This window comes from Myotis daubentonii, chromosome 5, assembly GCF_963259705.1.
Source record: "Myotis daubentonii chromosome 5, mMyoDau2.1, whole genome shotgun sequence".
Classification (NCBI taxonomy): domain Eukaryota; kingdom Metazoa; phylum Chordata; class Mammalia; order Chiroptera; family Vespertilionidae; genus Myotis; species Myotis daubentonii.
In genome coordinates this window covers 90098318-90242496 of record NC_081844.1, presented here as the reverse complement: position 1 = coordinate 90242496, position 144179 = coordinate 90098318, and the positions used below count along the sequence as shown (strand labels likewise).

The 144179-nt window shown below is 44.1% G+C and overlaps 2 protein-coding genes and 3 long non-coding RNA genes across 20 annotated transcripts; 2 read left to right on the top strand and 3 right to left on the bottom strand.

Moving 5' to 3' along the window:
• Positions 1–24190: 24190 nt before the first annotated feature.
• ARHGEF37 (Rho guanine nucleotide exchange factor 37) lies at positions 24191–60600 on the bottom strand. 3 transcript variants are annotated; one of them, XM_059698872.1, is made up of 13 exons: positions 60322–60600; positions 47818–48014; positions 45936–46059; positions 43582–43729; positions 40695–40894; positions 39221–39351; positions 38444–38548; positions 36138–36248; positions 34880–35209; positions 33265–33393; positions 29360–29555; positions 27744–27901; positions 24191–27077 (listed from the first exon to the last, which is right to left on the bottom strand). In XM_059698872.1, exons 2-13 carry the CDS (start codon positions 48001–48003, stop codon positions 26868–26870), a joined length of 2028 nt encoding a protein of 675 aa, XP_059554855.1. In that variant the 5' UTR covers positions 48004–48014; positions 60322–60600; the 3' UTR covers positions 24191–26867. The 3 variants fall into 3 exon arrangements, with proteins under 3 accessions (XP_059554855.1, XP_059554856.1, XP_059554858.1); XM_059698873.1 differs by lacking the exon at positions 60322–60600 and adding an exon at positions 48657–48778; XM_059698875.1 differs by lacking the exon at positions 60322–60600 and adding an exon at positions 47374–47419 and having other exon boundaries at positions 47818–47955.
• A 4801-nt stretch (positions 60601–65401) lies between these two features.
• On the bottom strand, positions 65402–67588 carry LOC132235838 (uncharacterized). Its single transcript, XR_009453106.1, has 2 exons — positions 66755–67588; positions 65402–66511 (listed from the first exon to the last, which is right to left on the bottom strand). It is a non-coding gene; the product is annotated as an uncharacterized LOC132235838 (long non-coding RNA).
• An 11524-nt stretch (positions 67589–79112) lies between these two features.
• Positions 79113–81321, bottom strand: LOC132235837 (uncharacterized). 2 transcript variants are annotated; one of them, XR_009453104.1, is made up of 3 exons: positions 80619–81321; positions 80348–80521; positions 79113–79616 (listed from the first exon to the last, which is right to left on the bottom strand). It is a non-coding gene; the product is annotated as an uncharacterized LOC132235837 (long non-coding RNA). The 2 variants fall into 2 exon arrangements; XR_009453105.1 differs by having other exon boundaries at positions 80475–80521.
• A 382-nt stretch (positions 81322–81703) lies between these two features.
• On the top strand, positions 81704–123959 carry CSNK1A1 (casein kinase 1 alpha 1). Of its 13 annotated transcripts, none has more exons than XR_009453098.1 (13): positions 81715–82348; positions 82944–83050; positions 97162–97288; positions 100182–100280; positions 102579–102662; positions 107073–107212; positions 108650–108728; positions 110005–110079; positions 113434–113540; positions 114721–114869; positions 116603–116632; positions 118237–118640; positions 119364–121127. XR_009453098.1 is itself a non-coding variant. In XM_059698864.1 (12 exons), exons 1-12 carry the CDS (start codon positions 82226–82228, stop codon positions 118254–118256), a joined length of 1140 nt encoding a protein of 379 aa, XP_059554847.1. In that variant the 5' UTR covers positions 81715–82225; the 3' UTR covers positions 118257–118641. The 13 variants fall into 13 exon arrangements, 7 of the variants coding, with proteins under 7 accessions (XP_059554847.1, XP_059554848.1, XP_059554852.1 ...); XR_009453100.1 differs by having other exon boundaries at positions 81716–82348; positions 114721–114833; XR_009453103.1 differs by lacking the exon at positions 82944–83050 and having other exon boundaries at positions 81704–82348.
• A 3771-nt stretch (positions 123960–127730) lies between these two features.
• LOC132235835 (uncharacterized) lies at positions 127731–129169 on the top strand. Its single transcript, XR_009453097.1, has 2 exons — positions 127731–127777; positions 128009–129169. It is a non-coding gene; the product is annotated as an uncharacterized LOC132235835 (long non-coding RNA).
• Positions 129170–144179: the final 15010 nt, after the last annotated feature.

Genomic DNA, 144179 nt, shown 5'->3' with positions numbered 1-144179 from the left:
ACAGCTGCTGCACTCACCAGCTGTGAGCCCTTCTGGCTGAGCGGCACTCCCCTTGTGGGAGTGCACTGACCACCAGGGGGCAGCTCCTGCATTGAGCATCTGTCCCCTGATGGTCAGTGCGTGTCATAGGGACCAGTCATTCCGCCATTCGGTAGATTTGCATATTAGCCTTTTATTATATAGGATCTCTTTTGTTTATTAACACTCTGCATTCCTGACTAGACTATAGGCTCTCTGCAGCCAGGGCCTGGGGCTCATTACTTCTTGTTCCACACCTCATTTCCTCAGCTAGTAACAGTGAGCTCAGCACTGAATCCATCTTTGTGGCAACCCACAAAATTCGCATTGAGAGAGGACTGTGACCGGATGATTCAAATTGACCCCCTATACACACACACACACAGAGGGAGAACTTGGAAACAGCCCAGGAGAGGGTGAAGGAACCACCAATGTGCCACTTTGGGCAACCTTGACTAACTCAGCTTTTGTTCCCACACCCTTCAATCAAGCTCAAGGAACCACAATGCAATCTTTATGGCTGTTGTACTAGCTAGATTGGAGGGAGTACAAATAAGGCTGTTTCTAAATCATTCCCAAACCGTTGAGATATGAAGGTTGTAATGGGCAGAGGCTGGTATGGGCTGGGGAGCCAGGCCAAGCAAGATTGCCAGAGGCCTTTGTAACTGCTTACTACTGCTGTACTGGTCTGGAACCAGCTCCAAGTCAAATATATGTACAAAGAGGAGGCTCGAACCCCGCCTGGTGGGCCAGGCCTGCCCGCCTTGCTGCCTCCACTGGGGAGATAAGGAAGCAAAGACACAGAGAGGTTAACACAGTCACATGAATGTAAATAAGGTAGTCCAGAATTAACCTCATTAGGACAATACCTAATTCCTGACTTCTTAAAGGATTCAAGCTGCTGCATTTCTGCCAACCTGAGGTTTTCATGAGCTTCCAGAGGGGAAAAAAAATGCTCCAAATGATGCCACCATTATAATGACAGTGTGGGACTGCTGGGTCTCGGGCGCAGCCTGGCTGGCCATCAGTTGGTTACTCTGGAGTCTTGGCATTGTTTAGTTAAAATTTTTGGTTTTAATTTTTTGTGAGTGAACCAGAATGCTCGTGGCATGTACTGATGTGTCGTTTTGCAGGGCCCGAATTTAAATCACAGCGCTGGGAAGCTGGCATACTGGAAAGACTCACAGCCAGTAAGTAAGCCCAGCCTGCTGCCCAGCGGCTACATTTCAACATTGCTGCTTCGGTGCCACTTGTCATCGACCTAGAATTCTCAAGGGACAACATTTTTTTAAAAAAAATTGGCTTCTATAAAATACTAGAGGCCGCATGCTCAAAATTCATGCACAGGTAGGGTCCCTAGGCCTGGCCAGTGATCAGGGCCAATCAGGTTCCCTGCCTCCTTCTTCTCTCACTCCCTCAGCACCCCATCGCCACCACTGGTCACCCGCCATGTTCTGTACCACCCCTGGTGGTCAGTGCATGTCATAGTGAGCGATTGAACTTCTGTTCTCCTGGTTGAACTCCCGAGGGGACACTTTGCATATTAGCCTTTTATATATATAGATGGTTCCTTAAAAAATAAGTCAACTTGTCTTGGTGATAGAAGGCAAGAGTAAGAGAAGTTTAAATTTATGTGGGTCTTTAAGCCAGAAAATGGAAGTTTGGGGTAAACTAGCATAGTGAAAGATTGAGGACATACAGAAGGCCGAGAGACATATGAAAACATGCTCAAAATCACTAATCATCTGAGAGATGCAAATCAAAACAATAACAAGGTACCATCTCACACCTGTCAGAATGGCTATCATCAAAAAATCAATAAATGACAAGTGCTGCCGAGGATGTGGAGAAAAAGGAACCCTCTTGCACTGCTGGTGGGAATGCAGACTGGTACAGCCACTGTGGAAAACAGTATGGTGTTTCCTCAAAAAGTTAAAAATGGAAATCCCATTTGACCCAGTAATCCCACTTCTAGGACTATATTCCAAGAAACCAGAAACACCAATCAGAAAGGATATATGCACCCCTTGTTCATAGCAGCACAATTCACCATAGCTAAGATTTGGAAACAGCCTAAGTGCCTACCAGCAGATGAGTGGATTAAAGAACTGTGGTACATCTACACGATGGAATACTACGCTGCTGTAAAAAAGAAGGGACTCTTACCATTTGCAACAGCATGGATAGATCTGGAGAGCATTGTGCTAAACGAAATTAGCCAGTCAGAGAAAGATAAATATCACATGATCTCACTCATATGTGGGATATAATGATCAACATAAACTGATGAACAAAAATAGATCCAAAGACAAGGCGGGGGAGGGGGGTAAGGGAAGGAGAGGTCAACCAAAGGACTTGTATGCAAGCATATTAGCATAACCAATGGACACAGACACTGGGGCAGTGGGGGCTTGCCCTTGGGGGTGGAAGTGGCGGGGGGGGGGGGTCAATCGGGGAAAAGGAGACATATGTAATACTTTAAACAATTTAATAAAAGAGAAAGATTGGACTCAGTGGGGGTTCACATCTCAAAATTGACAAAGTTCACCTTCTCTATACAGTAATTTTTTAAAATAACTTTTATTTTTCCATTGATTTTTAGAGAGAGTGGAGGGGAGAGACAAGAGAGAGAGAAACATTGATTGATTGCCGCAAGCCTGCAACTGAGGTACATGCCCTTGACTGGAATTGAACCCCAGACCCTTCAGTCTGTGGGCCAAGGCTCTATCCACTGAGCCAAACCGGCTGGGGCTATACAGTAATTTTTTAAAGCAATTTATTAAACCATAGCAGTCAACAGCAATAACAATAATAAAAAAATGCCTCTTTGGTAAACAGGAGAAGAAATTTTACAGTAGTTGAAAAAGTATTTGATTGTATAGCAGGAAGATGTAACCATTGATGGAAATGGGGTTCTGGAGTAAGGCCATTACCCAAGCAAAGATTTCCATTCATACAAATTTAGGGTTCACAAAGGTCTCAAGCTATTAGTCTGGAAAACACTGGAGGCCCACTGGGAAGTCTGGCCTCACCCCATCAACCTGCTCCTTCTTCAGTTTTTACCCCCACTCCCAGCCCATCCCAATTAGGCTGTCATGGTGGCATGCCATCTAGTGGTCAAGATGATCACTGCAAGTAACTGCCTCAGGCTTTATGGTTTGATTTCATTACATTAGTGGTCAGCAAACTCATTAGTCAACAGAGCCAAATATCAACAGTACAACAATTGAAATTTCTTTTGAGAGCCAAATTTTTTAAACTTAAACTAGATAGGTAGGTACATTGTTATGAACTTAATTAGGGTACTCCTAAGGCTTAGGAAGAGCCACACTCAAGGGGCCAAAGAGCCGCATGTGGCTCTCGAGCTGCAGTTTGCCGACCACGGCATTACACCATCATTCATTTATTTGTTCATTCAATGGATTGTTATTGTGTGCCTGATAACATAATAGAGAACAATATAGACATGGCCTTTCCTTCAGGAACCTCATAGCCCAGTGTGGGGATCAGACACAATATACAATATGAAGGTGGGCTCATGGCACATTATAGGGAGCTAACAGAGAGCAGAGGAGGGTCAGGGAAGACTTCCCAGAGGAAGTTTCACCAATGCTGGGACCTGAAGGATGAGTAGCAGTTCATTAAGCAAAGCGGGTGGGGGCTAGTGAAGAGACAGTCTTCCAGGCAGAGGGAACAGCATGCCTAAAAGCCAGGCATGAAGACAGCACTACCAGCTCACACTGGGCTTTAGGCTTCGTTAAGAACTTTGAACTCCATCCTTGGGAGAAGTGCGAGCCATTTCCTTTCAGGAAAAAATTAAGGAAGCGTATAGAATTTGAATCTCCTCCAGGCCCTGGCTTACACCTCTTCCTCACAACTGCACCTCCTCCAAGGGTGGCTTGGTGCTGTTCTTTGAATTTTTGTTTTCTCCCAGGCCGGAGTTCCTCGTCCCACATGCCCTTGATCTCTCTTTTCTGTCTGTCAGCAAAGAAGTTTTTCTCACATTGTAATCATTCCTGAGCCAGGGCAGAGATTCAGCTCCTGCAAGAATAGCTCTGGAAATGCCAAATTCCTTTCGACGGGCCAAAGTCCTTGATGGGGGGACAATGGCTACTCTCATGGTGAGGTCCTGGGACCCTTGTGCATCAGCATCCTCTGGGGTGTTTGTTAAAGAGGTGGCTTCCCAGATCCCAGCCCCGGTCTGCTCAGTCCTCACTCAGAGCGGGGTGGGCCCGGGCGGGGCACCTGTGCCGCAGGTGACTGCTGCTCAGCTAGGTCCGCAGCACAGGGGCCGTGGTCAAGAGCACAGGCTTGGGATCACTCCCTCCATGGTCCGTGGCTCAGCTTAGGCTGTTACTTCCTCTTCGCCTTAGGCCAATTACTTCATCTCCCTAAGCCACTGCTTCCTGTTCTTAAAAGTGAGAATAATGATCATAAAACATACCTGATAGGGTTATGGAGAGAAGTAGATGCGGTTAAGCATTCAGTGCACTTGGCTCAGAGTCTGGCATACAGGAAGTGCTCAATAAAGATTAAAGAACAGAAATGGTCATGTCCTGAACCTCATTTCAGTCATAAATGGGCACGGGGGTTAGTGGCAGCAGACCTGGATAATCAGGGGCTAGAATCTGGGATTGAACACACCCAGAGGAGGGGGCTAGTGTGGAGGGAGGAGGCCTAGGGGTGTCAGATAGGTTACCCAGAGAGGAGAGGGAGAGCCAGCAGGCCAGACAAGCAGACTGTCTTGGGGCAGTTGGGAAAGGGTAACATAGGGTCCCAACTGCACAGCAAAAGGGAATGGAAATAAAATCTCCACGAAACGCTCAGAGAATCTGATAGGAAGCTCAGCTCTGCCAACTCTAGATAACAGTCATAATTCTTGCCACTATAAATCAGCCTAAGGGGGGAAAAAGGGAATATTTGGTTCATTTCACTAAAAAAGGCCAGGGATAGCTGAATCTGCTTTTAAGCGGTGTCATCGCAAACCAATCTCCAGTTCATGGCTCTTCTTCCTTCTGTCTTAGCTTTGTCCTCAGGCAGACTTGCTCTTTGTAGTGGCCAACCAGCAGCTCCAAATGTATATTTGCAGGTAGCAACCATAAAGAGATAGCACTTCTTCTGCAATTGCTCCAGCAAAAATCCTGAGGCTGACAGTTATTGGCTCAGCTTTGGTCACATGTCCATCTCTGAACCAATCACTGTGACCAGTGAAATGGAATGTTCTGCTTGGCCAGGCCTGTATCATGCATCCAATCTGGTGTCCAGGATTGGGTCAGCCCCACCCAAACTACATGAACTGAACATAGAGAGATCCCTGAATAAGATAGGAGAGCAAGCATAACAAGGGGTGTCCTCAGTTTGTGTACGAGACACTCATGTGGTCGGCTGTGTCTGGAGCCAAGTACCTGGGCAGCTGAACATTCATGTATCTCTGCTGTGGCCACCACAGGCATGGTCGTTGGGTAGGGGACTGTCGCAGCACCAGACGGCAGGTAGGAGGAGTCTCTCCCCAGAGAACGATGGCACCGCAGATGGTGCTTGCTGAAAAGGCAGTTCCAGGGAGCAGCAGGCACAGCTGGTTTGCACAAGCCCTCAGCTAGATTCACCTGGTGTCCTTCAAGAGAGGTTGTAAAGGGCAAAAACTCAGCGACCTAATGGGGGTGGGGAGTAGGGAGAGGCTAAAATGCCTTCAGCTCCCCAGAAGGCTAGAGCTTCTCAACCAGGGCACCCACAGTCCACGGGAAGCTGGCAGTCTTGGCTGGGGAGGCCTTAGGGAGACTGTCCCTGCTCAGCCACTCTCGCCCCCCTCCCCTTCTTCCCAGGCCATCCCACCCCACTCAGCACCCTCTGAACTATGCATTCCTTCTCTGAGTGCTTCCCTCACTCCTGATACCCATCTCTTGGACCCTGTATTCATTCAACAATTAGATTAGTGCCTACAGTCGGCCATGCCCTGCGCCTGCAGCTACACCGAATCCCCAGGCACAGCTCACAGCTTCACAGAACACACAGCTTTAGAAAGTGTGCATTCTTTATTTTTAATTGCACATGTTACACATGACATGATTCTCCTTGTAAAATATTCCAACAGCATACTTACCACTGAAGCTGCTTGACTCCTAACTCCAGTCAGCTTTTCTCAAAAATACTCAAGAAGTATTTTAAGAGCTACACGGCAAATAAGTAACCTCAAATACTTGTCTACAAATGGACATCCTACTATGTTCACATGCAGAAATATAGTGCTTTTGCTTTGTGGATGTTTTATAAATAGGTCCAAAATGGGCACACCATGGAAAGTCTTTTCCCTACCCTATCCCCCAGCTACTCCATGGTCTCTCAGAGTGGCTGGTGAAGGTCACCAATGTCCAGTGGTTCCTTCAGATAAGCGAGGCCAGAAGTCAGCAAACCTTGTCTGTAAATGGCCAGATCATCAACATTTTAGGCTCTGCAGGCTTATGGTCTCTATCAAAACTAATAGACCCTGCCATTGTATTGAGAAAGCAGCCATAGACAGACAATGCACAAATGAATGAGCATGGCCATGTGCCAATAAAACTTTATTTATGGGCATTGAAATTTGAATTTCAGGTCATTTTCACACGTAATGAAATATTATTATTCCTTTTATTGTCTTCCAACTGTTGAAAACCTAAACACCATTCTTAGCTCACTGACTACCAAGACAGGCAACAGGCTGGATTTGGTCCATGGGCTGTAGTGTGCCCACCGGGTCTGGCTGCAAAAAAGCAAGTGTACACAAACATTCTTTCCCCTCACTTTTACATGAGGGGCGCATGCTGTACACATTGCTCTAGACCTTGATTTTATCACTTGGTGATATGTCTTAGAGATCACGCCACATTCGTTCATGCAAAGCTTGTGTTGTCTTCTACGCCTTGAAGAAATCCACCTGGTCCAGGGAGCATTTCGTGACCAGCAGAACGACTAGGTCAGCCTGGAACATAGGGGTGCTTCAGAACAGGTCCTAGGACCCTGGGAAGCAGGTTCTTTTACTGGAAATATCCACATTGCATCATTCAAACAGAACTGGGGGAAACTTGGGTGTCAGTTAAAGCCATCCCATCAGGAGACTAAAGCCCCAGCTCGGAAGTGACTTGCTCCGAGTCACACAGCTAATCGGGTGTGAAGCTACTCGTGCAGCCCAGGTTCTGATGCCAAGCCACTGCTCTTTCTTGATACGTGCGGAATCAAAGGATTCCCCTCTACACCCCTCCCTGAGCTCCTCTACTCCTAACTGGAGGCCATGACCTTTCCTAGAAGGCAGCATAGAACGGAACTTAAGGGCCCTGGTTTTCAAACCTGAGAGCCCTGGATTCAAATCCCAACCCAGCCACTGAGGCCTAGCTACTTTACCTTTTGAGCACCAATGTCTTCCTCTTTGACAGTTAATGTTATCTGCTTCACAGGATTATAGTCATATTTAAGATTTCCTATCTCGCAGTTTAATGTCAGATTTAAATGAGCCAAATGCATTGCCTGGTTATAGGTAAGCACACAATAAACGGCCTATTATTTTTCCTTCTAGTTCTCTTCTTGGTGAATAAGCTGTAAGGGTATAAGGATTAATTTAGGGAACTCGCTGGTCAGACTCCATGTAGGTGGGTGGATCACTGTTACTTCATTTGACTTGAGTTAGTTGCTGCCTCCCAAGTCCTTTAATGAAGCCCGTTCACAGCAGAGGGACGGTCTGCACCCTCCTTTATCGCCACTGTGTTAAATTAGAAGGAGCTGAAAACGAGATTTCCTCTGAGCTCAGTGGTCTCTCAACCTCGGTTGCCGTTGGAATCACTTCAGGCAGTGGTTCTCAACCTTCCTGATGCCGCGACCCTTTAATACAGCTCCTCATGTTGTGGTGACCCCCAACCATAAAATTATTTTCGTTGCTACTTCATAACTGTAATTTTGCTACTGTTATGAATCGTCATGTAAACATCTGATATGCAGGATGTATTTTCATTGTTACAAATTGAACATAATTAAAGCATAGTGATGAATCACAAAAACAATATGTAATTATATATGTTTTCCGATGGTCTTAGACGACTCCTGTGAAAGGGTCATTCGACCCCCAAAGGGGTCGCGACCCACAGGTTGAGAACCGCTGACTTAAGGGAATGTTTCCAAATGCCAAGGACTGGGCCCCATCCCCTCTCTTACCCTGATCAAGTTGTTTGGGAGTGGGGTCCAGGCAGCTTAAGCTGCCCCAGTAATTCTGACTGAAGTTGGGTGCGAGAGCCACTGGTTTGAAGACCACTCTGGGTGTATCTGAATCACCTGGAGGCTTGTCCCCTTCCATTCAGTAGGTCTGGGGCAGGACCTATGAATTTGCATTTCTAACAACTTACCATGTGATGTTGATAGTGGCGATCCGGGGAACACACTTCGATAACTGCTGATGTCGATGAACCTGAGGGGACCTCTGTGGGTGATTCCTTCCCAGCATCCTTTCCCCTTCGGGTAAGAGCTCCTGACTTGCCTTTAGTGAACTACCCTTCCTCACCTCTTAGGTCATAAGGTGTAAGTGATGCTCCCTGGAACTGCCTTTTCATCCCGCCTCCCAGCTTCAGGAGTGGGAACATGACCAAGTCTGGCCAATCAGCAGCATCCATATCCCAGCTCTCATGAATGACTGGTTCACCAGGGGCCTGTCATTTAGCAGAGCCCAGCGAGGCGTAGCCCTGGGACTTGGCTAGGACCCTGGGGAAGAGGCACTAGTGACTAGGCTAACAAGACGTAAGCCTGGAGCTGCTGCTGACCGCTTGCCTTCGCGTGAGAAGAACCTGCCACAGGAAAGCAGAAGAGACAGAGAGACCACTGTCTCTTGACTTGCCCACGGTTACACAGCGAGGAGGTGTGAGAGTCAGAATTGGACCCCAGAGTTAGTTGCTGCCTCCCAAGTCCTTTAATGAATCGCCATTCACAGCTGTTCATGGATCTGTGTGTGTGTGTGTGTGTGTGTGTGTGTCCCTCTCTCTCTGATTCCATGTTTCTCTCTGTCTCTCTCCCTCCCCCTCGCCTCCCCCGCCTCTTCCCATCTTAGCCAGGCCAGACTTGCCTGATGACACCCTCCAGCTAAGCCTGACTCCAGGCCTGAAGTTTCCAGTTAGATGAGCATCAATTCCCTTTTTCGCGTAAGCCAGTTTGGGGTGTGTTTTTGCTCTGCGCCTCTGAGAGAGCTGACTACATGGGACACTTCAGAGTCTTCCCTCCAGAGAGTGGGGCTCTAGCCTCTCTCCAAGCACTGAGCTTCAAAAAGGCCCCGAATGGAGCAGCAGAATTCTTAGAGGTCACTTAGTCCCACCCCCTCCTTGTTATGTGGGGAGACCTAGGGGACAAGAAGGGGCGAGGACTTGTCCTAGGTCACGCATTCATCAAAGCCAACGGGATATCAGCCTTTGGCTCTGTCAATAAATACAGCCCGACCAGTGGGGTGATAACAGCCAGGGTGCCGTGCCAACACACTGACCGAGTCTCCTTCTCAAGGACACCCCCCCCCCCCCCGGGGACAGGGACTCACTCTTTCAGCATCTAAAGGGCCTTATTGCCCTTTTCTCAGTGCCTCACTGTCCCTAATTGCAATTGAACCAACAACCCCATAAATACTGTTTTTAATCACAAATGGAGTGGATGGACATGGAAACAATTTTCAGGGGACAAAGAGGCACAAAAAGGGGAAAATGAAATCCTCACTTGCACTGATACTGAGCTTTGGGGAGCGTATTCTTTTGTGTTTGTTGGCTTTTTCTATGGATATTTGTATCAGGCAAGGTGGGGATTAGCTCCGAGGGACCCAAACTATTCTCCTGAGGAAGGAATTGGGGTGAGGCTTGGAAGTGAGAGTGGGAGAGTGATCTTCCACTCCCCAGGGTTGTATCAGACAGGGCTCTGGTGCGAGCATCGGAAACTAAAGTGAAGGGGCTTTCTTCCGAAGGCCGAAGGCCGGTGGGAGCCTGCATAACTGATGAAAGACAGCAAGAGCAGGCGAGGGTCAGCAGGGATTAGGGGAGCTCTGAGGGCCAGGAAGCAGGAAGCAGGCAAAGCAGTCATTGCCTCTAACGGGGGCGGAGGCGGGGATGCTATCAATGACCCCACAACTGCTATTGCCACAAACGGAATGGCCAGAAACCATTCCCTTGTCCTTGCCAGAGTCAACATCTTTAGTGTATCTGAATCACCTTTAGAAAGAACATATTAGGTCACATGTCCCCACTGATTCACCCAGGTGAGGAGAGGAGGGAGCTGACCCCTTTGACTTCAACCGGAGGAGGCCAGCTGTGGGAGGAAGGAGCCGAGAATGACCCCCTGCCCTAAGACAGTCAGGGAGCGGCAGTTTCCCTTAATGAAACCGGCGTGCTTTTAGGAGGGGAATGGGTGCTGCACTGTCCCAAACCAAGAGCTACCCACTAGTGAGCCTAGAGAGAGCCGGCGCTGGGGCTGCTGCTTCTAGGGACCGTGTGCATGTGAGTCAGGAGTCTTGATCCTTGGTCCCAGCTTGGCCATTAGCTTGCTGTGTGATCCTGAGCAAGTTGCTGGAGCTCTCTGAGCCCCACATCCCTCCTCAGGCAAATAACCTCTGCACTGCCCACCCTACGGCCTGCTCACCGGTTTGAATGTGGAAACCTAGAAAAGACAAGATAAAGAATTATTAACAAGATGTAACACAGGGAGATCTGCTGCTGCAATATTGGCTGTTCTGTGTCTGCAAAGTTGAGAAACAGGGCTCTGGTTTAGAAAAACAGCTGTTCAGGGATCTGTGTGTGTGTGTGTGTGTCCCTCTCTCTCTGATTCCATGTTTCTCTCTGTCTTTCTCCCTCCCCTCGCCTCCCCCACTTCTTCCCATCTTAGCCAGGCCAGGGCTGAGGTGTTCTCACAAGAGGCAGCTTAGGGCCCTTTTAGACCAGTTCTTCCCTCCCCTGACAGCTGTGGTTGGCAAGATCAGACCAAGTCAAGACAGCCTGTGTTTTTCTGGGGCTCTGATCCAGGACTGGAAGGTGGGGCATTTCAGTCTCTTGCATGTCCCAGGAGTATGTGGAAAAGGGACCTCAGTGATAAATGGGGGAGAGACCCCAGCCTGCTGCACTCAGCTCCTGGGGAGGAGAGCGTCAGGGGGATCCTCCAGCACTTGGTGACTGGCGGCTTCGAGCCAAGGCAGGCGGCACCGATGCCCTCAGCTCAGCCCTGCTTCCTGCCCATCCCGGCCTCTGCCAGCTGTCCTGCCGCTGCAGCCTCTGGGGTCCAATTCTGACTCCCACACCTCCTCGCTGTGTAACCGTGGGCAAGTCATTAACCTCGCCTCACCTCGATTTCTTTGTCTGGAGGATGGAGGTGATAAGAAGTGAGTTGTAAGGATCAGGTTGATCAGTAGCATAGCATGGAGCAGCAGTGGGCACGCAGCCTGCCCGCCAAATCTGGCTCACCACCTATTTCTATATGACCTGCAGCTAAGAAAGGAGTTTGTATTTCTAAATGGTTAGAAGGGAAAAATCAAAATAGTAACATCTCATTGTGCTGAACCCACACAGCCATGGGTGAACCTGAGAGGGGGCAGTGAAGGATTTAGAAAAGACAGACAAGAGAAGAAAGTTGGGTCTGGGTGGGACGCTGCTCTCTGATGGAGAGACAGCGCCATGGCCTGCAAGCCGAGTCTATTTTATAGCCAGATTCCATGAGGCAAAGGAAGGGCATGGTTACAATGTTCTCGGGGGAGTTCGAATCTACTCAATTACATGCACCTGAACTCTATCAAGCCCACATCACTCAGCCATGTGGGACCACAGGTTCAGACCATAAGGTCAAGCTAACAACTATAGCCTTTGGCTATAATTGTGCTGGGACTTACACGTGGCTTTGCTACGAGAGGATCGTACCCTCTCATTAATCCCAGGCTTGAACCTGTCCAAACGCTGTAGCCGCTCTCCACATCTCATGACACTGAAGACCACATGAAATTCACATTTCAGTGTCTCTAAATAAAGTTTTATTGACCCACAGTCATGCCCATTTATTCATGTGCTATCTGCAAGTGCTTTAAGACTGAGTAGTTGAGACAGAGACTCGATGTCTAAAATACTGCTGGCCCTTTCCAGGAGAAGTTTGCCTCTCCTTGGCACAGGTTTAAAAGTGCAAACCGCCTGGGCTCAAATCTCTGCTCTGGCACTAATTTTGTGACTTTGGAAAGGTCACTTAATCTACACATGCCTCCGTTTCTTCTTCTGTACAATGGGACTAATAATTATTAGGGCTTCTTTTGAGGATTAAATGAGTTTATATCTGTGGAGCACCAGGACCTTGTCTGTACATAGTATTATGGAAATAAAAAGTGAAATCATATGTATAAAGAACTAAGTTTGTATTGTGGGTTTTGGAGTTGGTGGACAACTGTTGTTTTTTGCCAGACACTCGAATGAAGACCTCCGATAAAAGCTGGCAGCATACACTGGGGGACTGCGGGGGGCGGGGGGGGGCCACCGGGGAGAGACACACCAGCCAAGAGTTGGATTCCCAGAGGCTCTGCCGAGATCAAATGCACTGAGTTACTGATGATAATTTGGAGGCATGAACCTAAACCTCAGTGAGGCCAGTTACTCTACAAAGATATCAACATGTGTTTTGCTTTTTTGGTTTTTGCTACATTGAAGAATCTTTTTTAAAAATAAGAGCTGATTTCTTGTCTCCTCCCTAACCACCTCACCTCCCCAAGTGGACAAGATTTTTGGCTCCTGGAGTCTTGAAAAGCAGTTGAAAATGGAATCAGTTTTCTCAAAGTGGACGAGGGATTGGAAGACTTGAGGTGACCAGGGAGACATGTCAGCAGCATGTGTGACATCATCATTTAAATACCAAAGTGAGTGCAATCTCAGGCTGCATTAATGGAGTAGGTCTTGTAGGTAGAGGGAGGTAATGCCCTTCACTCTACTCTGTCCAGCCTATATCCTATTCTGGGAAATTTAAAAGGAACATGGACACAGTTGGTGGTATCCCCAGACCTTCCCATCAGTTGCACTGGGTTTCTCCCCACCCTTATTATCCCTGGCCATCAGGAGCAATTGATAAGAGCCATTAGCTTCTCTCTTCCAAACATTCTCAGTTACATAGAACCCACCTCTCCTGGTGAAAGCATGCCTGGAAAATGAGTCCTGCTGCAGGTCAAGAATTCTACTTTGTCAGCAGCTACAAAAACATTAACCCGGTCCCTGGGGGCAGAGTTCAGCCTGTTTGGCAGCTCCTGGCATCACCTGGTCTCAGGAGATCCTGCGTCCCCCAGGGGTTTGGAGACTGCACAGCCCATCTCTAATTCTTCAAGGCCCCCTGCCATGTATCTGCAGCCTAATTTCCCAACCTTATCTTCCACTTACACATACACAGCTCAGCCAAAGGAGAGCACAGTTCAGCTTCTTCAAAAAACAGGCTATATTAGTTGATTTTTCATTGCAAAGGGCAGAATGCCAACTCAGACCGGGTTGACCAAGAAAGGAAAGTTTATTGGCTCTTGTGACTGAGATCTACAGGGCTGTCTGGCATCAGGCCCAGGTGAATCCAGCAGCTTAGGGTCTCTCTGTCTTTGTCTCTCGGCTCTATGTTAGCTTCATTCTCAAACCAGCTTTCCCCTCAGAAGTTGCAAAATGGTTGTTAAAAGCTTGCAGCTCAACAACCTAAGTAGAAATAAAATTTCTCTCCCCCACGTGTTTTAGCCTAAGGCTCGGGAATTGACTCTCATAGAACAGACTGGGGTGCTGTGAGAACAATTGTTTTTCCCATTTTGCAGAAGAAGAAACTGAGGCACATATAGACTAAGTGACCTTCCCAAAGTTATAAAATTAGTGACAGGACAGAGATTTGCCCACCCCAAATCAAGTCCTGTGGCAAGAGGCATTAAACACAGTGATTGACAGACCTAAGTCACATGCCCCAGGCTGCAGGGGAAGAAACCACCTAAGAGTTGGGGATACCAGGGGGTCAGTGTTGCTTACACCACAGGGCTTGAGAGTGGGAAAGAGTGAGTCCCTAAGGGACTATGTACATTCTGTTAGGAGCTGGAGAAACTGGTGATGGACAGGCAACAGCATCTGCCCACCACAGCGTACGTGGTATCTGTCCTCCCAACAACCTAGTAGTCTGGTAGTAAAGGAACTAAAGCCAGGAGAGGACTCTGGGTGCTGGAGGGAAAGTCCCACATTGGCTATGGGAGAAGACTGGAAGAAAGGATAAGGGAGCCATGGGGAGGATTTTGAACTTTTAAAGGTGACCTTATTGCAAGGATCACAGCTAATGAAAAGCGAGATGCCTCTGGAGCTTGGGCCCAGCCAAGGAGCAGGAGAGAAATTGTGCTCAGACACCACCTAACACCTTTTCCTTCCTTCCTTCCTTCCTTCCTTCCTTCCTTCCTTCCTTCCTTCCTTCCTTCCTTCCTTCCTTCCTTCCTTCCTTCTTTCCTGAAGAGCCCTGTTCTATTCAGGTGTGCACTTAGCACAGGTGAATCATGATTGGTCCAAGCCCATCATGATGCTCCCACCCCTCTTGCCAATGATTGGATGAGGTGTTAGGAGCATGTGATGAGACTCTGACCAATGACACACAGAGGGCTTTTCAGAACCATTTTCTCCACCGAAAGAGAAACACTCAAGAAGAAACAGACCAGACTCCTATGCTGGGCATTGTTATGTCTGAAAGTGGAGCAGCTATCTTGTAACCAAGAAGAGAGCCAACCCAACGGCCAGTTGAAACCAGAAGAAAGCAGAACAGAAAAATGGAAAGGACCTGAGCCCTTGATTATGACATTGAACCACTGAATTAACCAACCCTAGAGTCATTCTATTTTGGGACTTCTTAGAATTTAATGCAACAACTCTCCCTTATTGTTTCGGCCAATCCCATTGGTGTCCTCTCTTACTGTAGCCATAGCACATTAAGTGACTCAAATAGGCGTTGTCTATTGAGAGAGTTCCTAAAGAGAGAGGACTGAAATTTCCAACACCAGCTATTGAGGCTCTAGGCAAGCCACATGGCCATTCTGGGAAGCGTAGAATGGTGGAAAGAAGATGTGCTTCAGAGACTCATGCTTCTAGATTCATGCCCTTAAACACATTAATTCACCTCTCTGGGCCTCAGTGTTCTCATCTATAAAATGGAAGAATAATCTGCAACTTCATCAAGTTGTGAGGATTGAGTTGCATGGGGTTTTGACATACAAGTACTAATTATGGCTAATTGTGGAAGGATAGCTTTTCTCTGTGTATCCTTGGACCAGGATCTCAATGATGTCCAAACAATGACTTATAAAGTGGTGACATTGTATTAGAATTCCCTCAAAAGCTTTTTGAAAAGTCCATATTTCTGGACTCCATTCATGGAGGTCACATTCAATAGATCTGAGATAGGATCTGTGAATTAGTCAGGATTCTCTCAGTTGCAAGTGGCAGAAACCCAACTCAAACTGATTGAAGGAGGGGTTGGGGGAGAGGAAGGCAACTTATTGGCTCGTGTGTCTGAATAGCCCAGGGGGATAAGCGTCCGACATGGCTGGATCCAGGTGTTCACAACATGTCAGGAGGCAAGTCTGTCTGTCTGTCTCTCATCCCTGGTCACGGTTCGCCTCTGTGTTCGCTTCATTCTTAGCCAACAGTTTCACCAGACAGCTACCACCTAAGGCATCTGGAAAAGAGAGCATCTCTTCCCCTACAGCTCCGCCAAGTCCCGGGGCTGCCACCAGCCAGGCCTTGACCTTGGGCTGATCATTTGTCTCTGATCGGCCCGGTCTGGGGACCATGCTCGCCCCTGGAGGCCGAGTGAGTAGAGTCTCCAGCCAAACCACATGGGTTGTGTGTGGGCAGGGAGGGCTCTGGAAGAGAACGCAGAGACCATCCTCAGGGGAAGAGAGGTGGGTGCTGAGCAGGCAAACACGGCTCCGAATCCGTATTTCTCACCAACTCACCCAGTTGATTCTGATGCACAGACATATTTGGAAAAGATTAGAACACTGGTTTTAGGACTTCTTAGAGCCATGGAATCGCTTGTCTTCCTAGGAAATCTTAAACAGGAGAAAATAAAATAGATCCAAAAATAGCCCTGTGCTGGTGGAAGGTGGGGTTCAGGGACTTCCCATCACCCCCCGCACCCCAAGCAGCCCTGAAGGTCCCCAGGGGCTCCCCTGAGCTCCCTCATTTCATTGCTCTTTGAAGTCCCTTTCGTTCTGATTCCAACCCTGTATTTGGTGAACAGGCAGGGCAAGGGCGAGGAGAGTCCCAGAGAGCTCACCTAATGCTGTCTCCCCTCCAGCGCCCACCCCGCCCTTAGAAGCCAGTGCCAGAGGGTGAGTAGGAACAGGAGGGCCCGTGGCTGACTCAGAAGGGGCATCAGACAGGCCACGTCGGGATGTTTCTGGCTTTGAAAGCCCATCCTGGCCGGAGGCCAACCGCTTCGTGGGCTCTGCAGAGCGCTGGGCCCTGGGATGCGTGGGCGTGATGACCGCCTGTCTGCGGGTGACGGAGGGGACGTCGCAGCGCCGGCATCAGTGGCAGCAGAGGGAGTGCTACAGGGACACACTGGCTGGGGAGGAGACGTGGCGGAGGATGAAGTCAATTTCACACTTTATTAGTCAGTCCCGGGCCAATTGAGGCCATCCCGAAACCGGGCTGAGGCCCCAACTCTCCCTCCTCCCTGTACCAGCAAGAAAGGCCTCTATCGCCTGAAATTCTTCTTGTTGAAGGAGCAACATTTTTTTCTATTCAAAATCCCGAAGCATTCAGACAAGGAGTTGGGATCCCTTTTATTCTGCAAGAGAGGCCTGCCGGGCTGAGAGCTGAACACATCTGATGTGTGTGGACCAGCAAAAACACAGGGCCGCTAGTTAAATTTGAATTTCAGATAAACCATCAGTAATTTTCCCACATAAGCACGTTTCATTTGGCACAGACTAAAGAGGATGTGGATTTAGCATTGAACAGGATGGATACCATCCCTGCCTTTGAGAAGCTTACTTTCCAATGGGTGAGTCAGGCAACAAACAAGAAAATAAGAGGGAGTGATACGGTGGATAATGACGGTAAGACGGGGTGATGCGACAGTGAGTGACAGCGATCAAGGTGGGAAGCTTCCCAGGCGGAGTGGCCAATGAGGCATCACGGAGAAGCTGACGGAGGTGGCCTGTGTGACAAGAAGCCAGGCCTGGGCAGATCTGGGGGAAGAGCGCCCCAGGGAAGGGAAGAGCCAGTGCAAAGTCCCTGAGTCAGAAACAGCTTAGAGTCTTTGAGGAAGAAAGCCCGCAGGAGCTCAGGATTGGGGAGAAAACCACAGTACATGGCGGGGTTGGGGTTGGGGGGGGGGGGGGGTGAGAGGGAGGCAGGGCCCATCACACAGGGCCTTTAGGGCAGAGTTAGGAGTTGGGGTTTTGCTCCGTTTTAAGCAGAGGTGTGACATTCTCTAATTTACTTTTTCCAAGAATCACTGTGCTCTTCGGAGAATGGGCTGAGGGTGAAGGAAAGGGTGGGAACCGAGAGACCCGCAGGGGCCCCTGCAGGAGCCGGGTGAGAGGTGATGCCGCTGTACCTGCAGTGGAGATGGTGGAGCAGGAGACGGGGACCAGTTTGGAGAAGGTTTTGGAGATCTCGCTGAAGGACTAAATGTGAAGGGCTGAGAGGAAGGGAGGAATTGGGGTGAATCCCAGGTTTTCGTGTGAACAACTGAGTGGATGAGGGCGCCATTTACTGAGGGGCAGACTGCGGGCAGAGTAGCTTTGGGGTTGTGGCTGCAGGTTAGGTATTTGCTGGCGCTATACCTTATAGGAGGCTAAGAAGTGTGACAGACTTGGGGGAGGAAGTGATGTAATTCAAATTCCATATTTAACTGTATTAAAAATAATGTAGTAAACGCATACTGTAATACATGAAGAAACACAAGAGCACAGCATTGGCGCAATACATACACAGAGAGTAATCCGGACCTCGGGCAGGTCCTGATTCTCCGGTTGGGGGTGGGGACACAGGAGCCCTGAGGGGAAGGCCAGACCTTGGGGCTCTGGCCTGGGAGGCGGCCAGGGGGCCGCTATGAGGGGAAAGAGGATGGATGTTGAAATTTTTTCAATCATTTGTGTACGTGTCATTGTAGGTGGGTGTTTTGTTTTGTTTTTATGTTTTTAAAAAATTTGTATTTTATAGTTGCTGTCTGACCTATGGCTTCTTTCTTTTTGATCAGGAAGGAGAGATGAAAAAGAATGTGTGATAAAAATGTTTAGAAATGTATGGGGGTGGGGGACGAGCAGGGGAAGGCAGACCCACAAACGCTGGTCTCATCAGGAAGGCTATCCACAGATGCGCCCGGGGAGAATGAAGTCACGATGGCCGACTAATCACAGGGAGTATCTGAGGACGTGGTCACAGTTACAACCTTTGGCCTCTTATGACATCCACTTGCTTTCAGTTTTGAAAGAGCGTAGGCAGTGAGGGGCTATTTTCCAGAGTCTGAGGTGGTGAAGGGTCAGGAGCACACGGCATTAGAGGAAAGGTTGACGGCACGGGGAGTGTTGGCCCAGAAAACTTGGGTGCAGGGTCACTGCAGGCACAGCGGGAAGGAAGACGGGGGAGGGGGCGGGAGGGGGCCATGCGGCCTGTGTGACCCAGGATCAATCACTGTTAAGCGCTCGTACGTTCCCAGTACAGGACCAAATGCTTCCATCCTTATCCCCTTTCAACATCCCAACAGCCCTTTGAGGTAGGACTATTTCCTGGTTTACCCACAAAGAGGAAAGTGAGGTTTCTAAGAGATGAAGTAACTTGTTCAACGAGGTTACACAGCTGGTCAGCGTGGAGTCAGGATTGAAACTCAGGTGCTTTGCAATGTGAAGTCTGGGCTTCTGACCGCCCCAGCCTCTAGCTGAGCCCTTCTCCCAGGTCCCGCCCACCTGGCTCCACAGCTGCAATCCTGGCCTCAGGTGGGAGGGTCTAGGGCTAGGCAGCACCTCCAGGGCTCGGTAGGAAGCCCCTGCATTAGAAGCTGGCACCTACCCTGGTGCCCAGCTCTCCATCTTGTCTCCTGCCATGATGTCCATGTCTTTAGTGGGCCTGACCCTGGAGTCTCCAGGGCGGGTACTCCACCCTCAACGCAAAGATGGGACCCTGCTGCCCACTCTCTGACCTTGATCTCTGTCCTGCCTGGACACTAAGAGATACTTGTCATCAAGTGCCCCCTTGGGGCTCTAACTGCCTGCTGGGTACTACCTGCCTCCCCCGACGCCCCTGGGGAGTGTGCCCCGGGATCACCATGCCTCCCAACCTCCCAACTCCTTCACCTGACTTGACCCTCTGTAGGACTGGCAGCTGGATCTGTGTCCCCAGCCCTGGCTCTGCTCCAGGGGAGAGGCCAGGACCTCAATCCCAACTGTGACACCAGCTTATCCCGTGAAATGCCTCCGGAATGAGGTTCGCGGTGGCTGGGCTGATGGAGAGATTCGTGTTCATTTTTCAGCTTGCAGCTCTTGACACAGGAAACTGTGTCAGGCACTGGGTTCATTGTGTAACTCCCTCCTGTAACAGCCCATGAGCCCCATGAGCAGTGAAGAGAAGCCGCAGTGAGTGCTGTCCACACACTGGCCTCTCCCCAGGCCAGAGGCTGGGCTGATGTGCCCAGAAGCCCAGAGACCTCAGAATCAAGACCAGCAGCCTCTTCCCTGGCCAGAAGCCCCACTTCCCATCTCCTTTGCCTGGGCTCACGGCCCACCCCTTCCCGAGCCAGGGCCGGACACAGATGCTGCTGAGACGCTGAAAGGAGGTGACATGCTCCCCCTGCCACAGCTTGGCTCCGCTCTCCTACAGCAGCCCCGGGCCCTCCTCTGTGTGTGTCTGCGCCGGGCCCTGCAGGAGCAGCCTCAGCTGGTCAAAACCAGGAGCGGCTCAGCAGACTCGCAGCCACTGGACCTGGAGTGCGACCCACTCGGCTGCTGTGTGCAGCTGAAGACACTTCCCCGAGTTCCAGGTGGGGAAGCAGGATGGCCCCCTAACGCAGAGAACAGCCGACCTGGAGATGGTGCCGCTCCTCCGTGAGGGTTGGGCAGCCTGAGGCACAGAGGCACCTGGGAGCCCCACAGTCCCACCTGTACCCCCAGCTGCTGAGCAGCAAGCCGGTCACTGTCCATTCAGAAAGAGAACCGCTCTATTCATTCCGAACAGAAGGAATTCAATACAGGAAGGAGGTCACACAGGTGAATGAAGATCTGAGATGTGCCCCAGAGATTAACAGCAGAAAGACACTCCAGTTCTTAGGCTGGAGGGACATGGGGAAGAGGCAGTGCTAGTCGTGTCCAGGCTCTGCGGCCACTGGACAGAAATGGGACACACAGCCAGACCTGTCCAACAGGACCTGAGGCCTGGAGGAAGGGGAGAGCCACAGAGAAGACCAGCCACAGGCAGAGATGCTGCCTGAAGCAGGGAGAGGGAGAAATGCCTCGGGTCCTCCCCTCCTCCTGCCTGCCAGTGCTTCCCATTGGCCAAACCACCAGGAAACCAGAGGGCAAAGGGGCCTGGGAAATGTAGTTGCCTAAACTACTGAGCAGAGCAGGGCAGGGAATGACTGTGAGAGCAAACAAGCAAATACCCATCCTCTGGAGATGTGAGATGCTCAGAGGGTGGCAGCAACTTCGATGCCCGCGCTAGTTCAACTTCCTGGGGGCTCGGGGCTTCCCAAACCTGCAGCCACTGCTTAGAGCTCTTTGCACTCACAGGGCCCAAGGATCCCCGAACCCCTGATGACAGGCAGGTGGGCCCGAGGCAGGGAACCCAGAACCACCCGAATATCCTGGATCCATGGGGGCTGCCTGAGACCTCAGGATTAACTGAACAGCAGCTGCTGATGCTCACGAGCCCAGCCATAGTCAGCACCTATGACAAGCCTGGCCACCTCCTCTTCACTCCCTAGTGAGGATCCGGGGGCCCCGAAGCTGCTGGGTCCCTTGGGAACAACCCAAGAGCATGCTCCTGGCTGCAAGGCTTCCAGCAGTCTCAGAGAGCCTGATCGTTTCCTGAGCACCTGCCCAGCATGTCCGGGTGCAGTGGGTAGCAGGAAGCCCTATGGCTGGAAGGAGGCGGGAGAGTCTGGGCCATTGGCACCCATGAGCAGTGTCCTGGATGGGAAACCTGGCCACCCTGACCCAGCTGGCAGGATCGGTGATAGCCAAGGAGGGAACGTCTCAGGAATGTCTTCGGAGTGTGACAGCCAAGTCCAGCCAGGCCCTCAGGAGCCAAGACCAAGGGGCTTCATCTACACAGGGGAATGGCCAGGCCTCCTCACCCTCCTAGAGAAAGGCCCTGCAAACCTTTCTCCGATGTCAGGCCATCTCTTCTACCATCCCCATCATAACGACAACTGTGTTTGCTGAGCACGAATGAGCCAGCTGCTGAGCTGAGTGATTTTACATCAGTATCTCGGTTAATCCTCAACAGGGCCTTGTAAGATACGTGCGATGGCGACCCTCACAGGTGAGTCAGAAAATATGGTGCACGACCGAATGAAAGCTTGAGACAAGTAATGGTGGCATAAAAGGAAACAGTTCTCCCCAGAGACCTAACGTAGAGAAGGGGATGTCTGATGAGTAAAGTGGAAAGACAGGGAGGCATTTTACAGGAAATATAATGATATGAAGCCAGTTTTTCAGAAGAGATCCACACTCCGGCAGAAGCTACAAAGAGGCGGCCAGTGTGGCCCGCACAGACTCCACACAGAAGACTTCCCTCACATCAAACCAGTAAAACAAAACCCTTCCGAGTTCTAACCAGGCCCGACCCTGCTTAGCTTCCGAGATCAGATGAGATCGGGCAAGTTCAGGGTGGTATGGCTGTGGACCCTGTGCTCAGCTGGTTAGAGCGTTGTCCTGATGTGCTGGGGTTTCAGGTTCAATCTCCAGTCAGGACACATTCAACTGATGGATGCATGAATGGGTGAAACAACAAATTAACATCTCTCTCTCCCTCTCTCTCTCACATCTGGTTTGTGGCTTCTCTCGAAAAGCCAGACTACCTGGCACCACTGGGCCCTCATCCTGATGTGGCAACAGAGGCTGGAGCCAGGAAGCCGCTCCCTCTTTCTGAGCCTGTATGCTTGGGAGCAGCAGTCTCCACCGCTCCCTAACGTCTTTCACCTGGTCCTGCCTCTGATTTGCACCACCTGCCCAGTTTGACTCCAGGGAGCCGCGGGTCCTCCCACAGAGGAATTGTAGAGCCCTGCTGCCACCTGCTGGTCACAGTTCACATTTCCTCATGGCACAGCCATGATGCTCCTCATGTGATACCATTTATTTCATTTACTCTTCTCATCCACCCTGTGAGAACAGGAATTGTACCCATTTTACTGATGAGAAATCAGAAAGGGTAAGTTCAGAAATTCCCAATAAGAAAACAGATGAGGCCGAAACCGGTTTGGCTCAGTGGATAGAGCGTCAGCTTGCGGACTGAGGGGTCCCAGGTTCGATTCCAGTCAAGGGCATGTACCTGGGTTGCAGGCACATCCCCAGTAGGAGATGTGCAGGAGGCAGCTGATCGATGTTTCTCTCTCATCGATGTTTCTAACTCTCTATCTCTCTCCCTTCCTCTCTGTAAAAAATCAATAAAATATATTTTAAAAAAATTAAAAAAAGCAAACTGCCTTAAAATTTACATTTAAAAAAAAAAGAAAAGAAAACAGATGAGCTCTGGGGGAACACCTTGTAAAGTATACGATCGTCTAACTACTACGCTGTACACAAAATAATATCAAATGTAATTGAAAAAAGTAACACATATATACATACATACATACATACATACATACATACATAAGAGGAAACGCATGAGCAAGGTTAAGGGAATGGGTTGTTCGGGATCCGAGCTCCTTGTGATGTTGCCAGGAGTGGAAACCGGCTCTGCCGGCACCCTGGTCCATGGTATTTAGTCTCTTCCCTGCCACAGCAGGCCCTACACGGACTCTTCTACACTGGAAGTTGGGTCCTGGCGAACGGAGCCAGGACTCCTAGAGATAAACCAGAACTCCACAACGAGCAGGTTGGAACCGACTGGGGAGGGCAGGGGAGACTGGGGACCTCATCCATCTTCACATGCAGGTAAGTGTGTTTGCTACCGCCTGTGGGCAGGTAGGTAGGCCTTGAACTCAGGTTTTCTAAGGCAAAGTTCTGGACACTCTCACACCGCCACACGACCTCCCAGGCCCGAGAAGGCCTCTTTTCCCCTTCGCCTTCCCCGGTCCTACTTACCTCACATGGCCAGCACCTGCCCCAACTCTTCTAAGACGCCTCCGTGACCACCTCAGCCCCCTCAAGCCTCCCTCTTGTCTCCTGCCCTGTGGGGCCAGGTAACCGTGATGCTCGTACGTCTTGGCTCCCCAGCTGGCTGGGAGGTTCCTCAGAGGCAGGGCTTCTGTGTTCCCCTCCCCTCTGGCATGTTTATCTGAGCAACGGGTATAGAACCTCTCTTACCTGAGGCTCGTGCACCCTTAGGGAGCGTCCAGGATGAATCAGAGCTTGCATCCTAACACACAGCCCTGGGCCTGTCGCTGCCCTACTTTAAACCTTTTAGTGCCCCCACCCCCTGCATAGCCCTCAGAAAACCGAAGCTCCTCACCACGCTGACCTCTCTATACCGTCGCTCACTGCACCCACCACCCCACACACACCATGTTCTCGCATCACAGCATTTCAGTGTCCTGACCAACAGTGCTAGCTCTTACCTCTGGGCCTTGGCACATGCCCTCCCTCCCACCTTCACTCAACCCTAGTTACCATCAGGCCTCAGCTTGGCTATCACTTCTCTCAGGAAGCCTTCCTTAGCCGCCGGTCTGAGTCAGGGCTGGATCCCCTCCCCGCCAGGCTCTGGTGGTGTCTATTATTGCCCTAACACTCACACTGCACGTAACTGACTGTTGACTTGCCTTTCTCACCAGACTGTGGGCTTTGGGAGGACAGGGCCCCCATCTGTCTGACTTCTTGCTGTCTTCCCAGCAGCCAAGGCCGACTCCAGGAGGTGCCCAAGGTGTGCGGTAGACACTCCTTAGTGAACACACGAATGAATGAGGTGCCATTTTTAGGTGTAGCGAGTGCCCAGAGAACAAATGTCACCCAGGGGAATCTGAGTGTCCAACGGTTAGAGTCACACACATTCAAGAGGCATTTTTATCTTTGAAGTCCTTTATTCCCATTGGTTCACATCAGTTATTCACCGAGCTAGAGCTCATCACATGAACCAAGAATCCACTCATCCTTCCTTTGATATTGTCATCTTGTCCTCATGTCCAACACTGCGCTGGGGCCCAAAAGGTTAAAGAGGGGTCACTCCGCTGCAGGGAGCAAGGGACACCCCTGTGAGCCGTCTTCCACTCTTAGAAGATTTGTTCGGTTCACAGGCAAATACCTTAGCAAGCTCAACAGTGAAATAAATAAGACACAGTGCAGTGGTCCTAGGCATTCGGGGCGGGAGAAGGAGCACATAATGCAGAGTCTCCTGGGGAAAATTCAGGCCATTCTCCATCTTCTCAATATGCATTTTCTCACCCTTCAGTGACTTTCAATCTCATCCCCCGGTCCACGAGAAACCATACCCGTGTGCTACTGATACATTTTTATTTTCCCTTCATGAGATCCATTTAGTTCCAAGTGTATTTCCGTTTCCTCCCTTGTACCTACAAGAACATCCAATTTTGTTCAGGTCCCTTTTAACGGCACTTAATAAATATACATTCTGGGACCTGACAGAACAGGCTGTCCTGTCGCAAACCACCTCTGCGCTGGCACAAGGCTCAGAGGGGCACGTCCTGGCTTACAGCTTGTGGCCATTTCCGACCCCAGGCCTCTCTGGCCCACCACTGCGTGCCTAGGGCAGAGGTTCCCAACCTGGCCGCACACTAAGCACCTGGGAGCGTCCTGAGGTCCTGAGGCCCAGACCGCCCCCCGGCCAATCCCATCAGAATCTCCGGGTGGGTCCTGGCTTGAGGCACAGTGGGAAGCTGCCCAGGTGACTGCGGTGAGCAGCTGCGCTGAGAAACCCTGGGCCAGGGTTCCAGCCCAGGGCAGGCTCTCAGTAAGTACGGTGGGACCACACATGGGTTTCTCATTTTATCTGCTCCCCTCTGCTTCCTATTTGTATCGGAAAGCTGAGCAGGAGAGAGAACGGAAAATGAGTCAAGAGCATCTTACAAAGTGAACTGGAGCTGGGAAAGGAATGGTGGGGACCAGCTTCCCTTGCATTATGCATTCTTCACGCTTTCACAAGCCCAGAGGAGGTGAGGTGCAGACTGTCTGGCACAGACGTGTAGATACATCTTAAAAGCCCTCTAAAATCCAGGCACTGCAGTTACAACCACATAGAGATGTTCTTGGAAAGAAGTCTCAGCTGCCACCTGCTTTTACACACTAGCTTGGGTTGGCCCCAAATTTTGTCATTTGTATTCAGGATCGTGCTGGGTCGCCCTTGTGTTTTTCTGTGAGCCTCGCAATTTATCTCCGCCCACAGTGACATCCTAGAGGTGATTCAACAGCAGCTGCACCCAGAATTGCCCCAACGGGTCAGTTTTTATTGAGGGGCTTCCATTTCCAGGTTCTAGGAAGCCATGACAATAGGTTTGAGCTCACCAAGTTCACGAGCTTGGCTCCTGGACTGCAGCATTGAGAAGGAGCCTGCGGCGGACCCAGGGTTTATGGGAAAGGACGCCGCGTGGACTAATAATGCCTGCCGTGGGCACGGGAAGTAGCAGAATGAATGCTGATGTGGGGGCCAACCTGAGACCACTTCCGGCACATCCTGCTACCGACGGTAACTTACATTTATATGCGCTTCACAATTTGCAAGGAGCTTCCACGCCCTTCGCCTCATGCCATTCTCACCGCAATCCTGTGAGTTAGGGCTTTGTGGATGGGAAACCTGAGGTTGTGTCCTAAGTGGAAGGTCCCACAGTCACCTGACATCCGTCCACTGTTGCTCCAGGCCCTCAATGGCCTCCTGAAACCACCGGGGTCCCCCTGCTTCCAGAAACAGGAAACCAAGCCATGACCCAACCTCCCCGCCCACCGGGCCTGTAGTCACCTGCTTCAGTTTCCTCTGTGATTTGCATGTCCCTTTGTGCCCTATTCAGAGAACACAGCAACGGTGTGCAACTGCTTGGCAGCAGCCTCGCACACCCCACCTCACACACCCTCCAAATCTCTCCCCTGGCACGGGCTCTGAATGTACCTACACACATTCCAGAACTGTGACTTGGCCACACCCACTCTCAGGCCTGGGCAAGACTGTCCTGGGAACCTCCTGCTGCCCCAACAAGAACCCGCTTCCCAACGAGAGAGGGCTCTCAGGGGTTCACTGCCCAGGACAGCGCACTCCCAGCATGGAGAAATAGAGACGACCGACCGGTCGGCTACGGTGCCTCCTGGACCACAGGCAGGAAGTGAACTGTCAGGCCAGCAGCCCTGGGCTTCTCCGGCGCCCGTCCCTACACCCACACAGCACTCGGGTGACATTCGCCTGGGCGGCCCTCTCCATGGGCAGGCCCAGATGGGGGCCCCGGTAGGACCGGCCACTGGCGACGGCAAATCCTTATCAACCTGACCTGCCATCCTCCATGCTGGAACCACCTCCTCATGAAGACAAATAAGCCGTCCTGGCTGGAGCCTTCCGTGCCCGCCCACTCCAGGCATTGTGCAAGGGCAGCGCCCAGCTCTTCTGGCTGCCTCCTGGGTGCCCTTCACCCCACGCTGGCCTGCTCTCCCCTCCGCCTTGCCTTCTCTTTCTTCTCTTCCCTCCTGGGGTCCCAGCCTCTAATCCTCCTCATCCCTTGGCAACTTGGGCTCCAAGGAGGGCAGCCTAGGAGGGCAGACGCCAGCCCCAGGGAGCCGGGCTCGGGGCCCTGGCCAGGAAGCTGGAAGGCACATATCCCCTCCGTCCGGCCACCTCCACGAGGCTCCATTCCGGGTTCCCCTTCTTGTCCGGGGCCTCCAGGACAGTCACCGGCTGGCCTGCCTGCAGACTCACTTCGTGGCTGTTTCTGGCCACAAAGGGGTACATGGCGACCACCTGAAATGAGGGAGTGACAGCCGTGGTCAGGGTGGGAAGACAGACAGACCCCCCCCGGAAGGCTGTGGATCCCTCCCAGCCCATCAGCCCCCACTGCTGGGCAGGCATCACCTCCCAAGCACATCCATGGTCTTTCTGTTTCTGCTGCTCCCACCGCTGACACCCACAGTGAGGCAGGCTCTGTCCTAATGCTTTGCCTGGTCTTGACTGTCACAATTCTGACTCTATTTGCCCCGTTTTTCAGATAGGGAAACTGAGGCTCAGAGAAGTTAAGGGTTTTATTCAAAATCACACGGGTAGTTCTTAATGTGTTCACCTGGCTGTGCAACCATCACTACTGTCGAATTCCAGAACATCCTCATCGCCCCAAAAAGAAACCCCACACGAGTTCATGGTCACTTCCCATCCCTCCCTCAGCCCCTGCCAACCACTGATCTTTCTGTCTCTGAACATTTGATGTGCATACCATCACACGCTACACGGCTTTCTGTGCCTAACTACATGTGGGCGCATGCACTGGCACGTCCTTTCTCTGGGTCCCACCCCTGGACAGGACACTGATGTAGCCACCAATCAAGGCCCCAGACTCACTGGTAGTGGCCCCTCCAGAGAGGAGAAAAATCAGAGCCCCCCTCCAGACAAGCCCCCCTCCACTCCCCAACTCACCTGGGTCCCAGCTGGGACAGAGGCAACTAGGGCTGGGGTGGGCTCCAGTGTCGGATGCCGGGAGTCCTCGTGAGGCCCTGCCTGCACCCTGAGCTTCTCCTCCCGGGAGACGATCTGGTAGGGCTCCAGTTTCCCCGCTGGCACGTACCCTCGATGTCCTGTGGACATGCCAAACGTGAACTGGCTACAGGCTACCTTCTCCACCACCTCGAGTGGGAGAGGAAATCACTGCCGTGCATGGATGTCAATGCCTCCAACACAGCTTCTCAGCACTAAAGGGACACCTAGGAACCTCTCAGCCGCCCCCTCCCCCAACCCCCTGCACACGCTGCCTCTACCTTCTGCTTGCACACCCCCAGTGACAGGGAGCTCATTCCCTCCTGAGGCGACCCACTCGGTTCTGAACACTCTGACAGAGAGAACAAGTTCCCCTCAGTCTGGGATGAAAACTGCACCTCTGGTCCCTTTCCCCTGAGGCAGCTGCTTCCTCGCCCAGGACAGCCTTTCCCACGAGGCAGACACGGCCTTTCTCTTCTCCAAGTGGCCCAGTTCCTTCTCATGTGGCAACTACTCCAGTGCTGCTCTGGCTGCTGTCGTTAGGAACGGCCACCGTAGAGCCAGGTCCCACACTGATCATCTAGTCGTCACACCAACCACCTGTTTCACTGCTGAGCCCGCCGGGCTGGGGGAGCTGCGACTCTTCTCCCGCTTCATGCAGCTAGTTCACGCCCAGTCCTCGCCACCCGGGAGCCTCGCTTTAATCCCCACTCAGTTCTTTTCAGCTGAGTCATGAGACTGTTCTTCCAGCATTTCTGCTGGATTTATCCTGTTTTCGTAATGTTTTCATAGACTCACTTTTTAAAATCTGGTCTTGTACTATACAATAATAAATAAAGTCATGGGTTTATATCCTAGTTATTTTTCCCAATAAAATTAATATCCTTAAGTAGCAATGGTAATGAATTGTCTGGTGGGGGAAACTGTCCACAGGCCCCTCCCATCCTCCTGTGTGACCCCAGCCTCTGGGTCACATATTCTCTGGAAGATCCACCTCTTCTTGGATTCATGGTGCCCCTTCCCTCCTGGTCCATCTCTTTCTGGGTTCATGGTGCCCCTTCCCTCCTGCTCCATCTCTTCCTGGGTTCATGGTGCCCCTTCCCTCCGGCCCGGCTACACTGGGGCACCAGACCTGAGCACCACACCCCCAGGGTGTGACCAGTGCACGGGAAACTCGCCCTCATTCTGGACATCAGACGTCTGTCCACGTAGCCGGATCCAAGCACCCCCTTCTCTGTCTCTCAGGGTGATGCTGAAGTTCTGCCCACCCCCCTGGTCTGTGAGGTCCCCAAGGCAGGGTCCTTGTCTCCCTTACACAGCGCCCAGCACACAGGGTGCCTGGTAGCAGATGTGGCAACGAAAGACTGAACTCCTCTTTTTGGCCTTTCATGCACCACCCTGACCTGGCTATGCTCCAGGCCCTGCATTTCACCTGGGCTCAATTCCCACCTTGGATTTGCATGGCCAGACTCTGACCTCTGAGGGCACCTGTGTCTCCCACTGGTCCTGTTGGGTGGTTTTCCCAGAGGGAGGGGAAGGGCCCACCAAGTCCCACATACCCCCAGTGTCCACCAGCCAGCGGCTGCTGTTGCCTTTGGTGTCCTTGTTTTGAAGGAGGGCCACGATTTGGCCCCGAGGCAATGACAGGTCCAGAGTCTTAGACCCGCTGGTGTTGCTTGTCACCTGGTACAGCTTTCCCGGGCCATACTTGGTCAGGAGAGCCTGCACCTGACGCTCAGCCCCTGGCAGGAGCGGCTGGGGAGAGGAGGGATAGAGGCAGTGCTTGAGTTAGCGTGTCAAAGCGGGGGCCAACATCTGCCCACAGTCCCCTGCCTACTAGGCAGCTGGGCTAGATGAGAAACACATGCAATTAGTATCCAAGGGATCTCACCTCATTTAACCTCTAAAATCCCTAGCCTGTGGTTAGAGCATCGGCCTATGGACCAAAGAGTCCCGGGCTTGATTCTGGTCAAGGGCACATGCCTTGGTTGCAGGCTCCTCCTTGGCTCAGACTCTGGTCAGGACGCATGCAGGAGGCAACCAATCCATGGGTTTCTCTCACATCGATGTTTCTGTCCTTCCCTCCCTCTTCCACTCTCCCTAAAAATCAATGGAAAAATATCCTCAGGTGAGGATTAACAAAAAATAAAAATGAAATCCCTCCCAGGTCTAACCTTCTGGAGTTTTCCAAGTTCTACTTTCAGGTTCTGAAATTGCGCAGTCACAGAGATCCAGTTTAGGTGCTCTACATCCTGCCCCTAGCACCAGGCTAAGTTGACCCTCAGGGAGGTGCCTGGTATGGATCTTTCAACCCATTCGATTGTGAGCTTCATGTGGCACCAGACCTCACTCATCGGGCACCTCAGCCAGCACAGGGCAGACACAGGGAGCCCTCCCACACGGGGGCGGAAGGGAATGCTGCCTTTTACCCCGTGAGTTTTCAGTCCACCAGTATTTACTGGGCCCTACACGTGTTTACTGAGCACGGTGAGCCTTGTGAATGGTGCAGCAGAAACACAGGAGCAAGTGGACTGCCATCTTGCTGGGAGAACGACTCAGCTCATCCCACAATCTCCTGGCAGGACCTTTGTTTTTCATTCACTGCTTCCAGCAAAAGTATCAACAAGAGCGGGTTGGGGTGACTGTCCCCTTTTTATAAAACAAAGAAGAAAGGGAAAATGTTGCATATAGATTTACAGTGTATTCTCTTTCTCTTACTATATACATATGGATGTATTTACACTCACCATGTTTCTGTGGTTAGTTATTTCTGGGTAGGGAGGTGCTGGGTATAGGGAGATAGACAGAGATGCCCTCGGGGACATTTGGGCACAGACTCTGCCACAGCCCATACTCCAATGGGTTCACTGAGTCGGGATCAAGAACCAGGAGAACCCAATGTTTCAAACAGGCCCTAAAACGGAAGTGTGGCGATGGGGCCGCTAATTTCAGACCGGTGGTGCTAACCTGAGTGTGAAAGCCAGTGGGGTAGCAAATACGTGCCTTCTTTCTCAAGTCTGGCAGCGCCTACCTGTGTAGAGGACAGCAGCTGTCCCCGGATGGGCCGCCTCACTTCTGTGGGTTCTGTTCCCTTAGCCAAATAGTCAGGAATTTACAGGAGGGTGTGTGTGTGTGTGTGTGTGTGTGTGCACGGGCGCGCCAATTTTCAACATGCACTGGTATTATTATGTTCCCATTTGTTTCTTCCTTTTGTTTTTCCAAGTCTTCTCTTTTTTGGGGCAATTAGCATGGATTGCTTTCCCAGTAAAAACACACACACACACACACACACACACACACACACCTGTCATTTTGTTTTAAGTAGAAAGAGGGAGGAGGTTCCTGTGACTCCATTGAGGGCTGCTCTATTCTTTCTTTTCTGCACACTTCCTCTCCCCGAGTTGCAGGGCCCATGTCAGCCCCCAAGAGACCTCTGCTGGGGCAGCCTCAGTGTGGGGGAGAGTGGGACAGCTGTGGTCTGAGGAGTATCAGCCCCAACCCTTCGGAGCGGACACGCATCTCCGATGGTCTTTGACGGTCTTTGCCCTGTGGACAGGTGCGAAGGCTGCTGGCATCGGCCAGCGCTGCTGGGCCCCTTTCCTCGTCTCTCTGTGTCTCCGGGCCCCCTCTTCCTCCTGGGGAACCTTGGGTGTCTCCTGACCCTTTGCTTCACATCTCACATGTGATTGAACACACAGTTTCCATTTTCTGAAACCCTGGGAGCCCCGTATCCCTTCAGCTACTTCCGTTACTTTTAAAACATACACTACGTGGACTGACTGAAAGATACCCTTTCCTCATATTTTAGAGAAACATACTTTACCAAAACCAGCACTTGGCCCCGGTTTGGCTCAGTGGATAGAGCATTGGCCTGCGGACTGAGGGGTCCCAGGTTCGATTCCGGTCAAGGGCATGTACCTTGGTTGCGGGCACATCCCCAGTAGGGGGTGTGCAGGAGGCAGCTGATCGATGTTTCTAACTATCTCTCTCCCTTCCTCTCTGTAAAAAATCAATAAAATGTTTAAAAAAAAACCACACACAAAAAAAAACAGCACTTGGCCATCCAAAGTTTTGTAAACCATTATGGAGCATATAAACTGCATTTAAAATAAGTCACAGGATGTAATGTACAACACAGAGAATATACTCAATAATATCATAATAACTTTGTACCCTGACAGATGGTCTTACCATGGTGATTATATCTTAAGGTATATAAATTTTGAATACACCAGACACTAATTTAATATTGTATGTCAACTATACTTTAATTTTTTTTTAATCCTCACTAGAGGATATTTTTCCATTGATTTTTAGAGAGAGTGAAAGGGAGGGGGAGAGACAGAGAGAGAAACATTGATGTGAGAGAGACACATTGATTGGTTGCCTCCTGCACACACCCCAACTGAGGCTGGGGATCGAGCCTGCAACCGAGGTATGTGCCCTTGACCGGAATCAGGCCCGAGACCCTTCAGTTTGTGGCCGATGTCCTACCCACTCAGCGAAACTGGCTAGAGCAACTATACTTTAATTTTTAAGAAATTCCATAGTGAAAAGAAAATTTAAATGTCTTAATTTTTTGTAAATTTTCTTTTTTTAATCCTTGCCTGAGGATATTTTTATTAATTTTAGAAAGAGCGGAAGAGAGAGGGAGAAAAAGAGAGGCAAACCTGGATCGGTTGCCTCCCGCATGCACCCCGACAAAGGGTCAAACCTGCAACCTGGGCATATGCTCTGACCAGGAATCGAACCCCTGACCTTTCAGTATACAGGACGATGCTCCAACCAACTGAGCTACGCTGGCCAGGACTTAAATGACTTCTTATTTAAACTTTTTACTCATTCTGAATGCTGGTATTTGAAGCAGGTTTAGTGAGAAGGTGATAAGGAGACGGTAAATTTTGATGAAAAATTTTTTTTTTTTAAATATATTTTATTGATTTCTCACAGAGAGGAAGGGAGAGAGATAGAGAGAGTTAGAAACATCGATGAGAGAGAAACATCGATCAGCTGCCTCCTGCACATCCCCCACCAGGAATGTGCCCGCAACCCAGGTACATGCCCTTGACCGGAATCGAACCCGGGACCTCTCAGTCCGCAGGCTGACGCTCTAGCCACTGAGCCAAACCGGTTTTGGCAATTTTGATGAAAATTTTGAAGAAGTTCCAGTTTTGGGTGTTAAATGCCACTTGCTCATTATTATGCCTAATTTACTTAATCATAAAATGTCTGGGCTTTCTTACCCCTTACCCATGAGTTCTGTTCTCTGATGCTTATTGGCCATGCAGAGCATGTGTGGATGGGGATGTGAATCCCACCCACCCCCACCCCCAGCTCTCAGAGAGAAAGGAGAGAGGGAAAGGGAGAACGTGTCCCTGGGTAACAGGAAACATTGAAACTACACAAGGGGGAGGAAGTAGGGATTGAGCCTCCCCCCTTACAGAGGGTCAAGGAGGTCACTTACTTGAACAGTGGGAGGTGTCAGCACTTTCTCGAAGTTCTCTTGAAAGGAGCGAAGCTGGTGACCGGTCTGGCCCAGTGCGTCCTCCACCAGCTTCCTGAAGGCCGGCTCCGAGAGGTGGTGGTGGGGCAGCTGGGTAGGGACAGACACTGTCAGCCCACAGTAAACCCAGGTGCGTTACCATGGGCCTTTGCGTCCTGGTCAGCTGTTGTTTTTGTCTGCCTAGCGCCCCACTTTCCTTTGAGGAAGTGTCCTTCACTGGGGGTCCAGTAGAACTGCCCATGATGGTGCTCCAGCCACAGAAGTGGCAGTCATGGCACCCCCTCTCCTAGGCCCCATGATTGGTCCAAGGATCGGACAACGGATCCAAGTGGGGCCAATCGGAGTCCTCCCATCAGATTTAGGCCGTGAAGGCTGGGAATGAGAGGGTCGTTCTTCCTTTGGATTCTGAGATGGGAAGGTAAGAGCTTGGAGCTGTTAGGAGCCACCTCTCCCACCACACAGAGAGAGGCCTGCCAGAGAGCAGAGCCAATCCAAAGGGGACAGAGCGAGGGGTGGAGTGAAGTCGAGCCCTACTGGGTACTGAATTCGTACTGAATGCAGCTGGGTGTCCGGCTCCGTCCCCTCATGGTCTCCCAATTATGCAAGACAATACATTCTTCTTTACGCCTGGCTTGGTCTGGAACCCAAGGGGTTCTGAATAACGCTCTGTCCAGAGACTTTGGCCCTGTCCGGCATCTCCTGCACTCTGATCAGATAACCGAGGAGTGAGTGAGACCCCGCAGCTAACAAAGACACGTCCTCTCTGTTAACAAACTTGCTGCTCTTGATTCTGATTTAGCGCCTCCTTCCCCCCCGCCTCCCCCCCTGTCCCCAGGATGCAGACAGACTGAGGTTCTACCATGCAGATCTTTCCCAGGCTCCATGGATGAGTCCGTCAGTCACTGACAGGCCCTAACATTCTACGTTACGGACCCACCAAGACGTGCCCTCTTTCTGCTTTCATAGAGTTGACCTCCCCTACCGGCATCTGTAACACTCCCCAGCCCAGCACATCCTAGCCTAATACAACGGGGTCTGGAGAGAACCCTAGAGGACGGGAGGAGAATGAAAATATCCTCTAATCAGATTTCCCCTCTGCCTTTAGGAAAGATAAATGCTTCTTCCTGCAGTCGGTTCAGGCCGATATTCAATTCAAAAAGAGTATCTGAGAGGGAACTCTGTACTAAATGCTGTGAGGGCCAAAACGAAGAAAAGCCTATAGTCCCAACCCCTCTCAAAGAGGAGGAACAGCTGTATCCATCACCCCAGGAGGCAGGCTCTGTAAAGTGCTCGTCTCCCAGCAGAGCCTCTCTGCTTCTGAGCTCCAGAGCCTGGAAATGGCCTGGAGTTCCCGCTCCATCCTCGCTTTTATGATCCGACTCTACTAATGGAAGGAGAACAGGCACGAGAGAGATCCAGAAGGTCTCCACAGCCTCCTCCTCAGCACCTGATGGCCTGTTTGGAAGGCCCAACCTCTCTCCCAGCTCCTGCAAAAGATGGCTGAAGGGGCCGCATGGCCTTGCCTGGCTATTCCCCAGAGGTGTCCCCCCCCCACCCCCCGTCCCGGAGGCCTTACCTGGGCCAGGCTGCTCTCTGCCCTCTGCAACACTTGCTTCGCAAGGTCCCTCTGGAGAGCCATGAATGTGCCCAGGATCTGGCCCAGCCACCGCACGGCCAACTGGTTAAACTGCGGGAGCTCAGCCACCAGCAGGGAATTGAGTGCCTGGTACGTGTGCCGGGCCTCCTCCTCCTCGTAGGTCACGCTGCCCTCCTCCAGCAGCTTCTCTTCCAGCCGCTCAAAGTCCAGTAGTTTGTCCAGACGTTTCTTGATCAGGTTCTGAGGACCGGCGAGGGCTTTGGCCAGGCTGCTCAGCGGCTGCCCCACCAGGTCTTCCAGCCGCCGCTTCTGTGGGAGAGGGGAGCTTGGGAGCCCAGGAAAGAGGTGGCAGCGGGTGGGCACCGGGGAAAGGGAGCTTTGAAGGTAGGCAGGCCTGGGCTCCAGTCCTGCCCCCACTGACTAGCTCTGACCTCTAGCACGCTATCTAACCTTTCTGGGTCTCAGTGTGCCGATCTGGAAAATGGGGACAGTGCAGGTAATGAGTTTAGCAGAGTGCCTGGAACAGAATAGGTATTTAATATGTCACCTCTTTTCTTAAAAAATAGATTTGTATTGGTTTCAGAGAGGAAAGGAAAGAGAGAGAGAGAGAGGGAGGGGGGGAACATCAATGATGAGAGAGAATCATTGATTGGCTGCCTCCTGCACACCCCCTACTGGGGATTAAGCCTGAAACCCGGGTACGTGCCCTTGATTGGAGCTGAACCTGAGACCTTTCAGTCCGCAGGCTGATGCGCTATCCACTGAGCAAAACCAGCCAGGGCTAATATGTCGCTTCTTAATATCGTTACTGTGCTTGGATAATGAAAAAGATGTGGTATAGAGTGGTGGTCAAAAGCATAGACTTTGAGGCTCAGATCCAAGCTTGCCACCGACCATCAGAATAACGTGGGTGGCCAGCCCCCCTGAGCCTCAGCTGTCATTTGCAGAACGGGGCTATTAATAGTACCTGCCCCCAAGCCCGTAAACAGCGCGGTGAGGATTAAATGAGGTGAAGAATGCGAAGTGCTTAGCTCAGTGCCTGGCAGACAGTGAGGCTCAGTAAACATTAGCTGGGGCTATTTTTATCGGTAAAACACTAAAAATAATCTCTGCCTTGCTGACTACCCAGGGTAGTTATGGACGTGACAACGTGTGAAGGACCTGGCATCTAAATATTATCCTTATAGGTTCTGTTACCTGCCCAAAAAAGAAAGAGGAAGGGAGAAATTCCACTCACAAACTCAGGGAAGGCCTGGAGCTGAAGGTCTCTTGCCAGGTTGCAGTACTGCCCCACAGGCCCCGCGGGCATGTCCAGGTCATATTGCTGCGGCCGGAAGCGGAGGAAAGCCTGGACCAGGACAAATGAGAGACAGAAAGTCATGGCCTGTCATGGACATCTCACACCAGCATCCCCTGCAGCAGAGCCCTGAAGAGGCTGTCCAGGCGCCTGCACATCCCCTGTGACAGGGAAGCACATCCCATTCTGTCCTCGGACACCTTGGTGGGTTAGACAGCTCCTCCTCCCGTGGTCGGCAAACCGTGGCTCGCGAGCCACATGCGGCTCTTTGGCCCCTTGAGTGTGGCTCTTCCACAAAATACCACGTGTGGGCACGCACGTACAGTGCGATTGAAACTTCGTGGCCCATGCGCAGAAGTCGGTATTTTGTGGAAGAGCCAGTATTTTGTGGAAGAGTCACACTCAAGGGGCCAAAGAGTCACGTGTGGCTCGCGAGCCGCGGTTTGCTGAGCCGCAGTTTGCCGAGCCGCAGTTTGCCAACCACTGTCTAAGCTGAGCCCAGCTGGCGTGGCTCAGTGGTTGAGCGTCGGCCTATGAACCAGGAGGTCACAGTTCAATTACCGGTCAGGGCACATGTCCGGGTTGCAGGATCGATCCCCAGTAGGGGGCATGCAGGAGGCAGCCAATCCATGATTCTCTCTCATCATTGATGTTTCTATCTCACTTTCCCTCTCCCTTCCTCCCTGAAATCAATAAAAATATATTTTAAAAAAATAGAGAGACTAACTGACATCTTTCTCCCTATTCCAGCGCTTCCCAAATTCACACATCTGCATTCCTCCCTTAGGAGTGTTTTGCCATGTCTACATTCCACGTGTTCTATTAACACTTTTCTTTAAATCAACTAAGCATTCCTACTTAAAACAATGCATTTAAAAAAACAAATACCTTATGACACTACCATAAAGGGAAAGCCAGTAATAACTGCCATAAATAGTCATGGAAGAATAATTGCTGTGAAAACAAAATTATGAAGCTCTGCCTGGATGCCATTGCCTGCTGAAGGCTCCCAGCCCAAGACTGCTTCTGCCATGTTAGCAGCCTGCCAGCCAAAGAGGCTTCTCCTGGGCTCAGGATGAACGGAGGGAACCACTCTGTCCCTGTGGGATTCCATGTCACCCTGGATCTGTCCCGTAAGTCCTGCCTCTAGGAAAATGCAGCCGGAAAGCCTCCAAACATGACCCTCCTCGACAAAGCCAGAGCATCTCTCCTGTGCCTCTGCCTTCTCTCCCTCACGGCCCTGAGTGTTTCCCCTTCCTTCTCCCTGTGCTGCTCAAATCCTTCCACTGGGGGGCCAGGATGAAGCAGGAACAAGCAGGGAGATGTGTCCACAGAGGAGTCTGAAACGACCACCCCCCCCCTCCTTGTACGACTTCCGGTAATGCCACCCCAAGTCCCATTATCCAAATAGCCCATTATCGTGTGGCCAAAGCTGGGTTTGCGCAAATGGACATGCCTGAGAACAAAGCCACGTAAGAGGGACTCAGTAGATGGAATGAGTCAGCATCGATGACAAGAATGAGCAGGGATTTTGGCACAAGGAAAATAACATGCTGGATGGGAATGCAAGCTGCTGGTCCTGTAGGCTGAATTCAGTTTATAGAAATATATTTCCTTGGGTCTGAATAACACTTAAATTTTCATTTCATTAGCTGTTCCCATGGGCACACTGTGAGATTTCACCTAAAAGTTTTCTTTTTTCCCCCTTAAAATCAGAACTGGCTGACCAGGGCCCACAGCAACCACTCCCCCGAGTCAAGTAATAACTGCCCCTTTAGATTTTATTCATTCATTCATTCAAGTCATTCAAATTCCAAATATTACATGTTGATTTAATTACCAAAAAGGTCTCATAAACAGACATTAGGCTTTATATACATGGACACTTCACTCAGTAATGTTACCTACTTGGCCCCTTTAAGCACCCGAGTTTGCCACCCCTGCTCTGGGTGCCAGTCTGACAGGGTTCTTCTGAGGGTTCTGACCCCAGTGAATTTTTATCCTGCCCAGTTGGAACCCCAAACCCTGAGAGCTCAATGGGCTCAGAAGCTGCCCCTGTCCTATGGCCTGCCGGCCGGCCGAGGAGTGCCTGCCCCGGGGCCCTCTTCTGGCCTGCAGCCAGGGAAGACCTCTTCCGTTAGGTTCCTGCAGCTGGTACCTTTGCCAGCTTGTCGGATGGGCCCTGCACGCCTTCTGCCCAGGGAGCCCAACCCAGCCCCACCCACTATGAACCGCAGGATCCTCACCTCCAGATTGTCCAGGTAAGCTGCCACATTGTTCTTCAGCTCAGTCACACAGAGCGACACCCAGTGGAACCTCTCTTCTAAGTCATCAAATTCCTTGTCTTCTGTCTGAGAGTCAAGTTATTCTTGTGAGAGCCATGAAAATCCACAAGGGGGCAGTGTGCACCATACACCTGCATCCCCAAGTCTTCACTGGGGACCACCTTTCCTCAGATCTGCCCCAAAGCTGAGTGGGACAATTAGAGGCAGGGAGTGCAACTTAGTGGTTTTGTATTCAGACCACAGAATCAAATATACAAGCATATGAGTCCTGGTCCCTCTGTTTCCAAGCGGTGTGACCTTGGGCAAGTGTTTTACCCTCTCTGAGCCTCTCATCTGCAAAATGGGGGTGGGGGTGGGGGAGGGGAATAGGAACACCAACTTCATTGTGTGGACCAAGTAGTGCCTGGTTCACAGTAAGTACTTAATCAGCCTGAGCTGCTATTGGTAGCCATCAAGCAAAGCTGGGTCTGTGCCCAGACCCAGAGATTAGCTCTGCTATCTGTGTAAAGAGGTCCCAGAGAGAAAGTGGTACAAGGTGCAGCGGAGAAAGCCCTCCCCAGGCTCCACAGAATCCAGTGGGATGCCAACTCCGCCTGTGCCCGCTATCACTGCTGGGAACCACTTCCCTCCCTGAGCCTCCGCTTCCTCATCTCCGAAGGCAGTCTAAGCACCCTGGCCCACCCCTGCACAGTCTTGCTTGTCCCTTGAGATGTGAGCCTTCCCCCTGCCCATGCTCACCCTCAACACGAGCCCCGCCTCCTGCTTCAGCAGCTGGCTCAGCCGGGTGGTCTTCTTGGAGAGGGTGTGCGTGTTGATGCGGGCCAGCCGCTCCCGGAGGGTGAGCTGCTCCACCTTGGTGTACTTGGAAGCTGCACCGACAGAGAGGGAGGGCGTGGGGACAGAAGCTGACCCAGGAGAGCCAGCATCCAGCACAGCTGGCTAGGCACCTGACCGGGCCCTCTTCTCAACGTCAGGGTCACCCCCGTGAGAGGTGGTGCGTCAGGGAGCACAGGCACAGGGCTGAGCCCTCACTCCGAGGTGTGAGCCCGGCTGAACAGCCTGCTTGACTAGGATAAGTCGCCCCTCTCAGGTCTCAGTTTCCTCATCTGTAAATGAGGCCAGCCAGCTCGTGGGATTGCTGGGAGGATCACCTAAGATGATAGGCCCAGATCTACTTTCTAAAGAACCCAAGTGAGAGGCGATTTGCCTGAGGTCCCTCAGTCACTGTCAGCCGGACCAAACTGGGCTCAGAACTTCCTACTGATTGCCTGACCCCAAGCCTGAGTTTTAAACCTGGCTCTGCCCCTTATCAGCTCTGTGACCTGGAGCAAATGACTAACGCTTCCAGTTTACCCAACTGTGAAATAGGATTGGCAGTGCCAGCCTCAGAGGATCAAACAAGATAGTAAATGAAAAATACGTCCTAGTTAGCTCTTAGTAATAAACATTAGCTAAATTATCATTATTAAACTGTCTCGGTTGTGCAAATGAGTTTCTCTCTCCTTGGGACATTGCTTTATTTTTCCCCCCAAACCTTTCTGTTTTAACAATCTGAGAGGCAGGATCCCCACTTATCCCCCTTCCCTGCCTAGGTATATACACAGCCCTTTGGCTCCCCACCCTCCTCTCCCCCACCCCCTCCCTCCGCCATCATTTCTCCTCCACAGTATAGCAGCCATGTGGTTTGGATGGAACTGCTCCCACTTTAGTTCAAGGGGTGGGTGCTAAGTGCTATAAACCAACCCATATAATCCCATCCCCCTGGTGACAGTGATTGGTTCAAAGGACTAAGCCAATCAGCTCATGGCATTCCCCTAACCGTAGTGATTGGTTCAGGGTGAGCACATGACCCAAGTGGGTCCTATCAGAGTGAAGCTCCAGTTTAATTTTTATGGCTAAGAGGAAAAAGGCCCTGTCTTATCTTGGGGGGTGTGGTATGCAGATGTGTATCTTGGAATAGCAACAGCCATGTAGTACTATGAGCGAGGCTATCTGAAGATGAAGGTGACACACAGTAAAGAACAGAGACAAGAGAATTATAGGGAAACTGACCCAGCAACCTGATCAAACCCTACCCAAAGGCCACCTACCTCTGGACTTGTGGTTACATGAGCTACTACCTGCCCTTCATTGGTGAAGCCAATCTGATATGAGCTTTTTATAACTGGAAGTATGCTCACTGATGTATCCTCTAAATTACCCAAGACCTTACCCAGTTCCTTGCGCCTCTTGTACTCATTGATGTTGGTGTTCACATCCTGGAGGGCAGAGGTAGCCCTCTGGAGGACAGAATAGGCACTGGCATCGGGAAGTGTGTTCTCCAGAATTTTCTGCAGCAGCAGTGGGTACTTGGTAATCCTCTGCAGAGGGATGACCAGTAAGAAACTGAGGCCCGAGGGTCCAGCTTGTGGCCTGAGGGAGAAGGCTGTTATTAGGTAGGAAAAGGCCACCCTTGGGGGCACCAGGGGGCCTGTCATTGAACTCACTGAGTGATCTCAGGCAAGTCACCTCCTTCTGTGGCTCTCAGTTTCCTCATCTGTAATGTGTGAGGTCTAGAAGTTAGATGGAAGCTGCTAGTTCTCATTTTACCCCCTTTATGGACCTTGGTTCCCCATTTGTACCAAACCCAATGATCAGTTTTATGCCCTCAGCTTATTCATTCACCCAACAGCAAACATGGAAGACTGCTCCCTCTTTACCGAAACACTCTCTTTATTTGGCCTCAGAGACTCCCTCTGTCCGTCTCCTACTCCACAGACCACTCTCTTGGCCAATTCTGCTGGCCTCTCTCCAATGCTGGGTGCTCGGGGCCTCCTCTCCTCCCTCTTCACCCACTCTCTTACTGACTTCATTTAGTCCTATGGCTTTAAACACATCCAAAACTCAGATCTTCATTTTCTACTTCTGTCCGGAGTTCCAGACGCCCATGGCCTATTTAATATCTCACTTGGATATGTCCCAAGCATGACTCTCTATATAGGGCATCCACATGATATTTCAGTTAATAAAATGGTTCTGCTACTTCACAACAGAAAAGCTTTTAAAATTATGGGAGCTTAATGTTTAGAGATGCATTTGAAGTATTTAGTATGTAAGGGAAAAAGTCATAACATCTGTATCTTCCTTTAAATAGTTTAGCATAAAAATAGATGAAGCAAACAGCAAAAGATTAACACTGGTTCATTTCAGGTAGTGGGTGTGTGAGTGTTCATTACATTCTTCTATCTTTCTATATGTTTGACATTTGTCATCAAAAAAAGGAAAAAATAAAGCACAGGAACTAATAGTGTCAAGGTCCCTTCTAGAGCTCTGGTTCACGACTGGGACATCTAGGTTATCTCCAACAGTCCTTCCTTGACCATGACCTGTAGCCCTCAGCCCTGGCTTTCAAGAAACCCAAGAGGGTTCCAAACTTCAATGTGCAAGCACGCCTCCTCCATGAAGACTCACATGAGTGCTGCTCATGACCACTCTCCGGCCCCCCTCTCTATGAAATCCTAGCCTCATGCTCTTTTTCCTAAGGAAAAAGCTCCAGACTAAATAGCCAGGAAAGATCAGCCAATCCCTCCACCCCCTGCAGGGAGTGGGCAGGCAGGGCTAGGATCAAACCTTCAGGACACACCTACGCCGACCATCTGCTCTCACCAAAGATTTCCTAGTGCTTGGCTGACCATGGGCACGGGAGGTGGAAGCAATTGCCAGATTCTGGCAAAGTCTGTTCTCTGGGCTTACTTTCCACAGGAAAGGGCCAACTGCTCATGGGGACAACTGTTACCTCATGAATCAGAGGCAGGGGGTCTTCAAAGAGAAGATCAGATCTCTTCTCCGCAATTATCAAGTAACCCTGTCACTGCAGAGCAACAGCAGCCTCTTACCTGTACGGCCTTTCTAAGGTAATTGGGAGAAGAATTTGTATGCAGCCTTTCAGATAGGCAACAAAAATGACAAGATAATACCTAGAACTAGGGGAATGGGAGGAGACAGACCCTCTTGGTTGGAGTATCAATTGGTGATATCTCTTTGGATAGCAGTTTGGCAGTACGTGAAATGTACAAACCCTTTGTTCCATCAGTCCTACTCTAGTAATCTACCCACATAAATATCAACTCAGGTGAGCAAGGTAGAAGTTATTCAGCAACTACATTTATGACAGTAAAAATTTGGTAACAGCCCAAATATCTACCGACAGGACAATGGTTAAATAAACCATAAAATAAACCATAAACCTGCCCTGGAAAAGAACTCTATGCAGCTATTAAATATATATGCATAAAGGAATTATGCAAAGATCCATTGGAATTTTTAAGTGGTTACCTTAACCTTGGGGATTGGAGTTGTAACTGAGCGGATAAAGGAGCAAGGTTGGGAAGATCGTTTTTACTGTATAAAATTGGATGTTTTAAAGATTTTTGAACCATGTAACTATGTTACCCATTCAAAATTTTAATTTAAAAATTTGTTCTCTACATATCTCTACCTGGAGCTTCCACCCACTGGTGCCAGCTCTGGCTGTGATGCCACCCGGGGCAGTTCTGAGCCTTTTCCATGGGGCAGAACTTCAGCCATCTGTAGAGACGCCTCCCCAGGTGTTACACACCTGCCTCCTAACACTGTTGCTGACAACATGTGGTTCCCCCAACCTCACTGCCCTTCCTATGCTAGTCATCAAAGCTGTTCACCAAATGTCTCTGCCTCTCCACTCCTAGACACATGTGCAGGATAGCACATCCTGGCCTCCTGGTAGTTGGATAAAGCCATGGGAATAGTTCTGGCCCATGAATTATGAGAAGTGATGGATATCTTGCCACAATTAGTGACAAAATTCTGGCCATTGGCTATTGTCAGCTTGGATCCCAGAGTGAGCATAGTGCAAAGAGCCCCAAGTCACCCTGCAAGGAGGAAAAGGAAGGTATAAACCTTTGTGGTCTGAAGCCACTGAGAATTGGGAGTTGTTTGTTTCTGTAGCATAGCCTAGCATAGCCCTTGCTGCGACACTCCTAAAGCTGTGTGAGCAGCACCAAATGGAGGTGAGACCTCAATGGTCCCTGACCTTGGGGTCCACGCACCAGGAGCAAATTCTCACTGGTCATTCTACTCACACCACTGCCTCAATGATGGCCTGGATCTCCTGCTGCAGCTCTGGCTCCCTTCGGTACGACTCCACCAGCAGCAAGGCCTGGTCATAGTTGGCACAGTAGACCTTATAGACTCGCTCCAATTCCTCTTGGAATTCCAGGAATAAGTTACCTGACAGTGGAAAAGCAACAAGGAGTTCACAAGGCATGTCTGTATGGCCCCTTGCTTGGGACAGGGAGGTAGTGAGGAAGACAACTGCCAGCTTAATCCACTTTCTCGCCTTGGGCAAGTTACCTCATCTTCCTGAGTTTCCATTTGTTTCATTTTACTCCCATCATTTTGCCAGAAGGACTGGGTGACAGAATGATGTAGAGCTCAGGCTAATGCACTATGAGTACTTAATAAATGGTAGCTATAGTTAGAGCAATAGTATTGATAAGGCTCATATTTGTACAGTGCATTACAGTTGACAAAATGTGTTCATGTTATGTCTTTACAGTGACTGTGTGTGCCAAGTACAACCACTAACCCAGTAAGCATGCTATGCAGCACAAACATGCTATAGCACAGCCCAGGAAGTGACAGGCATGGATGGGTTTCAGGCTCAGGGGGAACTAGGGCCAGATTTCCAGTCAACCCTTCCCCAGTGTGCAACCTGGGGCAAGCCTCCATTTTTCCATCTATAGATTGGAATAGAAATAGTACTCATGCCCTGGCTGAGTAACTCAGTTGGTTAGAGCTCATCCTAATACGCCAAGGTTGTGGGTTCCATCCCCAGTCAGGGCACATGTAGGAATCAACCAATGAATGCATGAATAAGTGAAGTGGCAAATCACTGTTTCTCTCTCTCCCTCTCTCTCATTTTCTCTTTCTCTCTCTCTCTCGCTCTCGCTCTCACTCTCTCCCTTTCTTTCTCTCCCCACATACACCCTCTCTCTAAAATCAATGAATGTTTTTTAATTTAAAAATAGTACTCAACTCCAAGTGCTTTTTTTAAAATGAGGATTAAATGAAATAATGCATGTAAAGCATTTTACACAAATTTCAATCACCAAATATTTACTAACTGCTTATTTATTGACTATATGCCCAGAACTATTCTAAGCTCTGCGAATGAAACAAAACCCCTGCCTCATGGGGCTTATATTCTAGAACAGTGGTCCTCAACCTTCCTAATGCCACGACCCTTTAACACAGTTCCTCATGTTGTGGTGACCCCCAACCATAAAATTATTTTCGTTGCTGCTTCATACCTGTAATTTTGCTACTGTTATGAATCGTAATGTAAATATCTGATATGCAGGATGAATTTTCATTGTTACAAATTGAACATAATTAAAACATAGTGATTAATCACAAAAACAATATGTAATTATATATGTGTTTTCCGATGGTCTTAGGCGACCCGTGTGAAAGGGTCGTTCGACTCCCAAAGGGGTCGCAACCCACAGGTTGAGAACCGCTGTTCTAGCAGAGGACAGACAATAAGTAAATATTGTACATATGCCAGGTAGTGATGAGGGCCATGAACCAAGACAAAGCCAGGAAAAGCCTTGGAGAGTGGTGGGAGATCTATCTAGGGAAGGCTCCCAGGAAGCCTTTTTACCAGAGATCTCCACTAAAAGAGAACTTGGGTGTAGCCATGAGACCTAGGGAGCTCCCACATTCTCCCCAACGTGGATGCTTCCACAGCAATGTGACTGATGCCAAAGGAACTGTATCCTATCAGCATGGCCAGGGACAGGGGCGTGCCAGTAACTGAGGGACAGAGGAAGACAAACTCTCAGAGAGCAGGACTGTCCAAAGTAGCAGGAATGCCCAGGACACCAAAATAAAGACTTATTTCCTCTCCTCTTGTCTTTCTCCAGTTACAGCTTATAATGGAGTAACAGCAACAAAGAAGTTACTCCCAGTGTCAAAGGGTACTCAACCTGTAGCTGGGATTAGTGAAAAAGAAGAGTAAGGGAGGCAGGATGGTCAAGAGCTAGGGTTCTAGAGTCCGAAAGAGCTGGGTTCAAATCCTCACTCTCCCTGGTCAAGCTGTGTGGCCCCAGGAAAGTTAGTTAACCTCTCCGAGCCTTGGGTTTTTCTTTAGTAAAATAGGGATAATAATCATCAATAAGTAATGGTGTCATGAGGATGAAAAGGGCTACTACATGTTAAGTACTTGTACTCTCCCTTTTGTAAAGTGGTGGGTTGGACTAGATATTATTGGAGGGTCCTGCCAGCTCTGACATGCTAGGTTCCAAGGGTCACAAACCCAGACTCCCATTGAGCTGCATTTCCCTGGAACTCTGGACACAGTTCAGTAATGACCCCACGCTGAGGACAACTCCACAGGAATCTAAGGCTGACAGCTGCCCTGTCTTTTGCTTACCAATTAGCTGCACTTGTTTCTCTTCCATGGCGTCTGTCCCCTGCAGATCCTGAAGAAATCTGCTGTTCACCTTGATGATGTCATCGATGTTTGAGAACAAGACATCCAGATCTCCCTGTGGCAGCTGGGAGGAACAAAGAAGCCGTGGGAGGTTGCTGGGAGGTCCGTGGCGTGACTTGATTTGTAGGCTTTGGGGAACAGTCCAGAACACTCACGCCCCCAGGGGCCCATCACTCTTGGGAAGATTGCCCCAGTGGAATGTTTGCAAGGACTTTGAAATTTTATAAATTAGGTTATTTCCATTATTCTACAATGGAAAGCTAAGCTGGGGTATTACCCTAAGTCTGCTGCCAACTATCATTTTCCTTCCCTCAGTTTCCCCATCTGTCATAAAAGGGTGGAAAGTTGGATTTCTTTCCAGCTCTGATATACATGACACCTTCCATCGTGACCTTGAGATGTACTCTGAACTCCAGCCCCTATTAACTAGGCTATTACACTGTTAAAAAGGATGCGGGGCCCTGGCCAAATTGGCTCAATGGTTGGAGCATCGACTCTCGGACCAAATGGTCTCAGATTCAATTCCCAGTGGGGGCACATGCGGGGAGGCAACCAATCGATGTCTGTCTCTCTCTCACATTGATGTTTCTCTCCCCCTCCTCTCTCCTTCTACTCTCTGAAAATCAGTGGAAAGAATATCCTTAGGTGAGGATTAAAAAAAAAAAAAAAGGATGCTGGACAGCTATAGGGTGTCCCAAAAATATTTATACACACTTTGAATAATTATAAAAGCAGTGTTTATTAAAATACATTTCATTTTAAAAGTTGAACTCTCAGCTATTAAAGTATGTATACATTTTGGGGGGATATCCTGTATTTATGTGCAGGGACATACACAGGAGATAGATATGTAGAAAGAGATGAGATGTTCTGGATGCATGACCAAGTGGGAAAACGAACTATAGAAAAATACTTAGAGTATGCTCTTATTTTTGTTAAAATAAGTAACAATCTATTCTTGTTTGTTTAATGCCTACAGAAAAAAATCTTAATTTCTGGAGAGTAAAATATGAGAGAATTTTCACCTTCTACATTACCTACTTTAGTATTTCATTCATTTAAGAAACACTAATTGTAGCCCATTATATATATGTCAAGAACTGGAATATATTGCACTAGTTGGTTTGGCTCAGTGGATAGAGCATCGGCCTACGGACTGAAGGATCCCAGATTTGATTCCGGTCAAGGGCACATGCCCCACTGCGGGCTCTATCCCCAGTAGGGGGGTGCAGGAGGCAGCCAATCAATGATTCTCTCTCATCATTGATGTTTCTATCTCTCTCTCCCTCTCCCTTCCTTCTCTGAAATCAATAAAAATATTTTTTAAAAAGAACTGGGATATATTGAACTAAATGGTCTTTGTTCTCAAGGAGCTTACATGTTAGGGAATTCTTGAAGTTTTATAGAGAAAGCTTGTATCATTTCTTCAATCAGGGAAAAAAAAAGACATAAAAATGAGTACTAAAATAGAAAGCTATCATAGTAATAATCTCTCCCTCCCACCATCCCCCAAATGAGACAATGAGAATGTAGGTCAGTTTAAGCAATCTGCTCTAAGCTTGATAAAGGGCTATTTTATCCATCAGCTCACTTAATCCCTGAGGTGATTACCCCTCTCCCCATCCAGCAGATGAACACACGAAGGCTCCAGGCCTTGCTGAAGGTTACATGGCCAATAAATGGAAGTACAGGGCTTACATCCAGGTGACTTCACATCCACCATAACTTTCCGTCCATCAAGCCTGTTCCAGGAGCCAATGTGAGAACCTAGGACCCATTTTGCCCCTAGAAAGACAGGCTGTGTGCGGCTCTGCCCAGGTACCTGCTTCAGGCGGCTCCTGATGTCCAAGGCGCAGAGCCGGAGCATGTGCAAGTAGGAGACCTCGGTGTCAATGAGCTCCCTGATGGCCAGCCTCTGATGGAGCGACCACCTGTCCTCAGAGACCCGACTTTCTCCATCTGGACTCTCTGTCCTGGAGGATGGCTCATCGGCCCCATGATCGGCCATGCCAGCAGGTTCTGGGGAAGACAAGCACATGCCAACTCATTTCCAAGAGCTCTACTGGGACATGCTGTCTCCAATCCAAAGGTAACTACTCACCCAGCAGCCAGAAAACATCTTTAGCTGCATACAGAGTCAAGATGAACCGTGTATTAGCATTTGTGGGTGGGTAGAACACAACTCAGGAAATTGTTGACATTTTAAATTCATAGCCCAGGACAATGTGCTTGTCTGGCTTTTCTTCTATTTTTGCCCCAGCTCTTGACCCAGATTTCTGTATCTGGTTCAGCTAAGTCAGTCTCTCTCTCTCTCTCTCTCTCTCTCTCTCTCTCTCTCTCTCTCTCTCTCCTCCACCCATACCCCCAGTGGTTCCCTCTTCTCTCTGACCCCCGTCATCCCCTTTCAGGCCATACTACATGTCATCAGGGCTATTTCCACAGCCTCCAAGATCAACTTCCTAAATCCAAACCCCTCTCCCACCTGCTGCCACCCACACTCATTCATCCTGGACATGGTTCCAGTTTAAATTTCCTGAAAGCAAGCTTGTGACTACAGTAGTCTCTGCTGTGAGATGCCCCCTGTGGCTCAGGGGCCCGCTCCAACCTCATTTTCCCCTTCCTGGACCACTCCAGCGAAAAGTTACATGCATTTCTCCATACCTGCATGGTCACTTCTGGCCTCTGCTTTTGCACCTGCTGGGCGCCCTCCTGTGTTCTATCCTCCAACACTCATCTTCTCTGAGGCCTTTCCTGATCTTCCCAGCCAGAAGTACCTTCTTTATCTCAAAGTTTACAAAATACAAATGGCAATCGACAAGATGGCCTGACAATCCTCCCTACCACAAAACATCAAAATGCTAGATCAGCTATAACAAGCTCCCTTATCGCTGAATGGCAGGGCTTAGAGAGTAAAGGAAATCAGCAGGCCCCCACACAGAGGGAACTGAAAACCAGAGCAGGAGCAGCTGAGCTGTGCAGCTGTCCCAGGGGCTGCAGTGGGCAGGGCAGAGGGCACTGCCGAGCTCAGTGAGCCGGGGACTCGGGCAGCAGTGCCCAGGCAGGATCAGGAGATCGTCTCCTTCACAGAACTGGGGTCCCCAAGGACTCTGGTGAAATGGTGGATCTGAAAAAACAACAACCATCCCCCCACCCACACAGGCCCTTCCTGTAGTATTGCCCTGGGATTCACTCCTAGAGGCCCACTCGGTGACCTGCTCCTCCAGCTCCTCACTAATTTGGCAAACACATAATGCCCTCCGGTAAACCCCTTTCTGGTTAAAAATAGAATGGTTTGTGTTCTCTCCAACTAAACCCTGATTAATACAGGTAAGAACAGGTAATACACAAAAGAAAAAATGTAAATGGCTAATACACAGCTGAAAATATACTCAATTCACTAATAACTAGACAAATATGAATAATTAAAACCACAACGAGACACCATTTCACTCCCATCAGATTGGCAAAATATAAAAATAAAATGTTGGTGAGACTGTAGATGGAAAAATTGGTTGAAGGGTATATGGAACCTCTGTATTATTTCGTACATCAACATATGAGTTTATAAGTATCCCAAAATTAAAAGTTTTCTTTAAAGCCTCAGATACCACTAAATCCCCTTTGATACTCTCCCTAATCCCATTCCTCTGTCACCTTTTCCAAAAGTTACACTATGCTGAATTTTTACCAAAAAAATTAATGCCTGTGCTGGACATGTATATATCACTAAACAATAAGTAGCATTGTTTTACATATTTAAAACTCTGAAAAATAGTATCATACTCTCTGTACCCTTCTGGGACTTGGTTTTTGTTTTTTCCCTCTTTGCAGTGTTTATGAGGATGTCCATGTTGATACATGAATACAGTATTCATGAATTCATTTTCACTATTGTTCAGAATTCCATTACATGGCTATTCCACAAGTTATTTATCCACTCCCCTGGGGACATTAAAGTTGTTTCTAATTTTCTGTTATTATCAACATTGCTACCATTTCTTGTATCTTCTTTGTTTAACTCTGGAGAAGTTTCTTGAAGGCAAGCTATATCTAGGAGTGGAACTCCTTGGCCTGACAGTGGTGAGAAGTCTCATATACTGAGGTGATAGTGTAAATTATTACAACTACTCTAAAGAGCAAATTGGCACTATCCATAAAAGTTGAAAATGCACACACTGTCAGGGGTAGCAATACCTGTATCAGACAAAACAGACTTTAAAACAAAGGCTATATAACAAGAGACAAAGAAGGACCCAGCATTTCTACTTCTGGGTATTTATCTGCAGAAACCCAAAACACTGATTGGAAAAGACATATGCATCCCTATGTGCATTGCAGCATTATTTACAATAGCCAAGATATGGAAGCCACCCAAGTGTCCATTGATAGATGTGGTACATACACACAATGAAATATTACTCAGCCATAGAAAAGAATGAAATCTCGCCATTTGCGACAACATGAATGGATCTAGACTAGAGGGTATTATGTTAAGTGGAAGAAATCAGACAGAAAAAGACAAGTGCCAGATGATTTCATTTTTATGTAGAAAATGAATGCATGCATAAACAAACAAAGACACAGAGGACATTTTGAAAGTTGCCAGATGGGAAGGGGGCTAGAGGTATGGCTGAAAATAAGAGATTAAGCTATGCAAATGGGCACTATCCATAAAAGTTGAAAATGCACACACTGTCAGGGGTAGCAATACCTGTATCAGACAAAATAGACTTTTGTCCAGCACAGTTATGAAAACAGTCACAGGTGTGTAAGGTACAGCTACAGGAATATAGTCAATAATATCGTCATAACTATGTATGGAGTCAGAGGGGTATTAGACTTATCAGAGTGACCACTTCAGAAGGTATATAAATGTCTAATCACTATTGTATACATGAAGCTAATATAATATGTCAATTGTACTTGAAAAATAACACACTATTTTAAAAAGACAATATCACAACCAGAAAATTGACATTGATGGTCAAAATATAGTACAGTTCCATCACAAAGATCCTTAATGTTGCCTTTCACCCTTGGCTCCAGCCCCACGCCACCCTTTACCCCTGGCAATCAGGAATCTGTTCTCCTTTTCTGCATTTCAAGAATGTACGTAATCATACAGTATGTATATATGAACCACACAATATGGAGCCTTTGGGACTGACTTTATTAAATCAGCACAATTCCCTGGAGATTCATGTAAGTTGTTGGGTGTATCAATAGTTCCTTTTTATTGCTGAGCATCTAAGATGTTTTATTTGTTTTTTTAAAACTAAAGTAAATATGGCAAAAATGTTAAAATTAAACAAAGCTAGGTGGGAAGACCATAGGCATCTGTTTATTGTTCTTTGTTCTTTTCTTGATAGTTAAAATATTCCCTAATATTTAAAGTGGCATGCATCCCATTCAGCCTTGTACTTGGGTTATTTAAGGCTACGCCTCATCTTCCTGGCGAGACACTAAGCTCTGAGAGACAAGATGAGCACCAATTCATCTTGTGTCCTCCTCTGGGCCTCGTGATGCTACATATTTGCATACATAAATGGCCCTTTGGGATGCATTAGTAGCAGAAGTTTCTGTCCTGTGCCATAAACACTGACCATGGATCAGATAATATGTAAAGTGAGTGTTTGGGGACAGCGAGGTTGTTCAGAAGGCAAAGGGCCTAGAAAGATCCGGGAACACATCTGTCTGCTGCACAGATCTACTCCAGCCCCTGAACACTGCCTGTGGTCTGCTGACCTGTCCCTGGCCTGAAGCGCTGGCCTTCACCACCCCATGCCCAGCTTCTCTAGAAAGATCCCGCTGTAACCGGTTTGGCTCAGTGGATAGGGCGTCAGCCTGCGGACTCAAGGGTCCCAGGTTTGATTCCGGTAAAGGGCACGTACCTTGGTTGTGGGCACATCCCCAGTAGGGGGTATGCAGGAGGCAGCTGATTGATGCTTCTTTCTCATGGATGTTTCTAACTCTATATCTCTCTCCCTTCTTCTCTGTAAAAAAAATCAATAAAATATATTTTTTAAAAATAAAAAAATTTTAAAAAAAGAAAAAAGAAAGATCCCAATAGGATTTCAGGAGAACTACTCAGATCCCACTATTCATAACTGGTGCTAAATAAACAAAAAGCATACATAATACTTTATAGGGAACTTCTAAATATTAAAAATAGCATTAATTTGTAGTTAGACCAAATTAATTTGTAGTTAATTTGCAAGCTAGACCCTCAAGCAGGTCTGGCAAAAGCTCTCCATAGCAGCGCTGTTTTATAGACTTGCCTAGTCCAGACATTTTCTAGAAATGTTTTATTCATTTTTAAAAACACAGAAAGTAGATCAGTGGTTTCCAGGCAGAAGGGATTGGGGCTTAAGGAATGGTGGCTACTGGGTGCAGGGTTTCTTTGGGGGATGATAAAAATGTTCTAAATCTTTTGTGGTGATGATGCACAACTCAGTGTCTATACTAATAGCCACTGATTTGTACGCTTTAAATGGGTGAATTATAGGATGTGAATTATATTGCAATAAAGTTGTTACCAAAAAATTATTCTCTGCTGGCAAGGATACAGAGAAACTGGCTCTCTCATACATTGTTGGTGGGAATGTAAAATGGTACAGCCACCCTGGCCGGTGTGGCCAAGAACTAGAAACAACAAAATGTTTTTATAGATAAATGTAATAGGTGAATGGTTGTTTTTTTTTAATGTGATATATCCAATATCACTGAATACACAGAAGTAAAGTGAACTATTGATACACAGCAACGATGTGGGTGGCTCTTGAGGGTATCATGCTGCCTGAAACAAACCAGTCTGAAACGGCTACATATTGTGTGACTCCATACATATAATAAACAAAATTATAGAGACTGAGAACAGCTTAGTGGCCATCTGGTTAGGGATGAGGGTGAAGGGCAGGTAACTATTCTATTAAAAAGCAGCACCAGAGTGGACTTTGTGATGATAGAACAGATCTATTCTCTTAACTGAGGTGGTGGTTACATAAATCTACACACGTGATAAAATGTCATAGAACCATCATACCCATATAGTACACCAATACCAATTTCCTGGTTTTGATATTGTGCTATATTTAAGCTATAACCATTGGAGGAAGCTGCTGAAGAGTCCACAGAATCTCACTGTACCAGCCGTACAACTTCCTGTCGACCTAAAACTGTTTCAAAAGAAGTTGAAAATAAACAGAACCGTATATAGCTTAAGTGATCCACTATCTTTGCAACATTCTCAGGACAAATGCAGCTTAAAAGCCCGGGAGAGCAGGCTGGGTGCCCTTGTTCGTTTTCCTGGTGGCCTGGTAAGGAGGCGTGCCTTGGAGAACACACTCAGGGAAACATGTCTTTCCCTACAGTCCAGGCCCTGCGCCATCCTGAGATCTCCTTGATGCCCTGTGAGAGCCAAACAGGAACTAAAATCAGTCTGGCAGCAACTGCTATTGGCTCTAAGACAGGATAAAACAATGAACTCCCTCCTCCTCTCGCTTCTCCTCTGTCCACACTGGCACAGAAGAATTTGGGCATTCACAACAAATATTTGGAGCAGCTACTTGATGCCAAGCATTCGCCTAGATTCTGAGGATATAAAGATCAAGAAAAAAGTGACTTTACAATAAATCCTTAAAGGTGTAACCATTTAAAATATCTGGCTATTTGTTCCATGTTTCACTCCTCTGAAAGAAGAGGAACCAAATAAATAGAATGGACATCCTGATTATTTCATCCCTTCAAGACAAAGGAAGTAATAGGGGAAAATAATACTCCTAACCCAATTCTGACCAGTTGGAAGAACTGGAGAAATGAAAGCAAGAGGATCTACATGGAGAAGTAAAACCATCATCTTGAAGTTCTTTTAGAAAGTAAAATGTCATGGCAAAGAAAGTTGAACATCCATCCTCCAACTTCAAGTTTTAGAGGTAGATCAATTTAAACATTTAAGAGGACAAAAGGGAAGTAAAACCCCCAGGTTGAGACTCTAGGGATTAGGGAAGGCTGTCAAAAATAAAGTTTAAGCATCATGATAGCCAACGACCCTGTTGAAGAATAAAGGGAAGAAACACCTATAGAAACAAGAGTGGCCACATGGGGATCCTGGTTAATGAGACTGGTTTATAAAGATATAAACACTAGTCAGAGGGCAGGGTCCTCCACAAAGAGCTTCCAGAACTTTCACACTCAGAAGGAGCTAGAATATAGAAAATTATAAGAACATCCAAAGCTCTGCCACTCGGAGGGCGCGGTTGTTGTTTTCAATCGGGAGGGAGTCGCAGACTCTGAGCTCCAGATACAGGCGAGTCTTTAGGGACCCAGGCTCAAACGGGAGAAGCGGAACTGTCTGGCTTCGGTCAGAGCGAGTGCAGCTTTCTCTCCGAGCTTTGCAGCGGGTGCTGGAACTCAGAGAGGCAGAGCCCCTGGGGACAGGACTGAGAGCCGCCATAACTGCTCTCGCCGGCCCACCCTGTTGATCCTGTTCGACCCACCCTGCCCAAGCCCTGCACAGAGGCATTTGCCGGATAGCCTCAGGCAAAGGCTAGATTAGCACCTCCCTAGAGGACAGAAGTTCTCTCACTGCTGACACAGCTGATTCTCATAGCCACTTGGCCTGGAGGTCAAACCCTCCCTGGAATTAGCTACAACAATCAAGATTTATCTATAAGACTGCGAACAAAGACCACTAGGGGGTGCACCAAAGAAGCATAACAAAATGCGGAGACAAAGAAACAGGACAAAATTGTCAATGGAAGAAATAGAGTTCAGAACCACACTTTTAAGGTCTCTCAAGAACTGTTTAGAAGCTGCCGATAAACTTAATGAGATCTACACGAAAACTAATAAGACCCTCGATCTTATATTGGGGAACCAACTAGAAATTAAGCACACACGGTCTGAAATAACGAATATTAAACAGACGCCCGACAGCAGACCAGAGGAGCGCAAGAATCAAGTCAATGATTTGAAATGCGAGGAAGCAAAAAACATCCAACCGGAAAAGCAAAATGAAAAAAGAATCCAAAAATGCGAGGATAGTGTAAGGAGCCTCTGGGACAGCTTCAAGCGTACCAACATCAGAATTATAGGGGTGCCAGAAGATGAGAGAGACCAAGATATTGAAAACCTATTTGAAGAAATAATGACAGAAAACTTCCCCCACCTGGTGAAAGAAATGGACTTACAGGTCCAAGAAGCGCGGAGAACCCCAAACAAAAGGAATCCAAAGAGGACCACACCAAGACACATCATAATTAAAATGCCAAGAGCAAAAGATAAAGAGAGAATCTTAAAAACAGCAAGAGAAAGTAACTCAGTTACCTACAAGGGAATACCCATACGACTGTCAGCTGATTTCTCAACAGAAACTTTGCAGGCCAGAAGGGAGTGGCAAGAAATATTCAAAGTGATGAATACCAAGAACCTACAACCAAGATTACTTTATCCAGCAAAGCTATCATTCAGAATTGAAGGTCAGATAAAGAGCTTCACAGATAAGGAAAAGCTAAAGGAGTTCATCACCACCAAACCAGGATTATATGAAATGCTGAAAGGTATCCTTTAAGAAGAGGAAGAGGAAGAAAAAGGTAAAGATACAAATTATGAACAACAAATATGCATCTATCAACAAGTGAATCTAAGAATCAAGTGAATAAATAATCTGATGAACAGAATGAACTGTTGATTATAATAGAATCAGGGACATAGAAAGGGAATGGACTGACTATTCTTGGGGGGGAAAGGGGTGTGGGAGATGTGGGAAGAGACTGGACAAAAATCGTGCACCTATGGATGAGGACAGTGGGTGGGGAGTGAGGGCGGAGGGTGGGGCGGGAACTGGGAGGAGGGGAGTTATGGGGGGGAAAAAAAAAAGGAACAAATGTAATAATCTGAACAATAAAGATTTAATTAAAAAAAAAAAAACAAAGCTCTGCCACTACTAGGACTGTCAACTACATTTTAGGATTCACGTTCAGAAAAAGTAAGAAATAGGCACACATTTGATGGTGCTGCTTCCCTCTTGGCCCTAAAGAGTGACTGTAGGAGGCACTGTGAAGGTTCAGAGCCCAGATCCTGGAGCCTGAAACCCTGATTTCAAATTTGGATTCTGCAATCAATGTGCTGGCTTTCCTGGGATAATTATATAACCTATCTTATAATTAGATAATACATGTAAAGTGTCTAACGGAGAGCCCAGGACATTGTAAGCTCTCAATAATAGTAATTGTTGCTTTTGCTATTATTGTTAAACTAGAGGCCCAGTGCACAAATTCGTGCACAGGTGGGGTCCAGCCAGCCTGCCCCGATGGTGGCCGATTGGGGCTGGGCTAGTCGTGGGGAGGGGGCCGCAGGTGGCTGGCCGGCCAGCCGATGGGGGTGGGGGGGGGACAATTGGGAGCTGGGCCAGCTTGGGGGAGGGGCCGCGTGAGGTTGGCCCTCTGCAGTGGGCATCATAGCAACCAGTCATTCTGGTCATTCTGGTTTTCCGGCATTCCAGTCACAGGGTTTTTATATATATAGATTGGAAACCATTACATTACCATGGATCAGATGAATGAAGAAGCTGTTTAAGGACATTTGACTGATCATGTTGAAGCAGATGGTGAGAACAGGTAATCATGATGATGATTATAAGAACGATACACCAGAGCCTGACTGAGAACACAGCTGACACTGAAGAAATGGAGCTGAGAGATAGAGGGACCATGAGACTGAGCCCTGATGGCACTACTCAGTCCGCCATGATGAAATCTGATTCCCTTTGAACTTTTTTATATTTTCATCCCCCACCCTGCTTTGATGTAATCCATGCTGAGTTGGGTTTTGGTCACCTGATTAAAACAGATGGTCTGTCAACCTTTGGAAAAGGAAACAGAGCCCTTGAAGCCAGCATACCGAATAGCAACAACAACAAAAACAGGTCATGCTAAGCTATCCTGATTTCTTTACTTAAAGTTAACTAGATCAGTAGATCAAAGGAATGCTGTAAGCTAGTGTAACTGGACCAGCAAGGTGTTGACGTCAGTCTCTCCTGGCATCCTTATGAATAAGGAATAAGGAAAAGAAGGCTGAAGGTGGGAGAGGCAATAGTACAGTAATGTGGACTAATGGATAAAACTACCAAATTCAAAGAGCATTGATCAGTATCAACCTCTGGGATCTGCCCTGTCTTATTAAGGATATCCCTTAGTGCTTTCCATCTCTAAGACCACCTGAGTTTAAACCTCTATCACCATTCTCCTGACTGAATGCACAGCCCAAGAATGGAGTGGTCATTCAAAAACATGGAACTGCTTGCTTTACTTCTCTGCTGGAAACCCAGACAAGTCCTCCTTGACTCCCATCCCCCTTCCAAAGAACCACTCCTTTCCATCAATAGTTACTTTTCTTATTTTACTTGTTTTACTAGTTCATTCAGTAGAATGTAAGGTCACAAGGCCAGGGATCATGTCTCTTTTATTCATCAACACATTACCTAGTGTCTACTATAGCTTTAGCACATAGTAGGAGCTAAACTAGTTGAATTAATAAATGAACAAAATGGATAAACATTTGGCAGAATAATGATCAAATTGCCAATGACACTATTACAAGTGGAGTTAGACTAATATGATCATACACATAACTCTTGAAAGCCACCAAAAGTTTGAAGTCAATTTTATATAAATGGAATTGTACAGCATATACTCTTCTTTTTTTGGCCTGGCTTCTTTCAAAAGAATTATTTTGAGGTTCATCCTCATCCATGTTGTAGGATGTATCCATAGTTCATTACTTTTTACTGCTGAGCAGTATTATATGGATATACCAGTTTGTTTATCCACTGGTCGTTTCCCATTTCTCTATTACAATAAAGCTGGACCTAGGAATGGAATGTCTGTGTCACATGATAGGTGCATATTTAACTTAAGAAAATGTAAAACTTTTTTTATACCTCACCTGAGGATATGTTTTTATTGATTTTAGAGAGAGAGAGGAAAGCAGAGGGAGAGAGAGAAACATCAATGTGAGAAAGAAACATCAATCAGTTGCCTCCCCTATGTGCCCCGACTGGGGATCAAACCCGAAACCTCGGACGACACTCCAACCAACTGAGCCACACCAACCAAGGAGAAAATATAAAACCTTTTAAAGTGGTGGTGCCATTTTATATTCCCACCAACAGTGTATGAGTTCCAGTTCTTTCACAATCTCATTAACATTTGGTGTAGCCAGTCTTTTTTAATTTTAGCCATACCTAAAAGGTGTGAAGTGATATCTCAATATAAATTTAGTGTTTCCCCAATGATTCATGATCTTGAGCATCTTTTCAAGTACTTATTTGCTACCCATACATCTTCACTGGACATCATCGGTGGTTTGCTTATTTGTTTGTTGAAATTACAAAAGAGGCTCTCACTCATTACATAACTAGACAAAGAATACAGAAATTTAAAAGAATTAATAGTACCCCACTACTAATCCCCACTGCCCAACACATGTAACCAAAGGTGTACAGGAATCACCAGGAGCACTTATTAGGCATGCACATTCTTGTCCCTAGCTATTAGCCCTCAGCCAGCTTTCCCTGGCTATAATTATAAGGCCTAAAATGGTAGAGAAAAGAAACAACACTGTATTTAGTAAAAGCAGTTCTTTTTATAGATAGGCCTGCCCAGGCCCTGTCCCCACAATGTTGGATCCACAGATTTTTAAATTCTTAAACTTGTCAATAAACAAGCTATAGACTTGGGAAAATCATGGTCAACAAATGCCACTTGGCTTCAGTTGCAGCATCCACAGACACCCCCCGCCCATCAGTTAAATAAAAAGCCATTTATTTGATCTAGAAGGGAATCAGCCAAAGCACTGTTTTCCATAGCAAGCAGCTGACCCAAAAGGGATGTGAGCCAACCGCCAGCAAGTCCTGTACCCTGGCAGGAACTCCGCTGAACCTCCACTGCCAGGCAAGACTGGGTATTACCCAGCTTCCCACCTATGTTCTCCTCTTTCCTCTCATTTAATAATTATAAGTGCTGACCCATTCAAAGAGGGAAGTGAGGCCCAATAAACAGTCCTTGTTAGAATGTCTGGTAGTTTCATGGGTTTTTTGTTTGTTTGTTTTGTTTCCTCTCTCTCTTTCTTTTTAATGTCTGGTAGTTTCTACTTTCAGCATGTGACCTTGGGTCAAATATTAAGTCTACTGCATTATCCTAAATAAGTGCACTCTCATTTAGATTACTACCACCAACATATGTGCTGCCATGTGTAAGTCATAACAAGGTTGACTTTATGGTCGCAGGTTTATAACATTTTAAAGTTTATTTTAGTTTGGGTACAGACCAATTTTCTCCAGGTCATCACCCTTTCCAAATGGCATAGCTGTGATTCACGGGGCTATGGGCACTTACTACGAGCTCAGTGCTCTGCACTCATTCTTAAGTCTGTCGGTAGCTGGAAGTATAAAGCGGACAATCTTATCTCCATTTTACAAAGAAAACTGGGCCTTGGAGAGGATAAACTATATGTCCAAGATTACACAGCTGGTGACACCAGGACGCTGTCTGGGCTCACAGCAGATACTGTGTAACCAGCTGCTTCCCCTTACAGGAGAAGATAAACTGTTCTGAAACTGGGCAGCTGAGTGGCAGCCTTTAGCTATTCCTGACAGCAGGAACGCTTCATGTCAAATCTGAAATCGTGTGCAAAGTTATGTGTGAATCCCTCTGCGGAGAGGGCACCCCGATTTCTAAGGGGTCAGTGATCCCAAGGTTAAAAACCAGTGCCTGGGCAGGCTCACTTCTCCATTCCCCGCTAAGATCCAGGGGCTCTCTGGGCAGGGAGCACTGCCGCAGTGCCCGGCGTTCTGGCTTCCAGTCCCAGCGCTGGCACTATTTTTCTGAGGGCCCTTGGCCAAGGCAGCTCACCCAATGAACATCAGATTTTCCCTTCGCTTGTCCCCTGGCCTTGACGGTCTATTTATAATTATACTTCCCTTGGCAAGGATTCCTTAGCATTGTCTGTATTATTCCACGGGTTCTTACTAAAAGTCGGCCCATATCCTACACTGAAGTAGGCAGGGATCAACAGAAACAAGGAATGATGAGTCTTTTCTAGACCAGCTTCCCTCTCTGGGGCCTCAGTTTGCCACCTGGAAAGTGACTCGGTTGGGTCGCATGGATCAGGTGGCTCGCGTTACCTAAGGCTCAAGACACAAAGCTAACTTCAAAGCCACCTGGGACTGGGCGTCGTAGCTCCCGCGCTCTCCCACCACCCTTTTCAGATCTGACAGCAGCTGTTCGCCCGCACCCCTCCCGGGCCCTGAGCTGCCAGGCAGACTCACCGCGCGTGCAAGGTGCCGGAGCTCACGCGCGCGGAGCTCGGCCGCCCGGGTGACTGCGCAGCCAGGGCGGCAGGGGCGTCGGGCTGCCGGGACCCCGCCACGCCGGGCCTCTGAGCGCGGTCCCCACGGAGGGCGCGGGCCGACACAGCTCTGCCCACGCTGCGCGCGTGCGTGCGGCAGGAAGGGGCGGCCCGGTCTCCCGCCTTTGTTAATTGTCTAAGTGCAGCCAGGTTGTTTTCCTCTCCGGCTCCTGGGAGTTGGCTCAGCTGAGGTGGCCCAGCTGCAGCAGCAACACCCCTGAGCGGCCGCATTGCAAGTGGGTGTTACCGCCGCGCCCCGGGGCACACCCACCCATGGCTTCTCATTAAGCAGCCTTGTCGTTGGGTGTTTTTTTTGTTTTGTTTTTTTTTTTGGTCGTCACCCCCAAAACAGGGGCGGGCACTTGACGCCTGGATCACTAGATATCTGTACTCTTGCCCGAATTGCCAAACGTTAGGACTGGACCTTAATTTAATTCTGCGTGCCACCTGCTCAGTACCTCTGGTTCTTGTCCCAGCTCTCCTGGGAGCCCCATGCACAATCTGAGACAAATCTGCCAGCCCCCCGGCACCCCATTTTCCTTTTCTGTGATATAAAGGTGTCTATTAATACTGTGAATGGGACACTGTTCTGGAAACTAAGTATTCAGCAGTCAACTCGCCCTCTTGGGGGTGGGTCAGACATTGAAGACACGACTGAAAGTGATAATTACTATGAAATGTATGGGAAGTTTCATATCAGCGCAGCCAAACCTTATTTATGGGGTCATGAACTGAATAGATTCACATTCCTTTTCTTTTTTAAAGGTATTTTTGTATTGATTTCAGAGAGGAAGGGAGAGGGAGAGAGAAACATCAATGATGAGGATCATTGATCAGCTGCCTCCTACATGCCCCTTAGTGGGGATCACAGGCAACCTGGGCATGTGCCCTGACTGGGAAGCTAATGGTAACCTCCTGGTTCATAAGTCTACGCTCAACCACTGAGCCACACCGTCTAGGCTAGATTAACATTTCTAAATCCTCTGGGTTCTAACATTTATTCTTATCCTCATTATTAGAGCTTATATATTTATTATTATTAGTGACAGCAGCAGTAATATTGCCAGGTATTAAACTAAGCATTTTACTTGTGTTTTTTCATTTATCTCTTTAACAACTTCCCTAAGAGATAGGTATGGTGCTGCTGCTTATTATCTTTTTTTAAAAATATATTTTATTGATTTTTTACCAAGTGGAAGGGAGAGGGATAGAGAGTTAGAAACATTGATGAGAGAGAAACATCGATCAGCTGCCTCCTGCACACCTCCTACTGGGGATGTGCCCACAACCAAAGTACATGCCCTTGACTGGAATCGAACCTGGGACCTTTCAGTCCGCAGGCAGACACTCTATGCACTGAGCCAAACCAGTTAGGGCTTATTATCTTTTTTATTATCCTCCTTTTAGAGAGAAAATCAGGCTAGAGAAATGAAAGTAATTTGCCCACTGTCAAATAGTTAAGTGAGAGGATCAGTATTCAAATCTCGACTGTCTGAGGCCTCAGAGTGCTGAACCTCTACTCCACATCCATAAAAATATGAAGCCCAGAGTGGTGGTGTTATCTTGAATGTGATGGATGAGAACAATGGAAGAGGAGGGGGTGGTTGTAGCCTATAGAGGAGAAAAGCAAAGGAAGTTGAGAGCTTTCTTAAAGAGCTGTTCATGGATTAGCCTTGACCTTAGAGATTACCACCATGAAGAAAGCTGCTATAGGGAGACACACTGCAAATATGTGAGGAAGAATTTCTCTAACAATCAGAGCATTTCAAAATTGACATCTGGAGAACCAAGATGGCGGCATAGGTTAACACCGGAGTTTGCTGCTTTGAACAACTACTTCAAAAGTGAAACTAAAACACGGAAGGGACATCACCCAGAACCACAGGAACGCTGGCTGAGTGGAAGTCCTACAACTAGGAGGAAAGAGAAACGCACACGGACACTCAGAGGAGGCGCAGTGGTGAAGTCAAATTCTGAGGTGCGGAGTGCTCGGAGCGGGCTGGCGGCGGAGGGCGCGGTTGGCGTTTTCAATCGGGAGGGAGTCGCAGACTCTGAGCACCAGATCCGGGCGAGTCTTTAGGGACCCAGACTCAAACGGGAGAAGCGGGACTGTCTGGCTTCGGTCAGAGCGAGTGCAGCTTTCTCTCCGAGCTTTGCAGCGGGTGCTGGGACTCAGAGAGGCAGAGCCCCTGGGGACAGGACTGAGAGCCGCCATAACTGCTCGCCCCGGCCCACCCTGTTGATCCTGTGCGACCCGCCCCGCCCAAGCCCTGCACAGAGGCATTTGCCGGATAGCCTCAGGCAAAGGCTAGATTAGCACCGCCCTAGAGGACAGAAGTTCTCTCACTGCTGACACAGCTGATTCTCATAGCCACTTGGCCTGGAGGTCAAACCCTCCCTGGAATTAGCTACAACAATCAAGATTTAACTATAAGACTTCGAACAAAGACCACTAGGGGGTACACCAAGGAAGCATAACAAAATGCGGAGACAAAGAAACAGGACAAAATTGTCAATGGAAGATATAGAGTTCAGAACCACACTTTTAAGGTCTCTCAAGAACTGTTTAGAAGCTGTCGATAAACTTAATGAGATCTACACGAAAACTAATAAGACCCTCGATCTTATATTGGGGAACCAACGAGAAATTAAGCATACACGGACTGAAATAACGAATATTATACAGACGCCCGACAGCAGACCAGAGGAGCGCAAGAATCAAGTCAATGATTTGAAATGCGAGGAAGCAAAAAACATCCAACCGGAAAAGCAAAATGAAAAAAGAATCCAAAAATGCGAGGATAGTGTAAGGAGCCTCTGGGACAGCTTCAAGCGTACCAACATCAGAATTATAGGGGTGCCAGAAGATGAGAGAGAGCAAGATATTGAAAACCTATTTGAAGAAATAATGACAGAAAATGAAGAAATGGACTTACAGGTCCAAGAAGCGCGGAGAACCCCAAACAAAAGGAATCCAAAGAGGACCACACCAAGACACATCATAATTAAAATGCCAAGAGCAAAAGATAAAGAGAGAATCTTAAAAACAGCAAGAGAAAGAAACTCAGTTACCTACAAGGGAATACCCATACGACTGTCAGCTGATTTCTCAACAGAAACTTTGCAGGCCAGAAGGGAGTGGCAAGAAATATTCAAAGTGATGAATACCAAGAACCTACAACCAAGATTACTTTATCCAGCAAAGCTATCATTCAGAATTGAAGGTCAGATAAAGAGCTTCACAGATAAGGAAAAGCTAAAGGAGTTCATCACCACCAAACCAGGATTATATGAAATGCTGAAAGGTATCCTTTAAGAAGAGGAAGAGGAAGAAAAAGGTAAAGGTACACATTATGAACAACAAATATGCATCTATCAACAAGTGAATCTAAGAATCAAGTGAATTAATAATCTGATGAACAGACTGAACTGTTGATTATAATAGAATCAGGGACATAGAAAGGGAGTGGACTGACTATTCTTGGGGGGGAAAGGGGTGTGGGAGATGTGGGAAGAGACTGGACAAAAATCGTGCACCTATGGATGAGGACAGTGGGTGGGGAGTGAGGGCGGAGGGTGGGGCGGGAACTGGGAGGAGGGGAGTTATGGGGGGGAAAAAAAAGAGGAACAAATGTAATAATCTGAACAATAAAGATTTAGTTAAAAAAAAAATTGACATCTGTCACATTTAATAAATGTCAGCATTCAAGCAGGTTGGGGATGCTTCAGAGAAAAGTCAAGTAAAAGTTAAGGACTGATTTAGATCGTCTTCAAGTTTCCTTCCAATTCAGAAGGAAATCTGAAGGGAAACTGAGTCCTATAGTGGTTAAATGACTTGTCCAAAGTCACACAAGGAGTGCAGACCTGACCCCCAAACAAAGTCTGACTTCTAGATCAAACTTCCTGTTTGTGGGTTAGGGTCTGGTGTAAGCTCCTGTAAAGTCAGTGTGGTGTATGTGACCAGGCTTTTCTTGGATGTGTGGGAACCTCTGCTTTACCTGCTTTACATTAGTCTGTGTGCCCTTCTTCCTGGATTGTGCTGAGTATCCTGTTTTCAGATACAAGTGTCAACCCTCCTGGGAAATTCCTGTATTATAGGGGTCCCAAGGGTAACAGGGTCCCCACTTCCCTGGAGAAATATTTATTTGGTAATTTAAGGAAAAGGAGACAAACTGGGTAGTATGTGTATGTGAAACTGATGTTTGATTCTGTGTTAGGACTCTGCTTTATCTGGAGTTAAATTTCTAATGCATGGGCACTAATTCCCCATCTCTCATCCTCAACACAAATATTTTGAAGAGCAGCAATCTAGTTGTCAACTTCAGAAGAGGCGTATTTTATCTGGCTGGTGGCTCAGTTGATTAGTGTGTGTCCCTTACACCAAGAGGTTGCAGGTTTGATTCCTGGTCAGGGCACATATCTTGGTTACTGGTTGGATCCCCAGTCGTGGCACATAAGGGAGGTGGCTGGTCAATGTCTCTCTCTCTTTCTCTCTCTCCTCCTTCCTCTCTCTAAAAGCAATTTTTTAAAAAAATGTATTCTTTTCTCAGTGCTCTAGAGAACTACTTATTTCTTTTCTACTGGAAACATCTAATAAAGGAATCCAGTTGCCTTTTGGGATTTTTTTCTGGAACATTTACAAAGAAATGGACATCATCTTGCCCCCAGTGACACTAACTCAAAGATAAAAAAGAGTTCCCTGTCACTTCTACTCTCAACAGAGAGGTCAATGTTTAAATTTACTTTTTGAAAAGAAAATATATTAACCGGTTCAAATTTGGAAGTATTGTCAGAGCTACAGCTTATTGGCCTTGGAGTCCTCTCAGTGCCTGGCATATTGCCTTGTGTACAGTAGGTGCTGAATAAGTGTTTACTGAGTGAGTGTGAATTAAGAAGTTGTGGAAGACAGAGAAAGAGGTGGTGTAGGGTGGGGCAGCATACATTTTATCTGAGGTGCATGAGTTTAAAGGAAGCTCAGACAAAACTCCCAGACCAGTTGCAAATTTTAAAAATATTTTTATTGATTTTTAGAGAGAGAAAGAAACATCGATGTGAAAGTGAAACATCAAACAGCTGCTTTGCTGCACACCCTCCACCCACGATCAAGCCAGAAACCCAGGCATATGGCCTGACCAGGAATCGAACCAGCAACCTTTGATGCACAGGACGAACCCCAACCAACTGAGCCATACCGGCCAGGGCCCAGTTGCAAATTTGACCATGACTTTATCCAATAGCATCATACTCTTTTGGGTTGAAAATTACCTAAAGACTATGTGTTAGCCAGGCTATGTGTTAGTCTTTTGGTTGCAAGCAACAAAAATTGAAGCTAGTTGACTAAAGCAGAAAATAAATTTTTTTTAAAGAGTAGTGGGAGCTCAAAGAATCAATGAAAAGGCTAGAGAGTCAGGCTAGAAATACAGGCAGGCACCAAGGGAGGCTGGGTGGCCAGACCCACAGCGGAAACCATGCCATGAGATACTACTGCTGGACACTAGCAATGCCCTGGGAACTGGGTGCCATAGCTGACCCAGCTGCTGTCACTACTACAAGATACTGGATGTCACTGCTACCAGCATAAATTTTACACATTGCCTGCTTTTCTCGACTCCTATCTCCAGCATCACAATCCAGGAGGGATTGGCTCACCAGTCATGCGTGAGTCCCAGTCAGTCAGTGATCATGAAAAACTGATACCAGGGTCCTGCCTCACACAGTGGCCTATTCCTCAAACTTCTAAAGGAAATTTGGGGGCTGGGCAACCAGAAATATGACAAATGCCCACTATGCAGTCATCTATTTACAGAAAAGGCTAATATGCTAAGTGTCCTTCCCACTTTCTGACCGGTCACTATGATGCACACTGACCACCAGGGGGTCAGACACTCAACACAGGAGCTGCCGTGACACACACTTGCCATTTACAGAGAAACAGCAGTACGGACCTGGCCAACAAAGCAACACTGGGCATCCCCAAAGCAACACTGGGCACCACCCCAGAGCAACAGCCCACCAAATCACAGCCAACACTGCTGAGACCCCATGGCCAGCCCAGAAACGTTCGCTGTGGGCACCGGGTAATGATGTCACGTAGCAATGTCTGGCTTCTTCTCCCTAGCACAGTGATGACGAACCTTTTGAGCTCGGCGTGTGAGCATTTTGAAAAACCCTAACTTAACTCTGGTGCCATGTCACATATAGAAATTTTTTGATATTTGCAACCATAGTAAAACAAAGACTTATATTTTTGATATTTACTTTATATATTTAAATGCCATTTAACAAAGAAAAATCAACCAAAAAAATGAGTTCGCGTGTCACCTCTGACACGCGTGTCATAGGTTCACCATCACTGCCCTAGCAGTTTCTTCAGCCCAGGGACACGACTTGCTTTATAGCAGGTGCAAACACTTTACACTGTAACCAAATGTCTGTGAAGCGTTTTCCCATGCTTCATCTCATATGATCCTCACAGAAGTCCTGGAGTAGGTAGATAGGAGACTCAGTGGAATCCTATTTTCTTTTCATTAGCTGGAAAATGGAGATATAGAAAGCTTAGAAACTTGACCGGACTGAAAAGAAGAAATGGTGGACCTTGAAAATGATTTCCGGTTTCCTCACTGTGCAGAATATAGTCAAACACTGCTGCAGTTAAATATTTTACCCTTTGTTCTCCCTGTGTGATCTACAATAATAATCTGCTTCATGTTGATATTTACTGCTGTGTTGCTGACAATTACCTGAAAGAGAAGTTGGGGTGTTTTACTGGGCTGGAAAAAGTTTAGGTAAATCAGAAAGCAGGTCTAATAAGCAAGTTTATTCTATATATATAAAAAGTTAAGATGACTCGACCATGTGCGATACATATAAAGCTCTTGCTGGCACCAACTGCATATGTCTATTTCCATCTGTCATTGTCGATCGTGAATTTGGTTGACATTTCTATTATAGAGAAAGGGTGAATACAGTGGGGCCTTGACTTACGAGTTTAATTCGTTCCGTGACGGAGCTCGTAACTCAAATTACTCGTATGTCAAATCATAAAGTGAATGAGTGAGACACGTGATGCTGGGCTGATGTTGTGGCATTCACCGTGACATTCGCTGCGCCAACCAGTGGTGGGGTATCCGAAGCTGGCTCATAATCCAAATTTTAGCTCGCAACTCAAAGCAAAAAATCTGCTGAGAGACGGCTGTATCTCGAAAAATTCGTTAGTTGGGACACTCGTTAAGTCAAGGCCCCACTGTAGTGATATTAAAATATTTCCTCTAATTAATTTCCTTTCAATGTGCACGAATTCATGCACGGGGCTACTAGTCTTCTAATAATTTATAGGCCCCAAACAGAAAGAATTAAAGAGTATAATCTAGCCCTAGCTGGTTTGGCTGGGTGAATAGAGCATCGCCTGTGGACTGAAAGGTCCCAGGTTTGATTCCAGTCAAGGGCACATGGCCAGGTTGCAGACTCGATCCCCAGTAGGGGGTGTCCAGGAAGCTGCCAATCAATGATTCTCTCTCATTATTGATGTTTCTATCTCTCTCTCCCTCTCCCTTCCTCTCTGAAATCAATAAAAAAAAATATATTAAAAAAAGAGTATAATCTATATAAAGTACTTAATACAGTACCTGACCTGAACTCTCTAAACCAGAAGGTGCCCAGCTGGGTGGCTCAGTTGGTTGGAGCGTTGTCATCGGGTTTGATTCCTGGCCTGAGCACATACCTAGATTACAGATTTGATGCCCAGTCAGGCACTTATTGGAGGCAGCCAATCAATGTTTCTCTCTGTCTTTCTCTCCCTCTCTCTCAAATCAATGAACATATCCTCAGGTGATGATTAAAAAACAAACCAAAACACAACAACAACAAAAAACCGAGGGAGTGCCTATCTTGGTTATTACTCACCCTTTAAAATTTTTAGCTCATCAAGAACTTCTTTACACCAATATTTTCTTCCCAAGCCTCTCCTTTTCTTTCCTGTTGGAATCACTTACAATTGCAGAGTAGAGCAAAGAAAAGTGGAAAAGAAAGAGGTAAATTGTGCCAAATGTGTACTTAGCAGAACAATAGGGGGCAGGGCATGAGACTAAAGAATCCAACTTGTTTTTCTGATAAATTTTTTAAAAAACTGCCTACCTTGCCCTAGCTGGTTTGGCTCAGTGGATAGAGTCCCAGGTCACAGTTAGATTCCCAGTCACAGCACATGCTTAATCCTCGGGGGGGGGGGGGGGGGGGCGGGGGGGGGGGCATGCAGGAAGCAGCTGATCGATGATTATCTCTCATTGTTGATGTTTCTTTCTCTCTCTCCCTCTCTCTGAAATAAAAACAACTGCCTACCTCTTTTAGAGTCTTGGGATCATATCTATTTTTTCATTCAACTCTGTGAAATCTACCACTCTAATTTCTACAGTAATAAAAATAGATACGTTACTACATGCCTTAGTTCTGAAGTTTAGGAGATTCCCTCTAAGTTTCCTTTGCTGGAACTCCATTACTGAATAAATGCCTGTTCTAGCACTCAGCTTCAAGGTCATCAAGAAGACATGACCACCAGTTTGACCTATTAGCTAGACCTGCACTTGGAGGCTCCCCACTCCCCGCCCTGTGCACTCTACTTGCCTTCCCTGAGCTAGACAGAAACTGCCCAAGGACACAGCCTTGAGATAGTAATGTGGTGATGAGACTATCTAGACTGGATTCATGACTAAACTCTGTTAAGGCCTCCTATGTACATAACTGACCCAGTTAAGGTCTTCACATAAACTTCTAAGATTTGGTGATGGGACCTGGCCAGATAGCTCAGTTGGTTAGAGTGTCATCCCAATACATCAAGGTTGGGGTTCAATCCCTAATTGGGCACATACAAGAACCAACCAATGAATGCATCAATAAGTAGAATAACAAATAAATGGGGCCTTTTCTCTCCCTCTTCCTCCTCCTCCTCCTCCTCCCCCTCCTCCTCCTCCTCCTCCTCCTCCTCCTCCTCCTCCTCCTCCTCCTTTCTCTCTCTCTCTCTCTCTCTCTCTCTCTCTCTCTCATAAATTTAAAAAAATATTTGGTGGGCAGATACAGAAAACTATTCATTTTGTAGTCACCTAAGATAAGCCTCATAAGTTTACTTGCTTATTAAACCTGCCACCTACCAATCTGGAGTGATCTGCCTTTTTCTTCAGTCTCTCCCTGTTCTCTATGCATGGGGGCTGGTTTCAGATTACACCTCTCATTGTTTATGTTTCTATCTCTCTGGAAGAAGTTGCAACCCCACAACCTGTTACCATCATGACTTTTTAGCCCAGTTTCAGGTAACTTCTTTGCTTTTACTATAATCCTTGATTAGTAAGTACTCCTTTGATCCCAGTGCCAGAAATCCAACTCACCCAGAAATGATAATGTCCATTAGAAGACCAAAGACCAAAGACATCATCTCTTCCTCCAGTCCCATCGACCATACCTAACCATATCTAAACCAATCACTGACTGGCTTGCATAGATGAAGACCTAACATTGAGCCAGCCTCCCTCTGAAGCATATAATCATGTAGCCTTAACAAAATTAGAGTCTTGTTGGGAAAGAGGAAGGACAGGGGGGAATGCTGTTGAGTAGGCTGCCAAGAGTATCCGTTGCAGGAGGGAGTGGGAAATTCCACAGTTAAATTGGGGAGCCCCTCAAATGTTATTCTAAGTTCCCTGACTCCAGCCCTTTCCTGGGCATTTACCATTTGACTGTTCAGATTCAACTAGGCAATTCTGGCCATGCATACTAGGCTACAGAAGCGGGCTAAAGTAGTAACGCCAAAAGAGCATATCCACAAGATGGCAGCATTGTACAATTATTGAAAACCGGGTGGGGCCAGGTTCTTGAACATACCCCTCAGTGGCATATTCTGTGATCTATTGAGTGGATGCCTGTTTTTATAGCTTCACTTACTTGTGAAATATATGGGCAGTTCCCTTCCCCAGAAGTCTTACCGTTCTGAGATGCATGGACCAGAGAAATGAAAGAGCAGTTCATTTGGGAGTCAGAAAAACCTGAGTTGGATACAAGATATCCCCAACTCACTTAGTGCACTTGGGCAAGTTAACTAAGCTCTCTGGGCCTCAGTTGTCCCATCTAAAAATTTTAAATGATGAAATTACTTTCCCCACAATATTTTTTTTATGACATAAGATGCTGTATAGCCCTGGCCTGTGTGGCTCAGTTGGTTGGAGCATCATCTGGTGCACTGAAAGGTCACTGGTTTGATTCCCGGTCAGGGCATATCAGGATGCAGGTTTGATCCCCAGTGGTGGTGAGCCAATCAATGTTCTGTTCTCCCATCCATGTTTCTTTCTCTCTTTCTTTCTCTCTCTCTCTCTTTCCTTCTCTCCCTCTCTCCCTCTCCCTTCCTCTCTCGAAAATCAATAAAAACATATTTTTAAATGCTGTAGAATTATTACCAATCAGGGTAGATGCCATCTGAAAACTCAGTATCTTCAAGTTGATTGGAAGAAAGGTTCTGACGCCTTTAGACTCGCCTGGAATATTTGTTTCCTATGACACATCTTAAAGGCCTAGGGTGGGGACCTTCTCAGAAGGATAATCTACATAATTCAACCAGTTGTGGTAGTATCATAGTTATTACACTTTTTGTTGTTGTTATACTCGTCTTATTTGGGCTTTGGACAGTAATTGTAAAGGTCCTACTTCAGCTAACGGCCTTTTCCCCTCCACCAGGAAGGTTAAAAAAGGTCACATTTAGCTTGAATTGCCTAATAATAACAGCAGTAGAGTATATTTGTACAAGGGTTATGGCTTAAACAAAGTGCTTTTAGATATCCTATTTCAACTAGGGTAGAACCTATGGCAATCAATGATTGTGTGGGACAAGAAAATACAGGCTTAGAAGGTCAATAAAATTTGAAATTCTAAGCAATGAAATATTAAAAAGTATGAATTTCATATAGATTACAGGGGACGGACGGGTAAGTAGAAAGGGCCTATATCTATCATTTGCCTGGTCTACACAACAGATAAGAGGTTGTTAGGAGTTTCAGGTTCAGAGTCCAACAGGAAGTAAAAAAGGGTCTAGAAAGTCCAGGAGGTAGCTAAGGTTGTTATTAAATAGATCAGTTGGCTTCAGAATCTCAAAAGATGAGAGACAGGACTAATTAACACTGGCAAAGCAGGAGTAAGCAGCATTGTCCAGGAGGGATGGCTGGTGGGGACAGGAAGGTAGAGGTACATAACTGAGATCAGGCAGCCAGGATCAAGGAACCAGCTAGAGAGCCAGGGACTACTGGGTTTGAGACTCAGCAATGGAGGAGATGGGTGTCTGCCCTCAAAACTGTGGGAGTTCAGACATAGTAAAAGGCCAGAACCCAGACCCTGACTGAGCGCCAACTTGCAGAACACGGACACTGAGAGATCAATTGAGTGGCAGATGAGCTGAGCCACTCAGTTGGAGGCGGGTGATTTACGTCGAATGTAGGTCTACTGTGGTGGTGACTGCTAAGATGCTCCCTGTTCAGACCTAGCACAGCACTGGGGTCTGGACAGGACACACTAACTTCAAGGGCGAACAAGCACACATCACGGAACAGTGGTGTGGATGAGGGGGAGTTCTCAAAAACTGGTGGTGTTGGATAAGTTACCACACCGCTGCAGCTTCCTCACACGCAAGGTGAATATAACAGCAGCTGCTTTACCTGCTTCTGATACTGGTCATGAAGAGCACCACTTAGTGCAGCACAAAATACTTTATGACCAGTAAAGGGCTACATAAATATAGTTTGACTTTTTTGCTTTGTGCATTAGGGCCCTACAATCCAGAGTTCCTTTTTTTTTATTCAATCAAACCCCTGGCTTTGTTGACTGTAGAAAGTCTTTCTGGGGCAATACTAGGCTTAGCCAGAATCAAATGCAGCAGCTATTCCATTTCCTGTGATTTCTATCACTGATTCCTGGCATTAGCATGGAGAGTTGGGAGTTAACAGGATGTGCTCTTAGGACTGGCTTTCCTCAGGAATGGCAACTCAAGCATCTTCCAAATTTAGTCTCACAAGGAAGAATAGATTAATATAGTGAGTAATAATGAGTCACAAGGAGCACAGTTTCATGCCCTTGCTTATGAACAATGCAGAGAAAGAGAACAGGGCTGAGAAAGAAAGGGGGGACAGAAATTACAGAAACTTTAATAAAACCCTTGCAAATAAAAATAGCTAGCACAAATATCCCCAAATGCCACGCATCCCAGTGCATTTCCAGGAATTAATGGTTCATCTGATTAAAACGGAGATTTTAAAGTACAATTTGATTATTTAAATATTGCAAGGTCAGACAGAGTGACCAGAACAAGATAATCGGGTTGAATTGGGGAACACAGGGGAAACTCAGGAATTACATCATTTATAGTGCTTTTCAAGTCCTGGCCTTAGCAAGCTTTTCAATGAGTGCATGAACATCTAGGTTTGAATTTCCTCCCTGTCAGGACATATCTCTGGCATTTAAATATTACACTGCAGAATGTTCACTGCAGACAAAAGAGTTAAAGCTGTAGGCATTAACTCAATGCAACTCTAAGAGGCAGGGGTGAGGCTAGTGGAAACAGTAATATAAGAAGAGAAAAACTAGCTTTGCTTGATTTTCACTATCAAATCTCATTCCTTGCCAAGAATAAGACTGTTGAAAAGTAAAATCATTTCATACTTTTTCTCTATGAGAATAAGCAAGGATTTTTTTTTTTTTTTTAAGATTAACAAGGACCATGGAAGAGATGGGTGTCAGCCTTCAAAATTGTGGAGTTCAGACTCAGCTGGAAGACAGGACCCAGACCCTGACTAATCACCAAGTTGCAGAATATGGGCACTGAGAGATAATTTTTAAGTGAGGCTCCTCCCTCACCTCCAGAGAGAGCTGTACCTAAAACTAAGATACCATTGTAGCTGGCCTTCTGTATCTCCAGTTCTTCATTCACATCCGTGAATTCAAACATATCAAATATATGGGGGGAGGGGATGTTACGTTGTTGCTGAAACATACTACTGTATGTAGTTAGGCCTACAATGGTCATCTGTACTGAACAAGTACAGACCTTGTTTTCTTATCATTATTCCCTAAACAATACAGTATAACACTATTTACACAGCATTTACATTGTAGTCGGTATAAGTAACATAAAGATGATTTAAGGTATATGAGTGGTTGTACATAGGTTATATGCAAATATTACACCACTTCATATAAGAAAATTGAGCATCTGTGGACGCTGGTGTCCTTGGGAGTCCTGAAACTGTTGGCAGCGATCAGAACCAGATATTAGACTTCCGTCCTTGAGTTTGGCTAAGAAAATAATCCAGAGCCAAGGAACTCAAATACAAGGGAAAGTTTATCTAGAAAGTCACAATGTTGAAGTGAGCCAGGGAAGAAGTGAGCCAATTAGGCTGCCTGGACTCAGGAAGCAAGTCGCAGAGGCAAAAGAAGGGTCCTTGGAGCTTAGGAGAAAGAAAGGCAGGGAAAATGCGCCTGGGGGAAGGAGAGGGAGAAAGATCCCAGCTTGGTCCAGAGAGAGCTCTAGCCTGGAGAAAGAAGGTGGTGGGGAAAGGTATGTGCCAGAGAGAGACCTCTGTCTTGTGGACGAAAAGGGGCCACATGCTGACTAGCTCAGGGAAGGCCTTCCTGGTGGCCTTGCAAACTCAGAGACCTAAAGTAACCACAAGAATCGTCTAAAATTAAAACTTTTTAATTAAAAGCAATTTATGGCAAGTAGTCATGTCCTAGGCCAGTATCTTCCCTGACAAAGGTCAATCTTTATTTTAACTGAGCCTATTATCTTTTTTATTTTTTTAATATATTTTTATTGATTTCAGATAGGAAGGGGGAGAGAGAGAAAGAGAGATTGAAAGAGAGAATAGAATCATTGATAGGCTGCACCGAGCCTGCAACCCGGGCATGTGCCCTTGACCAGAATCGAACCTGGGACCCTTCAGTCCCCGGACACTCTATCCACTGAGCCAAACCAGCTAGGGCTGTCTATTGTCTTTTTGCATCTACAACAACATATCGTTGGAATGTCAAAGTAATTTTTCTTTTACTGGACCCCTCAAAGCACAGGCACCGCTCAGCAGAGACCACAAATCCCCTCACTGAAGTATGTGTCTATCATTTTACTTTTCACCCAACCCCAGAGGTTCCGCCCTCGCCGCCCCCTGCTTTGCTTTCTCTCGCTTCCCTAATCTGGTGATAACCAGTGGATTTCATGTAACCCACCTACATCTCCTCTTTTGATTGTAGTTATAAAACAAGTGCAAAACTGCCATTCTCCAGAGCATTATCTCAATTGGTTGAGATTCTGCTTCCCAGCATTTGCCGACAGTTTGGCCCAAACAAACTCACAAAAAATTCTTCACAGGTTTGAATGTTTCTCACGCGTCTTGAGGGTTTTTATCTGGCGGTCCCAGGGGAGGATCTCAATAGAATATTCATCAGCTTTCCAAGTGTGTCCTTTCAGGGTCCTGGTCTCCGACTGGTAGGTGCCGGGGCAGGGGGTCATTCGTCATGGCAGCCGGTCCTGCTGGCAGCCGGTCCTATGGCAGCCATGGCATTGCCCTGCCTGGCCTTGCTGCATTTCTGGGTCTGGAGCTGAAACACAATTGGCATCTAGATGTTATCTAAGGCTTAACGCTTAAGGGAGTGCTAGTGCAAGGGCTTGTATGGAAGTAGTAGGAGGCTATTCTCCGGGACCAGCTATATGAAAGGTGTGTGTGGGGGGGGGGGGGGGGGGCGGGGGGGTGTCTAAATCATATGACCAGCGGTATGCTAAGGGAGGAAAGGTCACCCTGGAGGAGACATCTCACCTTGTAATTGTCCCTTGCTAGGTATGGGACCTCCCATACTGGTCATGTCTAACTGCCTACTACAGAGCCAACATCCCCTTACCCACCGTGGCTACTGAGGGATGACTGTATTGCCTTTCTTAAATATTTTTAGAAGATATTTCCCAATTCTTTCTAATTTGGGAGTCCAGAGTATAGGAGTCATCTTCAGTAAATAGCATAATATTTTTTTAATATGTTCTTTTTGCATTGAGTTTAGTGAGAGCAAGGGAGGACAGACAGAGATCAATTGACTGCCTCTGGCATGCCCCCTACTGGGGATCCCGCATCCTGGACATGTGCCCTGACCAGGAATTGAACAGATGACAGGTTCATGGGTCGTGGCTCAAACACTGAGCCACACTGGCCAGGCATTAGCACAATATTTTTAAAGCTAGAATCTGACTTCTTTTTTAAAAGATTACAACTCTGAAGTCTAGAAAAATATTTAAGGTAGAGTTGTTACTGGTAAGGGGACCTGGCCCTAAATGGATTTGCCTAGGGCCAGCGGGTAGTGTGTGTGTTCTTAATTTCCTGCAGAAAATTTCACAACATGAGTCCAGGTGAGTTTTAGAGGACACTAAAGCTGGGGACAGTGAAACAAGAAAGGGCTGGGGGCACATCAATTGGTTGCCTCCCAAACTTGCCCTGACCAAGGCAGGGGATCGAGCCTGCAACCGAGGTGCTGCCCTTGATCAGGAATCATACCGCAACCCTTAGGTCAGTGGGCCAATGCTCTAACCACTGAGAAAACCGGCCAGGGCTATTCTCTTAACTTCATGTGTCCTTGGGTATGGTTGGCAAATGGCACTAATTAGATTTCTGCTGTCTCCCTGAGTAGGGTGATTTAAGCTATTTACCCTCTGGTTGGGGAGAAGTGTAAATCATTTATTCTTAAACTAGAGGCCCAGTGCACAAATTCGTGCACGGGTGGGGTCTCTCTGAGTGGCCTGCAGGGATCGGGCCGAGACCCACAGTCCAACGCCACCTGCAGCTCCTACCTGCCGCTTCGACTCCTGCTCATCCCAGCCCCACTGTGCCTGCCGTGGGCTCTCGCCCAATCAGTCCCAATCAGGAGAGGCTCCAGCTGCCACAGCAGCGCTCACCAGCCACAAGCCCTGTGTCTGGTGCCCTCCCAAGGGGAGTGGCCTGCGGGATCGAGCTGAAACTGGCTCTCTGACATCCCCCGAGGGATCCTGGATTGAGAGGGCGCAGGACAGGCTGAGGGACCCCACTGGTGCATGATTGGGCCAGGGAAGGATTGTGGGAGGGCTCCAGGGAGTGTCTGGCCCATCTCACTCAGTCGAGACTGCCAGACCCCAGCAGCAAGCTAACCTACTGGTTGGAGCATCTGCCCCCTGGTGGTCAGTGCACGTCATAGCGACTGGTCAACCAGTTGATTGTCCCCTGATGGTCAGTGCACCTCATAGCAAGTTGAGCAGCCTTAGCATATCATTAGCATATTACACTTTGATTGGTTATTTGGTTATTCTGCCATTCGGTCTATTTGCATATTACCCTTTTATTATATAGGAGGATGTCCCTGGTTTAGGGAACACAGGGATTTTCTAGATGACTGCACACTGCTGTTTAACTATCTGGTCTCAGTTTCCCTATTCCACTTGTCCTGTTATATTGGCCTCAGTCACAACTAAAATTCAGATTTCTTGACTACTTAGGTCGGCATATATAGTATTTCCTTACACCATTTAACCTAGCCCTTAAATACCCAAATAAAAAGATACTTTGGTTTCTCCTCTCCCACCCCAAACTATTTTTTTAAAATAAAATAAATTTCCACTACTCTTGTATTGTTTCCATGGCTCTTGCTTAAAGTTAGGAAAACGTCCTGATTTTCTACTACTCTAAATGTAGATGGCAACATTTTATTTGTAAACAAAAGGTAGAAAAGGACACATTCTCATTTGACAAAGTACACTGAAATGCCTAACTCAAAAATGTAAACTATTTCTGTAGTAAAGCCTGGGTTAATCTTTTTGGAACAGTGACAAGTTGAATTCTTCCCCATCTCTAAGACCTTGCACATTTATTTCTTGAGCTCATGCAAAACATGGGAGATTTGAACATATATGAGATTATTTTGTTTTCATACTTGATTAAATATATTCTTGATTTTGAGGGTCCTTTGACCTCTTACAGGAAACTAATCCCTCCACTCTTCCCCCCACCCTCTCCCCTCCTTCAACTAAATCGAAATGTCTATAAAACACAATTGTTTCACCAATGGCCAAGCCAACAAATGTGTCTTGTTAGCTGTGTCCATAAAAGGGACATTCTCAATTGTATGAGCACATCACAAACCACAGACTTGCAAAATTCTTGAGATTTTGAAATGTGTGGGGAAGGGAATAGGAGAGTTGCAAAGAGCTCTTCTAAGTTTATTGGGTTTTACAACAATGGGTGGCCAGACAAAATCTAACAACCACTTTTAAGAAAGTGAAGGGTTAGAATTTAAATTTGAAGATAAATTTAAGAAAGGAGTAAATAGGATAACACATGAACATAGTTTTATCCATCACAAACTGTATCAAAACAGAACCAGAAGTTGTTTTTTATTATACAAGGGGCTTTAAGACCAGTAGCATTTCCAGAAATATACCTTAACCAATTAATTTTGGATATGAGCAAAGATTTACTACAGGAATATTCATTAAGGCATTGTTTATACTACTATCAAAAGTTTGAAAATAACTGCAATACTAAATGGGGATTGGTTAAATGTTGTTCCATCAATACAATACATATTTAATATATACACATTAAAAATGGTATTTTGGAAGATTATTTACTCATGGGAACATGACTCAAATCACTAAATGAAAAAAAACAAGTCTCAAAACTGAATGTGCCCTACGATTACTTGTTGCAAGTTTTAAGAAATAAAATCAAATATATGTATACATACATATACATACAACATACACACGAGACGCACAGAAAAAAGACTGTACATTTATATAACACAAAATGTTAACATTTGTTATCTCTAAGAGGTTTTTTAAAAAATATATATTATTGATTTTTTACAGAAAGGAAGGGAGAGGGATAGATGCTGGAAGCCGGTCCACCCTTGCTGCTTGACGCAGTCGCTGCAGGGAAGAAACATCTGCACAGCTTATGTTTCAAGGGACCTGGCGTATATGACATATGTTTGCTCCCCCTCTTAAGCGCTATGTGTTTTAACCAGGACCACCTCCCAGAGAAAGGTTGTTTCCCTAGGTTAGGGGTTAACAGGACTAAGGAAGAGAATAAATCAGTAAATCCCCCTAGTGTTACAGAAATACCATGTACTACTTATGAAGAACTTGGACTAAGACTGTTGGCAATAAATTTGGGACTTGATGGGCCCCCATCCCCAGGGGTCTGCCCACCAGGGAAAGCACCAAAGCCTATAGCCCTGGAGACCCACTGACACAGGGCAGTCCCAGGGAAGACAAGCAACGAGGCTGGGAGGACATAACCTTGACTGGGTAGGATAATCTCCTTCAGTCACTTCCTTGTAGCCTATCAGTAGAGCAGTGACCTTGGAATAGCCCTTGTAATGGGACACAGAGATTAACCTAGACAAGATTAAAATCAACAGAACTAGATAGAGACAGGATTTTTGGCTAAGGTCAGATAAGAAACAAGGAATTGTAGAACCTGACCCAAAACATACCATGATGTAATTATAGAGGCATGCTTATGGGATCAAATAGTATAAATATAGATGTAATAGGACAATAAAGAGAGAACCTGGCTATGATGACCAACTGAATGCTGTCTCCCTGTCATTCCTTCTTCGCCGACTCCGTCCACACCTTTGGGAACCCCTGGACCTGCTGGGCTGGACCCCAGCAGATAGTTAGAAACATCGATGAGAGAGATACATCAATCAGCTGCCTCCTGCACACTCCCTACTGGGGATGTGCCCTCAACCAAGGTACATGCCCTTGACCGGACTTGAACCTGGGACCCTTCAGTCCGAAGGCTGATGCTCCATCCACTGAGCCAAACCAGTTAGGGCTCTAAGAGATTTTTGTTTTCTTTTTTCTGATTTACTTAAAATTTTCAAGTGAATATTTGTCATTTTTATAAGGAAAAGAATAGTGAATATTATATATATATATATGATTATTAAAAGATCATTGAGTAGCATACACATGGAATTTATTCATTTTTAGAGTCTTGAAGCCTTATGGGTCAAAAGTATAAGTTCAAATAAAATTGATTGAAATAAATTTATGGTTAATGACAACATAAAAAGTAAGAAATGTTCATGGAATATCTCAAATGTGTTTGAAGTTGCTGTCATAGATAGAGTCCACTTTCACAAAACCTTCTGAATCACAGCAGAGGGGGGAAGGAACTGAAACAAGAAAGGGACACAGAAATTGCTGTCATAGTCAATGACTGGAAAACAGGCTGAATGGATTATCACTGACCCAGAAGGACATTTCTGATGTTCTCATGTTTTCTATCACTCCACTAACTTATCTGATAACCGATCATACACGAGGCTGTGTAACAGTTAACACCTGAAACAGTGACATATTCTAAGGCATTCCATTTTTCCTACTTATTTGCAACAAACAACTCTAGAAATTGACAGGCTGCCCTTGTGTTTCATTTTCCTTACAACATCCATCTATACTTCTTGTGCTTGTCCTTATCATTTTACTCAAAACATACTCTGGTTACAGTGACCTTTTCTTAGGTAAACACTAGAGCTTAAAAACTTTTTTTTCAATTCATCTTGACCTCTCTATGAACATAGAAGTATTCTCTGTGGCATGACTGTCCCCATTTGCATCCTACCCTTTCCTTTTTATCTTTCTTTCTGTTAGAGGTTGGGGGTTCTACTCCTTTCTTTGCCTCTAATAGCATCTGTATGATCTTGGGCAAGCCACTTTTGTCCTAGTAGGGCATAATTGATATGTGGAAATTTTAAAGCATTTAAAAATATGATTATTGAACCAGATGTGATAACTCCCTCGAAGTCTAACATTTTATCCTATACTTTTTCATTGCAGATGGTATTACAGATGTCCCCGTTTCCCACACCCTCCCCCCTTCACCCAGCCCACCCTAGGCCCACACTTTTGATTATATTTTCAGTGAATTCATCTGATCCAGGAGTTAGAAATTGCATTTTGGCACATTTTAGAAGACTCCTTCCATTACACCAAAGCTGCTGCTGATTCAATAAGCAAAGAATGTCTTGAACCTTTAAAATAACAGCACCTCAAACAGGTAATTCTTCAATTGCTGAGGCTGAAAGTAAATGATACATGATTTTAAGGGAAAGGCTGAGTCATAGCTGACACCTAAAAACTTCACTTCCTTAAAAAACAAACAAACAAAAACCAACCTTTGTCCTTCTTAAGTCTGACAAACTTACATCTTAAGATGGAGTAAAATGAAATAACATTTGAAAAGGCTATGGCCACTCATATCATTTTGCTGGGTATTGTCAGTGCTGGAAACAAATGCGGAGACATCAAATATATACACAAAATCATAGACTCTCAGTGGAAGGCCTTCTAAAAGTCATTTAAACGAATGGGTTCCAGAGTGTGGGATTTCAAAAGCTTATAAAAGTTAAAAAAAAAAAAAGAGGGCAGATAAAATGTCAACTTTAATTTTGTCAAATAAGGATATTAGCAAAACAACAAAACTGCTACCTACCATTAGCACCATTTTATAAAACCGCAGCATAAAGTACAATTTTATTTTTTAAAATTTATTTATAAATGTATTCTTATTGACTTCAGAGGGGAAGGGGAAGGGAGGGACAGAAACATCGATGGTGAGAGAGAACCATGGATGGGCGACCTCCTGCATGTCCCTCCTGGGGATGGAGCCACAACCCGGACATGTGCCCTCCCCAGGAATCCCACCCTGACCTCCTGGTTCCCAGGTCCACGCTCAACCACTGAGCAACACTGGCTTGGCTACTCATTTATCTTTAAATATGTGTTTACTGATTTTTGGAGAGCCCTGAACAAACCCAGCCAGTCCTGGGCTGCTTTCCTCCGCCTCTCCACCAGAGGCGACAGCTCCTTTCAAAACAAATGGAGCTGGGCTAGGCCAGTCGGGGGCGGAGGGAGCGGCGGAAAGATCAAAGGTTTAAAACCGCCTCAGAAAGCGAAGGTCAATGCCCAACTCCAAGACCTGAAGCTTCCATCTTACAAGAACAATGAAGGTGACTCCTCTCTAACTGCTCCGGAGGCCTGGCGCCGCCAGGCCTTTCCGGGACCGGGCGTTGCCGAGGTGACTAACAAACAGGTAGCAAGGCTGGAACAGCCGACGACCGGAAGTGAGAATGAGCCGGGGGCGGGAGTGAGGAGCTTGCCACCGCGCGCCTGCGCAGTCAGCCGGGCTGCAGTACGCATGAGCAGTTGGGCGGTGACGGGTGACGCTTGGAGCGTGAGCCGCGACTTTCACGGGTCCGGTTCCGCCCTCTTCTCACTGCCGACCCTCCGGGGCTTGTGCTGAGAAGTCTTTCCCAGAGTGCTCTGCGCCGTGAAGAAGCGGCTCCCGGGGACTGGGGGCATTTTGCGTTGGCTGGAGCCGGAGTAACAAGATGGCGGCGTCGGCGGAGTGACAGGGGTCCCTCCGGGCGGGAGCCGGCGGCAGTGGTGGCAGCGGTATCACCGCCCTAACTCACCGCGCCCCTTTTCCAGCCCGCGACGTCGCCGCGAAAGCGAGGCAGTGGCGGCCGCCCGGACACAAGTGGCCCAGCCGGGGAGCCGCGAGAACCCCGCACAAACTGCAGCCGAGCAAAAAGAAACCTGACTGGGCGGCCGTGATCGGGTTCCCCTCGGCGGATTCGCGGCCCTGTGACGCCAGAAGCCGGCGTGCTCGGTTCCCTGACGCCCTCCTCCGCAGCCTTGCTCAGGGGACCAGCCCAGCGGCCCGCGTCCTCCTCTCCGAGGTGTCGGGGCTGGGCCCCAGCCTCCGCCTTCGTCTCCCACGATGGCGAGCAGCAGCGGCTCCAAGGCCGAGTTCATTGTCGGAGGGAAATACAAACTGGTACGGAAGATCGGGTCTGGCTCCTTCGGGGACATTTATCTGGCGATCAACATCACCAATGGCGAGGTAATCCCCTGGGGTGGGGTTCGCGACGACGCTGCTCCTGCTCCCCCCGCCCCCCCAACTGCTCGGACCTTCTCCCCCCCCCCCCCTAACGCACGCACCGGGGTCCGGAGGGAGCCCGCTCCCCTGGCTTAGGAAGCTCTCCCACGCTCCTGCCCTAAAAGGGAAAGACCACGATAGAAAGCTTGGGTGAACTGGGAAGTTTCCCCGTATTGTAATCTATTTTACCGTCGTTTAAAGTGAAAACGGCAAGATCTTTTTCCTGCGATATGTGATTATATATATATTAATTCGACTGGGCTTCTTGTTCTAATCAGGACGGCTTCCGATCGCCCGATTTCTTCATAACCTCTCCTTGGGTTTTCTGCATGAATCATTGCCCTGCACTGGAGAGGACGTGCGGATTTCGTCACTGCCCCCTGAAAAGGCCTTTGAGGCCGGAGCCGCCTTTTATGATGACAAAGGGAGCTCTCTCCCCCCGGCCTCCCACTTTCACCTTCGGGTCACGAGTCGGAGCCCGGCTAATGTCTCCCTTCCTTCCCGAGCGGCAGGGAGCCCGCAGGGATGTTGATGCCATTATCCCCTCTCCCCCCCGCAGGAAGTGGCCGTGAAGCTGGAGTCCCAGAAGGCCCGGCACCCGCAGTTGCTGTACGAGAGCAAACTCTATAAGATTCTTCAGGGTGGGGTTGGCATCCCCCACATACGGTAAGAAGAGCCCCGGGCGCACGGGTCGGGAGTGGGGCAGGGGCCGAGGCAGGTAGCCGGACCAGCTGCAGCCGGGCCCTGGGACCTGAGTGGTACCTGGTTGCCTTTAGCCAGTGGTTTCCTTTGAACCGTTCGTCGGCACAAGCACCGAGCACATTTCAGTTTGTCGACTTAATGTCGCTTTCCCGTGGCTGGCACTCGGCCCCGTCTGGCGTGCGCCGTCCGTGCCGAGGCGCTGCCGTCCGTGGGCCTGCGGTCAGCCCCGATCCCTGCGCGGCGGGGTCGGAGGCGGCTTCCTCCGCCGGCACCCCCGATGCGCCGGGTTTGCCCCGGGAGGTGGATGTGGAGGTGCCGAGGGGACCGGCCCCGCCAGCGCGGGCGGCTGTTGGAGCTGGCTTGGGAAATGGCTGCTCTTTTGTTGTGTTTTTGTTCCAACATGTCTTCCTCCTCCGCTTAGAAAATGGCGGAGCGACGTGACTCAACCGCATTTTCCTGCCCTTTTCTCTGCGTGGGTTCGCAAGGGAAGGTGCCTCGATTTCCCCCGTTGGCGGACCTGAGTGGATTAAACCTTTGAAAAGCCAAGAAGAAAGCTGCGGGTGGTAGTGGGGTTCAAGGAAGGAGATGGCATAATGACAGCCTGTGATCTCTGCAGCAGATGCGACGTGAAATTACTAAATTATACTATGCGAAGTCCTTCTCAAGGTGTTAATTACTCTTTCAAGAATGGCAGTGTTGGCTGCATTTCAGTCTGTACTAAATTTCTACGGGTAATGGCAAAGGCAGTTTGAGCGCAGCGCTATGTTGAAATTTATACTCAGATCTCAGTTGTATTAAAAGAAAGCTTCATCACGAAACCACAGTTTGATAAGTAACTTTAACCTGTTGAGTTGTCAGTCACATCAGGGAAAATGTTTAAAAGGTTTTAGAATAGTTTGGTTTTTGAGATTAAAGAGTCCTTTCCTAGAATAGATACTAAAAAATAGCTTAAAACCCAGCGATTCTCCAGCAGTTACTCAAAAATAACAAAAAGATCCAGGATAGTTGAGAATTAAGTGGAATTGGTATGTACTGTGGCTTCCTTTTCCAATTTCTATTCCTCCAATCTTGAATTAAGGGCTAGATTACATACATTCATTCTGATGGGGAAACAACCAAATTAACACTATCCTGAAACAATTTCCAATGTTGATAGACATTTTAAAGGGAGAATTGAATAATGAAATGTTCTGTTGGTTGTTAAGTGATAAAGTAAATTATTTGGAAGAAAATCCCAGGTTTATCTTTTGAGATAAAGGTTAATATGAAATCTAAAATGATCCAGATTTGAGATTTTAATTCCCATCCCTAAAAACAAAAAACACCCTGCTTTGTGGGAAAGTAAATTTGTTACTGTGGAAGAATGAAAATTTCTATTTAAATACCTACATATTTCCTTCTCAAAGAAAATGTCAATTGCATCAGCCTAAAAATTTTAAAATCTTTTCCCTTTGCATGTAATCTCTCCATCCCTGGCCCCGGTTGATTTGCTTTCATCACTAGTTTTTCCTAGAATTTCATGTAAATGCAATCATATATGAGGTAACATTTGTGTCTGGCTTCTCTCACTTAGCATAATGCTTTTTAGATTTATCCATATTGGGAGATTTTGTAAATTTCACAAGACAGGTTGAATTTAATATATTTTAAATCATTTTCAGAAGGCATTTTTAAAAAAAGGCATTAAACACCTGGCATTTTCAGTGCTGAACCCAAATTAAATACATGCCTTTTTATCCAGTAGCTTTTATTTAATAACGACACTGGTACCTAACAAGAGTAATGGTTAATATACTGAATAAGCAATGATTAAAGGAAATTAACTTGTGAACAAACTAATAGGCATCTATTATAAGATGTGTACCGAGAGTTGTGGCAGTTATAAACTGTCTGTGGGTAGAGCTAGAGAGATTAACCTGGCTTTCAAGTTAAGGCTTTCTGGGAGAGGAGATGGGATTTCAGGATCTGGCTCTAGGAGAGCTTGGTGAACTGGTTGGGGCAGGCATCCAAGAATAGAGTGTGGCTTCTGGGAGTAGTCTCAGGCAGAAATGTAGTAATTGGATGAGGGTGGGGAACGAGTAAATTTGTTTTAGGAATGATAGGTTCAGTACATAGACACAAAAGTGGTTCATTGGTTTTAAGTATGGAAATTGTTTTTCCACTGAAGCAGTAAGGATTAAGAAAGACTTAGATAAATCTTCCTTTGGGTGGCAGTTTTTTCCCACATTACCTACATATTATATACACTCAATTTTTATTTGGTAAATAGTGAATTAAACTGACTTTAGTTTAGCTAGATTGAATAAGGCAATCTATATGTTATCCATTGTTTCAGACGTGTTGACACCCCCTAACCCCCATTTTCTTTAATATACTTTGATAGATCTGAAAAAAAGAGCTGCAAATTACCTGACCTACATAGCAGACCTGCCTAATCAGGTCCCCTTACCTAGTAAGGACCTTATTAAAGTATCTATTGTTACCTAGAGACATAGCATCCAGTGTAAAGAGCAAGAGTGAGAGGATGACATTCAGTCTTTTGATATTTTTAAGAAACTGAAATCCTTGGACCTTTTGAATTGGCCTCTGGGAGGTCAATTAAAATTACTGTGTTTCTGTTACAACACTCTCTTTCTTTGTGACACTCTGAATTAATGTGTTCTCCAAAGAAACAATTATGGTATAACCAAGCTCTAGATCTGCCATGTGCAGACTGAGTAATCTGGGGTTGTCAGTCAGTGCCTTAACCTCTTTGGACCTATCATTTTCTTAGATCTGTGAAATAAAAAGGTTATTAACAACTTAGTAATTTTCTAATTTTGTTAGAGTGGGAGAGTTCTGGACAGAAAGGTTTAAGGTTTCCTACTCTTCTGGGAAAAGTTTTGCATATGAGCTTTTGAGCAGGGATTTGTTTGAACAAGTTTCCCTACTTAAAGTCACTGGCCTAGTTGATCTCAGAAATTTCAACCCTGACATTTTAAGACTTGTTTTCAAATAGAAGCTAGAAACCATTTCATCACAGTTTGATGTCATGTTTAGATCTTACCTTTAAATGTTATTTAGTAACTAGAGACCCAATGCACAAAATTCATGCTGGGGTGTCCCTTAGCCTGGCCTACGCCCTCTTGCAGTCCAGGAGCCCTCAGGGGATGTCTGACTGCCCGCTTAGGCCGGCTCCCCGTGCTCACCAGCCATGAGCCCAGCTCAGGGCTTCTGGCTGAGTGGCGCTCCCCCTGTGGGAACACACTGACCACAAGGAGGCAGCTCCTGCGTTGAGCGTTCGGTCGATTTGCATATTAGCCTTTTATTATATAGGATGAGACTCCACTAAAGATTCTTTTTTTTAAAAAAAATATATTTTATTGACTTTTCACAGAGAGAGGAAGGGAGAGAGATAGAGAGCCAGAAACATCGATGAGAGAGAAACATCGATCAGCTGCCTCCTGCACATCTCCCACTGTGGATGTGCCCGCAACCCAGGTACATGCCCCCGACCGGAATCGAACCCGGGACACCCCCCCCCCCCCCCCCGAGTCCACAGGCCGACGCTCTATCTACTGAGCCAAACTGGTTTCAGCTCACTAAAGATTCTTAAAAATGACATCTCTGTGAGGGAAACCACAGGTTATTGTTTAGATGGAAGTATATTAGTAAAATCTACTTTTATAAGGAAATCATGAATAAAGAAGTTGGGAGGAGCATAGGACAATTGTTACCTTGTATTTTTAACTTTTTTCCCCCCTCTGAATGTCAAGTATTATAGAAGATATTTTTAAAGTACTAATTAATCCTTCTTCTTCAGTGTTAAAAGCAGCTTAAATTTTAATCTTAGCTTTTTAGCACTGAGGATATATCCTGTAATAAATTCTAATGCTGTTATCAGAGAACAAAGGTGACATCTGTACTGGGTATGTCTTTATTAGAAAGATCACTGAATGCACAAGAAATGTGATTTGAACTCATAGGGTAACTGAATCCACAGTATACTAAAGATGCTTATATTGGCTTATAATGGATTCCTAGTTATGGAATGATGTAATGATGCTTAGGTAGCATTTTTGACTGGATGAGACCTGAGAGATACAGCCTAACACCTCATAATACAAATTAGACTTGTTGACTTTCAGAGGGGTACTAGAGTCTCCTAACTCTGAATTTTCCTGTGAACCATTTTCACTTTATGCCAAGGTCAAGTCATGCCAGTTCACATGCCCCACACCTTTCCATTTGATGCTGCAGAGCCATACTTTGCCTCCTTTACTTTATGGCGTTGGCCTTATACAGAGAAACTGAAAAGCTCTTCTATAAATGGATTGCTTGTATTATTGTTTAACTAGATGCTTATAATTCTTGTTCTCCCTTTTCAATCTGTGGATTGAAGGATGAAAACTTTTTTTGTATTTTAAATTGGAGTAAATATTTGTGAACCCATGTGTAGCATAGTACATGGATTTTACTACCTTGGTTTATTTTTAGAGTTAGATCAGTTTGTTTCAAAATATATTTAAGCTGTACCTAAAGTAGCATTTACTGGTAGTAAGGTTTTCTCATCTGTCAATGTTTATAGTAAGAATGTTAATGTCAAGAATGCTATAAAAACAAAACTAGAATTTGAAGAACATGTTATAAATTATTTACGCTTAATCTGTTTATATTAAAATTAGTCCTTGAGTTTAACAGAAGTTTTTCTGAGGTTAAATGAGTACCTTAATAGCTTTCATAATACAATGATTACCTAGTTTAAATGATGCTTTTTGTTATTTTGTTTCCAATACCATCTCAGGTAGTTCTTGAAATGTTGAATGACCAATAATCATACAACATGAACTAATGCATGTCCTAATGGGTTTTTTTTTTAATGAGGTGTAATTTACAGAGTGAATGTTCAGATTTTAATGTGCCACTGATTCGGTTTTAACAAATGCATGCACTGGTGTAGTCCCTACTGAGAGAAAGAATATTTGATTTTTTTAAAAATACTGCTAATCTTCAATAAAGCTACACTCTGTGACAATATAGGTTCTTTTATATATATATATATATATATATATATATATATATATATATATATATATATATATATATATATATAAAAGTTGGTCTTTTGGATTACAGGTACATATTATTTTTTCTGAACTTTATGTTATTTATGCAGGGCTGCAGGTTAGTAATATTTATTAACATGAAATGTACTGTTAGATTTACATAATAAAATAATCAGGTGGGGTGGTGAATGCTTAGTAGCAGTTGAGCTCTTTGCCTTACTCTTTTGAAGAACTAGAATACTGCTTTTTTTTTCTTCTTATCTGTAAGGTATCAGTGGAATGCATTGTTTTAATGGGGGACTTCAGAAGTGCTGTTTAAAAAGGTTTAGCATATTCCGATCCTCAATATAAAGGGAAAATGGGAAAAGTTACAATGAGAATTAGGATTCTGTCTGTGGTGTCATAGATTTGAACCTGAAATGAAGACTGTAATTTGTAATGTCAGCTTTCATTTATAAAAGGGATTTTGTAAGACCAACTAGGTCTTAAGAGGTTTTTTTAAAATGCATTATATAAATTGATGGGATGATAAGGATAAAAGATACCTCTTTCATTCTCTGATGTAGTAATAATGTGTTCTTACTTTAATGTATGGTTGCCTTTTATTCATCACATTGATAAATGCTATTGAAATGTGGGTAGTTGGTTCACTTCATTGTGGCTAAACATTCCTTTTTATGTCTTCATGCAAGAAAAAATATATACTTGCCCATTATTCAAGCATTGTCCTGGTCTTATTTAATCATTACAACAATCCTCTAAGTTGGGTTTTCATGTAAATTGTGAGTCAAAGTGGTTCATTTGCTTAAAGTCACATAGCTAATATGTTATTTGAATAGATTTTACTGCCTTTCAATTATACCAATGGTTCCCCAACTTTGCTGCATATTGGAGAACTTTAAAAAATACTGACACCTAGCTTCTAGCTAACCTGAACTACTTGTTTTGATTTAATTGATGTGGGGTATGACTTAGTCATCATAAGTTATAAAAGCTCTGGTGTGCAGCAAAGTTTAGTAACCACTGTCCTGTACCATATTTCACAGATTAATAATAGTGCTTCCCTGTTTACACCCACCGACTCCCATTTTTTCTTAGAACTACAAATTGATAAGGATTCTTACTTGCCACCTCCTATGAATTAGATTAATTCAGGAAACCCTATACTACCAGGAAACAAAGTACTGGAAAGTACACTGTAATCTCATACTATCAAATACTTTGATTTCTGAAAACCAATATGTGAATCATTTTCCTGTTCTCTTAAATGCATTCCTACAGGAAAGCATTCTAGAAATTTCTTGAGGGAAAGAACTGTGTCTTGTTGATGAAAGTATCTTTTATGATTCTTAGAATAGTGCTGGGGAAAGAGAAGGCATGATTCATTTTATCTATGTGCATTTACTTTTTTAATGGAGCCCTGTAGAAAGTTATGGCTCACATATAGAATTTTAGGAGTACCTGCATTATTAACTCCAGTTCCTACCAGGAATATTCATCATCTCTGTATTATTTACTACTAGAGGCCCAGTGCACGATTGGGGTCGGGTAGGGACCACAGGACCGTTCCAGGGTGTGTCCGCCCGTCTGGCCCAGTCCCAATCAGCCGGACCCCAGCAGCAATCTGACCTACCTGTCTGAGCGTCTGCCCCCTGGTGGTCAGTGCGCATCATAGCAACTGGTCAAACGACAGTCGGACACTTAGCATATTAGGCTTTTATTACATTGTATTTCTTAAATATTCAGCTGAACTCACTAAATGTAAAACTAGCGTGTTTAGGTTTGAATTCAGATCATTAAATGCCAGTGTCCATTAATTTGACAGTAAAGGCTTGCTGTTGTGGACATTCATCAGTTTAGGTGTCTATTAGCATCTCAGTGGTGTTGACATTTTGGAATTTATTTTGGTTCTAGTTCAGCAACATCAGGAAGTTAATTTCCCTATACTGCCAGTTAATTTCCCTATACTGCCAGAGGGGGTCAAAAAAATAACTTTTCTCCTACCTTCTAAGTTCTAGTTGAGTTAACATGAGAGATTAACAGGAGAAAATATCCAAAATTTATTGTGGATGTATGTGCAGGGGTGCTATAAAAATATGAGACCCAAAGGAGCATTAGGCTCTTGAGGTTTTTACCAGTATAGGCCCTTTCGGACAAAGGAGAAAGAAATGGGGGCAGAGGCCTGAGATTTTAAAGCCCACAATTTGCAGGTGGATGAGAAAGAGCAAAGATGGTAAACAAATTCCTGTTGGCCACCCAGAAACAATGGTACACAGAAGAAAGTTCAAACAGGCATTGCTAGGTTTCTCCCACTCTGCCACATTTCATATTAAGATGCTAAGCATATGTTTCCTTCCTTTAAGCAGGAGTTTCTATCTGCATTTCTTTAGGCAGGTAACGGGGAGAGTGAAAGGTTAATTCGGAGCCTTGTTTTTTAATAACCAGCTTAAATCAGTATTTCCAAAGGTATATTTTGGGGTGGCAAAACTTTGATTCCCTGCACAGACTATTCTGTCCCTTAGGTGGCTTTTATGAAAAGACATGTTGAGTTTAAAGTGACAGGGTAACCCAAGTTTCACTCATTTATATAGTTAAGTTAGTAGCAGAAAATACAGAACTAAACTTAGGCCAGGGAATTAGGACTGGGGGTAGATCCGAGCAAGATTAGGATAGAAGAGATAGCAGAGAAAGTAAATTGAGAATGACTGGTGGAATTCAGAGTTTATCAAGGGGAGAGTTGGGATAATGGGCTATTGAAGTCAGAAGAAGCCAGTTGTTAGGAAGAGGTAATATACATCCAAGAAACAGACAGGAAATGAGATTTTTAAAAGGTTTGGGGTTTTGCTATGGAATGAAGCCCAGTATATAATGATGTTTAGTAAATATACATTTACTAAATATATTTAGTTGACTCAATGGTATGTTCTGAGAGTAGTTTGGATGATGATGTCAAGAGTAAACTTAAGAGACAGGGTCTTGAAAATGTAGATGCTACATTTTATGGTATATTATGGTACTGATTCAGAGCTTATACTTTTTAATTGTTCACTGAGGACTGACATGAATAACCTAAAGATGAGAAGATAAACGGCATAGGAAAAGAAAGACATTTGTCTATTAAAACTTTAACTTTTAAACTTGTATAATTATTTGGCTTATTTGAATCAAACGTGAATAGGTGCTTGCTTTTGCCTTTAAACTTTCAGTGCAGAGGATATTCTGCATTCCTTTTGTTTTCCTTAACTGTCAAATCAAGCACTTAGTGTTTTACAGCCTCTTACTTGGTTTTTCATTCTCTAATTCAGCAAATGTTACTGAGCATTTCCTGTATATAAGGCATTGTGCTGGATTCTGGGACTATAGAGTTGTGAACAAGACAGATATAGTGTCTGCCTCTATTGTATTAGGATTTTCTTTTTTGTGTGTGTTAGGATTTTATAGAGAAACAAAACCAATGGATTATATATAGGTATACTGAAAGTGATTAGGAGGGATTGACTCACACAGTTATGGAGATAAATCCTGTGATCTGTTGGTCTGCAAGCTGGAGACCTAGGAAAACCAGTTTAATTCTAGTCTAAGCCTAAAGGCCTGAAAACCAGGGGTATGGATATCATGAAGAGAGTAAATTCTCCCTTCCTCCACCTTTTTTGTTCTATTCAGGCCCTTCACCTTGGGAAAGATGATCTTCTTTATTTAGTCTGTCATTCAAATGTCATTCTTGACTCATGTGGTAGTTGTCACTGACACCCCAAAATAATGGCTTACTTAGCTTCGCTTAATGCAGTCAGGTAGACACATAAAATTAACCATTACACCTATCAAGTTGATACTTTAAAGGGGAAGACCTACATTAAAAAAATACATTTTATTTCTGTTGTTACTGTCCTAGTCATAGGAATGGAACATAATTGGGTGTTTTAATCTGAACTGCATACTTAAGAAAATTACACTGATTTGTTGCTCTGGGAAGTCCTTAGATCTCATAGCAACACGTTATTTATTTGTTTGTTTATATTAGTCATTTCTAAGATATTTCCATTTTTATAGAGAATCCTCAAAAAAAAACCTTGCCTCAAATCTCCAACTGTAATATAACATGTTTAGTTGGTTCCCCATGCCACTGTCATTCCTTCCCTTTCTATTTTCATATTGCATTCTGATGCCAAGGCTATCTCTAAAATATTGATTTAATTATATTAAGTTCCAGCCACACACTTGATAATTCCCCCAGTTATTTATAAAATTTAAAAGGTCTTTACAGCCCGGAGCTATCAGTCAGCCACCTTGACTCTCCTTCAATAGGTCTGTTCTTGTCCCTGTCTAGCATGCCCTTTTCTACCTTCCCTTTCAGAATGTTGTCCCTTCTTCAGGATCTGAGTGTAACAGATCATTTTCATGAGGCTTCTTTGGACAAATTTTGTTCCCGTGATGTTTTGGTTTTCTGCATTTTATGTTAACATTTTTTGTCGGCCCCAGTGACTTCTGAATGTATCATCTTACATTTCTGTTTTTATGTGTGTCTTAATATTTTAAACTAGACTTAGGCTGGATATGGGTTTAGGGGAAAGGAGATGAGAACAAAGAAGTGGACCTTGCCTTCTCTTAGCATATTCTTAAGACCTTAAGGCACCTTTTTTTTTTTTTCAATAGAAGTTAAAAGCTTCCAGAATAGAAATAGGAAATATAGAGGTGAAGGTAGAAATTGAATAAATAGGATTCAGATAAACAGAAGACTGTTCCTGGTTTCTAATCTGTGTGTAATATTGTCTGGATGAGTTAGACAGGTGGAAAGCACAGATGGGGAGGGTATGAGGTGTTAGCTTTAGAAAAATAAGCTATATTATAAATTCCTTGAGGTCAAAGGAAGTATAACCGACATACACAGAGCAGGAAGATCTAATTATTTTAGAAATGCATGGTTATTCCATGGGGGGGGGGGGGATGCCTTTGAAACATTTACTTTTAAGCTATTTTTATGGCTGATTTATCTTCACATTGAGAATAGTGGATATGTCTTATACACTGAGCAAGAAGGAGAAAAATACCCAATAAGAACTTGATTTATTTTTTAAAATATATTTTTATTTATTTCAGTGAGGGAGGGATAGAAACATCAATAATGAGAGAGAATCATTGATCAGCTGCCTCCTACACACCGCCCACTGGAGATCAAGCCCTCAACCCTGGTATATGCTCTGACTAGGAATCAAACCATGACCTCCTGGTTCATAGGTGGAAGCTCAACCCCTACGCCACACTGGCCGGGCAAAAAAACTTGATTTTTTTTTTTTTTTAAGCTCATCTGATTCTCATTTCTAATTATTGTAAGAGTATTTTGTTAAGGCTTATTTTGCAGAGTATTTTGTTAAGGCTTATTTTAAAGCACTTCTCAAAAAGTGTGAAATTATGTGTAAGTAATTGCATGAATATACGAAGTATGGCCGTGATGTTACACCCAGGGTTTTTATATAAGTAGATTTTGCTACAGTTTTTATTATTGGGCATTTGTAGTGGCAAGAACTGATTTTGGAAGTTCCTGACAGCTCTCTAGCTCAAATTTACCTCTGCAATTAAGTAATGGAAGAGGGAAAAAAGGGAAGGAGAACATAACCTATTCACTTTGTTCATCATTTACCTTTCAAGATTTCAGGTTTGGATTTGGGCGTGGATGGTTGTTTATTGCAGCTTTGTCAGCAAGCCATTGGTGCATATCTACTGATATGCAGAGGAGATGTGGTCTTATGAGAGTTGATTTATGCTTTCCCTTTTGCCTTTGACTTTTTGTGCTTTTCCCTCACTGCCTTCACTCTTTCTGGATTTGGTATTCTTGTATAGAATAAGTTCTCTTTTTTAATAATATGAATAAATTAGGTTTATACTAAAACTAGTATCCCGGTGCACAAAATCCATGCACATTAAAAAGGGAATTAATTGCCCTAACCGGTTTGGCTCAGTGGATAGACCATTGGCCTGCGGACTTAAGGGTCCCAGGTTCAAGTCTGGTCAACGGCATGTACCTTGGTTGCGGGCACATCCCCAGTGGGGAGTATGCAGGAGGCAGCTGATCGATGTTTCTCTCTCATCGATGTTTCTAACTCTTTATCCCTCTTCCTTCCTCTGTACAAAGTCAATAAAATATTTTTTTTAAAGGGAATTAATGAACAGAGATATTTTAATGTTGCTATTTGCCCTTTCTCTATAATATAAGTGTGAGAGATGAAAGGAAATTAGTAAAATATATAAGAAAATAATATATAAATTTATTAATAAACAGTAAAAAGATATAACAACAGAGGCATGATATAAAAACATGATATGAAAACAACAGAAACATGATATAAAAACAACAGTGATGCAAACAATGACTGTTAAAGTGATTAAGTTTATTCTAATATTTCCCTGTACACCACATTAAGAGTGAAAACACTTTCAGAGTGCTTGACTAATTTCCCTTGTGATGAAATATTTAGAACTTTAACTGTAACGTCACATGCTCTTCAAATTCAAGAGAAAGCAACATATAACTGATCATCTGCGAAAATGGGTTCAGGTAGGAATATGCCTACTTTGTTTAGAGTTTGTCCTTGTGATTTATTAATAGTCATCACAAATGCTGGCATCACAGGAAACGTCGTTGAATCAATTTAAATGGGAGGCAGTGTCATGGAATCAGAACAACCTCTCCCTGCAGATCCTGTTAATACTTCAGCTTCGATAATGTTAGGTCATAATCTTTTGATAATAAATCTGGTACCATTACAAAGACTCCATTTACTATTGAGATTTCTCAATAGCATGATGATTGCACCCACTTTCAATTTTAATTTATGACACGGCATTCCCGAAGGAGAAATTTGGAGGAGAATTAAGAAATTCGATGGTAAAATTTTCCTTTTCAGCATCATCTGTGGAATCAATGGAATCATCAAATATGTGTGAAAATCTCCATCGAGTATATCCAAATTTTCTTCATTTAATTTTTGAACATGCTCATTTTTTGGACAAAGAATTGCATGTTTAGATATAGTATTTCCAAAGGTAGCTTCAATAATAGATCCATTACAAATCATTTCACTTCCACGCTCCGCTCTGAGGGCAGGTTCCTGCCTGAAAACTGGCCTTGAGGGCCGGTTCCTGCCCAAAACCTCACCCTACAGGAAACAGCTGGGGGAGGGCGCAGCTGTTTCCAAGACGACCCCTGCAGGACTGATTTCCTTCCAGTTGGTCGCGGTTCTGGCCGTGATGTTACACCCAGGGTTTTTATATAAGTAGATTTTGCTACAGTTTTTATTATTGGGCATTTGTAGTGGCAAGAACTGATTTTGGAAGTTCCTGACAGCTCTCTAGCTCAAATTTACCTCTGCAATTAAGTAATGGAAGAGGGGAAAAAGGGAAGGAGAACATAACCTATTCACTTTGTTCATCATTTACCTTTCAAGATTATTATTATTCCTTACGTTTTATTCACTTCTTCCTCTTTCACCACTGCGAGCATTTCCTTCAAGTAAATGTTTGAAGGAATGTGAAGTGTTAAATTCCCATATGGAAAATAAGGAAGGAAAAGGGAAAATTGTAGAACATTCTTGTACAGCAGGTTCTCAAATAATGTTTTGTTCAATGTCATTTTGTTAAAACATTGATGAGATACTGTAGGAACTTAACTCTTGTTTATATCAAGAGTTAAAATGTCATATTTTGTTTTGCTTAATTTTTGCATAAAGTCACAGAATCTGTTGGCAATGTTAAGTGAATACTTATTGTAGGTAACAGTTTTGGGTACAGTAAGGGCAGACCAACTCTGCCATAGCCACATCTGTTGCTTTTCTTAGGTTTAGTAGGCAAGATTTCTTCAACTTTAAGCAGAAACTCTTTCCCCATCAGGATACCTATTTCTGCAAATAGGGTGTGAAGTGAATTCCTTCTGTGTTTGATGGCAGTTATTCATGTATCAAGTTTTCAAGAACAGTTGAAGCTAAAGTATAGAAAAGAACATGAACTTTTGTTTTTTAGTTTTTACGTTTTTTATTGATCAGAGAGAGAGAGAGAGAGAGAAACATCAATTGGTTGCCTCCAGCACACGTCCCAACTGGAGACTGAACCCACAATCTAGGTATGTGCTCTGACCAGGAATCAAACCTGGTCAAGGGATGATGCTCCAAACAACTGGGTCTGAGCCACACAGGTTAGGGGAATAATGTTGATTGTTTAGGAAAGTACTCTTATCAGAATCATAGTCATACTAGTGGCCCTCCGCGAGTAGCTCGCTGCCGCTTGCCTCAGCTGGCCGCCCTGCTCTCCGCCGCATGTAACTCGCTGCCCCACTCTCCTACTGATACAGTCCTTACTTGACAGCGTCCCGACCAATTTGCATATTAACCTACTATAAGTATAGATAGAAACTTGAAATCATTTATTGAAGTGATTCCAAGTCCTTGAAGTCTCTGAAATTAGCAGAGTTATTGGGGACAAATTTTTCCACAATACAGCATGGGATAAGGAAAACATGATTCCCATTGAAAACGAGTTTCAGCTTTGTTGTAATACTGGTTATTACCTGTAATCTGAAACTAAGCAAAAAATGTGACTTTAAAGAAATAGGATAAGTAATTATTGGTTAAATATTTGATTAGGGATCTTTGCTTTCTGAAATGTTTTGAAATGACTAATATGCATAGTCTTCTTCATTTCTTCAATTAGAAAGTAAGACCAGGTGAGATTGAAGAACTTGCCCAAGGCCACAGGAATCAGTGGCAGATGTATATAGACTTCAGCTGTCCTATAAGAGGGGTGTTAAGTCTGCCAGGCAAGACTTGTCTTAATAGGACAATGAGGTCACTTGACAGAAGAAAAGTCACCTTACCCTTACTTTGTGTTTAGCAATGTACTTACTCAGTGCCTTTATCATCTGAACCAGAGAGGGAAAACTTATTCTTAAGGTTTAAAAATATAAAAAAATTTGGTGATATTAAGTGATAATCAGCTTTTCATAATGCCTTATCTTTTCCTTTTTTCTTTTTGTTTTGTTAGGTGGTATGGTCAGGAAAAAGACTACAATGTGCTAGTCATGGATCTTCTTGGACCCAGCCTTGAAGACCTCTTTAATTTCTGTTCAAGAAGGTTCACAATGAAAACTGTACTTATGTTAGCTGACCAGGTATGTGAAATTTTGATGAGAATATGACTGTTCACCACTGTTTAACTTTAGGATCAGCAAATAAGATAAACAGGAGGATGTACTCATTCAAGTGTACTACTCTGATATGACTTGTAGATGTTTTCCAATCAGTATAGGCCAAATATGGATTATGCTGGTTTACTACTCACCTCTAGACTAGTAGTTTTCATGGTGCTCCATCAGATGAAGTGCATTTGTTTTAGTGTTGAATGTAGCAAGTTTCCTTATAAGATTTTGTTTGAAGAAAGGGTTCAGAGTGTAGTATATAAATATAAGTAAATGTACATATTGAAATTTTGGCTAAATTAAACAGATTGAATGCTGTGTATTATGTCTGGAACCTTATGAAAGCTATATTTTAATAAAGAAGGCACTGAAATCAATTTTTATTTTTTACTTTTTATTTTTTTTTTTGGCCAAATAGATGTTTTTCGAAGTGATGGAAACTCAGCCATTGGTAGAATTTAAGCAAAGTTGGAATTTTTTGAGGTGTCATGAATTCGATCTATGTATTGGCTAGTGTTAGATTAAATTGTTTTAAAGCCAGAGCTTAGGTTTTTCTTTTTATAAGAAAGAAGATGTGTTTCAAAGAATTTTAAGATATGAGAATAGAGTCAGAACAAGCCTTACGGAAACAGGTAATACATATAATTTTTAATTTTGGTCAAGGTACCTTTACGGGCAGGAAACTGTTGGAATTGGGTCAAGTTAACTTAATGTGTAAAATTGCTGTGGAAGAGAAAAACATTTTTTTTAAAAAATATATTTTATTGATTTTTTACAGAGAGGAAGGGAGAGAGATAGAGAGTTAGAAACATCGATGAGAGAGAAACATCGATCAGCTGCCTCCTGCACATCTCCCACTGGGGATGTGCCCGCAACCCAGGTACATGCCCTTGACCGGAATCGAACCTGGGACCCTTCAGTCCGCAGGCCGACGCTCTATCCACTGAGCCAAACCGATTTCGGCGTCATTTTAAAAATTTAGATCAGATATCATAAGAAAGTAAAATGAGATGATAAACAGAACTAGCATTTGAGGTAGAATTTTAGGAAAAATACAAAGGATTAGAAAGTAGTGCTCACTTTTTTTGTAATCAGCGCCTGATATTCCCCAAGTTTAACATATTAGTAAAGTACAGTGTTCTTTTTTTGGCATATTATATGCTCAAACATTAAAAAGTTTACAGCCTTTTAATATGTTTGAACTAACATGTAAGTGAATCTTAATAAAAGTTTTACATTCTATAGCCTCAGTAACACATAGGCATTTATAAGGAAACATTTCAGGGCCTGCTACTGTAATTAGCACTGGGGGGAGAGGGGTATGAAAAAGCATAACTAGTTCCTTCTAAGAGCTTAGAGTTTACCAGTATTAGAGAAAAATGGAAAAATACAATGTTCTAGGTTCTGTGATAAAAGTATATTCTGGGTACACTGGTTGAGAAGGATAAAGAATAATTCAGGATGCAGAAAAGCATTTGTTTTAGCAGGTACCAGCTAAGTCTTGATGATAGGCAACACTCGAATTAGTCTAAAGTTTGTGCCATTGTCTTTCCCCCAGTGTTTTCCCAGTGAGTTAATAGTCACAGTTTAATGAAGGGTATTATTTAGCTAGGTCGAATGTGTACATTAAGTGAGCCAAGTGGTTTGTTTAATTCCTTAATAAACAAGGTGGTACTTGGACATTGCATGTATCTACTTCCTTGGGAGTAAACAGTGTAAGCCAGAGATTCCAGATTTGGCTTCAAAAGACATTTGTCAAGGTAAATGAGTAAGTTTTAGAATCTTTATATTCCTAGTAATAAAAACTCGGGAAAATTAGGACAAATAAAAAAAATAGAATCTTGACACGTACTACTGAGAAGAGCAAGAACATGGGTAGGATAATGTTGGCAGTCTGGCTATGGCAAACATTGTCAAATAAAACAATTTCTAAGTATCTCTTACAGAATAGGTAGATATATTTGATCATTTGAAGTTAAAACTATTTTAGAAGAGATATCATAAATAGTCAAAAGACAGGCTTTTGAAAAATGTAAATCTATTTACATAAATTACAGATAAAAGATTGTTACATACAAAGAATTTTTGAAAAATTGACAAGAAAAGAACAAGTCAAAAGAATAATGGACAAAAAAAATATATATTGATAATTTATAGAATAGTAAATTGAAGTGTTAGGGGATAATTGTCAAAGTGGCAAAATTTAGAAAGAACTGAAATCACTTTACTAGTGGGATAAAAGAATACTCTCATATACTCCTAGTCGAAAAATGAATTGTTAATAACCTATTTTAAAAGGTACCTATCAAAATGAAAAATACTCTTTAACCCAGCAACTCTCCCTGAAATTGTGTGGAACTTATAGCCCATAGAAATAAAAGTACTAATAGGTAGCATATTTAAGTTTATTAATATAATTATTGCTTACAGTAGGGAAATAATAATACTGTGAGTTGGGGATGACTGGGGAAAACGTATCTATACCACAGAATATTTGTAAGACCTACACCATTTGACTTGATAGAATTTTCAAGAAAAACTTGTCAGATGGCATGTTAACAATTCAGATTTTGAATATGATTATATTAGCGTGGAGGAAAAAAAAAATGGGGGCATCCAAAAAATGTTTAAAAAAAAAAAAGAAAAGGAAATCCAGCATGTATACGGCCTCATTTATATAAAGTCATATGCTTATTTTGTATGCTACCAACTTTCAGGAATGTTTCGGATATGTGTAGTTAAAAATAAATAAGCAAACAAGAATAAAGTGCTTCTAATTTCAGTTTAAAACAATAACAACTTATAGCTTTTATCATCTAATTCAAATTGCTTGACTCAATTTTCTCTTCCCTTTTTCTTTCCCCAGATGATCAGTAGAATTGAATATGTGCATACAAAGAATTTTATACACAGAGACATTAAACCAGATAACTTCCTAATGGGTATTGGGCGTCACTGTAATAAGGTTAGTCAAATGTTCTTTGCATGAAAGAACAGAGTAAAAACTCCAAGAATTGCTTTGGTAAACTTGCGTTTTTAAAAAAGTCATAGTAAATTTAATTTGCTATTGATAATTGCTTTAAAATATTGTACTAACTAGAAGAATATCAGCTAACTCTTATTAACTTAGTAACTTGAAATAAATTTTCTCCAACTTACCCAACCAAGGTTAGTTATTTATATGAAATATGAAATTCCCAGGGGCTTTATAATGAAATGTAATAATCTGTTACTGAACTATTGAACAGTTTTAGCTACTTTATATTCATATGTGCTTGTGCCAGCGTGGAAACCATGGTGTTGACATTTGCTGACTGAGCATGGTTGATAATGAGCATTCTTCAGTCCTTGGATTTCTGTATTCAAAAGGATAACTTCTGGGCCTGCTTCAAAGTAGTTGACATTTTTTTGGGTGCCAAGTTGGGTGGATTCTCTATCCCTTCTCCCCCTTTCAAAGGAAAATATTAAGTGGAATGAATATTCATACAACAAAATTAGTGTTCATTGGGGTCTCAGAGCTGTTGAACTTTTGGGGGATGATTGGGTTTTAGCTAGTGACGCATGATTGCAGTTAGAAACTAAATTGTGTTAACTTTTCCTGCAATTATTAGTGTCTTGAGTGAATTGCTTTATTTATCGATTGATTCAATGTTGAGCTCGGGCAGACAGGCAGCATTGGCAATACACTAAGCATATTGTGATCTAATGATCTGATAGAAATTCTCAACTTCAGGACAACTTGGAGGCTTTTTGTTTTTTTTATGTTTTTTTGTTTTGCTATGTTTTTGGAAGGAAGATTCCCATTTGATTTATTAAACCATTAAGAAATGTTTGGTGTTTTAGGTCTAGCTATATATGTTTACCTTTGTTTGCCTGTATGAATGCCAACTTGGAGCTATTACCATTAGAACTGGTGTTATTTGTTAATGTGTGAGACATTAATGCTGGTCTGACCAAGTTTTAGGAAATTAAATTTTTTTTGTTGGAAGCTGAGTTAAATATTTAAAAAATAAAGGTGTTTAAATCTATGTATAACTTACCTTGACATTCCCAAATTGCATCATCGTTTTTTTTTCTTTTTAAATATTATATTGCTTCTCTCTTTGAAGCATCCAGGTTCTAAATTGTTATTGCCAAACCTGGTAATGTAATTAAAAGAATTTACTGGTCTTAATTTTGGGGCAGTTCTGTCTGTCAGTTTGACCCTAATCTTTTGGGCATTTCATAGCCCCCCACCTCATTTTCCCTGCCCCCCCCCCAAGATCTGTTATCCTCATGTGATCTGTATTGATATTGCAGGACATGGTTTTTTTGCCTTAAACGAAATTATGATCTAGATAATTCCTCTTTGCTTCCTCCTCTCCCCCTTTACAAATAGCTTGTTAATTCCACAGTTGTGTTAGAAAGTCCAAATTGCCCAGTGATGAAAATCTTTAGGATTTTGTGTCCTCTTTAGAGATATTAAATAGGATACTGTGGAGCTACTTGCTGTTTCACAGATTCAGAGAGCCCCTAAGGTAGAAGCACAGTGTTTTAACTTAGCTAAGACTCAAATTCTAAATGTTCTTGAACATTTAAACTAGTGTTTTGTTTATGTAGTTGGTTTCTAGTGTTTTCTGTATTGTAGTTTGAAAAATGCCAGTTGTATGAGACTGAATTCTTTGGTCAGCTTGTTCCAGTAGTTTTCTATTAATTGGAAAACATAGTTTTGAGGGGCTTTTGAGGTTGACTTTTCAAGTAAAATTTATTATTTTGAAAATTGTTCTGAATTTGATGTTTAGGAGTGGCCACTCCAATCTTAGTGAATTTGCTCATCTCTTCCAGTAATCAGCCCTGCATGCTTATGAAAATAAATTTTAAGGTGACTAAATGCCTTCTACCTCTTCCTTACTGAAGATTTTTTCCCCCCCTGTATAATTTTTGGGGAGAGAAGGGCAGATTATGGTACTAAAGATTACAAATCCAAATTCCCCATTTTTGATTAAAAAATTAAAGAGCCAAATGTCACCATTGCTATCCCTGTTTCCAGGCAGTGACACATTATAGCGGCATTAAAAAACCTGAGTATTTTCCAGAATTCAAATGTTCTTGATCATGTGATTCTTATTTGGAAAACTGAGAAGCTCAGTGCTTGGTGGAAGAAGGATGGCATTTGGCTACCCTGTTCTTTCTCTAATGCCTCGGTGTTGCCTGTCTGCGCCGGCCATTGTTGCAATGTAAGCAATACTGTTTGATGCACTGCCACCCTCTATTGTCTGTTTAGTGTTTAGAATCTCCAGTGGGGAAGAGGAAAAGAAGCATGACTGTTAGTACTTCTCAGGACCCATCTTTCTCAGGATTAAACCAGGTCTGAAACTGTCTCCTATTCCAAACTCAATCCCAAATTCATGTGCTTTTCTTTTTTTATTGTTTTATTTTGATTATTTTTGTTTTGTTTTAATTCTGGAAAATGTAGATCTTTCTCAAGCACCTCTTACGTTGGCATTATTCAGACATACTTGGCAAACATAACATTACTAAGATGTTTCTTTGTGGCTTTCGCTTAAACTTCTAAAGTTTAGAGAAAACCTAATGAAAACAGGATTATGTTTAGATCCCTAACATCCATGTAAGGAAATAATATGTTAGTCTAGTATGGAAATTCTTTACTTGGTGATAAACTTGAAATAGACTTTTTAGTTTAAAAATGTATTTGGAGTTGCATAACTCAGTGCATGAAATACATCAGTACTGAATGGTGAATATATTATGCCTTAACTCTCTTCTCCTTCCCTAATGACCTTCAGGTAAGTGTAGGTCAGATTTCAGTTCTACTGTTTCTAGAATTGATTTACCTCAGTAAGAACATATGCTCTGGAAATAGAAGACACTGCATTCTAACAATATAACAATAACATAATTAAACAATTGCCATTAATAACACACAAATTAAGTGAAAGTATAATCTGATGATTTAGTGTTTGGCAGTCTAGATAAACACCCTCATAATTTTCTAACTTTTTAAAATGTAAGCAGAACTCTTCACAATCTTTTACATTTGTAGATATTAAATATGTTTCTTACTGGATGAATTTTCAGACAAACAAGGGGAAATAGGTGGATTTTTTCTATTTAAATAATAGTTTTTTTAATCATAAAATTTAGGTAAATTTTGAAGCTCAAGAGCAAATGAGTCTTTATCAATTTAAGATAACTGAGAAGGAAGTATTGCCATGAGTAATTTAAAAAAGAAAGTTGTATTTTATGTGTGAGCATATGTTGTAGTTCCTTAATTACCACATGCATCATCTGAGTGATATGTAATTTTTGTCCATACCACCCGGCATTATTTTAGGGGCCACCTTCTCTTGCTGTCACAAAGGTTTCATAAATTTGCATTTATTTTTATTCATGGACAAAGAAGTAGTACCAACTGTGGTGACTAGGTTTGGTTGGGGAAAGAAGGAAGTGTTATAAGTGTGTGAGGCACATTGTAAGGCAAATTTGGTTCTCCTTTTTTACTTATTCATTAATTCACACATTTTACTTATATTTTGTACCATAATTATTTATTAATTTACATTCATTTTTTTTAATTGTTTATATTCTGTATAGATTAGCTGGGTTGTGAGGAAAAGTGACTTTGTTAAGTCTTTGGAAGGGCAGGGTAATGTGACCCCTGGTTAGGAGAAATTGCTGCATATACTAAAAACTAAAATTGGCAGTAGTGTTTCTGAAGAAAATGCACCTCTACTGAATAGAGTTATCCCAGTATATCCAACGTTAACTCATTTCCACATGCCTTTGAAGAATCGTGCTGTATTCTTTAACACAGGAAGAAATTTTACTTAGAACATACATATTTTTAAAACCCACAGTTTTGCTTGACTCACCAAAGAGATTAGGCTTCTCTTTGCATATATAAACCTATAAAAATGCATTATCTTATGACTTACTAAATACTGACTTCCATGTTTGTTCTACCTTTACATATTTGCGGCTGTTTGTATCCTTGGTATCATGTGGTTTCATGTATATACTTCCATTATACGTTTACATTCATTTTTAAATTCAAAGCATAGAAAGCTACTAAAGTTGCTTAATAGATCTCAGAAAATGATGAATTACCAAGAGATTTAAAAACTTTTTAAAATTTTTAAGTAGTTTTTCTTTCAGTTGTTTGCTCTTAAAATAGGATACCTTTGTTTGGCAGTGACATTACTTTTCCTGACTTAGATTTTACAAGAGAAATTTTTAAATTGATTTGCTTTGTAGTATTTTGTTTTGATACCAATGATTGAGATGTTTAAGAAGATAGTGTTTGAATGTTTTTTGTTTTCTTCATTACATTTCATCCTTTAGAGTTGTGGAAGGAAAAATACTCTAGTGAACAGTTTCTAAAGCAGTCTTTTTAGTTGTGAGAAAATGTGTGGTTATTGAATTGCACATCAGCTTCTGATTGTCGATTTAGATACGAATGAAGCTATCAGACATAATCATGTCAGAGATGTTCCTATTTTCTCTACTTTGAAGTAATGAACGAAGAAATCCTGGAAAATAGCCCTTAGAGGAGAGTCTGTGTTCTAATCCAGTGATGGCGAACCTTTTGAGCTCGGCGTGTCAGCATTTTGAAAAACCCTAACTTAACTCTGGTGCCGTGTCACATATAGAAATTTTTTGATCTTTGCAACCGTAGTAAAACAAAGATATATATTTTGATATCTATTTTATATATTTAAATGCCATTTAACAAAGAAAAATCAACCAAAAAATTAGTTCTGAAACTGTCTTCTATTATAGGTTCGCCGTCACTGTTCTAATCACTTCTTATTCAAAATCCACATAATTCTTAGGGATATTTTTTAAATACTTTGAGGCTGGGTGTCCTTTTGTGTTTATTTTTCCCTTGATTGATTTTCTATATGAATCTGTGGAGTTGACGTCATAATTTCTGTTTTGCCTAAGAAATATTTTGCTCATTTTGATACTTGTGTACTAAACTGATATTCATATGAAGACAAACAGCATGAGTTTTTTGTTTTATAACACTTTATATTTCTATAACTGAGTTGCTTAAGTTAGTGTCTTTATAAGAGCTTTCTTTATTCAACTACATTTTACTAAAAATTTAATCTTCTTTTTTTTTTATAGTAGTAAATCAAATAAATATCACGTTAACATAGTTACAGAAGCTCAAGCCTCATTGTCTTTTTGATCCAGCTTAAAGCTGAGACTAGGTTAACAGTGCCTGCCTGAAATAGGTATTTTTCATCCAACTAAGAGAAACACTTGGTCAGATCTTTTTCACTTAAATTAATAACTTGCTTTATTTTTTGACACAAACCCTAACAGACTAGGTAATCAGGTTTTCCAGCATATCACAAATTATAAACTGTGACATAAGGAACCCCAATGTCAGCCTAATGGAAAAAACTACAAAATTTAGGCATAACAAGTAAAGATTAATAGTCTAGGGCCGTGGTCGGCAAAATGCGGCTCACGAGCCACATGCGGCTCTTTGGCCCCTTGACTGTGGCTCTTCCTAAGCCTTAGGAGTACCCTAATTAAGTTAACAGTGTACCTATCTATATAGTTTAAGTTTAAAAATATTGGCTCTCAAATTTCAATCGTTGTACCGTTGATATTGATATTTGGCTCTGTTGACTAATGAGTTTGCCGACCACTGGTCTAGGGCTATGTTAGTGTAAGGGCATATAGACTTGCTTTGCTTAATAATCTTAATGTGATTTTATGATAAAAGCTACACTTTTAAGTAAATATTGTTTATTTTGCTTTAGAATGTAGGTAAATGTGAACATATTTAGATTTTTTTGTCAAAAATAGTTTGGTTTGTTTTTTTCTTTTAAAGGTGTTGTGTTTTGTTTCATTTTTAATATATTTTTTTATTGATTTCAGAGCAGAAGGGAGAGGGAGAGAGACAGAAACATCAATGTTAAGAGAGAATCACCAACCGGCCGCCTCCTGCACGCTCCCCACTGGGGACCGAGCCCGCAACCTGGGCATGTGCCCTCAACCGGGATCAAACCCGGGACCCTTCAGTTCGCAGGCTGATGCTCTGTCCACTGAACCAGACCAGCTAGGGCTCTTTTAGAGGTTTTAATTATGGGGAGTAAACGGCGAATTACTTAAAAATCAACATTATAAATGAGTATCTTAATCTCTTTGTACCATATATGAGAGAGCACTAAACTTTATTTTATAATACAATATTAGTTTGGTTTTTGGTTAGGTTATCTAAACTGCTGATTTTAAGCCACCTTGATATTAAGTACTTTTTAAAGATTGTAGGTCAACTTGTTATAGTTTCTAGAAGTTTAACCTGATCACATGCATAAATGTCACTTCATGTAGTAGAATGTAATGCATGCTTGTTTAAAAAATGCTTATATTTGTTAATAAAAATGTTGGTTTTTCTTGTTAATATCAAACTTTGAGAGCTGTCTTGTTTACCAATAGTACCTGGATATCGGGTTCCATTATGGCACACAGCACACAGGCCTCTGGGTTTGGAATGAACTGAGCCTGTGAAATTGTTCAGTTGACAGAATCAAACACTTGACCTAACTATTTTTTTAAACTTGATTTATTGATGAGGACTAATAAAAGCTTATTGGAGTGTTACGTTTGTTCATGATATCTGTTCTACTTATGATACTTTGATGTATTTGAACAAAGAAAGTAGATGCCATTTAATGAATAAAATAGTTTAATTGAACAAGGTAGAAACCTAATAATGTCCTTTTATTTTCTTTTAAAGTTATTCCTTATTGATTTTGGTTTGGCCAAAAAGTACAGAGACAACAGGACAAGGCAACACATACCATACAGAGAAGATAAAAATCTCACTGGCACTGCCCGATATGCTAGCATCAATGCACATCTTGGTATTGAACAGAGGTGAGTTTGACAGTTGAATGTGTTAATAAAATTCATAGCAAAAGCCATTAATGTGTGTGTTTTTTTTAAATATTTCAGTTAGTTTCTTACAGTATCTAAAGATACCTCTTAGCTGAGGATTTGAAGGGTGCTTATTAAATCTTTTACCTGCTGCTTTAGCCAGTGCAGAGAAGCCAATTAAATGAGGCCTTTTTAGCCAAAACCGGTTTGGCTCAGTGGATAGAGCGTCGGCCTGTGGACTGAAGGGTCCCAGGTTCGATTCTGGTCAGGGGCATGTACCTTGGTTATGGGCACATCCTCAGTAGGGAGGTGTGCAGGGGGCAGCTGATCGATGTTTCTCTCTCATCGATGTTTCTAACTCTCTATCTCTCTCCCTTCCTGTCTGTAAAAAATCAATAAAATATATTTTAAAATAAATAAATAAATAAATAAAAATAAATAAATAAATAAATGAGGCCTTTTTGTTTTCTTTGTTGAAGGTCATTCCTTGGGAAGAAAAATACTGCATGGTGAAAAGTTAGATGCAAAATGCAATTTTATCATGATGTTTATATTTGCAGCTGAAGATAGCACTTCATTTTCTTAATGATGATCTTGAGCTTTTATGTTTTAGTGATACAAATTGAGTTTTGGGGGAAGACTATAAGTTATTTTTACAAGGAAAATGTTATCTGAGTACTAATGAACCAAAAGGGGTTGGTGGATCATCTTCTGTCCTACTCTTGCATACCATAAAATAATAGCATCTAGTTTGAATAAATCTTCATAATCTCTGCTGTTTCTTGGCTTGAGTTCTAGGTTTTCATTTCTCCATCTTTTATAAATCATTTTTTGCTCCTTAAACCGAGCTTAGAAAATATCCATGAATATCTGAATACCCTGGGTTAAACTGATTTCACATTTTCTATAGGTCAAAGTATTACCAGTTCTTAAATATATAGATCTGTCTGAATGTATGTATGTATGTGATAGTTGACCCTTGAACAAGTCAGGTTTGAACTGCTCTGGGTCTGGTCTGTTGAATGTGGTCAATTGAAAGAAGCCTGCATATAAGTAGAGCCTTGCATTTCAAACCTGTGTTGTTCAAGGGTTGAGAGAAAGAGAGAGAGATCATATAGATGTTTAATTAGGTTTACATTGTTAATTTATTTCAGCCTCGATAAGGTTATGAGGTTCTGCAAAACTTAACAAGAGTTCTGCTCTTTGGTTTGGAAAGTTGTTTAGCTAAATCCTTTTTGCTCTTCTCTAAAATTATGTTGGGATTCTATGAGTTTTATTTAGAAGTAACCCATTAATGAACTTTTTTATTATCTTAACTATGTACCTTGTACAAGACACCAAATTGCTCTCTCCTCACTTGACAAAATCCTTCTGTGTACCTTTCTTTCACGTTTTTCATAATAATTTCAGCTTATAAATTTACATTTTCTTTTCTAGTCGCCGGGACGACATGGAATCATTAGGATATGTTTTGATGTATTTTAATAGAACCAGCCTGCCATGGCAAGGATTAAAGGTAAACCAGACTCAAATGACCAGTTTTTGTTTTTTAATTTATCTTTATTTTTGAAAGTATTACAGATGTTTCCCTTTTATTCCCCTCTTCACCCCATACCCCCTCTTTTGTTTTAAGAGTAAAAATAATATTGGGGATGAACTTTAAGTCTCTTTCAAATAGGAGGTGTTCTAAAATGAAATTACTTTATTTTTACTTTTTATTGGGAAATAAAATCTGATCATTTCAGTAAGAATAAGCTAATAGAATCCCACATTCACACTTGAAGAACACACCTTTTTGGGGAGACAGGAAGCCAGGTACCCATTGGCAACCAAAAGCTTTATCTGGATAGAAGTTAACATGGGCTAAGAACTTAGGTGGAGACGTTCTCATTTTGACGTGTTGCCATTATACTTTTGTGTACAGTAAAACTGGTTTAGCCAGTAATACTAGCTGTATTACTTAATTATCCTAACATTGCTTTTGTGTGTATTGATGATAAATATCTGTGTCTTAGAATTGAATGGCTATGTTATATGTTAATATTTTATTCATCCTTTAAAGGAAAATGGTGTCTGTATTTTTTTTAAAATTATCTGTGAGACTAGGAACTTGTTTTGTGTTTATGTGTGAGTAGCTTTATTCGTTATTAATATTTTTCATTGGAAAGGTATTTTGACTTAACACCAGTTATTTTTATATATTTTTGCTTTCTTCTTTTCTTCTTTTTAAGAGGAAGGGAGAGGGATAGAGAGATAGAAACATCAATGAGAGAGACATCATTGATTGGCTGCCCCTTGCATGCCTCCCACAGGGATCAAGCCTGCAACCTGGGCATAGGCCCTGACTGGGAATTGAACCGATGGCCTCTTGGTTCCTGGTTCGATGCTCAACCGCTGAGCTACACTGACCAGGTGGCACGAGTTATTAATGTCACTAAATGATGGGCTCGTTTTTTTGTGTTGATTTGCTTATATCTTTGCTCTTGTGTTGACTATGGGTTAAGAAAATTTCAAATTTGATCACCCATGTTTTATTTAAATCATATATATCTTCATGTTCCTATTAGACTCACCCTCTCTTAATAGCTAAAAATGTTATTGAAATAGAAACCCATATAGAAATTAACAATTTTGCGGGGGTGGGGGACTTAAATATGTTGTACTTTGGGGTTTTTGTTAAATCTAGGTTATGTTCTCTTGAATCTTAAGTTTACATTTGTGCCTAGTATGTTAAACTAATAAGGATCTCAGTAGTACTGAACATGTCTGTGTGGTTTGATTCTTTTCCAAAGGCTGCAACAAAGAAACAAAAATATGAAAAAATTAGTGAAAAGAAGATGTCCACTCCTGTGGAAGTTTTATGTAAGGTAGGTGTATATGCTTGATTTTTTTTTTAATATAAATGATCCACGAACAAAAAGAAACACTTTTCTTGCCATCTCTGGAATTTAAACATCATTTTAGGAGCTAGCCATTTGCCATTAAGTGTGTGTTTTACTGTTTCTGGTTTCTTTGAGCTCTGTCATCTGTTAAAAATTAGAGGGAAGACCCAAAGACTGAGAAACAACGATCAGGCTATCAATCCCCAGAAGGAAAGTAGGGGAGGGCGGGGGTAAGGGGAAGAGATCAACAGAAGGACTTGTATACATGTATATAAGCCAAACCAATGGACATGGACAACGGGGGGATGGGAGCATGAGTTTGTGTGTGGGGGGGAGGTTGGGGGTTAATGGGGGGGATGAGGACACATTTGTAATACCTTAACTAATAATTAAAAAAAAAAAAAATTAGAGGGAAGCCCTGGCCGGTTTGGCTCAGTGGATAGAGTGTCGGCCTGCGGACTGAAAGGTCCCAGGTTCGATTCCGGTCAAGGGCATGTACCTTAGTTGCGGGCATATACCCAGTGGGAAGTGTGCAGGAGGCAGCTGATCGATGTTTCTCTCTCATCGATGTTTCTAACTCTCTATCCCTCTCCCTTCCTCTCTGTAAAAAAATCAATAAAATGTATTTTTCAAAAAAAAAAAAATTAGAGGGAAAATAAGAGAGCAGGCAAACTTTTCTAATGGAACCTCACTAATTTATGAGAAATATTACATTTTAAAATATTCTAAATTAAAAAAGGACATTGACAGTTGGTACAAAAGGAGTAGGGAAACAAAGGCTAGCAGGTCAGAACAACATAAAATAGTACATGTGTGACAATACAGATGACTGAATCAGGCTTATTTCTCTAAAATCTCAAACTTTGTAGAGAAGCATGTGAGTTTAGAATGGAAAGATGTTCTGTGGGAAACCATGTTAGCCATGGTTTCCCACAGAAAGATGACCACATGATTGTCTTTTAGACTGTTGAATACCTGCTGAAATAATGAGAAAATAGTATGTAATTGCATAATTGGGTGATAGAAAGTAGAAATCAGCATGAGTTGAAATAGTACTCTGGAGGGGATAATTGATGATATCTTTACGTGTCTCCCCATTCACAAATTTGTTTTCCCCTTTTATACATAAAAGGGTAACATGCAAATCAACCGAAAGGCGGAATGACTGGTCGCTATGACACAACACTGACCACCAGGGAGCAGACACTCAACGCAGGAGCTGCCCCTTCGTGGTCAGTGCGCTCCCACAGTTGGAGCGCTGCTCAGCCACAAGCCAGCTGATTGCTGATGGCTGGCGAGCACAGCGGCCCGCCTCCGCAGCAACACGAGGGCTCCCAGACGGGCTGAGGGACACACACACACACACACACACACACACACACATACAGTGCACGAATGTCATGCCTGGTGGAGTGGGAGACTATGATCTTTTCTGAGACACCTTGGGATTCATTGTTTCAAATCATGAAATTTACTTATTTGTTTGTTTGTTTGTTTACTTATTTTACTGACCTCTGGCTGTGTAGGACTGACCAGGGCTGTGTCCCATCCAGCCAGGTCCTCCCCAGACAGCAAACCAGCATCTCTCCCTTTGCCTCACCTTTAATCGTACAGTCTTATGTCTCATTCCTTTGCTCTCCACTTTCAAAGAGGCATCTGACATTGTGCCCAAAGGAGTAATTTTTGTCCAAGGACTAAGAATTTGGCAGATGGAGGAGGGAGGGCATGCAAAGTTGCCCCTCAAATTTTTTAATTTTATTTTATTGATTTTTTTACAGAGAAGAAGGGAGAGGGATAGAGTTAGAAACATTGATTAGCTGCCTCCTGCACGCCCCCCAGTGGGGATGTGCCCGCAACTAAGGTACATGCCCTTGACCGGAATCGAACCTGGGACCCTTCAGTCCGCAGGCTAACGATCTATCCACTGAACCAAACCAGTTAGGGCAATTATGAAATATATTTTAGGTTAATAAGTAAAACATTATGTTGTAATTCACCCAGATAACTTTAAGACCTATATGCTTCAAGAGCAAAACATATTTTCTATAGACTACATTTCCATGGAACAGAAAGTTTCATTTGTCTCATTAGAAAAGTCAGCCATTTTTTCAAAAGAGAAAGGATTATAACAGTCTCTACATGTGGACTACATCTTAATTTTGGTATAGAAATTGTGGGCTATGACTGTATTTTGGATTAGCCACATACAATTGATTCAGTGTGTAGTAAATACAGAAGTATTAGGTATTACTATAAAATAGTGAGAATGTTTTAAATCTGTTTAAGAGTTTAAAAACAGCCCTAACTGGTTTGGCTCAGTGGATAGAGCATCAGCCTGCAGACTGAAGGGTCCCAGGTTTGATTCCGGTCAAGGGCATGTACCTTGGTTGCGGGCACATCCCCAGTAGGGGGTGTGCAGGAGGCAGCTGATCAATGTTTCTCTCTCATCGATGTTTCTAACTCTCTATCCCTCTCCCTTCCTCTCAAAAAAAATCAATAAAATATATTTTTTTTAAAAAAGAGTTTAAAAACAAAGATGTATTAATATATTCATGACTTTATTTTCAGATGTTCACCCTAGAAAATAAAATAGCATAAGAGTACTTTGTAAAACTTAAAACTGTTTATATCAATACAATTATTAAAAATAAATGTTGCAAATCAATCCATTCTATCCTGCCTTGTTCTAGATGTGAGAAATTCATTGAAATCGTAAGGTTGTGCAAAGAGACTTAATTTACCTCCCTTCACTTTCACATTTACTGAAGGAGAGGAGTTGTAGGGATTTTTGTTATTTTAATGCTTTGCACATTTATATTCTTGGTGGCAAAATACTTTTGATGACTAATATCTATAGCCTTAAATGTTTATAAACATCTTTGAGAATCTTCCTTAGGAAATTGAACATGGAAAAAGTTTATGCCCACAGATGTGATTATTAGTATTGTTTATTAAAAAAAAGTTTGGCTCCCCTAAATGCCTAGTTAAAGGGTACAAGTTAATTATGATGTATTCATAAGGTCTACTGTTATGCAGCCAACACAGAGGTTTATGAAGCAGTTGGAAATAACAAAAGGGTGCTTGCAATATAATGTTAATGGGGAAAAAATATTTCTCTACCAGTATTAAATGATAAAGTAATAATAAGGTGGTCAAGATAGTGAACTTTTGTTAATTTTATGAGGATACCAAATCATTTATTTTACTTTCAGATCATCCAAGAAAGTAGTAAACCCCCTCCTCAAATACATATTTTGCTTGTATTCAAATGCATTGATTTTTCTATCTTGAAATAAGTTGTTTGTTTTTTAACTTTGTCTTTTACTCTTGAACTTACAGGGGTTTCCTGCAGAATTTGCCATGTACTTAAACTATTGTCGTGGGCTGCGCTTTGAGGAAGCCCCAGATTACATGTATCTGAGGCAGCTATTCCGCATTCTTTTCAGGTCAGTTCTTAAAGTGTTTAAGACTCTAAAGTCCAGTGAAGGGGGATTAGTTAAATTTACTCAACATATCTATTCTGACAAGTGGAAAATTAAAGTGGGCCCAACCAACATGAGTAAAATTTTAAGAAATTGATTTTGTTTGGCTTTTTACCACTTGTAGTATTAATGTACTTGAAATTATTTTAGTTTGGGATGGATAAACAGTTGAATCAAGCTCAAAGTAGAATCAAATTTTTCCACAATAATTGCATTTTACATTACATCTAAGTGACATTGGTGGCCCATGGAAGTCTCCAACTTTGGTACAGGACCTTATTCAATACCAAAATGAAAAGCAATTAAAATATCAGTCATAGCCGAATCCGGTTTGGCTCAGTGGATAGAGCGTCGGCCTGCGGACTGAAGGGTCCCAGGTTCGATTCCGGTCAAGGGCATGTACCTGGGTTGTGGGCACATCCCCAGTGGGAGATGTGCAGGAGGCAGCTGATTGATGTTTCTCTCTCATCGATGTTTCTAACTCTCTATCTCTCTCCCTTCCTCTCTGTGAAAAATCAATAAAATATATTTTAAAAAAAAATCAGTCATAGAGTGTTCGATAGCGTGGAGGCAGGCCAAATCTAGGATTCCCTTGGTGCAACCCAGAATTGGTCTTGAAGAGGGGAGGGGAGAGATAAAGTGCACGGGGTTGGATTTAATAAGAATTGGAGGTAATCCTCTAACCCCAGAAAAGTCTTCCCAAGCCACTAGCATAGATCTCTTACAAACTTAGAGTCCCATTCCTGCTTTATTTGTTTTCAGCAGTACCTCCTTGTTAGGATTATTCCCACAAGATAATTGACAGTGTTTTTGCTATTCATGCTGCCTTCCATTCCCACCCTCTTGCCCCTTTTAAGAAAGTTTAAAGGCAGCTTTTTTTTTTTTTAACAGTAGAGGATTTATTATCAAATATCGCAGTTCAAATGTGGTGACATCCTTTTCCTCCCACTTTATCCTGACATTTATAAAGTGAGAATTAATTAAATGAATGGTTAAAAAAATCAGTAGGGAAAGAAATCTTTTGGAAGTTATCACCCTTAAGAGAAAATACTCAATTCCTTAAAAAAATGCCCTGTCTTGAAAGTTCAGTTGTGTATTAAACTAGAGTCTTATTGAAGGATTAACATAATTTTATATTTTCCAGAACCCTGAACCACCAATATGACTACACATTTGATTGGACAATGTTAAAGCAGAAAGCAGCACAGCAGGCAGCCTCTTCAAGTGGGCAGGGTCAACAGGCCCAAACCCCCACAGGCAAGCAAACTGACAAAACCAAGAGTAACATGAAAGGTTAGTAGCCAAGAACCAAGTGACGTTACAGGGGAAAAAAATTGAACACAAAATTGGGTAATTCATTCATTTCTAACAGTGTTAGATCGAGGAGGTGGTTTTAAAATACATAAAAATTTGGCTTTGTTTAAAAAAAACAAAACAAAAAAACAACGTCCTTGGAAAATTTGACTACTAACTTTAAACCCAAATGTCCTTGTTCATATATACATGTATATGTATTTGTACATACATATATGTGTGTATATTATATCATTTCCTCTTGGGATTTTGGGTCATTTTTAACAGCTGCATCTTTTTTACTCATTCATTAACTCTTTCCAAAATAAACATTTGGTGTTGGGAATATGGTATAGTCAATAAATCCAAAATCCTAGACCTAACACTTGTTGATTTTTAATAATGAAGCTGGTTAGCCATGATGTCTTGACTTTCTTTCAGACTAACAGTGTTAAGAATTTTTTCTGCATGTTAATGCTTTAGCATTTAAAATGGAATATTGTGAACACGATCTGATTTCAAGAGGTGAGTCTGAGTTTGGCATTGCCCCAAAGTGTCTATCTTCTCAGTTGTAGAGCATCTAGTTTAAGCTCTTAAATGCTGAAATAACTGAAAAGCTCGACACATAAATCTCTTAGCTAATATTTACCTACATGTGTTCTTTAATTTCCAAATGATCATTTGCTTTTGGCTTTATTTTATTTTTTTTAATCATGCTAATATTCAACATCTAGGAGTCCGATGTGGAATTGAATTCTGCAGTTAGGCCTTGCAAATTGGAAAAAAAAAAAAAAACTGGGGCAAATGCCATTGAACTGCTAGTCTGTTCCTGTCTTTCTCTAGCACTCTAGGTGCTACAGGAGTAGAACTGTTAGGGTACAGCTCCATTTCTTATTGCTGTTGTCATACAGTTCAACTCCTGTGTTTCGTGCTTTTTGTTTGTTTTTCCCCCCTTTCTAGGGCTTACCTCCTAATGCCTGCCTACTTTCTAGAAGTAGTGGGCAGGTAAAGTTTGGTTTGGGGGCTTTAATTATTTAATTTCTGAATGACGGCTCTAGTCTGAACTTGGTCTTCTTTGATCCATATTTTTAGTGTTGTGTTTAAACTATTTTGTAATAAAAAAATAGGCTCTACTCTGAGGATACTTTATAAGAAGTATAATTAACTGATGTCATCCTCCTCCCAGCAGCTCATCTATTAGGAATGAAGTAGAGATGCTTCCGTATTGGGCAGGATTCACAGTTGAAGTTTTAATGTAGTGAGGGTTCTTAGACAATGAAATTTCAGCTCAGGATAGCAAACACTAATGCTTGCCCAGTGTTCTGCCTGTGCATCTCACTTGGGACTTAATTGCCCCTTTTGAGTGTTTTAATCATTGTATAACTAATCATAGCACCAAAATATAGAAGAAATGCTACTGTTTAGGTAAGACAACCTAGAGTCTCTAAACTGAGGTCTTGGTACATCTGACACCTATAGTGTATTAGCTTTTTCTCACAAAATGAAACCAATTTTTGCCTAAAGCTAGCTGGGATAATAGGATCATCATGATTTGCAGTTTCTAGAACTAAAATTAGATTGAAATATCAGCTGACCTAGAACATTTCACTTCAGGCATTCAGCAGCCTTCAGAAAGAATTATACTTTATTTTGAGCTAGTTTCATTGTTAGTTTACTGTGTATTTCTTACTCAATAAACAAGTAAAATTTTTGTCCTGCCCTGCCCTATCCAGGTCTTAAAGATGAGCAGTTGGATCCACTGAGTTAGTATATTTCCTTGGGGAAAAAATTAAACTTAAGTTTAATCCTTACTTTGTAGCTATTTTTTTTTATAAAAAGCAACTTAAAATCTTATAAAAAATCTTATAGCGTTATTAGACACAGGTTATACAAATTGTTCAATTAAAATGGACTTTGCTTAAAACACATCACATGTCATTGACTACTTTCAGAGATGAATGTCCATGCGGTATAATTTGACCCCAAGCAAAATATTGCTTGCAACTAAAATGTGCCATCCCACAGAATACAAACAACAAAATTCTTTTTGATCTTTGACTTCTTGAAAACATTTATTTTGGGTATAGAACTTAGTGCCCCAGCAAATTTTACACAAAACAGGGTTTTTAATGGGTTTGAAGGTGGCTTGAAATGAGTAAGGGGAGCCAATTCCCCTAACCTTAACCCCAACCATTTCTGGGTCATCCATCCATTAAGAAATTGTTGAAGTATGGAGTTGGAAAGTCGGTCTACTTATTCCCGATTCCAATCTCTAGTTTGGGGGAGAGTGAGAAAGAAACATCAATTGGCTGCCTCCACACGCACCCTAACCAGGGATTGAACCTGCAACCTAGGTTATGTGCCCTGACCAGGAATCAAACCCAAGACCCTTCTGTGCACAGGATGATGTTCCAACCAACCGAGCCACAATGGCCAGGGCTAGAAGGTGCTTTTCAAATACATCCTGTCAATTTGTTATGCGCGGAGTTATATTTTCAGAGTTTTCCACATCAGAATTCAGTTTCTTAAATGAATCTTCAGCAAGTAGAACTTTGTATCACAGGAATATCTATTCCTGGAAAAATCCCCCAAATGGTGGCATTCACTAATATATTTTATGTGATTATTTTTATTTTTGAAAAATCTATAATGTTTCTTCATAGAAAGCTATAATGACTTGTTTTAGCAATTCACTTAAAAATGTCCAAAGACTTGTAAAAGTCTGAATTCAGCTAAGAAAAGTTTATTATATGTAATAGGCTTCTATCCTAATTACTTTTCAAAAGAAAAGATCTTTTGAAATGTTCCATTCCAAAGCCCATCAAAAGAATGATATAAGAAACAAGTGTTTCTCCTAATGCCTACTGTGCTCTGTACTATTTTTCAGTGCTCAGGTATCACATGATTATAATTATTGTTTTTATACATGTTAAAGAGAAAAAGAAAATATTCACTCCTAATACACTTCCTCCAAGTACTTTTCAAGACAATTAAAAAGTAAAGGAAAAGGAAATATTTTTAAGATATTACCAATCTAATTAAGTTGCTCATTTCTTTAGTTAAGGGCAGAGATGGGAGAATTTCAGAAGGTAATAAACCAAAGGTTGATCCTCACATAAGTCTACTGTTCTTATCACTTTAACCCATCTATCAATCAGTTCACTACTCCAGCCATCAGTACTAAGCATAGTTTTGTCATAAGTACTTGGATGTCAAATTGTTGGCATTCAAGAGATTAGTAATGGTTTTTCATCACATTATCCTACCATATCCATGGTCTTCCTTGAATTACCTTCCAGTATTTACTGGGCTTCACCTACCATTTATGTCTAGCTTAACTTTTTCTGACTTCACCAATTGCTGCTAGGAACGTGGCTGGTCACTTAGCAACGTAACCCAAATCACAGGGGAAGACCTTGAGATATCTGGAGCGACTGGTGTGCTCTGAATACACTCAGTTCAAGGAAGTACCCGGGAGCTGCATCTGCTTGCTGAAATTTTTGTCAGCTTTTTTCACTGTGGAACAATAAACGTGGAGAGAAGAGAACTAAAGCAAATGAACAGGAAATGAAGATTAGTGTGCAGGAGTTGATTTGTGATGATTTGAAGCCCACATCTTCAAGGCTTGCCGGACCTGTCAAACTTTGCAACCTGTCAGATTGTCTGGATGATACAACCATTCAGAAGACCCAGAAGAGTACAGTGTCACTGTGACTCAGTGGTGTATAATGCAGACCATCTACCATTTGGGGAAGGAATCAATTGTAACAGGTATTTTAAAATTCTGCAAACTCAGAGATCTGTAGCAGAATGAATTCTGTGGCAGGGAAGACAAGAAATCAGATCATCAGTCTGTTTTTTAATGCAGTTTAGGGATGATGTATACTTGGTATACTTAAGTTGTCATTTATCTTATTTGCAGTGATAAAAATAAAATCTTTTTCCTTTATCTTTCCTAATGTAATGCTTTTCTGTGGAGAAGGAAGAGTTATTATAGGTTCTTTAATTTTTTTTTCTTTTAACTTTTATACTGCCAATCTGCTTCAGATTCTGTCGGCTTGATTCTGTGTGACCAAAAAAAGAAAACCACATAAGCACTTTATAGGAAAAGTTAATTAATATAAATGACATTACATAGTAATGAAAATGAGTATTATATTTAAAAAAATTTTAAAGTTAATGTCTTATACTGTGAAAGGATTTTAAAAGCCCATCATAAACTTTTAAGCCTTACTATAATTACATAAAAATCCCTTTGAACTAGTTTGTGGTTCTATAAAACATTTTCAGGGACATCTGAATTTAATTTACAAATAGGAGCAGATACATAATTTTCATATTGAGGGATAGAATCTCCTGGTTAGTTATATAAAAATAAACATTTTTTTTTCTTTCACAGATTTAAAAAGAAACTTAAATATAGCTATTAACTCTTGAGTCTGTCACAGTAACCCTCCAAACCTGTTTTAACTTTTCTTTCCCCTCTTTTTTTAGGAACAAAGGCACCCATTTTTTATTTTAAGTGTTGTTGCAGTGAAGATGAGTTTGAACTTTGAGAAGCCTGGAGATGCCACCTAAACTACAAGATCAAAACCAAGCACACTGGGGAAAAGAATGCTTAGTACTTGAAGATGGAATGTCGGATACCTCCTGGATGTTCCTATTGAGTTGTTGTTTTTTTTTTTATGAACAAACTTTAGTAACATCTTTGGACAATTCACTGGAGAAACATTGATTCCTACCTACTACCGGCTAACCTGAAGAGTTCAATCTGGATTTGACTGTTGTATTGTACCAGGAATATTGTTAGGCTAGCTTTTAACCAATCCTTAACAATTGTAATCATTAATTGACCTAGCAGTTCTTCAAATCATATTAAAAGATGAACAGATAAAATTCTTACCTAGATATAATTTTTATCCCTGTTAAAAACACACGAGTTTTTCTTCATATTTTGCCTCCAATGTAACATATTTCCTTTTAGTTTGTTAGTGACTGGTTTCCATTTAAAGCTGTTTAAATATTCAACATAGTAATTATTCAATATAATTATGTAAGCAAGCTATGACAAAAGAAAACCCAATATTCATAGTTGTGAAAACTTTTTTTATGGCATTTAAGAATAATTGCAGTACTTTAAATCAAATGCTCATCACAAAAAAAGGTCATTTTATTTTGCTAATCCATACATAGTTTTAATTTGCTTTAAAATACTCTATTTTAAAATTGGTATTAGATTACAGAATATGGTCAGATTTTTAAATCAGGTTTGATTTGGTAGCCTTTTTTTTAATGGCTTACCTTGGTAATCCTATCAATAATATATACCAGGTAATGATATTCCTTGTGGTAAAGTACATTTTCAGAAAGTTTTTTTTATTTTTGGCATTTGCTTTATGAACATAGTACTTGGGACAGGCAATAAAGATCTGTTTGTTCCTAGCCTTGTTTTAGGCACTATGGAGAGACAAGGAAGTGTAGCACTGACATTTGACTTCAGATAAAAGACAAACTCCTAGTTAGCAAGTGAGAGAATATTTCAAAAAAGGAACAGTTTGTGATTGACAGAAACATGGTTTGTGCTAAGGAAGTGAGAGATCAAATAGATCTGACTATAAGGGTAACATGCCTTTACGTGTAGCCCAACAAGCATGTCAAACATGTGGGCCACCAGCCGCGAGTTTCACATGCTTGCCCTAGAGCAGTGATGGTGAACCTTTTGAGCTCGGCGTGTCAGCATTTTGAAAAACCCTAACTTAACTCTGGTGCCGTGTCACATAAAGAAATTTTTTGATATTTGCAACCATAGTAAAACAAAGACATATTTTTGATACTTATTTTATATATTTAAATGCCATTTAACAAAGAAAAATCAACCAAAAAAATGAGTTCGTGTGTCACCTGACGCGCGTCCTAGGTTTGCCATCACTGCCCTGGAGTCTAATTGTGGCTGAGGGGAGTGTTTGTAGGGTGGGAAGGCATGAGAAGTAAATAAAGCCAAAAGAGCAACCTATCAACATTTTCAAATCAGAGACAAAATCTAGCCTTTTTAATGCAACTGATGGAGATTAAAAAAATTTGAGTCTAAGGTTTCTTTAAAAAAAACCATATTCAGTTTTGTATTCAGTGGAATAACTCAAATAATTATGCCTTGAATACATTTATTAAAACTTATTGTTCCTTATTTGTATCAGAAATAATGTGCAGAAAAATCCTACTCATACATAGTATGATTAAAACTATACTTTCCATTTGTTAGGGCAATTTGTTTTCCATCTATTTGACAAATAGTTGTAAACATAATATGTTCTAGGTACTAGAAACACAGAAATAAAAAAAAAACAGGCTTATAGGAATTACCATTATTTCTCTAGCTTGAGGATTGTATGCTGATTGGGAGGCTTTAAGTCACTACACACTATTCCTACCTAGAAATATCCAGAACAAAAACGTTTCTTATTTTTCTGTTTTGTTTTTTTTAAAAAAGAGCTCATGATTTTCAAATAGATAAAAATCAACAGTCACAATTCTAAAGTAATCATTGGCTCAGATCTAACTAATTTCCTTAATTTGGGTGTGGCTTAAGAATTTTTTTTAACTTGGAATTTTAATCTTTTGTTCCTGTTTTACTTATTTTTTTTATTTTTTATTTTTTTTTTGCAGGTTTCTAAGCATGAATCAAGGAACAGAAGAAGCAGTGCAGATGATCGGAGCAGCATTTGTTTCTCCCAAAATCTAGAAATTTTAGTTCATATGTACACTAGCCAGTGGTTGTGGACAACCATTTACTTGGTGTAAAGAACTTAATTTCAGTATAAACTGGCTCTGGGCAGCATTGGTGATGCTGTGTCCCGAGTTGTAGCCGCTGTAATTGTGAATATTAACTGAGATAGTGAAACATGGTGTCCAGTTTTCTATTGCATTTTTTCAAGTGGAAAAGTTAACTAAATGGTTGACACCACAAATTGGTGGAGAAATTGTGCATATGCCAATTTTTTGTTAAAATCTTTTTCTTTGAACTATACTGCTTTGAGATCTCATTTCAGAAGAACGGCATGAACAGTCTTCAGCCACAGTTGTGATGGTTGTAAATGCTCACAATTGTGCATTCTTAGGGTTTATCCACCCCTGGGGTTTGCAAGTTGTTCACTTAAAACATTCTTAAAATGGTTGGCTTCTTGTTTGCAAGCCAGCTGATACGGTAGCAACCAAAGATTCCAGTGTTTGAGCATATGAAAGACTGCCTGCTTACCTGTGCTAGAAATAACAGCATCTAAAGTGAAGACTTAAGAAAAACTTAGTGACTACTAGATTATCCTTAGGACTCTGCATTAACTCTATAATGTTCTTGGTATTAAAAAAAAAAAAAGCATATTTGTCACAGAAATTTAGTTAACATCTTAAAACTGAATATGTATGTATGTTGCTTAGATAAATGTAATCACTGTAAACATCTATATGATCTGGGATTTGTTTTTATTTTGAAATGGGAGCTTTTTTGTTTACAAGTTCATTAAAAACTAAAAACTGTTTCTGTAAGGAAATGAGGGTTGTTTTTTTAAACAACAAAAATGCCTTGCTGAGTCACTGTGAAATCAAAATCTCCCCAATTTTTTAATAGACTACTTCAAGCCATTTGTTACATAAAACCCCTTTGTAAATCATTTTAGGTTTAGTGTTAAAACTGTTACTCAAACTTTTGGTCTGGAGGAGAAAGGCATTCTTTTTTTCTTTTTTTAAATGACTTGCAGGCACAAATACCTAGTGCTGCAACTGCTAGGACTTGGTTATTGTAACTCCAGCAGCCTCAGACTAACAGCTGGACTGATTTTGAATAAATGAAAGCATTAAAGGGTTTAACTGCAGAATGAAAGTTTTCTTTAAATTTTTTGTTAATTGGCTCTGCGCAGATTGACTCTTAACCTTGGAGAACATCACACCATGTGAGATTAATGTGATCACTGACCCTCCCTAACCCACTCATTTTCTGTAGGTTTTCTGCACTTGTCTCAATCTTATATGCCGCTCTTTTCTTTTTCTGACCCAAGAGAAAGATTAGTTGACTTTTTTTTAACTGTAATTTATTCATTTAGAGCATGTCAGAATAAATTTAAAAGTACTTTTGTCTGAAAATGCTGCCTATTGTGTAAAAAAAGTGTAGGTGTTTTGTAAAGTAATCTTGAAATTGTAAAATGACACTAGTTTGGTCAGATTGTGTCAAGCTTAATTTTTCTTTTTTATTTGAAAACTAGCAATAATTCCGTGATTACTACATATATTAGCACCATCATACTGCAGAAATCATGAGTATGAACTTGTGGGGTAGGCAGCTTCACTTCTTTTCTATCCACCCATGTCAGTTAAGGTATTTGTTTCTTGACTAATAAACCCTTTGAAACTTTTAGCCAGAAATCAGTCTCATAAAGCTATTTTTGAGTATAGCTTGTGTAAAATAAAAATGTTTAGCTTTGGTAATAACTTTTCCAAGCTGAACTCCCTCTAGCAAGATATTTTTCAGTGCTTTTATTTACTATGCACTTAGACTATGCACTTTTTCTGAAATATTTTTGTAACACTTTTTTGTATTTTTGCCATTTGAAAAGGTTGTGGTGTAGTTGGTCTGTAATTAAGTTGCAGATTTATAACTGCTGTTAGCTTTGTAAATCAAATATAGGTGTTTTTGTCCTGGTATATCGTCATTCCATCTGCAGCTGGAGCTGGAATCCCATTGATCTTCTAGCTACCATTCATTTTCTTCACAGTTCACGAAAGAAGAATTTGAAACACAGTGAATGCTGTTTATTAATCCTTTTGGGAGATGAATCTCATTCCACCAAAATTAAATTATGTTTTTCCACTAAAATGATGATACAAGTTGAAGACACATCACTGAAATTGGAAGACCTCACCACTTAAGGCTCCACAATGGCTCACTCAGCTGAACTCTAGGTTACTACTATTTACTTTGTTCACCCATTGGGGGTGGGGGGGAACAGGTTTTTTTTAATGTTGGGAGATGGCCATTCTAACTACTGTTGAATGTCTCTGTTTTGGGAAGGTATAACAAGAAAATAAAAAAATATATATGAAGGGAGAGACTGGTTATCTCCTCCCCATATGGTTGTGCTCATGCTCCTAAGGCTTACAAGTAGAATCTTGGGGGGGTTGCTTTTATTATATTTTATCAACAAGTATTAAGAGATATTTTTATCTCTACCAGTCCTTGCAGTACTATTTAATGTTTTAAACAGAGTATACTGTAACAATTACAAATTTAATTTCATTATAATAAAAGAGAACAAACAAGGATTTTTAAAACCCGAGCCAATGACCTAGTTTCCCTGATGTTTGCTGAACCAGCTATCAAGAATAAGTTCTTGACAACTCGTCTAGAGTGAACCATGAGAATTTCAAGAAGGGGTGGCCTAGATGCTTTCAGCTCAGCTCCTGCAAAATTCAGCAGTTTGCAGTGGTATCTCAGATGTGCTCTTCCCTTTAAAGTAGACTTGTGAGACCACTTTTCTTTCTTCGCATTTCTATTGCTCACAACATTTGGGGGATTAATTCCCAAAACAATTTTTTCCACTTCCTCCTCAGAATATATTTAATAATGACAAACTTTTTAGTCTACTTTTTATCTGGAAAAGCTAGAGATGGTTAATCAAGTATAAGTTTAATCAGGCTATACATTCTGTATTTAATCATCACCAGTATATAATTGAAGTAAAAGGATTGTTTTCTGAAAGGATACTGTATATGCAAAATGTAATGAAAATATTGAGCAGTATCAGAGCTGTTTGAGTAATTGTAAGACACATTTCAAGTTGTTGATCAAATGCCTTTTGTTTTGATGGACACTATGTACCCACAGTGGCTGGAATTCTGTGGTACTGCAGATTCAGCAAGTTTGAGAGACCTGAGAATTTCCACTTAATTTTTTGGTTTGGTCTCTGCTCCTTTTCAGCCTGGTGGGGTGCATGGGTTCAGTCTACCTTTTATCTTTGTCTAACCAGATCCCTTGAAGATTTTTGTGGTACCCCTGTTGTCTCCCATGTACAATCAAAATAATGAAGAAATGTTTGTAATACTGGTTGCTTTAAGAATTGGGAGCGGCGATGAGTTAATTGGTGTCCGTACTACCCCAAGAATTGGGTCAGAGCATCTGATACATCGGGTGATTTCTGAATGAATGGAAGAGTGAAATGGAGGTGGAGAAAGTCTTACTAGACCAGTAGGTCCACATTCTTCATAGTGAGGTGGCCACCCAGAGTGTGTTACAGCTTTTTAAATTTAGGATTTTCTGTTTTACTTAGTCATTTACCACTCCCAAGCATCTACTTTTTCATAGGTAAATATATGCAGAAGAGTAAAGAAATGAGCTGAGCTGCTTTGGCATCACAGTGTACCTTTGGGCTGTCTGGAGCTGTGCCAACTATAGGGAATTCAGAAGTGACCAAAACAATCCCATCCTAGCAGTTTGCGGTGTAGAAAAGAGCAATTTTATTCCACAGTGTAACCATTGCAAAGGAGGAAGTATTGGGGTTTGGGTTCTATTGGAGCACCTAGCAAGGACAGCCAATTCAGTCTTGAAGTTGTTTAAGGCTTTTGGAAAGAGTAGGTTAGAAATCTAGACAGAGGTGAGAGCAGCAGATGAAAAATCTGAACTAAGGATGGGACTGAGAATGTCAGGAAGAGAATAAAATAACTGCAGGGCCATTAAAGGGATGGACAAAATTGGAAGTGCCCTTTGGAAGGAAATTTAGACAAAAACTGGGAGAGGATTGGCTCATTCATTGGTAGTGAAAAGAGGACGGAATCTGCAGCTTATTCCTTATTCTGTCAAAATCGTGAAAAAGACTGAAGCATCTTCACTGAAGGTGACAAGAATCATAGTTGGGTTTCAAAGGGGTTTGTGTCTGTTTCAGTTCCAAATCTCAGTTCTCCAACTTCAGTTATCTCATCTGGGGGAAGTTTTAAAGGGTCAATTCCTGTTAGGCTGGAATTGAGCAGCTGTATGGAACTACTTCCAGTTACTCTCAAAAATTGCCGTGGCAAAATGTAAAAGTTGCTTTTGATACTATTTTAAATATTAATATAAATTGTTTTAACTTTATCCTCAGATAAGACAAAAGCTTTTGTCTCTGAAGAAAGAATAAATTGCCCCATTTATGTACTAAATAATGAATGCGAACATGGGTCAAACTTTCACAAAACAAATAAACTATACTAGTCCATCTCAGTGACCTGAGTCATTACCCTTAGAAATGACTTGTGGTTCGTAATCCTTCAGTTTATAAGTTGCTTTTAAGCTTTTTGTAACTTTTAGTTTTGATATTAAAATGCAAGAATAGTACAATGGTTCTCCCTTAGGCTGTTTAACATTTTGTCTCATTCTGTAATTTTTAACCATTTGAAAATAGGTTACAGATCTTTATCCCTTTAAACACCTAATATTTTTAGTGTGGTTAGTACAATTACTAAAATCAGGACACTTTAATATTGACACAGATTTGCAGTCCAGTGTGTTCAGTGGTTGAGTGGGTCTGTGTAGTGACCTTAATTTGTCTTTCATGACTTTGCGATTGTGTATGTAATGTTTTATTTCCCAGCTGTGTTCACTGAGGACCTAAAACCTGTAGTAACTGCAACAGCAATAAGTACACCTAATATCCAGATCTCAATTTCTAAATACAGAAAGGAACCTTGCTTCTTGGAGAAATGTCTGACTTTAATCCCGGGACAGAGGAAGTACAAGATGAACCTGTAACATTCTGTTTTTCCTGGGAAGAAAGGAAATCTCAACAAAGGATGGGTACATGTCCAAAGGGCGGTTGAACCACTTGACGGGTTCTTATTAGCCAAATCTGTATCACATACATTATTGAAATAGTGGTAGTAACATAACTCAGTGAATGAGAACTTAAAATTCTCATCTACACTAATAAAAGAGAAAAATGGTAATTGGCGTACGACGATACCCTTTTCATTGGCTAATCAGGGCTATATGCAAATTAACTGCCAACTAAGATTGGCAGGTAACTGCCAACTAAGATTGGCAGGTAACTGCCAACAAGATGGCGGTTAATTTGCATATGTAGGCACAATGCAGGGAGGCGAAAGGGAAAGCAGGAAGAAGCCCCCTGCCACTGACAGTGATCGGAAACCCAGGGGGGAGCTAAGAGCTGGGGGGCAGGGCAAAGGTGGCCCTGGGGCCACCTTTGCCCTGCCCCCCAGCCATGATCTGAGAATCAGGTGCCTTTTCCGCCCTGGCCAGTGATAGCAGGAAGTAGGGGTGGAGCCAGTGATGGGAGCTGGGCACGGTCGTAGCTGGCAGTCCCAGGAGCTAGGGGCCCCTTGCCTGGGCCTAAAGCGAAGCCCACGATCGCAGGGCCGCTGCAGCTGTGGGTCCCCGCTGCCCGGGCCGGACGCCTAGGCCAGAGGCGTCAGGCCTGGGCAAGGGGCCGATCCTGCAATTGGAGGGTGATGGGGGTCAACGCCTGAGGCTCCCAGTATGTGAGAGGGGGCAGGCTGGGCTGAGGGACACTCCCCCCCCCCCCCACACACACACCCAGTGCACGAATTTCGTGCACCGGGCCCCTAGTCTATATATATAAAAGCCCAGTGACCAAAATGGTGGAACAACCAGAATGACTGGCACTGCAGCAGCCAACCAGCCTGATCCTGGCCCAAATTGCTTCCCGACACAGCCGGCCCCCAACACCCCAATTGGGGGTGGGGCCGCCCGGCCAACTTCCCCATGGCCCCTCCCCCTGCCAGCCTGGTCCAATGGGCCCCCATCGGGGCAGGCCAACCAGGCCCCACCCATGCATGAATTCATATCCTGGGCCTCTAGTATTGATATAAAAAAAATGGGGAGAAGGGAAAGCTCAGAATGTCAGCTAATAAAGGTAAATGTGCCAAACCGGTTTGGCTCAGTGGATAGAGCGTCTGCCTGCGGACTGAAGGGTCCCAGGTTCGATTCCGGTCAAGGGCATGTACCTCGGTTGCGGGCACATCCCCAGTGGGAAGTGTGCAGGAGGCGGCTCGTCGATGTTTCTCTCTCATCGATGTTTCTAACTCTCTATCCCTTTCCCTTCCTCTCTGTAAAAAATCAATAAAATATATTTTTAAAAAAAAAGGTAAATGTAATCATCAGACAATCATTTACCTAAAAGCAAATACAGCTTTGATGAGCGGAACGTTTACATTGTCTTAAAAATATCTACACATCACATTACTTACTGAAGTTCAACAATTTTTAATTGATTTTGAGATAGGAAAAGAGAAATCCATTTGTTCCACTTATTCATGTATTCATTGGTTGATTCTTGTGTGTGCACTGATCTGCGAACCTGCAACTGGCACATCAGGATGACACTCGAACTGACCTACCCGGTCAGGGCCATTGAGGGACTTACTTGCTTAAAAATACTTGGCCTGAATACCGCAGACATTAACATTTTTGTATTCTCATTCTCAGTGGGGAAGTATGATCATCCCCATTTAAAGATTGCTATGCTTTTATAGAATATTTTGCAAGAAACAGTTAACTTATTCCCATTAGATAACCAAGAAAAGTGTGGGACTACTTAAGCTGAGATGGGTTGGTAAATTCTTCATAGCCTGGAGTGAACCTTGATTTCCTTAAGTTTTCATACCGTTAAAACCATGATGTCCCCTTTTTATTTTTTTATCACCATTTAAAATTCAATATCACTCAGTGCTATCTGCCAGGTACTTTTCTGAATTTTTTACATGTATTTACCTAATCCTCAGCTTCCACTGGGTAAGTCTGGAGCCACTTTACATTTGAGGATACCGAAGTACATGATTGGAGGAGGTGCTTAAGTTCTCTGGTTTCTTAAATGAGAACTTAACTTTGCCCTTTTAAAAGATACTGTCTGTGTATCTTAAATGAATATCAAATAGGATGATGTGATGGGAGGGTTTTTATAAATAAGTCATCCACTCAAATGATTGTCAGGGTCCATATTTAGGACTAAATGCTAGATCTTGTGTTCTTGGGCCTTTTGGAGATAAGTTGGTGAAAGTAAAGCCCAAAAAGATGTACAGGTGTGGTAAGGTTCCCACAACCAGGACCTTCACCAGGGCCAAATAGTACTGTTCACATTTTTTAAAAAAACATTTTTAGTGACACCATTAAGCCAGAGCAATTATATTGCATTTGTCAGCCAACCTTTACCTACTTATCACAAAGCACCTCAGTTGTGTATTGATAGCAAAAAAAGGCCAGTTTTGCTACTAAACAGTCTTAATAAAAATTGAAATTAGGGTTTTTTTTTAAATCAGTTAAATGATGAAATTTTTTAATGTGAGGTGAATTTAAGATACATTATAATATTCAGGAGTAGGATGCATTAATAAAATTTGTATCTAGATAAATTTGGTCAAGTTTTGCTTGTGATTGTGAATATTTTACTTCCATGTTTAGAGCATTTCCATGTAACTAGGATTATATAGGCTATTCTAACATACTGGTATTTACTGAAAGGGGCTTCTCTCCCCCAAAGTACTAAAGTACTTTACTGTCCTGATAATGTCATTTATGGAGTAGAATGGGTAAAAAAAAAAAAAAAAAAAAAAAAATGTAGCCTTTCTTAACATTACCATATTAAGTCATCAATAAAACAGCTTGAATAACTATTGGAAACAGTTTCTGGGATGTCAGGCAGCCATCCATTGGTTCTCTGCCAATGGACAATGGCACAAGTCGTAGTGGTAAAGTGCTACGTTAGATATTTAGGATTGGAAGAAAGGGGGAGTTGAATATTTTTAGAAACTGCTTTCAACAGTTGCTAAGTAAATATGTTTTCATTGCAATACTGGTTTGCACTGTGCTAGCATGCAGCTCTGTTAAGAGTGGTGTTTTAGTATAGATGTAGACAAAAACAAATTAGTCTCTGGATTGTGTGTGTGTGTGTCCACCAAAAAAAAAAAACACCTGAAAATACTTTGAACAATTTTTAACATCCTTTACCCCACTGCCCCTATCAAATAGTGAAGAACTGCTGCTTTATCTTGAATTTTGTGACAGCAGGCATTTTTTAAGCTTATATATAAAAATGCAAGTTCTGCACAAATAGTGATAGGGATTAATTTTACTCACAAATAGATGAGTGATTATGGAGCATTTACTGAGTCTCAGGTGCCAGAAACTGCTATTCCCTGGGGTATATGCATTATGGGATGTTTACCAAAATGAATGCAGTACTTGTGGAGCAGATGGAGACCAGAAAAGATAATCTCAGAATTGCATCTTGAAGGATGAGTATGGTTTTACGAGGCCAAGAAGACTCATCTTGAAGAAACTGATCTTGGAAGAGTGGTATAGCAAAACACACCCACGTGAATAATAGGGCCAAGATGAGTGTTACAGGTGGTGAGTGCTAGAGGTGCACATCTATCAGATAATGAGATCGTCCTGAGTAGTATGTAAGTCACATTTTTAGAGTAAGAGGAAAACTCTCAGCCAGCCAGGTCTATTCAAAGACAATGTTACTGGTCTACAAGGAGATCTGAATGATAATGAGGTAAATGGTGGGAACAGAGGAGGTGGATAAAGTGAAAACAGCCTCAAATTCGTGGTGGTGAGGACTCCTTGGGTTCAATCCCATTGAAGCAAGTCTGTTGAATGCTAAGGCTGATAATCTCCTATGGTCTAAATATATTCTAATGCTTTAAATGCCACTTGTCCATCTTTGATTTCTATCTTTAGTGGGGAAATGTGCTATATTTATAACTGGACATCAGGAAGGGAAATTCCAGACATTAATTTTACTCAAATGTGCATTGTCAGGAGCCTTGATAAGATTTTGCAGCTTTCAAAATCTGGAGATACCCAACCCTATGCCTTTTGTCTCCAGATACTATATACAGAGTGGGGAGAAGCAAGAAAATAACAATGCATGGAAAGTAAACAAAGATCATTGAATCTTGAAGCTCTGATCTGCCTTGGAAATATCCTCTTCAAGGTCACAGCTGATTAGTGGCAGAGCTAGGACAGAACCCAGCTGGTGCCTTTTTGTCACTAAACTAAGCCCAGGGCAGTGATCCTTAGTTCCAGACAAGCAGCAGCTGGGGACTTGTTAGAAATGCAAATTCTCCTGCCCTGCTTCAGATCTGCAGAATCAGCACTAACGTGAGAAACACTGGCCAACATGAACTGGCAAGAGACCTACGTGTAAAGACCTATTATTTCAGTTTCCTCTTCTATAAAAATGGAATAATCACTAGGTTGTCACCATGCTGCTGGTTGAGTCTGGATTGCTCAGAAAAACCATATACGTCAAAGGTTTGCCCCAGACAGTGGAAGGCTGAAGCATCCCTTCCCAATTCCGCACCTGGTGACATGTTAACTCGAAGTAGCTGTGGTGGGAAAGGGGGAAACCCTATATAACCAGGGCTGCCCACCCGCTCCGCCCCGTCCTCTCACCCCCACCCCTCCGCCGGCTCGATTACAAAGTTCCTTGTCCTGATTTGTAACTCTCAGAACTTGAGTTAAAAGTACTTTTTAAATGATGGTTAGAATCCCTGTAAGTTGCAAACTTTAAAAAAGTTAATTTAGGCCAAAACCGGTTTGGCTCAGTGGATAGAGCGTCGGCCTGCGGACTGAAAGGTCCCGGGTTCGATTCCGGTCAGGGGCATGTACCTGGGTTGCGGGCACATCCCCAGAAGGAGATGTGCAGGAGGCAGCTGATCGATGTTTCTCTCTCATCGATGTTTCTAACTCTCTATACCTCTCCCTTCCTCTCTGTAAAAAATCAATAAAATATATTTTTTAAAAAAAAGTTAATTTAGGAGAAAGGTCTGACTTACACAACCTAACGACTTCATTCTCTATCAACTCCTCTGTAAATCCTGTGAAGCCTCACACTTTTTAATAACTAAGGCATTGAGGTCAGGAGTGCTCCGGGTGAGAGATCTAGAGTGGAGAATTATCACTACAAGGGCGATAGTTGGAACTAGGAGTGAGTTTTTTCCAGGCTCAGTGTTGATCTGGATGTGAAGAAGGTTGAACACAGAACTCTGGGGCATACGAGGATAAAGAGGGATGAATTACTGAAGGAGGATGGGGAGTAGTTACAAAGGATGGTGTCCAGAAAGTCCGCAGGAGGCGGAGGAAGGAGCTGTATTAGTCAAGGTACTTCATGCTAATTGCTGGCATGGGCAGATTCTAGAATAGTGACTTTATGAAAAATGCATTTCTCCTTAGATCTGGAGGCACGCCAGCAATGAACTGCCTCAGCAGGAGTGATGTGTATCCCTTCCCCCCCACCCCCCCAAACGACCATTGTCCAGACCTAGTCAGACCTAAAATGTATCTGCCAAGAACCCTTACCAATATAGGGAAGAGGACAAGTATTTAGGAAGTTCTAATCTTCTTGGTCACAGATTGTTTGCGAGTGCTGTTGTAAAGAAAGCTGGGTGTGTCAGGGACCTGCTGTTGGAACTGGCGGGTATGCGGGCTAGATCTTCCAGAAAGCCAGAGCCTGGAGTTTAACCCTGATGGCTCTCTGGCACGGCTGCTCGCCTCTCCTCAGGGCTTGTCACAGGAAAGCAAGCCATGCATTCCCGTTGCTAGGAAATGTGTAAACACAGCAAGAAATAACCTGCCTGTTTGCTGAGGGTTTAGCCTTGCAGCTTTCCCATAAATGACCAACAGCTGCTCGACGCTGGGGGGAGGTGGCGGCTATCGTTCTATTTCGGATAAGAATTCGGAAGGAAAGACTGTCTCCCCTGCTGGAAGGGGAGTCTTAGGGAAGAAGCCATAGCTTCTTTTTCCCCTTGTGTTCATAGAGGCTAGTAAAAAAGGTGTCCAGGAAAGCTGCTGTTGAATATCAATGCAGACTAGAGTAGTATTAGCTTTCTTTCCACACCAGTAAGCTGTTGAGTCATTGGATTTGCGGTCAATTAAAATCCTGCATTATTTCTTTTCAAAGTCTGTTGCCAGGCCACATCTATCTTGGACCTGTGCAAAAAAATAAATTCCTACATGCTGATTTTAGATTCGAAACTTTTAAATGGCTCCAACATTAATCGGTACTACCCCCAAAGTAGATCTAAACTCTCCAGATTCAGCTTCCTGAATATAGAATTGTAGTCTCTCCCTACTGTAAAAGGAATTTGGTCAATGCCTGATCCTGGGCATGTGTATGTATATGTTGTGTTTAAGAACGTTTTCAAGGGGTCAGTGTGTTGCAGGCCTAATCTGACAACTTCCATTCTCTCCCTCCAAACTAAGCTGACTGTCCTCGAGTTGCTGCGGTGGTCTGGAACCGAAGCCGCAATATCTCCTGGGTATATATAGACGCCAAAAATCACTTAGAGCGCTTTGATCGAAAGCTGTGAGCAACTCCATTAGAGCTTTCTTCAGTGTTGTGCTGTGACCTCTTTTCTCTAAGGCTGCTTCCCTGAGGAGCTTCTAGAACAAGGTAGAGCGGTTTTACAATCCGCCCACTGGCTGGAGGCCCCAGAGAGAAGCTTCTAGGGCCCCCGCTGCCCTCAGCCCTCAGGGTCCTAATCCCTCCGGGGGCCCCTGGGACTCTTCTTCGGGTTCTGTCCTTACTCCTTTCCCTTTCCAGGTTTGACTCTCTGAATCTGGTGCCAGAAACTCCCTTGAGCTGAAAACCAGGATTGTTTTCTGCCTCCCACTCTAACCACCTCTCTCGAGTTGACTCTCTCTGCGGGACAGACTCACCCTGTGTAATTAGCAAATCAGAGCAGCCATCTGAAATGATGGTGTGGCTCTCAAACAAAAACGGCATCCACAAAGAGATGGCCTCTGAGAGGTCACCTACCACATTCCCCTCCTGGAAGCTCTCGGTGTCAGCGTTCTGAGCCATTTACAATCAGCTCTGACACAGACGGAACCAGCTGGCTCTACCCCATTCACTAGGCCACTCTAGAGAACTGAGGTGCTGGCCCCACCTCGCCTCCGTTAGCATTTTCGTTCAGGGCATTAACTTGGCTTTTGTATCTGAACCTACTTGGATTCTTGCCTCTTTCTGACCACATTCATTATCTCAGGTTTCACCAGGACTCTCTCTCCTTGGCTGGCTCCCATTTCTAATAAAGATGAAGTCATAACATCAAAGCTGTGTGTGTACATCAGCAACTTCCTCTTGCATTAACCTTTGATCTGAAACAAAAGCAGGATCCTCTGAGCTTCTGGAAGGCAGCTTGATGAAGGCCTTGGAAATACTAGTGGAGACAGAAGATGAGGTTTGCTAGACTTCACTCTGCTCCCGACGACAGCCCAGGTTAGCTGTCTCTCCATTGCTGCATCTGAACAACTAGATACACAGTTTTGCTCTGTTATCTTCCTACCTGGGACCCAGGGAAAGGCAAAAGTTTTGCTATGTTCAGAACGGTGCCAAACATACAGGGAGCTGTTGACTAATGTTAGCTGCCAGTATTAATATCCAAGAGGAAGGCGCTGCCCAGAAGTTGAGGCCTGGTTCACTAGGAAATCTTTCTCATGATCTTGGGGAACATGGTAGATTAGGTGGATTTTGATGGATTGAAATGTTAAGTTTATCATCGTCCCAATTGGGATAGCCAGGGCCACATGGCTGAGGTCTGAGCTGGTAGGGAAAGTGGGCAGGCCAACGGCTTTGCCAGCTGGACCCACCCTGCTGGTTTCCCCAGCTCTCAGTGGGCGGCTGGGGTGGTGCCCTGCAGTGGATGAGTCATGGCGCTGCATGCCTGGGCAGCAGTTAGCCTTACCTGCCTCGTGGAGAAAAGGCTGGGGCCACCTGGGAAAGCCAGTCCAGCCCGGGGTGGCTGCTCAGGGAAGAGCCTGCTCTCAGCCCTCAGGTGGGCAATGGGAAATGCTCCCAGTCGCACCGGGGAAAGACCATTTGCTAGACAACCATGGGCCACACCCCGAGGCCGAGGAGGCCCTGGCCTTGCCTCGGACAGCTCAAGTCTATTGGAGCAAAGAGACCCACCTGCAGGCAGGAGCTGGGAGAAGCTTGTGTGTGATTAAGATCTCAGCACTGGAGTCTCAGGTGCGGGGGAGGGAGGTCTGGGCGTGGCTTCCAGCCCCCAAAATACTAGCTGTTTTGACTTTAGGCAAATCACTCAACTTCTCAGCTCTAAAGGAGGGGATGACACTTGCCCCATGAAATTTTTATGAGAATTCAATGTTTTGTAAAACAAGTCAATATAAAGGACTCTGCAAATGTCTGGCTGGTGGAGTTGAGGGCATTCCAGGCAGAGCCAAAGCCATGGCTGAGGGTGGAAAGCAATGTCCTCTGGGGGTTGAGGAGGCCAAGTAGAGGTCTGAAGAGCTGAGTGCTGGTGGGGAAGGGGAAAGATGGGGCGGTGCCCCAACTGTGGGGGTCACGAAGACCAGATGATAGAAACAGGCTTTTACATTGTAGGCCACCGGGAGCCTGTCAGTGTATCTGCAAGGGGTTAGGGCAGCCGTGGGCAAACTACGGCCCGCGGGCCTGATCCGGCCCGTTTGAAATGAATAAAACTAAAAAAAAAAGAGCGTACCCTTTTATGTAATGATGTTTCCTTTGAGTTTATATTAGTTCACACAAACACTCCATCCATGCTTTTGTTCCGGCCCTCCGGTCCAGTTTAAGAACCCATTGTGGCCCTCGAGTCAAAAAGTTTGCCCACCCCTGGGTTAGGTTGACTTCAGGGCTCTGGAAGGCAGGGCTCTACTGTGTCTTCAAATATAAAGCTTGGCCTGTTTCCTTGGGGAGTTGACATGGACCATGAGGAAAAGGCAAAACATCAGCCGACCGTGGACACACCCACAGCAGGTAACAGCCTCACCCTTCACCCTTCAGGAAAGATGCCAGTGGGTGACCCTAGGCTCAGCTCTAGGACACACCTGGACCGAGTTCCTTTAGGCCCAGATCCCAGGGTAGAGACCAGGGGCGCAGTGGGCTCTCTGGATACGGTTGTAAAGTGAAAGAAAAAGAAAACACTGGAGACTCTGACCAGGCGCTACATTTTGCAGGAGGGAGAAGAGCCCAGAGTGGGAGCTTGGTTACCAGACTAAGGGGGTCTGTTCTCCTGTGTGCATCAAAGCCCAATCATACTCAAACAGGAGTTTGTAGCAAAGAAAGTCGTTGATTAGTTGAGAAAATGGTGCCAAGCCTGGAGTCACAGGTAAGCTAGTCTGAAAGACCTGGTTCCCTGATGGCTTCCAGAGGATGCGTTACATAGGGGAAGAGGCCAGTAAACCTTTAAATGAGTTGGGGTCATGGGCTCTACTGACTGGCTGGGGCTGTTGGAGGCGGTGAACTGGCACCAGGTGTCTGACCAGTGGGGTCAGACCAAACCTGGGTTCAGCAACCTTGGTACTTGGGTTCTGGCTAGAAAAGAATTCAGAGCCAAGACTCACACTGTAAAAGAACATTTATTTGGTAAATCATAGAGGTAGAAAAATGATTCCTAAAAGAAATGGACATAGGAAACAAGTTATACAAGTAAAGGAGGGGCCTTGGAGCTTGGGAGTGAGGAAGCTAATGGTAACGTGCCTGGGGCACGGAGGGGAGAGGGGAAGGGAGAAGGGAAAGGTGTGAGCCAGAGAGCCTGTTCCCTGCAGGGAGAGCACACCTGGTCCTCCCCTAAGGGTTTTAAGGGCAGAGATTTCAGGTGCGGTCCTGGGGGAAGCTCTCAATAGAATATTCAGCAGTTTTCCAGGTGTGTCCTTTCAGGGTTGTGGTCTCCACTGATGGATTGGCGGGCACCAGGGCAGGGGTCATTATTCCACACAGCTGATCCTGAGGCTGATTTTGTTGCTTACCTGGGCCTGGAGCTGAAATTCAACTGAGGCCTAGATGTTATCTCCAGGGAGGAAATGTCAGAGGGTCCAAACCCCACAACCAGGGATATGCTAGGGGAGGGAGAGTCACCCTGGGAGTGCGGTCCCCCCTAGCATTGATTGTCCATTGCTAGGCACTTTGGGCTTTCCATCCTGGTGACCTTCTGTACCTGGCCCGTCATCCTAGCCCTGCTCACGTCTAACTGCCTACACAGGGCCAGAGTAGGGAGCAGCAGACCAGGCCTCACGTCAGCCAGGGCCAGGTTCTGTCTGGTTTCATGAGGGTGTGGTCCATAGGGTGGTTCCACTTTCATGGGCCTTGGGCTGAAACACGACTGAAGTTAAGAAGTTATCGTTAGCTTGACCACAGCTCTGTTTCTGTGGTCAGCAGACCCGAGGCTTTGTTCTTAAGATAGTTTGATGCTGACCTGACTCTGATGTCCTAAGGGTTGAGTGATTAAGGAAGGGACTGGATGGACAGAAAGGAGAAAGGGTCACATTAAAGAGATGGAATTTCTGTACAGTCACAGCTTGATGTCCACAAGCCACAGGGCAGGCAGGCAGGCGGTGGGAGAGCCAGGCCTGCAGATGCAGGGGTCCTCCCTTCAATCCAGACTTCCCTATGAAAGAACACCTTCCGCCCTTGAAGAAAGGGCCTTGCTATAGGAGGGATCCCTTTATCCCGCCCCCACAGGGCTCTCTGCACCTTCCCCACCTGGAGGAGGAGGGATGAGGTCAGCCGTTCCTGCAGCAGGGGGTGGGGGGAGCCCTGCCTGAGGTGATGTCAGCCTCCATCTCACCTCTGCTGCTCTAGCTCCAGACAGGAGCCTTGTCAAGCAACCTCTGCCTCCTTGGAAAGCCTCCAGGAGAATCGCAAGGAAGCAGTCCATGTCTGCATTTTGCGTTTTCCAAAGGCCTTCGCACACCCTGTCCAGAGAGGCTCGGGGCTGCTCCTACCCGCCTTCTAGCCTGTCCTGTTGGCCTCCACAGGGAACAGCAAGGCCCCTTCCTCTCCTCTCGGTGCCTAGAGGTCAAGGTTCCCCTGGAGAAGCACAGGTGGGAGAGCAGAGATGCAGTGCAGCGCGGGAGCCCAGAACTGGCCTCGGGCTTCCTGGCCATCCTACAGTCTCTTTCCAGGGTGGCAGCCAGCAGCGGTCTCCCTTTACAAATATGCAGCCAGATCAACGCAGCTCTCCATTCAAAACCCAACCTCAGTCCCGGAGAGCCCAAGTCTGAACGCCCTACACTGTCTCCCTCTCTGTCACTTCCCGAACCTCAATCTATGGCTCCCCCTCAATCACCCTCTAGCCACCCTGACCCTCACTGCTTCCCTCTGGCCAGAGACGTGCTGCACCTGTCTCAGGGATTTGCACTTGCAGCCGATCTTTGCTGAAATGTTACCTTCTCAGGGTCTTCTCTGACCATGCTACTTGAAGATGCAACCTGCCCTTCACGCCTCACCCCTTTCCCTGTTTTATTTTTCTTCAGCAAGCATATTGTATACTCATGATTTTAAAGTACCAATAATCTCAATCTTGGCTAGGAGGACAGCAACACAAGATGTTTTTGTCAGATTATTTACTGGTGTATACCCTGCATGCAGCATGGTGCCTGGCACATAGCAAGCCCTCTACAGAAGCCTGTTGAACACTGAAAAGATAAATGAGGAAATGCATAAATGAATGTTAAACGTTCTTAAAATTAATTTGAGAGAGAGGGGAAAAAAAACATCAATTTGTTGTTTCACTTATTTATGCATTCACTGGCCAGTTCTTGTATGTGCCTATGGCAGTGGTTCTCAGCCTTGGCTGCACATTAGAATCACCTGGGAATCTTTTAAAAATCTTTTTAAAATCCTTTGTTACTAATGTTGTGGCCCCACCCCATAGCAAAGAAACAGAATTTCCGGAGGATGAGGCCCAGAAATCGGGATTTTAAAAAGATTCCCAGGTGATTCTAGTGTGAGCCGAGGTTGAGAACCGCTGCCATAGAGGCTCAAATCTGGAGTGTGCAGCTTGACGACCTTTCCCACGTATGTCCCCCTGGGTCCGAGCCTCCCAAGTCAAGAGGTGAGCAATTTCTGTCATGCAGGAGGCTTCCTCAAAGGCAACTCCTCTCCTGTTGTCACTACAGGACTGGCTTTGTCCCCGTTAGAACTTCACTTAAACGGAGTCACGTGGGATGTGCGTTGTGTCTGGCGTCTTCTGCCCAGCACTGTGTCTGCAAGGCTTCCCCACATTGTCCTGTGTCACAGGAATTGGAGATTATATATACATATTCCTCTCCACATCTTAAGGCCTAACAGGGACACAGGAGCCTCCCCACTCACTCAGCCCTCTGGGCTCTGGCTTTTCCTGGATGTGCGGCCTGGAGAAATTCAGTTGCTTTGCTCCAGCCTTGGGGACCTCATCACAGCCCAGCATCAAAGCCAAACCAGCATCGTGGTGTCAGGCTTGAGTTCAAATTGCTCATCTGCCACTTCTTGGCAAGGTGACCCTGGGCAAGCCACTAACCCTTCATTTCCTTCCTTCATCTGTAAAATACACATATAATTACACGATGACGGGGTGGCATTGCTGTGAAGATTAAAGAACACGATCCATGAGTCTGGTGCTCAGGAATAGCAGATGCTTGCTAAGTGCTAGTTATTTTTATTATGGCTTAGACCACCAGACACTCCCCCATAGTTGTCTTTATTGGGATCTTTGCCGATCCACAGCTATTTGCTGGCTGTCTCCCCTCACCCCTACCGCTGCCTGCTCAGGCCTCAATTTCCCCAACTTTTAAAACATTTTTATAAATGGGCACAGAAAGCAACGGGAACCCGGAAGAAAAACAAGGAAGCACACATTTATAGGGGCCTTTTACAAGCACCATAAGGACACCATTGTATCCTCCTTGGAGAGGATTCATTATCAGATCTTTCATTCAGGACTTTGAACTTGAGCTTCACGAAGTGCTGAGTAAAGAAGTAGCTTAGAAGCAGGAGGCAGGCACCAAGTTGAGACTCAACCTGCCCTTGCAGATGCAGAGGTCTGAGCCACTCACGCCCACTTTCAATGGTCTGGTGCCTCCCAGACAGAAAGCTGTGGTCCCCACCCACGCAGCCACACACCAAACTCAGCCCCACTGAGGGGGCCTGGGTACATGATGGGGATCTCAATGTCACCTCATGACTCAGCCTGACCACAGTGACGTGGCACACACGGTGGCTGTGCCAAGGGGTGCCTTGGGAGCACTTACCCCGCCCCCCACCAGCGATGACCATCACCTCCCCTGCAAACCATTACAAAGGACTGATAACAACAGCAATAGTATTTGATGTGGTGGATCATTGACAGGTTCAGAGCCACACATTAAGTGTCCTCAGAGCCATTTCTGGCCCTGACTGGTTTGGCTCAGTGGATAGAGCGTCGGCCTGTGGACTGAAGGGTCCCAGGTTCGATTCTGGTCAAGGGCACCAAAAAACCCCCCAAAAAACCATTTCTGTCTTTGTGGATTCGTACGTGAGAGTTAAGAACTGTTAGTGGGCTTGCTAACTCCCTGTCACCCTTAAGTTCATCCTGACAGTGAAATACTGGAGCCACCACCGGCCACATTCCAGGGATACAGTCACACTGTCCTTGTGGCAGTCACCTCGCCCCACGGGACACGCTGGCAGCCACTGCAGTGAAATAACACTGATAACAAAGAACATTTGTTGAGCGATTACTTCATGTATTAGCTCTTTTAATCCAGTCAACATGTCTGCCCTGCCCGGGTAGCTCAGCTGGTTAGAGCATCGTCTAGATCAGTGGTTCTCAACCTTCCTAATGCCTCGACCCTTTAATACAGTTTCTCATGTTGTGGTGACCCCCAATTTCATTGTTATAAATTGAACATAATTAAAGCATAGTGATTAATCACAAAAACAATATGTAATTATATATGTGTTTTCCAATGGTCTTAGGCGACCCCTGTGAAAGGGTCATTCGACCCCCAAAGAGGTCGCAACCCACAGGTTGATAACCGCTGGTCTAGATGCACCAAGATTGCAGGATTGTGGGTTGGATTCCTGGTCATGGCACGTACAAGAAGCAACCAATGAATGAATAAATAAGTGGAACAACAAATCGATGTTCTCTCTCTCTCTCTCTCTCTCTCTCTCTCTCTCTCTCTCTCTCCCTTTCTCTCTTAAATCAATCAATAAATAAGATTTTTTAAAAATCCAACATTTCTGGAGGTGGTGTTATGGGTTGAATTGTGTGTCCCCCAGAAAGACGTTGCAGCCCTAACCCTCAGTACCGGTGACCATGATGGTCTTTGGAAATAGGGTCTTTGCCAATGATCAAGTGAAGATGAGGTTATTAAGGTGGCCCCAACCCAATGACCTTGTAAAGGGAGAGGGCCACGTGATGATGAAGACAGAAATTGGGTGATTCGTCTAAAAACCAAGGAACGCCAAAGATTGCCAGCAAAGCCCCAGCAGCTATGGGAGAGGCCTGGAACACCTTGTCCCTCACAGCTCTCAGTAGGAACTCCCCACCCCCTGCCACACCTTGATCTTAGACTTCTACTCTCCAGAACTAGGAGGAAATCCGTTTCTGTTGTTTAAACCGCGCCCCCACCCCCCCCACACCCCTGGTTTGTGGCCCTTTGTTGTAATAGCCCTGGCAAGCTATTACAGGTGGGGACTATTTTTATCCACATGTTACAGATGAAGAAACAGGCTTGACTCTGACTCTGCCAGAGCCTTAGAGAGACAGCTGGGATGATGGAGGAGCTGAGGAGGGCCCAGGAGAGTTCTGGAGGGTTTGTGTGCTCCTGCCCCTCCCCTGCTATGGCAGGGAGATCAGGGCCCAGGCCCAGGCCCAGGCCCAGGCCCAGGCCCAGACCTGTGTCTTCTCTGCTTCCCCTCATCCTTAAAGGCCACAAGAAGGAAGGGCCGAGCCAGTGGTTGAGGAAGGAGCTGCAAACAGACACAGCCAAAGGCTGTTGCATTGGATGAATTTAGTGTACATTATCTTGTCTAATATTTAAGAGTGGGATGTGGTTGAGACTTCGAGACTGTGGTGCACTAGGGGGCCTACCAGGGCTCTGAGCTGAGCTCTTTGAGGCTACATCTCGGGTTTCTCTCTGTTTCTCCTGGGTTCTCAGGTGTATTCTACGTGTTAGTCCCCTGTCTGTTTTCGACCGTGCGTACATCTCTGGGTCTCTTTGTCTAGTCCCTTTCCTGCAGGTGTTCTTTGAACTCAAATCCTGAATTTTGTTATAATCAAATACTTGTTTTGTTTAATGCATTGTTCCCTGCCTCAGGGTCACAAAGATGCTCCCCTCCATTTCTGTCCGCTAACTGTATAGCTTTGCCTCTTCCGTGGAGATGAACCCCTCTGGAGTCCACCTTTGTCAGGGCCCTCAGGTAGCAAACGAGTCGTCCCAGCTCCTAAATGCTCTGGTTTCTAACAAGCTAAGCTCTGAGCTCCTCATCCAGGAGCCTTTTAACCATGGCCATTTCCTTAAACTCGGCCCCCTTCCCTCATTTCTGTTCTCTATCTCCTTCCACAGGTGGGTGAATTCGTTTTTAACTCCTATGTAGTCCATCTGTCAAAATAAACCCAACAGTTTGAGGAAGCCCTGCACATTCTGTCCTGCTCTTGAGGCACAGATGCCGTGAATGTATTAAGGCACTGAGAAGTCCTTCGATTTCCCAATGCACAATGGGCCCCATTTGATATAGTGGGTGCCTCTGCAGACAGACACCCTGGTCCCTGTGCCTTTGGGGTGGCCCCCACCAGGGTGATGTTTTAGTACCTTCTCAAAGCCCAGGGCACATCTCAGTGAGCTGGCTGAGGAGCACCTCTGTGGTGTGGGGTAGGCTGCCTGTTTGAGTCACTGAAGAGGCAGAGACAAAAGGAGTTCAGGTGATGAACTTCAAACCCAGAGCCAGTGAGTCAGCATCTCACCCCCAGCGTCGCTCTTGGCCTGGGCAACCCTCACAAGCCTGGCCCATGCCAAGATCCTCAAAGTTATGAGCCCTTAGAACCTCCCCTCGGATCGCTGACCACATTCTGCTTCGAAGGAAGCGCTGACTTGGACTCAGGCCATACCAGTGCCTTTGGGCAGCTCCAGAGATTGTCCACTCTGTCTGTCCTGTCTCGTTCCTTCATGTCATCTGGAATCTCTTGGCGACTGCTGCCTGGAGCGCCCTGTTGGTTCCGAGTCTGATTCTGTGCTCAGCTCATTGAACGGGGTGGAGTGCGAGTGCTAGGATGGATTGGTAATGCCTGCCATGGTTACAGAGTAAGAGGTCGTGGGTTTGCACCAAAATCACAGCCTGACTCCAATCTGTGGGGCAGTTCAGAGGCCTTTCCCGGGGTTGAGGGGAGTCATGAGAGGGGGCTGTGCTCTGCAGTTTACAAGGAGAGCTGAGACGTGAAGGAGACAGTTGGCAGCACCTGCCCAAGCCAGCCTCAGCCTGCCCGCCACTCCCACAGCCTCCTCAGAAGCAGTCCTGCTGTGCCAGGTGACCCCACCTCCCTGGTGAGGACCCAATCTATAGGCAGATTCACCAGCCTTTAGGGTGGCCTGGTGGGAAAATTAACTGCCCCAAGTAGATCCTCTTGGGAAACATGAATTCAAGGCAAGAGTAGGACAGTTGGTCACAAAAAACAGAAGCCGTACAATCGACAAAGAGAAGTGGGGAGAGAGAGAGAGAGAGAGAGAGAGAGAGAGAGAGAGAGAGAGAGAGAGAGAGGAGAGAAGCTGAGTGGGTTAAGGGTACACCCAGGAGCGACAACCCTCAATTCCTCAGTTCCTGACACACCAGTCCCCTGAGGGTCCCCTTGGGCAGGGTGTGGGGCCAACAGCTATGCCTGCTGGTTTATCAGTTAGGTCCCCGTAGCCCACTGGACCTGTTTCTGGCTAAGGGATTTTCCTGCACTGAAGGCTGAGGGCTGGGGGCTGAGCCCACCTTCCAGGCCTGCTCCAGTCCCAGGCTCCAGCTGTGGATGTCACCGTGGGCTCCTGAGGACATGTCGCGAGATCACCGAGTCGGGGTGACTAAAGGGACAGGCAACTCCAGTCAGAACTGTTTCCTGGGTCACCTGCCCTCAGTTGGGGGTCTAGTAACAGATTTCAGTGGGGGGCAGGGGTGGGGCTTTAAGACAACGTGTGTGAGTTTGTTGCGGGCTGCAATCTGGTTTTAGCCTTTCATTACTTGTAGAAGCACTTAGAATGGGGCCTGGCACAGTTGATGGGAAAAACAGAAGCTGTTCGATGGACAAAGAGCAGTGGAGACAGAGGAACCCAGGCTTGTGTCAGGAGCTGAAGGAAGGAAGTGGATTTGGCCCCTGCCCTCATGGAGCTGGGAGCTGCTCATAGAAACAACAGACCCAAAATGGAATCCCTTTTGCTCAGCGCCACCAAGGCCGAACGCTTAACTTCATTACCCTGTCAACCGCTCCCAGGAGTGGCATTTTAAACCAATTAGTCTGGAATGTCCTAGTCAGCACTGGTGAGCTAAT

Excerpts from the sequence above, each read along its gene's own strand:
- ARHGEF37 (XM_059698872.1), bottom strand. The coding sequence starts at position 48,003 with ATGGCCGATCATGGGGCCGATGAGCCATCCTCCAGGACAGAGAGTCCA. Across the intron at positions 46,060-47,817 it reads TCAGGAGCCGCCTGAAGCAG|CTGCCACAGGGAGATCTGGA; the intron begins GTACCTGGGCAG and ends TGTTCCTCCCAG. Across the intron at positions 27,078-27,743 it reads CTGTCCCAGCTGGGACCCAG|GTGGTCGCCATGTACCCCTT; the intron begins GTGAGTTGGGGA and ends CCCTCATTTCAG.
- CSNK1A1 (XM_059698864.1), top strand. The coding sequence starts at position 82,226 with ATGGCGAGCAGCAGCGGCTCCAAGGCCGAGTTCATTGTCGGAGGGAAA. Across the intron at positions 82,349-82,943 it reads TCAACATCACCAATGGCGAG|GAAGTGGCCGTGAAGCTGGA; the intron begins GTAATCCCCTGG and ends TCCCCCCCGCAG. Across the intron at positions 100,281-102,578 it reads TTGGGCGTCACTGTAATAAG|TGTTTAGAATCTCCAGTGGG; the intron begins GTTAGTCAAATG and ends TTGTCTGTTTAG.